Raw genomic sequence first — 142,086 nt, forward strand, 5'->3', positions numbered from 1 at the left:
AAAAAGGGCAAATTCACAACACCACAGACTAAACAATAAAAACAAGGCATGTGGTTGTTAAATTACATTATTAAAAGACAAGCACTTACCATAGACAGTAAAATGAATGGGCAAAGTGACGCCATAGACTTCCACGGACACCAATGAAGTCTATTAGAAGTTTCCGGTGATTGCTGAGCGTTACTGCACAGCCTCAAACTGAGCCTGCCGACGTAGATGTGCCGTGAGCAACGTGTCTGAAAGTTGTAAGTCTTCTGGTAGCTGTGCCAAGAGAAATCTCAATCATTCCCAATCTTGCAGAGGTGGAGAGCATAGGTATATGTAAGGAGATAACATAGGCACAGGCTAATTATTGCTAACTAAAATGCTAGTTAAGATTAGTAATTAAACTTAAACAGCTAATGCCTGCAAGCTTCTCCTGACTGTACGGTAATTTATCTACTATGCAACAGAAAGTCACGTAGTTATGACACAACCGTTTTTATTTTTTACAAAAACGGTTGCTACGGAGCCATAACTTGAGATACAAGGTAATGGAGCCTTTTATACATTGTCATGTTTCTTTAGAAATAAACAATGGACAAAGTGACGCCAAAATAAATGGCAGTCAATGGAATGCTAACGGTGGGTTAGTGCTAGGTAGCATCAAACTGTCTCCATAGGAGGTACGCTTTGCGGATGCTTGCTTACCCCCTTGGCACTTACCAACAACTGGCCTCATCTACACATCCTTGACCTCCAAGAGAAGAGCACAACAATGTGATGGTTAAAACCGTTGGGCACTTTTTCAAGTTAATGGTGTAAAGAGTCCAGTGAGGGCCTGAATTTGAGCAATCGACCCACAGAGGTACAGTACAGGTTGAGCACCGTGGAAGGCTAATGACACACATAGTCACAACAGGTAAAGCCTGCTGAAAAATTTGAAATATACCAAAATGAAATACCACTTTGAACACAGAATATTGGAAAAACTGAGCAGTGCTGGAGAGAGGGCAAGTGGGACTGTGAGTGTGTGTGTGAGGGCAAGTGTGTAGGTGTGTATGAGTTATGGAACACGTAGCAGAGCTGATCCTATCAGACTCTTGTCAGGTCCTGTTGGGTTTTTCTACATAAACCTCTGAGCAAGGAGACTTGTGTTGCACTTACACTTTTTTGAAGCCCCTTTCCTGTCTATATGTCTTTAACTCATATAAAACACACACATACTGTCAGTCTCTTCCTGTTTTCCTCTGTCTTTCTACATTTCCCCTTTTCTCACATCATTAGTCTCCCCATGTCTGTACTTGCTCTCTCCCTCGAGCTCAGTGAGGATTTAGGCCTCCTCTCACCTACATCCTTTCATCCTGTTCCCTCCTCTCACCCTCCTCCTTTTCTTCTCTCTCTCTCCTCCTCCCTCCCCCCCTTGCTTAACCTGCTTCCTTAGCCCAAAAAATAAACCCACACACACAGACATACACAAACTGACACATTACACACTGTGCACACTCGCATACAGAATCAAGCCCAAACCCATCTGCAGCCAGCAGCACAACATCTAATCCTTATGCTTGGGGAGGAGGGGGACCTTGCAATCATTCCTTCTCTCTTTCCGGACCACCATTCATTTTCTTTTCTCTTTTCTTCCTCAATTATTTTCTCCATCCTTTAATGCGTGCCCAGCATCTCACTGGTGTTGCTTTTGAGGATGGGAATTGAACTGCTACCTCTTTTTGGACCTGTCTTGTCTAGTCCAGTGGTTGTCACTCATGTACCGCGAAGATGCACGCAGACTGACATTGAAACCACAAAAGACAATTTCACTAATGGGCACACCTTCTAATGAAAAAGGGAAACAAGCTGGTGTACTATCTGGTTGGGATGAAAACCTGAAGCCTGTAAGCTGTGTGTGACACATGATTGAATGCCACTGGTCTTAAAGTGATGATGGCTGGTGATGCTGCTGTCCTGCTGCGCTGGACACTGCTGCCGCCCTGTGGCCACCCGCCTGAACCGCAACCCCTCTTCTATAATGACCATTAGATTTTTTTTTTGAGAAGTTGCATCACGACCCTCCCTCACACACCATCACCACCTCTACCTCCCCGTTCCATCCACCCCCACTACCACCACCATCACCACCACAACCCCTCCTCTCTGGGTTGGATAAATATTGCTGGAAGATATATAATGTGTTGCTATGGTGATCAGCTCATGGGGTTTTTTTTTCATGGCATTTGTGGAAGACAGGGACATGCTGGTACGTAGGGAGCTCTGAAGATCTTATGTGTGTGTGTGTGTGTGTGTGTGTGTGTGTGTGTGTGTGTGTGTGTGTGCGCACGCGCAAGCATGTTTATGTTTGAGAGAAAAGGATAGAGGGTGAGAGAGAGGGGAGGGGGTCTCCATTTGAAGAGGAGGAACATTCACTAAAACATAGCAGACCCAAAAATAGGAGACAATCTCTCAGACCTTGTGTTTTCATGCACACCACGCACCGCTCACCTACCGTAGCCTATGTGCACAAAACTAAGAGCCCTGACTAGCAGCCGTCTCTGGGGAGGGTTTAACCTCTCTTCCTCCTCCTCTCCTTCCCTGTCTCCTCCACCACCTCTCCATCTCCCACCCCTGCTCTCCGGCTGCTCTATCTCTCTGGGGACACATTCTCAGTCTGCCTGATTGGCTTCTGTTTATGTGCATGTGCTAATGTGTTTGTGTGTATGTGAGTGTATAAGCATGCTGTCCTCTATCAATTAACGCAAGCTGGTGCAGCAATTAACATTCCCCATTGTGTTTATGCTGTGTACGGCATCGCACACCCGCACATGCACACAAGGGATAACTAGTGCATCATTGATCGCCAGCTGTCTGCCATTGAAGACTCCCTAATGGTCAAGCCCACACACACAATTGCTATGATGGAACGGACGTTTATGTATGTGTGTTAGTAATGGTTCACAAGACACACCACCAACTCTCTTTCAGACCAGACGGCATCCTAGGAGACACCTATATGTGTGTGTTTATGAGTACATGTGTGAGCTGATACCAGCGCAGCCCAGATGGCCATCTTCGAGGGTTTTTTTGGAACATTCAGACACTTGTTGCTTCTCGTCATGTCTTTCTCTCCCTCTCTCTCGCTCTCTCTCTCCCTCACACACACAAACACACATGCACAGTGCTTCTTTTGAAGTGTGAAACAGCTTGCGGTCAGCTCTGCTCCTCTTCCATGGTTCCATCAAATAGCAGCCTTTGGAGCCTTCAGACACATGATGAAACAAAAACAACTGTGCACTGTTAGCTGAGAAAAGTAAGAACAGATATTCTCTCTGGATGTTGGGAATAGACAGTGCAGGTCTCCATCCTCCTCTGCGGTAATTGAGTGGTAGAGTCAGGAGATCAAATAGTAGCGTATACTTGGGCGAGCCTAAAAAGTTGACCCAAAAGTGCTGTTGACCTGGTAGCTTTCCTCCAGCAAATCAAAGGCTGTGTCACATCATTTGTTACTGTCTTCAGGTGTGGTGGTTCTTTTGCAGTGATTTAATGGAGATAGACAGCTGTGCTTAGTTTCCTAGAGCTGTTGTGTGTGGGCTGGCACTGAGGTCAAACTGGCTGTCAGATCCAAGATAGACATGGAACCAAATACCTGCAAAGACTTCTGCTATGAAAAGGAAAACATCAGTTTTGGCTTATTTAAGCAGTCCTTCCAGGATTGCAAGGACCACAGAACAAGAAAGCACTCCACCATGATTACTTGACTGAAATTTTATTGTAAAAAAAAAAATCTAATCTCTAATCTGCATTGGGAACCAGATCTACATGTAATGACAGACCAGCTGGTGGATTTTTGGACAATTCCTAAATCAAAGGAGGAATTTGCTGAACTATAGTGTCAGACTGATATCTGCTAAGTAATGGTCAGTGTAAACGGTCATGTTGCCATTGTGCATCATAAAGGTGATTTTGCATTTGTTAGTTGAGGTGTGCATGCATTGTCTAAATTTTGACAAATAGAACTGGCAAACAACATTTTGGCAGCACAATTACAGGAAAACGGCTTGGGGTATCAAAAAAACAGATTGACTTTTTACATATTGATCCTGTATGCTTTATGTTCCAAGACTGTAGGACATTTTTAGGAGTGTTTAAAAGAAAGTGTAGGTCAAAACTGTTGTGCCCTATTTGGACAGATAGGTGTGGGAAAAAGAAAAATAATTTTGCTTCAAGGCCTTGTGGTTAGTATGGTTTTGTTGCTAACCTTACCCAAAAATAGTAAGTCCCTCCTGGGCTGTGTTAGGAACTTTTTGACAGTCTATGGTTCTATTTCCTCATGTCATTGCTTCCAAATTTGATATAAAAGGTTTACAGCCAATTGTTTTATTTGGAACAGTACTGATCAAAATCTCGTTTGCATGTTCAATATTTTATTATCTATCTATTAACGCGTAATTGTAGGGCCCCTGTCAATGTGTTTAGCAGCACAAGCAAAAAAAAGTAGTCTGCGTCGCCCCCATGTGTTTGCAAGGTTGAACTGCACACTAGTCTCAACATTTATTAATGAGCCTAGGCGTTTGTTGACAACCTGTTTACACAAAACTGTGCTATACAGCAGTTACGATAACTAAGATATATAACCACTATGTTTGCCTTTCAGTGGATCTTTTATTCTTCTCCCCTTGGCAACTAATTAATAAATAACTGATGAGGAATAACTGAATATCAAGTTCTTTCAAGAAAAGAAAGGGATGATTAAGGAACTGAGAATGAAAAACGGATTTGTTATCTGAGCAGGCACAGGAATAGATACCTAAAACTCAGGTTTTTCCCTACTTAATTGCACCTTTTTATCCTTTCATTTTTGAGACTGGCCTGGGGTAATTCATAGACATGTGGGAGTAAAGATTATCCTGCACTGAAATAAGACCTTGCCAAGCAGATGGTGTAAAGTAAAATACCAAATCCAACTTGTAGTAAACTCAGACAACTTAGACAAATGCTTGTATTTTCTTTAATGTCAGAATTGTTATTGTACATGGACATCCCAATGGATTTGCACTTCTTTTTACAATATGTACCACATATAACAGCACCTACATGTTATTTACACACATGACACAAGATTGTATCACAAAGCAGTGTGCGAAAATAAGCTAAACAAGTGCCCAAAGCCTTGCTGAACCATCACACCCAATAGTCCATAAGTTGGCTAAGCAAAGTAGAATACCACAGGCAACTGCCCTCTGTAATTTTCTAGGTTTAAAGCTGAAATCACAAGTGTTGTAACTCTTAAATACAAGAGACAAAATGGCAATGCACCAGTTTACGTTCTTATCAAAAGGGCCAAATGTAAACAAAGTAGGTACAACACAGGCTTTGACAGCTTTGTCAAATGTATTTTGATGCAGACAGGAAAACTGTGACTATTTGGATTATTTGTAAACATGACAATACCTATGACAACAACAGTGTGATTTGAAACTTGCAAATAAGAATGCAGGATATGGGTACTTGAGCAACTCTTTTTTGGAAAGCATCTTGCTTATCTCGTTACCTCACTACTCAAATTGTCAGCTACATCTGACAGTAATGATAGTCACCATTATTGTGTTGTAGTAGTATGGTAAAGTGGACTGACCTGCTTTGTGATAAAACCCTGGTTTGGGCTGCAAAGAGCAACTAAAGAAAAGAAATAAAAAAATATGATGAAAGTAAAACGGGAAATAATTTGGTCAAGTGGGTGCTGGATTTGCCATAATCCTGCATCCACAAGCACACGTACAAACACTCACACACACCCCCCGACACACACTCACACACACCCCCCGACACACACACACACACACACACACACCCCCCGACACACACACACACACACACAGTTGCGCAACAACCAGAGATACTGTAGCAGCTTTCTCAAAAGGCAAAGACAAGTACAACACAGTAAGTGGCAGTTCTGCTGTCAGATACGCAAACACACAGAGCAGCAGCAGAATGAAATACACACGCTTACAAGCATTTTGAGTCGGGCCACACAGCGAGGAGGTGGTTTAGCCTCCCGGGGAGTCCGGGTTTCAGTCCAGTCTGGTTTGGCCAGCACTCCACAGATGAGGAGAAAGTTTGCAAGAGGAATGAAGAGAACAGAACTGCAAACAGTAGGCAACAGCCCGGTTCATCTGATTATCGGATATGAAGAACAAAGGAGCCTGGCCAAATAAACATGTCAAACCCAACTATCTGAAATTTAAGGATTTCAAGTGTGATGTGTGCTTGCTTCTCTGTCCAATCTACTGGGGGAAATCAAACAAAGAGGAAAGAACATTTTCTGAAAAGACAACACTGCTATAGAAAGGATGTGTGAGACAACACAGGGTTGAAAGAAAAATAAAGGGAATAAATGTGTGGATTGGTAATAGTTAAGTTTATTTGTAGCATTGCAACTAAGATGAAAAGGAGGAAGATTTCAATGGTTGGCCAAGGCATCAGTCCTCATCAGCTGTCCAGTCGGCCACCAAGGAGAGGACAACGGAGGGATTAGTGGTGTAGGAAAAGTTCAGAGCATCCTGTTACGTTTATGAGTAGGTGAGTCTGTGATGACATCACTACAGGGGGCAGGGCCTCGTTTACGATTGGCTGTTGAATCCAAATGGAGCGCCATCTCCTCAGCGATGAAGGTGTTGAGGTCCACATCATGAAGACCATTCCTACGACGACTGAGGGACTGGGCAGGGTGAGTTGGTGAACCAGGAGGACCCGACCGCACAGAAATGCTTGCCATGGCACCGCTAAGGCCTGGAATGAAAAGAACAAAAAAATGAAACCACAGCAAACAGCAAAGTGTGTTAAACTCTTGCGTCTCATTCTTATATTGCAACAGCTTTCTCCTGAACATGGCATTTTGACCTACCATGCAGTGCTATGGCCTCTCGGAAAGGCTGCAGGTCGGTCTCCACAGAGCTACCCGTCTCTGGGGGTGATGGTCGGCTTGCAGACACCATGGCAACCCTTGGAGGGGCGCGAGCTGTCCGTGGAGGTGGAACTTTGCCACACAGAAAGCTGATGAGGTCCTCGCGCCTGATAGTTCTCCTGCGTTTCGTAACCCATGCAATCACATCCTTATTCCTGCGCTGGTGGCCTAAGTGGATGCCCAGATCATAGCTCCGTTGGCGGGCCTCCATACTCTCTGATGACACACAAGGACAAATGTTTTTAGTAAACCTGGACACCAAACGACAAATACCATCTACACATCTCATTTACCGTTATTATGAATCCTATCACTTGTCTTGGCAAGATACGCCCTGCATAGCAGCTTAGGCATTGACCTCAAGTGCTTATGATAGCCCATTGGTCAGGGGATAGGAACTGAACGTGCGAGCATGGACGCCTGCACAATACTAGCGCTTGGATGCTACGCAGGGCGTGTCTTGCCAAGAAAAGTAGTGGGATTCATAATAATGCCTCTTTTACATACAGTACTTCCTGGACATCAAATAAAATGCAACTAAAACAGACAGTAAACCACAAGATAGGTAATAGTCAAAGTTACTTGCCTTTATACAGGTTAGTGACAGCTGTGGCTGCATTCTGGAAGGGCACCCAGAGAGAGAGGCCTTGCTGCTGACATACTCGATCTGTTAATTAAATTCAAAACGTTAGTCAGATTGTCATGACAACTTTCCAATGATGTTGTCATTGTTATTACATAAACCCCACACTCCACTTCAAGCTTACATTTCTTCTTTAGACATTTAGGCTGTTAAATTACAACTGCACTTGTGTAGACCCAAAGAGGAAACTAACAAGGGATGGTGTTTTTAGATGTGAGCATTTTCCAACTCAGATTTAATCTTATGACTCCCTTAACACATCCAAGGTCTCATTATACCTACCTATATCTAAAAATGAATTGCAATGGTCGTATGAAGAGTATTGATACAGAACAGAGGTGTTAACAAAAAACAGCTATACAAAGAACTGCTAACTTCAGCTAAGGATTGGGTTTACCACAAACATACACATCCAAAAGCTCAGGGCCCTATGCAGTTCTCCACTAATCATCTTTTCATAATATTGACTGCATATCCTTGCATCTAATCTGCAGGAGCTGTGCATGAGGTTTCCTCTACAAATGACTCACTGGTGTTACATTTTATGAAGATACAGTCATGTTACAGTCTGAACATAGGCTTACATTAAGGGGAGCATGGAAGCAGAAGCATTTAGCCAAGCAGGATTTCTAGACAAAGTATGCACAATGACTGCACTTGACAAGTCGTCAAGAGCCTGTTTGGAAATTGGGGAACAAAGCCATGAACAGTCATTTTACTCCCAGAAAAAATAACGTAATGGTCAAATCTAACCAACCATGATGTCACCATTTTAAATAGACGATTTAAATGGAGGCCCACGTTTATTTCCCGTTTCAGTATGAGCTAATAGCAAAAGCTGACAGGAAACGAAGTTATTTCCAAGCAACACAATGTCAGCGTTATGTTGAAAACACTCTGCAGGGCAGAACGAGCCTTGAACAAGAAAACGTTTACTTTAACCCTATCGCCATTTTGTTCTGGATTGTAACAACAATGCAGCCATCTGCAAAAGTCCATAGGATTGTGTTGGAATACAATTTCTTTGTGTCGTTACTTATCAAAATCCACCACACCACTGCGACAATTAACTATCGCTGCGTATTAGATCGTCAACAAACGAGTTGTTTTCAGTCAGCAAACTCCTCCCTGTGTATCGCCATTTTGACGAAATAGCTAACTGTTAACGGGTGGACAAAAAACATTTTAGTGTGCCATGTTGGGGCCAAACACGATGGAAGTATGTGCAGTGATAACGCACACCGGTGATTCAGCCGGTAGTTTGAGATCAATTTATTAATGCGTCTAGCTCTGGAAGACCTGACAGCTCAGGCCACTGTGAGCCAGATTCAGCCCCGTTGTCCCACACTCTGACACGGTGACCGGCTGCTCGAGTTAGCAGCGGGCTAACGTTAGCTTCCATCGGCAAACAACGAAACAGTGTCACGATATCGACAAGTGAACCGCAGAACCATCTATTGTATACACAATTTAAGAGAATACACATCGTGGTGTCACCTAACAACCATTGAAACAAACACCGCTATTTATGCTGTGGAGAAACAGCTGTGAGTTGCTAACACTGTTAGCCTCGCCAGTGCCCTTTGTGTCTCTCTCCGCTAACATGATTAGCTTTCATAAGCTCTGACAGTTAACGTTAGCTGGCTTGACATGAAGTTCTGTATCTTTGGTACGGACCTTTGTAGAGCTGTGCTACCGCAGTGGCCGAGTTCTGAAATAGGTGCCACAATTTCTGTTGGCTTTGTTCCGTCTCCTCTTCGTTTGGATCATCCCGTTCAGCCTCTGCTAAGCACTGCCGTTCCCATTTGGAGAACCAGTGTTCGGGGCCGTGCTCTTGGATCTCCGCTTCTCTCTCCTCCTTCTTCTCCTCCATAGCTAACGTTAGGCGTTAGCTAGCTAGTAGCTTATAAGCTAAAGTTAGCCTTCGAGTGAAATGTAGGATTGTTGGTTTCCTGGAGATACCTAACGGTCTTTCTTCTGTGTACTATATGATAAATACGTTACACAACTCTAATAATCTATAGAAAAGAAAGAAAACTATTGCTGTTAAAGTCGCATTGTAACGTCTTAAACTGCGCCCGCACGCCCAGTGTAAAACACACCAAACTAAAGGAACACGATGACAACACCTAAGAATTTCTGGTGCTAGCCACGCCCATTTTCTCGCTGTGCTGAAAAGCGATTGGCTGCAGGGAGTTTCTAGGTCGTACTTGGTGCTAAACACGAAGCCTGATTGGACAACGCCAAAAAAAGAGAAAGGTCAGAGAAAAACAAAGTTGATCCCACCCACGACGTTCTCTCTAGCCTGCCATACAGCATTCTGTACAGCAGGGGCCAGCCTGTTCATGAAAATGTAGGCCATGGTCAAAACAAAGTATATAAGGACACCAAGGCAACAACAATATTACTGTTGTTAGGTTTACACCTTCATCAAAAAACAAATTTATTCTAAGAACAATAATGCATATTCAATATAAATGGACAGACTTGATGGTAGAACATGGAATGCTGTACTCTCCCATACAAATCTGTGTTGCCTAACAAAATTAAGAATTATTTAAAAGCATACATAGATATTACCTAATACATTCCATTATTTAAAAATAAGCATGTATTTATAAACACTATCAAATAAACTGTAATAACAAATCAAACAAAACTATTAGGCTACTTTATAAAAACTCAATATTATACCTGATTAAAGGTCCCATGGCATGACAATTTGACTTTATGAGTTTTTTTTAACATTAATATGCATTCCCCCAGCCTGCCTATGGTCCCCCAGTGACTAGTAATGGAGATAGATGTAAACCAAGTCCTGGGTATCCTGCTCTGCCTTTGAGAAAATGAAAGCTATGATGGGCCGATCTGGAATCTCCTTCTTATGAGGTCATAAGGGGAAAGGTTACCTCCCCTTTCTCTGCTTTGCCCGCCTAGAGAATTTGGCCCACCCATGAGAGAGAGACATCATGACTTTCAAACGAGCAAAGTGGCAGTTGGTCAAGGCCACACCCCCACCCTCCACCTTGCCCCCCCCTCTCCTCAATAGCTACAGACACAGAAATGGCATAGACTAAGGAAAGCTCATTGTGGGACTGGCTCTAATGGCTGTAATTCTGCACCAAGGCTGAATTTCAGGAAAGAGACTTCAGATACAGTTTTAGGGGACCACTAAGGGCTATATAAAAGTATCCAAAGAGCACCATGTCATGGGACCTTTAAGTAACACCCCTGTCTACACTAGCCATGTCAATCTGAGGTTGCTTTTCATTGTTAAGGAAATCCTTAGTTTCAAGACTATAGAACTTGCCACTGGGGCCGAGTGACAAATATGGGATCATGCTGAATGCCCACTGTAACCCCAGAAATCTGAAAAATCTGAAACATTTTTATTGCACATACAAGAAATGTGTCTCCTGTTTTGGTGCATAACAATAAATACAGTGCACAAGTCAAGAGTCATAAAATAGAGACATTTACAATAGTAAAATATGAAAAGATATACGAAATACTTAAACATATCTGTTTTTAAGAAAGAGCTGTACAGCACAGAGCTACTACAGTATCTCAAGTGGCAAAGAGTCATCAAGTTAGAAATCTGATTCAGTAATGTCCATAATGCTGCAATATTTACCAAAAGTTACCCAAAATTAGCCATCAAAAGCTGCATAGCAGACCAATTGAGGCGGTAGAAGCCAAACCCCGGAGCAGAGAGTACAAGTCATTGCTTATTAATTCAACGTTTCATTTGTAAGAGTAGTGTTAACTTATTTTCAAAAGGTACATTGCTTTATGCATTCTTAATGATACAAGACATGCTTTCAACTTTGTTGCAACAGTTTAATAAAGGCCCTTTCCTGTTTCAACGTGACAAAACCAGGCCCATAAATAACTTGACTGGCCTGCAGAAAGCCTTGACCTTAACCCCATCTTCCCCCAACCTCATCATATCACCTTTGGAATGAACTGTTATGTGTGCCAGTCCTTATCGCCAAACAATAATGCCCCTCAAGCTCTCTTATGACCCTGTATACAGATAAAAAGATATTGACAATGGATGGAAGGATAAAACTTGCATTGCGTAAGCAGCACTGTACACCGTATAAACATGATCATTTTTTATTATCAACTTTATCACATAGCTTGTGGTGCTTCTTGGGTGCAGTTTTTGAGGGGAAAGTTCAATGCCAGAGAATCTTTTTGTGAACAGTCACAAGTCTATGGGCTAAGGATTCAGGGAGTCCAAAGACCAGATGAGTTTATAACAGAAACTTACTGATTACATGCTCTCTCACCTGTCTCTCTGTCCGACTACACAGGACTCTGTGTAAAACTTGCTACCTCTCTCTTTCTCTTCGAACCCATCTTTCTGACTCATTTTCCTCTCTGCTGGTAACACTGCTGTTTTTGAAGATGTCTAACGGGGAGCAGATTGTTCCCGGTGTTGATGAGTATTTCCAGGAACGAGGGCCAACTGTCACATTCTGCAACTTGCACTACTGTGTTCATGAGACGAGGTTCTGCCGCAAGAGAGGTCCTGAAAAATACATCCTCAACGATGTAAGGTAGGACATAATACTTACCTGTGAGTGTGTATGTATATACACATACCTGTGTGTACACACATACACACATTCAGCATAATATGTAATTGGCTGCATTATAACTCAGTGGTGATTGTATGTTAGCGTGCCAGGGCTACCTGTATGACGTGACGTATAACGCTGAAGTTGAAATAATAAAGAAATATTAAAAACAATAATGTCGCCATGGTTTCATGAATTAGATACTCTGACAGTTTTATATAATCATTTTTAATGATATTATTTTACTATTAATACTATTACATTGCATCTTATACCTCATACCATACACTGTACTATATCATACTATACTATGTTAATATGTTATACTGTCTAACCACATCATATACTATGTTATATTTCTATTTTGATATATTATTACAGACAACACAAAGTATCATTACTTAATCACAGTATATATTATGTTGGTGTACACTGTTTACATTAGAGATCTTCAACCGGGGGTCCTTAGAATTACTGCAGGGGGGGCCACCAAAGTTTGTATTATTAAAAAAAAAAAAATTAAAATATGTCTGAAAATAAACATTAACATAAATCTAACATATAAATCTGCCTATTTGTGAAAAAAACAACCCATATAATTTACACAACATTGATAATAGGTTTACTGGCCTACAGGTATAGAGCAGCCATGAAGGTAGCCATCCACAGATACAGTTCAGTTTAAGGATTCACTGTGGCTACCACATGTTTAACATTAAACATATATGAATATGTCAATAATTATTATTTTAATAGCTTAGTATTGTATATGCACCTTAAAAAGGCATGTGTATACTATGGGCTTTAGGCTGCCCTACATGTTATTGTAGGTACTTAATTTAAAAAAAATAAAAAATGTAGTAAAGAGCCCCTGCTCCATCTCTTTTTCAGCTAAGGGGTCACTGACCTCAAAAAGTTAAAGACCCCTGGTTTACATATATATACTAGACTAGCTGCTATTAACTGTTAACCTTTTACAATAAAGGCTTATCTTATCTTAAATGTAACCAGTGATTTATTGACTTGTGAATGTAAATCTTTAAAGCATAAACATGACAATGTTGTCATTTAAAGGTTTAAAGCTGCTGCATATCATGGTAATTGGACAGAATTTATTCTAGATTTTAAAGTGTTCTCTGTAAATAAATGACTTGATTTTATGTTTGGTTGTTGTAGTGGCATCATGAGACCTGGGATGAATGCCATCATGGGCGCCACCGGAAGTGGGAAAACATCGTAAGAAACATGTTCATGTACATGCAAACACACATGCACTGTGTCACACGCATAAACAACCCCATGAATATTATTATTTTTTTGTCAGACTCCTGGATGTAATTGCAGGAAGAAAAGACCCAGCTGGACTGAAGCAAGGAAAAGTGTTGGTGGATGGCGAAGCCGTCACATCTGACCTCAGGCTCAGCTCTGCCTATGTGGTCCAGGTACACAAATACAAACATACACACATTCTTTGACATTATTATGCTTTGGATTCCTCCGAATACTTTGTGCCTAAATAATCCATGTGCTTCCAGGATGATATCCTGATGGGCACTCTGTCTGTGAGGGAGAATCTTCTGTTCAGTGCCAATCTGCGTCTCAACCCTCAGCATCACTCTTCCTCAGATAAAAAATACAGAGTAGATGCCATTATACAAGACCTGGGCCTGACAGACTGTGCAGACACTAAGGTACAGTGATACACACACAAGCTAATAGCTGTACATCAGTCACTGTACAGCAGTGTTGGAAAGAGTGCTGCGACGTCTTACTCAATCTTAAAGACTGTTACTTAACTAACTTATCTTACTTACTCAGGTATAAGCAGAAGCACTTATTTAAAAGTCTACTTGAGCAAATGTATACAGCAGTTCATTTAAAAGTATTTAATAAAATAAAATTGATCTTTATTACTTCACTAACCTACCCATATGAGACAACCTATAAAGTAAAGTGCAGAAATGGTAAAAACCATTTTATTCCTTTCCTCTATATTGACAAACTGTGAACGGCTCTTTGGCTGTCCAATGTCCCACATTTATGGGTGGCAGACATTTATTTGTACTCTGTAATGATGTGCTGTATTTCAACTGTAGCAAAGTTCAAAATACTGACATTAAAATAGCCTAAATACTACATGCTCAAAAACAAGTTACTCAGTTACATTAATGGGAGTATTTAGTAGTTTCACCCACACTCACCCAAGTGTGTGTGTGTGTGTGTGTGTGTGTGTGTGTGTGTGTGTGTGTGTGTGTGTGTGTGTGTGTGTGTGTGTGTGTGTGTGCAGATAGGGACAGAGTTTCTGCGTGGCGTATCTGGGGGTGAAAGGAAGAGGTGCAGCATCGGGATGGAGCTCATCACCTCTCCCTCTCTGCTGTTTCTGGATGAACCGACCACTGGGTTGGATTCTAACACTGCAAACTGTATCATCAATCTACTGCACAGGTACAACACAATTACTAATTTCATCTCACATTAGGCAACAGACACAACACATACTACATATATACACAAGATACAAATGACAACTGAAGTATACAATGCTGCTGAAGAGGGCGGGGTCAAACAGTTATTAACATACTGTTAACTTTGAGCTTTTTTGCTGATGCCTCGCATATCAGTAACATCTTTACCCTCTATTGCTGCCTTTGTGTTTTTTGTAACTATGGATGTAAACACATCTGTTATGTGTGTCCAGGCTGTCCGGAAAAGGTAAAACTGTGATCTTCTCCATCCACCAGCCACGCTACTCCATCTTTAGACAGTTTGACCATCTGACTCTGATGCATAAAGGGGAGGTGGTGTACGCAGGAGCAGCAGACCATGCACTGGAATACTTTACGAACCTTGGTATGTGTGTGTATGTGTGTGTGTGTGTGTGTGTGTGTGTGTGTGTGTGTGTGTGTGTGTGTGTGTGTGTGTGTGTGTGTGTGTGTGTGTGTTGTAATATATTCTGTCCTGATGCTTGACATTTAGCTAATTTCTTTTATAATATTCTACTAATTTTATATAAAATGAAAAATAAACTGATTGTCTACATGGTGAGCTACTATTCTATTCAAATTCTTTATTTACCCTGTCAGGATATTCTTTGCTTTATAGAGGCACTTATTACAGTGTTGCATGTGTTTTGGGTATGTGTGTGTGTATGTGTGTGGTTTTGTACAGGCTACCAAATTCAGTCCTTCGACAACCCTGCTGATTTCTTCATGGACATCACAAATGGAGAGGCAAAATCAACATTAGAATCACTTACTGCAGGTACACCTACACAAAATACACACACAGTTTAGGTACAGTGGGGCAAAAAAGTATTTAGTCAGCCACCAATTGTGCAAGTTCTCCCACTTAAAAAGATGAGAGAGGCCTGTAATTTTCATTATAGGTACACTTCAACTATGAGAGACAAAATGAGAAAAAAAATCCAGAAAATCACATTGTAGGAGTTTTAATGAATTTATTTGCAAATTCCTCGGGAAAATAAGTATTTGGTGACCTACAAACAAGCAAGATTTCTGGCTCTCACAGACCTGTAACTTCTTCTTTAAGAGGCTCCTCTGTCCTCCACTCGTTACCTGTATTAATGGCACCTGTTTGAACTTGTTATCAGTATAAAAGACACCTGTCCACAACCTCAAACAGTCACACTCCAAACTCCACTATGGCCAAGACCAAAGAGCTGTCAAAGGACACCAGAAACAAAATTGTAGACCTGCACCAGGCTGGGAAGACTGAATCTGCAATAGGTAAGCAGCTTGGTGTGAAGAAATCAACTGTGGGAGCAATTATAAGAAAATGGAAGACATATAAGACCACTAATAATCTCCCTCGATCCGGGGCTCCACGCATGATCTCACCCCATGGGGTCAAAATGATCACAAGAACGGTGAGCAAAAATCACAGAACCACACGGGGGGACCTAGTGAATGACCTGCAGAGAGCTGGGACCAAAGTAACAAAGGCTACCATCAGTAACACACTACGCCGCCAGGGACTCAAATCCTGCAGTGCCAGACGTGTCCCCCTGCTTAAGCCAGTACATGTCCAGGCCCGTCTGGAGTTTGCTAGAGAGCATTTGGATGATCCAGAAGAGGATTGGGAGAATGTCATATGGTCAGATGAAACCAAAATAGAACTTTTTGGTAAAAACTCAACTTGTCGTGTTTGGAGGGGAAAGAATGCTGAGTTGCATCCAAAGAACACCATACCTACTGTGAAGCATGGGGGTGGAAACATCATGCTTTGGGGCTGTTTTTCTGCAAAGGGACCAGGACGACTGATCCGTGTAAAGGAAAGAATGAATGGGGCCATGTATCGTGAGATTTTGAGTGAAAACCTCCTTCCATCAGCAAGGGCATTGAAGATGAAACGTGGCTGGGTCTTTCAGCATGACAATGATCCCAAACACACTGCCCGGGCAACGAAGGAGTGGCTTCGTAAGAAGCATTTCAAGGTCCTGGAGTGGCCTAGCCAGTCTCCAGATCTCAACCCCATAGAAAATCTTTGGAGGGAGTTGAACATCCGTGTTGCCCAGCGACAGCCCCAAAACGTCACTGCTCTAGAGGAGATCTGCATGGAGGAATGGGCCAAAATACCAGTGTGTGAAAACCTTGTGAAGACTTACAGAAAATGTTTGACCTCTGTCATTGCCAACAAAGGGTATATAACAAAGTATTGAGATGAACTTTTGTTATTGACCAAATACTTATTTTCCACCATAATTTGCAAATAAATTCATTAAAAATCCTACAATGTGATTTTCTGGATTGTTTTTTCTCATTTTATCTCTCATAGTTGAAGTGTACCTATGATGAAAATTACAGGCCTCTCTCATCTTTTTAAGTGGGAGAACTTGCACAATTGGTGGCTGACTAAATACTTTTTTGCCCCACTATGTGGAACCATCAGAGGCTCGAAGCATGGTTTTTGGTAATTTGTGGGTAAGAATACATCTAGGTGTCAAAGTCAAATTGGGCGAAAATTGGTTGTAATGTTAAAAGTTTGAAATATAGAATACTAGAATGACTAAAATAAATTGACTTGTTTTCTCATTGACTAAATCTCATGTCTGTGGAGTTAGTAGGAAGTTAGGGAGGCGTTTAGTTTAACTTAGCATAACACCTAGAAGGAGGGGTGTAGCAATTCCTTCAGCTGACCGGATTGACTTTATGGAGTCTGCTTTTTGCCTGGCTCCTCACGGTAATGACAATACTGACAGGAAGTCACTGTTCTCCAAGAAATAGTTACAGCATTTAAAATCTTTCTCAAAATGTCAAACTACTCCTTTAACCAGATTTAGATTTAAGCCTAGACGCTCAGATCATGTTTTTCACTTGCAAATGACCAAACCCTGAGAAGAGTAAATGACTGTTTATTATGCTGTCCTTCTCAATAACATGGCGATGTATAATGGACTCTCCACAGTAGAGTGTAAAAACTCACTGGCAACCAAGTACAGACAGTCCCAACTGTGCCAGAATGTGCTTGAGGAGTTGGGCCATGTGGACCAGCACATTGCTGAAGGGGCCAAAGGTCATGACAAGGCAGCAGAATATGCTACCTCTTTCTTCTATCAGGTCAGCCAACTCCGCAATTCAGAAACACATTAAAACGTTAGAGAAAACATGTTCCTTACATAAAAAAACAATATGAAATAATTATCCATTTGAGAAAATCAAAACCTCAGTTGTAATTAATTTTGTGAGTAACCGAAATTGAAGTGAGTTTATGATGTTACGTCGCAGAATGTAATGACTGTGCCAGCCAGCTGTGCTTGGCTGCCCGCTATTTGAACCCTGTTTATAACTGTTATCATGCTCATAAAAATGTTTTCTGTGTGTGTGTGTGTGTGTGTGTGTGTGTGTGTGTGTGTGTGTGTGTGTGTGTGTGTGTGTGTGTGTGTGCATGTGTGTGTGAGAGACAGATGCGTGTGGTGTGTGGCAGGACAGTGCAGAACTCTCTGAGGAACCCTCAGACCTCTTATGCCCAGTTGGCTCTCAACATCTTCTTTGCAATTCTGGTGGGACTCATTTATTACCAAATGCCCTTAACACTGCCCGAGGCTTTACAGAACAGGTACTGTATGCATAACCTGCAACATAACAGTTAAAAAATGTTAAAATAAGTTTATTTGCTCTAAATTTCCCTCTGCACACTCTTCCTACTGTAAATGTGTCCCCTTTCCTTAGTCACATTACAACAGAACAACTTAATAAAAAATAGAAGATTATATCAAAGTTTTTTTCTTTATTGTTTTGAAGATTTTCATTGTACATTATTGCATGTCATATTTCTCCCTCTCTCTCTCTCTCTCTCTCTCTCTCTCTCTCTCTCTCTCTCTCTCTCTCTCTCTCTCTCTCTCTCTCTCTCTCTCTCTCTCTCTCTCTCTCCCTCTCTCTTTCTCTCTCTCCGGACTACAGGAGTGGAGCGTTCTTCTTCCTTATCATCAACATGGTGTTTGGGAATCTCTCTGCTGTTGAACTCTTTATCAATGAAAGGGCGATCTTCATGTGAGTGAAAGATAAAGTTTTGTGTGCTGAAGTGCACAAGGTGCATGGCTAAATATGTTTTATGCCTAGATACATTTATGTGAATCACATTTCTCTTTTTAATGGTATTTGAAGGATAAGATATTCTATATTTTTCTTATTATAAACAAATCCGATGAAAAGACCAAAACTAACAATGTTTGTCTGTCTCAGTCAGACACTTAGAATATTAATCTGAGCCTGTCAGTGGCAAAACAAGCACTTTTGTTAAGGTAAATACAAGCTGGACAATTGCCCTATTAATTTAGATTGTAGCTTGTTTTGCAGCTGCTGACTCCAGCAATCTTGCTTAATACTGGACCAATTTCAAAGATTGTTGTTCCCATCAATCACTTAGACACAAAAATATAGGAAAATAGGGTTGAAAAAAATGGTAGTTACCCTTTAAGTATTTTACTGCTTCCCTTTTATGTCTGTGGCACTCAGCCTGAGCCCATTCATTCCTACAGATTATATGAATCTTTGAAAACAGGCCATATAGTTTTGGATTTTAAGTAAAAAGTGAATTAGTTGTTTTTTCAGCTCTGGATTAATACACATTTAGACAGTGTATGTGGGACTGAGTCAAAATAAACTACAGTGTGTATGTTCATTGTAATGAAGGAACATGTCAGCCCATGCGACAGTGTGACTGATTGTGTGTGATTTCAACAGTTTATGGAAAACAATAATGCTCTACAGCACTGAGGTACAAGATATACCAGATCTTGGTTACACAGCCAACACTTGTTAGAACGATCAAATCATTGTTGACAAGTTGAAAATATTGAATATCACAAACCTTTTACTTTAACATACAGTGTTGTATATTAAAAGTGTGACATAAATTGTATCTGTTTGTCAATGAATACTGTAAATCCTTTACAATCCCATGTTTTTAACTCTGTCACAATGTGTTAGTTGAGATTCTTTGTTAATATTTGTTGCAGTCACGAGAACTCTAGTGGCTATTACCGTACTTCGGTCTACTTCTTGTCCAAGATCTTTGCTGATCTCATCCCCAACCGCATCATCCCCATCTTTGTGTTTTCAGCCATAGCCTACTATATGATGGGTAATTCTCACACATACAAGCACATACATACTAATAATACACACCATATTGTATCATGCAGATGAGGAGACTGCCCTGATGCAGAGAAGAACATGTACTGTTTTATTCGAGTCCTTGAGGTGACAATAGTACCTGATCAGCTGACTTTAGAGCTGCATAGATCCAAATCCAAGAAGTGCCTTTGTCATTGTCCCCAGTTGACTTAGTGAATAAGGAGGAAACAGTCCATAATTCTTTCAGCACAGGCTTGGCTTTACTCCAAAGGGCTTCAAGTTTGGAGAAAGAAAGTCTAGATGACAGAGAGCTGCCTGATTCCAGTTTGGTATGTCTTCCTGAATTTATGCTCCTACTGTTGATCTCTTTTTGTCAGGAACCTCTCATTTGACCTTACTGCCATCATCTGAACCCACCAGGGGGAACCTGCTCAAAGCAAATGTCCATTCTCATACTCATTGCTGTTTTCCTGTTCAAATGTATTTATCACTCCTTCAGGATTGAAGCCTGCCTTCGAGGCCTTCATGTGTTTCGCCCTGACCATGTCTCTGGTCAGTCTGTCAGGAGTCAGTTTGGCCTTCCTCGTCTCAGCGAGTGTATCTTCTTTTGCCATGGCTAACATCCTCATTGCTCTACCCTTTGTCTTCATGATGGTGAGATGTCGACACACACACAAAATATACATGATTGACATCATAATGTGTACTATTGAAGATATATATAATTTTCTTTAACATGTGTATTATTACCTCTTTTACTTCTTCATCCTCCCATTTTAGGTCTTTGGTGGTTTTCTTGTCAATCTCAATGCTATGCTGAGCTGGCTCTCCTGGCTGAAATGGATCAGTATCTTCAGATATGGACTGAATGTAAGATATGGAAAATAGGCATAGCATGAGCAGAAGGGTGTGGTTGTGAGAAAGAGGTCCGTGGGGTTGAATTTAATCTTGTCGTTCTGTTCTGTAGCGAGTAGGGCTGGGTACTGAATTCAATACTTTTTAGGCACCGACCGAATGGTTTCTAAAATGCCTCATCATTCAATACCCAATTTCAATACCTAAGGAGTAAATTATCAGCATCAGTGAGCCAATAAGCACACAGCATGCTTCTACCAAGATCTAATAATGCTTTTGATTGGCTGTCTAAAGTTACACGTCGCAGAGGCAAGCAGGAAAAATTCTGTTACGCACAGAGACCGGGCTCGCGTAGTAGGAGCTGAAAAATAAATTAAAAGATTTGTGCTGTAAAAGTTCTTTTTGTTCTATAAAATTGGTATCGAAAAAAGTGTTGTTTAGGAACCAGTATCGTTTAGGAACCGGAATCGAAGTCACTGTATTGGTACCGGTATCGAAGATTTTTGAACGATACCCAGCCCTAGAAGCGGGGAAGTTGTTCAGCCCAATCTCTTTGTCTCTCTCAGGCTGCATTCATCAACGAGATGTCAGGACAGTTGTTTTACAGCAACACGACCATGTGAGTGCTGAGCAATAACATATCCACTCCTTAAAACACAATAACCTGCACACACACACACACACACACACTGAGCCTTTATCGTCTGTGCTGCAGTATCCCAGGGGAGCTGTTCCTTAAAAGTCAGGGCATCGACTACTCTGCGTGGGGCTTCTGGCAGAACCAGGTGGCTCTGCTGGGAATTATATTGATCTGCATGTTCCTGGCCTACATACAGCTGCGACGAATCAACCGCTGGAAATGATGCCCATTTCTTTATGTATATCCATCAACCATGCACTGTGTCTTTATCTTGTTTATTTAACAGGCCTCAAATGAAACACATATAGAAATAATTTTGGGGGGAAAAGATCATAATACTGGAAAGTTATTGTTTTATATGTTATGAAATACATTATTTCTAATGTGATTAACTCATTTCAAATTATTTGTTAAACATTACACATGGAATCTGTCTCTCTCTCTCTCTCATAAACAAACACACGTGTTGTAACACTTGACTCCCAGGTGGATAAGCTGCCACTAAGCACACTTATGTGTACGAGGGAATGTACAGCAACCACCAAGCCAACCAAGCCACCAAGCTAAGACCTTACAAAGCTACTTACAGCGAGTGAGACATTAGCCACCTAAAGGAAAGATGTATAGAATTTATATATTATGGGAAATATTTTAGTTTAAAAAAACAAAAAACTCAGATTTCTCAGTTCTCCAGGTAAAATATAATAGTCAATGCATAAAGATATTCCCTTTGTATTAATGCCTGGCAGAAACAAGTGTAATATAAAATTATTAACATTAAAGTATGGATGTAAACTCATCAGATGCATGCTGTAAAATTTAATTACAGGGCATAGACAATAAATAAACCCTCAATTTGCCTAGGTTTAAGGTTGAAAAACAATCTTATTCCACTCTAGTAGTCAAATATTCAATCCCAAGACTGCATGATTTTTATTTTTTTATTAAGTTTTACTTCCCCTCCGACTCTAAGAAAGGGGATGAATCAAACAAAGCAGCAGGAACAGAACATCTCATGAACTTGCCAAAATCCATTTCATAAAAACTGTTGCAATGGATGAATATCTTAGCACGACTAGGCCCAGTGAGAAACATGGAGCAGGGATCAGGGCATACAGAACATAAGCACATCTTCAAATAGCAACTAGCCAACACAAACAGAAACTGCTCAGGTTGGAAAATGACACCTCATTTAAGCAACACTTCTCATTTTATCTTTAGAAACTTTTCACACCACTTGCACTCTTAGTCAGGCTGTGTCCCACTGTTACCGGTGTGTTTTCCAATCCACGGAGCCACTCCGTACATTTCAGCACCACGCACTCATCCACACCATGGTCCTCCTCCTCATACTCCACATCATCATACTTATGTTGCTCATTCAGAAGTGAGATTTTCACAATTGAGCTTATGTCTCCCAGTTCAGCATCACTGTTGTTTTTAGCAGTGACTCTGCTGTTTGGAGTGCTGTGTCTCTGTGTTGCTGGTTGATGCCTTTTAGAGAGGTTTTCCCTCCTGCTTCTGGAATCTGAGGCACTTCCGGAAAGGCCTCCTCCACTTCCGGCATTTCTGGACGCTGAACGTTGATTTCTCTCATTGTTCCTCCGCTGCAGCAGCAGGACAGCCTCAGGTGTGAGAGTCAGTGTGAAACGGACCTCCTTGTGATGCCTGGCCCTCGTCTTCATCTCTGGCTCAGTCTTCACAGAGCTCTGGCTCACATGTTTGTTGTGCTGCATCTTAGACAGGGACGCACCCGAATTGGAGGCTAAGAAGCTGACTGTTTGTGATGAAGGCAGCAATCTCTCCCTTCTCTTTGCAAGCAGCTCTGTCCCTGACACTCCTTTGGCAGATGGCAGATGACTCCTGGGTTGGCTCTTCTTCCCCAGCTGCTTAAGGTTCGAAGCCAGTCGCGCCTTCACTGAGCTGCTGGCTTTGTCTTCTCTTTGGACCTTGGTCAAATTAGTTGTAGATGAAGTGTTGTTGATAGGTCTCTCCTTCCCGGTCAGTCCTGACACAGAGCGTGAAACGGACACAGATGGAATGAATGGCATTTTGGCAACACACAGGATCAAATAGGAAAGGAGTTCAGTTTTGCTGTTAAAGTGCTGAAAGAAAAAAGAAGAGGCCACTAAGGAGGAAACTGATTGACTGGGGGAGGCGAGATCCTCGGCTGCATCCTCGGCCATGCAGGAATCAGCAGTCAGCGTGTTGCTGCTGGGATCTACCAGCGCTCATCTACCCTGGGTTTTGCTGCATCTCAAATGCTCATTACTCTGAGGCTCAAAGATCTAAAATAAACCCACACTTCTAATCCCCTGGTGTCAAGTCAATGAGGGCACGCTTACTACACTCGGTGCAAGTACACATGCAGGCTTAATCCACACAGGATGTATTGATGACTAGAGTAGAAGTGGGAATCTGTGTACAGAGCACTGCAGTGGCGACTGTAAAACCTGTGAAAACAAAGTCCAAATTTAAGCATTAAGTTCATTCTTGAATATAGTATTTTGACAAATGAAAAATAATTCCAGGTCCACTTACTAGCTGTTCCCAAAGCATTGACGTGCATCTCCTGGTCTTTATCAGCAGATAGAAAATACTAAAAAGTGAATCTTAAAGTTTTCTATCTTTTCTTCTTTTTTCTCTTTTTTTTGTTAATTTAATTTGCAAGTATTTTTTATATGGAGCAAAAGTTTAGCATTTTCATCTGTTGTGTGCTTTCTGTTATACAATAGAAAACGTGAAAAAAGTGACAGAAAATATTTATTTGATAGAATTTTGTTACAAAACATGATTAAAATAGTTAAAAATCTCTAAAGTCTACATAACAGGAACCAACATGTTTTCTCCTAATATTTTACACATTTAAACTTATAAATGTATATATTTTCAGTTATCCTGAATGACTTTCAGACAGGTATACATACATTTTACTGCAATTGAACTCCTGTTAAGATGAAAAAACGTATTAGCCATCACATTAGCCTGCATGTTCATTCGCAGCATGTCCTCCTTTTTACATGGAGGACCCGTCGACAGCGGGGACAAGTGTGATAGGCATCCTTAAAATAGTTCACAAAAAATGGAATCAGGCAGCATCCAAGCACCAACCTGTGAGACAGAAATTAAACATCAGTCTATGTCTTTTGAATGTGTGTGATTGATGCTGGGTAAAAAGATAACCAAATGTAGGTATTTTAATGAGTCCCTCCTCACCCGCATAACACAAACACAAGACACATGAGCCACGCCTGCCTCCCGACTTTGTAGGTGACCTGCGTGGTGACCCGAGTCTGACAAGAGGGGCATGTTGTCCGAGCTGGACAGCGATACAGCTCTGTTTCATAGCTCACAAAATTCAGTTTGGGAGTAGCTTGAGGGAGAGCAGACACTAAAGAGAAGACATGGGGGGACGAAAAGGAATGCTTATTTTCTAAATGTATAATTACATGTTTTCTCACAACTGAAAATGAAGACACACTATAAGTCCTTAACATTATCCGATCAGTGCTGTTTGAGAGGTTGGATTAGCATCATTATCATCCATAAAAGAAAAAGTGTGCCTAAAAATGTTCCTGAATAAGTGTTGCATGTCATCCTATTCCATGTAAAAAACAAAACTACCAGTGGAATTAAATAAGTGAATTTACATTCATGATTCACACTCTCTACAATTATTTATTTATTTATTTGATTAATAGACGGACAACTCTACAAATCAACACTTTCCCAACTTAACGGAGTCTAAAAGTGAACAACTTCACTTCTCTATATAGTCAAAATGGAGGCAGATGTTAGGTGAGCATGTACCGGTTAGAGGTGAGTGTGTTTGGGCGGAGCCATCTCCAGGAGAAAAGGAGAATTGAGGGGGTGGTGGAGGGCTGAAAGGTGGGTAAATATGGTAGATCCTCCCATCTTGCCCAGTTTGACTTTCATCTGAACAAACAAATACACACAAGTTGTTTTTCAACCGTAAACTGATCATTTCAGGTCCTGTAAATTGAGAGGGTAGTTTACCTTGTAAGAAGCATGGTGGAGGTGAAGGTAACTGCTCATCTACTTTTAATGACTCCATTTAACAAGTTGATGACATGCCACAGAAAAAGAAAGCGAGAATCTGAATCTGCATGCGTTTTGGTGTTTGCAGCCAGCAGCAGTTAATCTGGAGGTCTACCAGGTGCGATGGAGAGGTACTAATTGAAATCTCCTCTGATTGGTTTAAGAACCTTTTACCCACAAGGCAATAGCAGGATTACTTTAAAATGAATCTGAAGTGATTTGGAGGTTGTTGTTTTTTTAAAGGTTGCACAATACAGCCACCATGCTTCTTTTCACTGCAGAAATAATGGACAATGCTTGCCTGTAATTTTGAGGCCTCTGAATTTTCTTCACTTCCTTGGATTTTAAAAGGTTTAGATGGCTACTGTTTTCAAATAAATGCTACAAAATGATATGAAAAAATGATAGAATACAGTTAACACTAACTAAAATGTTTCTGTACAAAAATCCTTACCACTTCCATTATGATTATTAATGGCTGACTACACTTAACGGTACCTACAAAAAACTGGATATGATGAGCTGATTTCTGTGGGAGATGATATAAGCTTAAAACACAATTACTCTATTTCTCTTTGGACCACCATGCCATCAACTTACTTTGTGAAAAACTGATCATGATAAACTCTCAAGCAGAAATAAGTGACATTATTGTCAGAATAATATAGAGATCATACTCTTATTTGCAGTTTATTAAAAATGACACACTAATGTGGACTTCAAATGTGCTGTGAAAAGAGCAGGCCTGAGCACAGGATGTGGGCCTACAGGTTAAGAACAGAATACCTTCTTAAGGGCCCTGGGGCAAAAATGAGCTTCTGGGCCCCCCTTTCAACATCCTGTTCCTCCCACAAGCTGTGCATTTTACTTATGTTTTTGATCATTGTTGCTTTATATTGTATGTATACCTATTTCTTCACACTCTTGTGTACATAATATTTCTGTCTATTCCCTACATTCAGCTTTGTTGTCCTCATTAGCTGCTATATATATCTCTGTGTAAGTAATTTCAGAGAAATGCAAAAACAAGAGTCACATTATGTGTATGTGCACAAATATTTGGCCAGTAGGGCTGATTCTGAGTATTTCAATGTTGAAATATTATTTTAATTAATTTAGACTTACTGCACAATGTAAGCACAATATCAGTATCACCTTAAAACTAGACTATACAGGAACCTTGTTCAAAAAAGGACCTTAAAATCAGGTAGCCTAATAAATCGATAAATCCGGCCCCAGTGCATATGGGGCTTTCAGGGGTCCTGGGAATCTGTGATTCTTTCATTTAACTAGATTCATACAAGACTGAAACTGACACACTGCCCGGCTGAATTGTATGGGAGATTTGTCCACATGATGCATTAGATGGTGGTGTTTTGTAACCGGTTAGGCCACTTTTTATGTTTCTATGTGTGAACCACTAGAGGAGCTCTTTCGCAGTCGTCTCAGTTTGTGTGTGAGACGTCGATGTGAACGAGTTTTTTTCAGTTGAATGTATTACAGCTAACGTGATGAGGCTAAGCTAGCTGTCAGCCAGGCATCCACGGGTTTTGCTGCAGAGTTAGCTACCGGATGCTCCCGGTGTCGTATCCTACTGGCCGTCTTGACATTCCCTCAACATTCCTGGACGAATTCGTGTCGACTGACCAGAGTCCGCGAATTCAAGTCCACTCCCAATCTAACCTTTCCCCGCTGTCGTAACTTAGCTTGCCGGCTAACTGAGACTGCACACCCGGAGAACCGGACTTAAGAGGTAACGTTAAGTTAGCAGGCGGACTACGGCTAATGGCGTAGCTAGCTATCACCGGGAGGAAAGGCATCTCCTTCAAGGAAAAACCGGGGTCTGACATATAAAAGGGAGGCCGTCTGTTAAACGTGTGGATACGTTTATATATTTCTCAAAATCACCAATCTGGCTGCTAACATTTGGGCTATTTAACACCGGTGAACAGTAAGCTAACAGTTAGCAATGGTATTAACTTGCTAGTAATGTTTTGCTGTTAACGATTTACCGAGTGAGGCAACTAACGTTAACGATAGCTAGTCATGGTAATTTTAAAGTACCTAGCAAAGCAACTTCAGTTCATAAAAGTGTTTAACTTGGCATGCCATGGTAAATAAAATTGAGACTATGGTGAAAGTTAGCTGGCTACCTTTAGCTTGGTATTATTATTTTAGCTAATATTGGCCAGTTGAAGCAGCCTTTCAATGTTTTGACTGATTGGGCTTAACATTAGCTACCCAAGCTAACGAATGGAATCCAAGTAACGTTGTAATAAAGTTAAGTTGTTCCATTTGAGAAGTCATCAAACAGACTTTTTATACACGCTGTCATATGTGAGCTTTAAAGCCGGTAGAAGTAAAGTTCAGCTGTTGGCTCAGGATTTGTTTAATGTCTAACGTTAGTTGGTAAACTATGTTTTGCTGTGTGACTTCGCAGAGTTCCACTTAAGGACCACACCCAGACAAGATGTCCCTTCATCAGTTTCTGTTGGAACCCATCACCTGCCATGCGTGGAACCGCGACAGGACACGTAAGGCTCAAATGTTTCCTCCTTTATTTCAAGAAAACCATTTCCCTTGCTTGATATGAGTGTATCACTAACATTACCAACTTGTACACTGCATACCTGTTATAGGTAATGCCTTTGAAAACAAATGACAATATCATATTTTATTTGAATAGGAGTGCAACTCCAGGCAAAAAAATATTATTGTTCCACTGTTTGTTTTCAGGATTTGTGAACATTTTACATTGAGTAGTTCAGCGTGGTATATGGCACATACCAGAAACTGGCTTAGGTTGTTTGTTATCTGTACTTCCATTATGTTAACCTGCTGCTTTTTCCCCTGCAGAAATAGCCATCAGTCCAAATAACCATGAAGTCCATATCTACAAGAAGAGTGGCAACCAGTGGGTTAAGACCCATGAGCTGAAGGAGCACAATGGACACATAACAGGTATTTAATCAGACTGCATTAGACTTGTATTCCTGTGAGTAACCCACAAACAAGTGATTCTAGAACTATCATTAACACAAGTTGATACACATCTGATTCTGAATAATATATGTATAAGAGTGTGCTGTCATAATTCACTTCATTGTTTGTGGCAAAAATCAGTCTGTAATTACATAATCTGTCTTTGTTGTGTTGCAGGTATTGACTGGGCTCCCAAAAGTGACCGTATAGTGACATGTGGAGCAGACCGTAATGCCTATGTGTGGTCCCAGAAGGAAGGGGTATGGAAGCCAACACTGGTCATCCTCAGGATCAACCGAGCTGCCACCTTCGTCAAGTGGTCTCCACTGGAGAACAAGTTTGCAGTTGGAAGTGGTGCTCGACTCATCTCTGTCTGCTACTTTGAGTCTGAGAATGACTGGTGAGACTATTTGTACAATCGTGACATTTTGCTGAAATTAAATACAACAGTAGACACAAGATAATGGCCAAATTGATATTTCGGATTATTTGTTGTGATTGGGAGTATTAACATATAGTGTGTTGTCACTTCCAGCCACATGAACCACAAATGTATTAATTTGGGACACAGCAACAACCCTAAGGCAGATGTGGCACTGAATCTATACCTCACCTGGTTTGAAACCAAAGTACTGTATTTCCAAATGACGGATAAAGATCCACTCCGATGCTTGTAAGGTTCTCCTTTCCAGCACTGCGTCAGTCTGTTCTGATTCAGTTTTTCCAAGTGTAATAAGTCTCACTGTCTGTCAAACCAGGGCTGCCTGTTTCTTCATATTCATTTTTAGTTTTTGACACAAGGATGGTTGTATTAATTTGACAGTAAACAATAAAACTAACAGTTTTGCTGAACTACATTCACGATTTGTTGCGGTCTCCCATTTGAAACATAACATTGGTATATCCGTTCAATTGATCATTGCATTTATACATAAGTATTGGGTAGAAGAAGTGCTGAAGTTTTTTCACGTTCCATATTAAAGATGTCTGCTTTTTCAAATGCTTCAGGTGGGTGAGCAAGCACATCAAGAAGCCAGTACGCTCCACCATCCTCAGTCTGGACTGGCATCCCAACAACATCCTGTTGGCTGCTGGATCCTGTGACTTCAAATGCAGGTGAATGTCATAAATAGTGGAAAATCTTACGGGACAAGAGATGAAATGATTGAAAACCTGTCATCGTCCTCACTCGCTCTTGTTCATTCTGTTCTTTTTTCTTTCTTTTTTTTTTGCTTCTATTCTCCCCACCCCTCCCTCTCTGGCCTCTAGGGTGTTCTCAGCCTACATTAAGGAGGTGGAAGAGAAACCAGGCCCCACACCCTGGGGCAGCAAGATGCCATTTGGTGCTGTGCTAGCAGAATTTGGAGGAGCGGGTCTGTATCTGTGTTTTTTTATGTGATAATAAAAGTCCTCTTATGACTTGCAGTAACCCTTTGAACTAAACCAGAGCTGCCTTTTTACTCACATTGTCAGGTGGAGGGGGTTGGGTCCACTCTGTCTCTTTCTCAGCCTCTGGTAACCGCCTGGCCTGGGTCAGCCATGATAGCACTGTCACTGTGGTGGACAGCTCCAAGACTGCCAGGTATATTAATTTTTACCCATATAGAGAGATCATGTTTATGTTTGTAACCAGCCGGTTTCTCAGATTAAACATGCTCTATGGAGTTTTCTAGTAAACAAACAAATGTTATGTTTACATTCAGTGATACTCAACAAAACGCATTGTGTGTATCCTTGAGGCCCAGCAAATGTGTTGAGTGCATTTCCTTCCTCATAAAACATTTGCAATGTCCATTTTAAATCATGCATTGTTTACATCAATGTTTACTAGCTTGCAGTCTTCTTTCACACTGCCTTTGATGGTGCATTGCTGCATTTTCCTTTGTGCGTTACCGCCAGCTCTTGATCAGTGCAATAGTGTAAAACCATCTGCAGGACTGTGCTTCGTCGAGTCTACAATTAAGTAGAATTTCCCATGTTTTTGTTAAATATTTCAGTGGGTTAAAATGCCACTACACTCACTGTAACTGGAGTTGCAGTGAAGGAAATAATGCTGGAAATTCTGACAGTATAGTCCAAAATGATTGACATGAGTGAGAAGTTTCAGCTACTAATGCAAGAGCAAGTAGATGATTTAGAACTGGACCTGTTACCTTTTTTGTTTACAGCTACTAAAAACAGAAAAGCAGATCAAATGTTAATCCTCTAAACCAAAAAGTGAGATGGGATGGAGAGATTTCTCTTTCCAAGCAACAGATGTGTATAGATGGGGAGATGTATGCATCCTAAGCGGTTTCATGATCTCCAAAAAAAATGACTAAACCCTTTCATGAAATTGAAATCTCCCACACATTCATCATGTTGACAAAGCCATCAATCACATAAAAACAAACAAAAAAAACACAATGAATGTGGTGTTATTTCTTTCACTACATGACAATACATTTCGGGGTATTCTCTATATTATTGGCCACAGTACACGTGCCATGATTTTGTAATCTGATAATCTTCTCACGGTGCCAATAAGGTGAGAAATAGAAACAACCACTTACATAATGGCATGTCAATAAATTGCAAGTGACATGAATTGAGACTGCAAAAAATGTCAACACCCTCTGTCATCAAAGCCCAGTTTTTTGTTTTTGATCACAAAATTGTAATTTCTGTGACAGCATACCGAAATTGTTTGTAGTTTGCTGCCTGTTTAATGTTAAGTACAATGAAAACCAATTGACTCTCAAGATGATCATTATTTGGGTGTGTTTAGTCCCTCACAGCTGAAGACGGAGTTCCTTCCTCTCCTCAGTGTCATTTTTGTTTCAGAGAACAGTCTAGTAGCTGCGGTAAGAATAACTATACACACAACATACTGTATGTCCATGCACAAATATACAGCAAGTAAGGAATGCCATTTAAAAAAATCTGTTGTCTGCATCTTCAGGGCCACGACTGTTGCCCCATGCTGTTCCGTTGCGACGATGGTGGAGCGCTGACATTTGTGTCAAAGCTTGACCTGCCCAAGCAGAGCATCCAGAGGAACATCTCTGCCATGGAGCGCTTCAGGAACATGGACAAAAGAGCCACCACCGAGGACCGCAACACTGCCCTGGACACACTGCACCAGAACAGCATCACGTAAGTCAAGCTCACTGGGATCATTGAAGGGCAGGCCGTAGAATTTATCTTAAGACACTTTCACAACAGCAGTTATCATTTTTAGGTTTAGATACTCTCAGATGTTAAAGATGTTCAGTAAAAGTAATTCAAAGAGAGTAGTTTTAGTTTTCCGAGTTTTCACAAGTTAATCTGTGTGTGTGTGTGTGATTCCAATTTTTAGTTGTTGGCATAATAGCAGTTTGCCCATGTGCTTTACACTTTGTATATACAATAGGTGTAAATAGAAGGGATTTTAAGTGTTTTTCAGTAATACAGAAGAAAATCTTTGAGGTCCCTTTTGGAGGCTGCACTGAGAGGTCTTTTTAATGGTTTGTTCTCAATGAGTGGCTACTACATACTAGAAACACCTCAGTATAACGCAACGCAATTCAACAGCACCACAGCGTATGAAAATCACCATGAAGTTGAATCGACACCTCTCTAAGAAAGTTTTAGCAAAAACGGAACAATTTAACCTTCACGATGGTAGGATTTATTGCAGAACTGCTATATTGGACTGTACAACTTTTAGCTTGGTGCGTCAAATAAACTGGCAACTGATGGTAGTTTAACCCCTTAAATAGACGTTGTTTTTTTTTGTTCCGCTAGTAAGCATATTTCCTTTTCCATCAAGGATCAGAACTTTGTCCACACATCACACTCTTGTCTTGGCAATACAGTGAAATCCATCATTATGCTTTGCTATCTTATAACTTCTTTACCCCTTTTAAAAATGTCTTTATGTATCTACATGTCTGGTCCTCAGCCAAGTGTCGATCTATGAAGGAGATAAAAGGGATTGTCGCAAGTTCTGCACCACAGGCATCGATGGAGCGATGACCATTTGGGACTTCAAGGTACCACACACACACACACACACACACACACACACACACACACACACACACACACACATCCCCTTCAGAGATTCATTTTCTCAAATCTCCCAGCTCTAACTCTCTCGTGTGTTTCTGTGTTTACCTCCTCAGAGTCTAGAAGCTTCTATCCAGGGTCTCCGCATCATGTGAAGAAATCTAATAAATGAATGAAGAAACGCAGCAGGCCTCACTTCTCCCCCTCGCCCCCCTCCTCTTTCCACCTCACCCCCTCTCTGCGACGCAGCCAGTAACACATAACTGACCGCCTAATCGAGTGTCTGCTGAAGCACTGATCAGACCATAACACACTCTTGTGGGTGTGTGCAAACACTCTCACACACACATACACACACACTAAAGTACACGCATACACTACACGCACACACTGAGCTGACGTGTGACATCACTGTTGATTTTTTTGTTTTGTTTTTAAATGAAGGTTAACCAGGTGTCAAAGTGGGAAGCTCCTCTGACACGTATTAAAACGTGACGTGAAATGTGTGTTTTTATGTTCTCTAACCTCCTGTACCAAAAGTTGAACACGAAAAAGGTGCGTTTTATCCAAAAGTCAGACTGTATGTCACCTCAGATCAACCTTAACATGATCTCTGAATATCACTGTTTAGTAGAACGGAGAAGGTGATGCTTCACTTCCTGGAGTCTAGTAAATATTCTCCAGCAGGTGAAGTCATTGTTCAAATTAGGACCCAGGTTATTGATATTCTGAGGTCATGTTGCTGGTTGGCTGTAGAGAGCTGTACAGGATCTGATGGTGGAGAGAGAAAGCAGTTGTCTGAACTCTGTGTGGAGTCACGGCTGGCCAGCACTAGGCTCTGTAGCTACTACACTAAAACCACACAAGATGGAGGATTTCTATGTAACGGATCATGAGGTAGGCATGAAATAAAGATGTACATTTACAGTACACAACTCACTTGACTGTTCTCTTCCTTTGTCTTTGTATCTCACTGACCAGATACCTTTAGTGGATCTGCAGTACTAGTTTTGTTTTCATTGTTGTTTTTTTTAAATCTTGTGGGCTTAAAAACTTTCTTAGGCAGAGTAGTTGGAGTATCAGCTAGATTCAGAGTCTCATAATCAGGTAAGATGAAAAGGACCATATGTACCGTGCTCTACGCAGTCTAAGTAACGATCGTGTTTCTTTTTTTGTGCATTTATTACAGAATGGCTTAACCCTTGTATGTTGTTTGGGTCTGTGGGACCCGTTTTCAATGTTTGCTAAAAGAAAAAATGATGCTATTTATTACTTCTTCTAACTCAAACTCATTGGCCTTGACTCATTTTCTGTGAAGAACATACAAAATAACTAATTTTCAATGACTGCACACGGTACACCCCCCCCACACACACGCACACACACACACACACACACAACCACGTATAACTATTACATATGAGGCGTTCGGGTCTACTGGACTGAAGTGTAATAAATGTGTAATAATTGTAGGTGCTATGAAACTTAACTGTTCTCCTAACTGGGCCTGCTGTCTGTGTGTGTGTGTCTGTTGTCATTCTGCACCTGCTATTCCCACACAAAGTTCCAAAATTGTTACATTTCAAGCACTTTCACCTGTTCTGATTAAGTTCTAAGAAATAAGCACCAATAATGATCAAAAATCTTTTTTCTATTTTTTTTTTTTTTTACCTTTTTTTATAATTGAATTTCCTTGTTTTCTCCCAAAAAAACGAAAATGATCATATGATCTCACAGGGGTAAATGGCAAATATGAACCATAGATGATGTATATATCACTGGTAATTGAGCTAAAGTAAACATCTGTTAAGTATTTTTACATAAATTGTTATGGCTGCATTGATTTAAAAGCCTAATAATGTGGTGGGTCCACCAGACCCGGGAACATCGGCTGTGTAACAAAAATATGAACACCACACAAGGGTTAAATGACACAAGTAGGAACCTTGTGTTGCATCAGGTGCATATCATTACTCTTCTAAGCAGCCATGGATTTTTTTTGTTGCTGTATTTGTAATGCATTTTGCAAGTTTTGCAAGTGTTTACAGACATGCTGGTGGGAGGCTCTGTGAGGCTTTAAACTAAATGCTAATGTCAGCATGCTAACACTTTGCAGGTAATTTGGTCCATAAACCAAAGAATTGGAGATATTTCATATCTCATGGTGGTGCTAGATGGATTTGTGTGTCATGAATGTGACAAAAGTTCATGGTAAAAAAAATAATTAGACAGAGTAACAGAGCAGACTGCACCGGTACCATACAAACAAAATCCTGGAAACACTTTTTTTTTTGCTTCTTCTCAGATATACAGATATATTCTCTGTACATCAATTAATACACATTGCCAGAGTCACACAGGGGGAACGTAGGGGGCACGGTGGAGCATCGGTTACTGTCGCCTCACAGCAGAAGGGTTCTGGGTCTGGCTCCGTCCCTTCTGTGTGGAATTTGCATGTTGGGTTTCTCTGGGTCATCCAGCTTCCTCAAACAGTCCAAAAAACTTGCAGGTGTTAGGTGAATTAGTGATTCTAAATTGCCCTGTAATGTATCTGTGTATGGTTTTCTGCCCTGTGATTAGCTGGTGACCTGTGCAGGGTGTACCCCACCTTTCGCCCAATGTCCTCTGGGATCGAGCGACCCAGTAAAGGATAAGCAATTACAGATGATGGATGGGTGGATGAAAATTTAAATAGAATTGAGGCCTATTAAGGGGTGTTGAATTAAGGCCCCATTGTAGGTCATTGTATACAGAATATAATTCCACTGTGACAAAAACTATAGAATTTAGTTTTAAATGATTGTAGGTTTTCACTGATTGTCAGTTCTATAATCTTCCTCTTAACCCCCAAATGGAAATTATGTAATAAGTAAGGGACATTCTACACCAGCACAGACAGGAAAAGTCGGTAACACTTTACTTGAAGGTATCTACATAAGGGTGACATGACACTGTCATGAACACAGTCATGACACATGAACCCTAACCTTAACTCTAACCATAACCCTAACCATAACTTGTCATGACAAAAACTGAATGACACTTACTAAAAGAAGCGTTATGTCATAAACGTTTATGACTTGTTTATAATGTTAATGATACGTTCATGACAGTGTCATGTCACTCTTATGTAGATACCTTCAAGTAAAGTGTAACCGAAAAGTCTGAGCTATAAGAACATCCATGGCTGATCTTAAATTTCCAGAGTAAAAGTGAGGGGATCTTTCAGGTAAAGCTTGAAAAGTCAAACTACATGAAACAACCGGAGCAAATATATTCTACATTCTAAGTCAACAACTTTTCTTCTCCTTTCTCCACCCTTTTGCAGTTTACTTTTCGTCCCTCCCCTTCTCCTTGTTCCTCTTTCTTTATGCAGAATTGACCATACGTCCCTCCCCCTTCTCTTCTGTTTTTCATGCTTCTTTTGGCTTCCCCCTCAGTCTCTACTACTTCCTCCTTTTTGTAGAACATTGCATTGTGTTCCTGCTCCTCCCTCTCTTCCTAGTTTTACTGAAGCAAAAACGTCTGTTCTTTTCCCTTCTGTTTCTGCTCAAAATGAAGTTTGCTCACATTGTTGAACTGTGAAACCTGTGATCTTTTCTGCCTCAAGCATAAGCCAGCATAAACTTCCTGTATGTTTCCCCTTCTGAGTTTCACTGTACCCTCCTCCACTTCCTCCTCTGACCTCTCCTCCCTCTCTTCAGCTCAGTTTTTCTCTCCCTGAGCTCACTCTTTCGTTGGCGTTCGCGTTGACTGGCCAGAGTCCGCGAGCTTGAACACCCTCATCTTTATTTGATCCACCACCTTCCTCTGCATCTCTCTTCTTTTCTCTCTCTCTCCATCTCTGCAGCTATTCACCCATTCAGTCCGGCCCTCAGGGTAAGTAGCCTAGAAAATATTTAACAGTTGACTAAGTATGTTTAGACATGTCAGTAACGCAACGCACACATCCACACACACACACACACACACACACACACACACACACACACACACATACACGCACACTTTGTAAGTGTAATGTATTTCAGGAAATACTAAAAGTATGCAACAATCTCTCCAACCTACACACACTCACTCGACGTGGATGCAATTATGTTAAATTCATTTTCTGAAGTTGGTGCTTGTAAAATAACAGTGTGATGGAGAGGTTTGTCCTGATTTCCTGGGTGTGTGCTCTCGCTGTGAAGTGTAATGTTTGTTTGGGGATGTGTGTTACCCTTGACCTGTATCATTCCTCTCATGCCTCTGAGAGTCTGGATTTCATTAACACAACCTGAGTGAGATAAGTTCAGTGTGTTTTTCTATGCACAGAGGGTTAAAATCAGCTGATAGTGTCCATTTTTACTCCTCAAAGTACCTGAAATAGTCTGGACCAACTCTTCTCAATGTATCTTGATAAATAGTTCTGTAAATTGAATTATAGTTTATAGTGTAACTTTGTTGTGTGTTTTTATTTCCCTTTCAGCTTCTTCCTCATAACAATCTTTTAACTTCTGTTTTTCTAGACTTGACTGTTATCTCCCATCTAACCAGCTGCTGGTTCCACACACCCCTTCCTGTTTTGTTTCTGACATCTGATTGGTCATGGCGTACCATAGTTTCCTGCTGGAACCAATTAGCTGCCATGCCTGGAACAAAGATCGTACCCGTAAGTCTGCTTGCCTCCTCTGATTGGTCACTTGGGGTTAGTATTTCAGAGGCTCTGAGTCGCCTCCTCTCTGAACTGCACACAGTTTTAATCAGACATCATGGAACATCTTGCTTCAACTAGAGTCTGCGCCAAAGAACAAATAGTTTAATAGTCGGTGATTTCTGATTGGCTCCCAGGTGGGAGAAGGTATTTCCTGTTTCCTGTAACAGTAAGGGCGTCTGGAGGCCTTTCTGAGAGGCTCTTGTGCTCAGTTAGCTGCAGGAAACTAGTGCCATATTTGGCTGTTTCGATCAGAGCTTTGGTTTCTGGGCAAAGCGGATGTAACAGCAACTGTGGTTAAGTCATCGAGTCATACATTTGTAGTTTCACTCAACTTGTAAGCTCAACACTTCAGTTTGCTCAACTTGCAGGCTGAACACTCAAAAAACAAAAATGCATACTAAAGCACGGATACTGCTGCTCTCAGACAAACACTGCTTCTGACTCATCTGCTGACTTAAACATGTGCAGGGTTTGCTACAACATTATGGGAAGGAAGGTTGCAGTTCTCGCACTTTGTCTATTTAAAGCTACCATGTGTCTGTGTGCTGCCTGCAGGCAGATACATACTGTATTTTTCTAGTTTTCTCTGTTCTCATGCACCCAGTCAGCTGTTCGGTGTTCCGCTTCACCGATCAGCCCCACAAACTTCTCCCGTCAATCACTCTGTACTTTGTCCTCACACTGGTGAATTTCCTGTTTATGTTTCAATGATTTGCAGTGCTTTCTCTGTGGATGCACAGTGCACTTAAATGTGTTCTTTATGCTTCAGAGATCGCCCTGTGCCCCAACAACCACGAGGTCCACATCTTCAAGAAGGATGGGACCAAGTGGACCAAGATCCATGAGCTGAAGGAGCACAACGGGCAGGTGACAGGTGAGACACACACACACACACACACACACACACACACACACACACACACACACACACACACACAGACACAGTTATTTACTTTAATAACTTTTGTATGTTTCCCACGAAGTTTAGAGACATTCAGGTGAATATACAAAAGTAAGTAAAGTTCTTGGGGGGGGGGCTGTGTGATATCATAATGAACCTTGTCAAGTAGCAACTAGTTTAATACCTCAATACACTATTTCATTTTCAGTGACTGATAATACATTGCCTTGCAGCAAATTTAGCTAAAAACTGTCTCTCCAGTGGTACCTAATAAACAAAAGTAGAGAATTTTAAGTAACAGTTCGACATTTTAGGAAATACACTTATTTTTCTTCTAATTGAGAGTTAGACAAGAAGATCTGTACCACTTTGCAAAGTGCAATAAATACACCAGCACTTTTTGCACTTGGCACTTTAATTATCACAGTTACTGTTTAAGATGTCGTAGTGTCTGTACAGTCATATTCTGTCCTTTTATGTCCTAAGATCTTTCGTTGATTCTCTGTTCATGTTTTTATGTTGATTTTAAAATGATTTTTCTGTTACATGTTTGTGTTGTGAAGCAACAGATAGTAGCACTATGCCTAAGACAAATCCCCCCTCTGGGACAATAAAGTGTATTCTATTCTATTCTATTGTGTCTATTAAGTGTTGTCAATCTTCTCAAGTAACTTGTGGTAAAAAAGCAAATTTTCAAACTTTTCCTTTAAATAAATATGATGAATGGACAGAGATAAGATAACAATCAGAGTTTTTTTCTCCTGCAGGTATCGACTGGGCTACAGACAGTAACCGTATAGTTACTTGCGGAGCGGACCGTAACGCCTACGTGTGGACCCTAAAAGAGGGCACATGGAAGCCCACCCTGGTCATCCTCAGGATCAACCGTGCTGCTCGCTGTGTGAAGTGGTCGCCACGAGAGAACAAGTTTGCTGTAGGCAGCGGTTCACGCCTCATCTCCATCTGCTACTTTGAGCAGGAAAACGACTGGTAAGGTTTTACAGGACTGCTTTCTGATAGCTTCCGGCCCCTAATTTACATGAAAGGCTGAATTTGATTATTATGAACCATACACTTCTAGCATGCTGTGCTGTTACCTACAGGTGGGTGTGTAAGCACATCAAGAAGCCGATCCGCTCCACCATCCTCAGTCTGGACTGGCATCCCAACAACGTCCTGCTGGCTGCTGGATCCTGTGACTTCAAATGCAGGTATCAGTGAATCAAGAGAGGAACACAGTTGTGTTACTAAACTTGTGAGGAGATTTTGATGACTACATTTAATACCTGCAACTACTACTTCTGTCTACTCTGTCCGTCATGGAAGACGGATCCTTCATTTTTCATTCTTTCTCCCATTTTTTGTGGAGATTTTCCTTATTCAAAACGAGGCTCTTAAGTATAAATTGTATCATGTGCCGCACAGTTTGTAAAAACCCCTGAGAAAAAGGTTGAGTTTTTTTGCCGAAAACATAAATGAAATTTACTTAGACCCCTATTGTAACTTTAGAAATCAAATTCTTAAAACAACACCAAAGCACTTTTCCTCTTCGGTCCCCCTACAGGTTGGAAGCAAAATAGTTAATAGTTACAGCTTCTTATGTCTCATTCAAACTACAGATACGCCACCCGATTTGGCAAACTTGCATGGTGTGGTTATAGCCGATAGAGGGCCGCAAAGTGAATGCAGAAGTGCCGTTCACTCTGTTACGAGTTGATGAACCACTGAAACGATTTTGGAAACATTATTTTAAGGTACAAAAGAATCTTTGGTGTTGCTTTAAATATAAACTAGGCTTAACACCTAGCCTAATCTAAAGTCCAATCCTATTCTTGATCATTCCACAAAAATGTCATCACTTCATATGCATTTAGCTCATTTTCATAGCATACAAAGACAGAACAGAATAAATAATAAATCAAATTGTCTGGACCTCCCAGTATTGATCAGCCATTGTTTTCATCCTCTTTGCCTCCTTCTCTCTTCCTTGTATCTTGTTAACATCCTGAACCATCTCGCCCTCGCCCACAGGGTGTTTTCAGCCTACATTAAGGAGGTGGAGGAGAAGCCCGGCCCCACTCCCTGGGGCAACAAGATGCCGTTCGGGGAGATGTTGTTTGAGTCTGGCGGGTGTGAAGCAGTGGGTCAGACCCTAGCTGGAGGCGGTGGATGGGTGCACAGCGTTTGCTTCTCACACTCCGGCAACCGCCTGGCCTGGACCTCCCATGACTCCACTGTGTCTGTCGCAGAGGGAGGCAAGACCGGCACGTAAGAGAGGGCGGGGCAACATGCCAGAGTGTCTGTGTGTTTTAGTGTGTGTTGTGGGTGTGCACTCTGACTTTTGTTATGACTCCACAGGGTGAACAGTCTGAGCTCTGAGACACTTCCACTGCTGTGTGTCACCTTCATCACTGAGAACAGCTTAGTAGCAGCTGTGAGTATTCAATACATAGCCAACATTTATTCTGTTGTCAATTAATCAGTTTATTCTATCCACATTTACTGATTGTGTGTGCTTCTGGGGAGCTTGAGAATATTTACGAATTTATTCTGCAAGAGAACCAACTTTGAAACACAAATGCAATACTAACTGACTTATTACAACCAGTTACAACCACAATCACAAGCGCTATCTCGTATTTTATTACCATACTGTTGTTATATCCTGATGTTATCTTCCAGCTTCACCTGCATTGCATCCTCGTGTGTTTCTGTTCCCCCAGGGCCACGACTGTTACCCTGTGCTGTTTGTGTACGACAGTGCCAAAGCCAGCTTGACATTTGGTGGCAAGCTGGACGTTCCTAAGCAGACGGCCCAGAAGGGCGTCAGTGCCAGGGAACGTTTCCAGAACCTGGACCGTCGGGCCTCAGAGACCCAGAGCACTGACAATGACCTGAACACCCTGCACAAGAACAGCATCAAGTGAGGAGAGAAAATACACATAACTTATTTTTTGAAGGCGTGCATCATCATCATTATCTCTGTTAAACAAGCGTTCTTTTTTTTTGCAACATTTTATGTTTGTGAGTTTACATTGTCTCAAACTATATTTCAGTCAAATCTCAGTGCTAGAAGGAGGACGAAACCAGTGCACCAAGTTTTGCACCACCGGCATGGATGGTGGAATGAGCATCTGGGATGTCAAGGTAACAAACAAACACACACATACACACACACACACACACACACACACACACACACACACACACACACACATTGCACAGTTTACACAAGAATACACTGATGTGGTCAAATCTTAATTTGTGTGATAGCCTGTTAACATGTTTTCCCAGACATAATATGAACATCGTTTTTAAATATTTCTTTTTTTTTTTCAGACTCTGGAGTCTGCAATGAAGAACTTAAAGATAGTCTGAACTGAAGTTTACATCACTCCGCATAAAGTATATTAGCTTCTGGAGATATGAAGAAAATCTGCTGCCTTACACAAAGCTTCTTGGCCTTATTTTAATCAGGTATTTTTTTTAATATGCAAGTTAAACGATCAGACTCGGGTCAAACAGTGTTTGTAATCTCTCTGAAGCTCACTGCTGAGCTTGTTAAACTCAACACTGTATACAGAGGGACTGACCACAGGTCTGCAAACGGTACTTAATGAGTTATATTAGTAAAATCAGAGAGAGCTCAGTCTGAGCTAAATGCTTAAAGCAGGCATTTTATATTAATCACTATTAAAGCTTATGCTGGTCATAATATGCATTTAATAAATGATTGCTGTTACAGTGCTCAACAATGTTTGGTTCATTACAGCTGTGTCACATAGCTTATTGTTTTTGGAAATCTGGGGGGTTCAACAGCATGAGGATGTTGAGCTCGACAGTTCTTGATCTTAGAACCTCTGCTCCTTGAAGGGATTTAGTAAAACACTTCTATAAATTTGGGATATATTCTTACCTTCAATCTCTAGTATGAATTCTACATTTCCCATAATGCAACTTGCCAGTATCTTGCAATAGAGCCTAACTTAGTAGTATAAAATCGTTCAAACTCCACTGCACATCTCAAAATAACCGATAACCCATCTTTAATCGATAACCCAGATGACATCACTATGACATCATAAGGGGTTATTACTTTCCAGACTTGACAAAGCTCCTCCCCGGCCACAGAATTTAGGCCTAGCAGCTGTTTTAGTAAACTGACTAGAAACTGTTTCTTGCTAGCTGAACACAATAAAACACTTAACATTCATCATCATATTATATCATCAACCAGCCTCAAACTCCGTGCCTGCATCGCCACCTAGAGGTAGAACCAGGAAACGTAGCTACTTACAATAACAAATCGGCACAATTTCACCAGCCATGAATCAGTCCCTCAGAAAATGATGTGGCAAACAACCCTGTGAAAAACAACCGTCCAAACCGAGTCGTGATGAGGTGAACCGGCGGAGCTCCAGCAGAGAGAGAGAGAGAGAGAGAGAGAGAGAGAGAGAGAGAGAGAGAGAGAGAGAGAGAGAAGAGAGAGAGAGACCACCGACATCCACACTAACAGAGACCGTCCCCGACGCCCACACTTCCGGACTGGAGCCTCAGGAGGCAGCTGGGTCGGGATCAGTGACTGTAAAAAGAAGGTCGGGATGCATCCATCTCCCGGTGCTGTTTGAGATGAGGATAAGACGACGACGTCTTCTCCGGTGAAACGGCGATGCTCGTTACGTTCCATTTAGACCGGCCCGTTACAATCTGAGCGGTTATTCGCCCAACACTCAGAGGGGATTCAGGCTTTAGCCATACTGTCTGTCTGCTGTCAACTGTTGCTTATTTCCACTGTAAATGAATCTTATAAGGTAGGTGAAATCATTGTATGAACCGCTAATCAATTAGACATCTTTATTATAATACTGCCTGGTAGAGGTTTTAATGATGATGAGGAGGATGCTAAGGGTGATGGAAGGGTTTGGGAACGAGCTGGTTTAGCCGACATTTACATTTCAACATATCTTATGACTGATGATGTAATAATATTATAGCTCAGGTTTTGTTTGCCTGACAAGCATCATTATTAACACACACACACACACACACACACACACACACACACACACACACACACACAGACAGACCTGCCACTTCCCTCCTCCTCATCGTTGTCTTGCTGTCTCTTGTCTCTCTCCCTTTCTGTGTGCACAGTATTTCTTGAAACACACAATAGGCCACACAAACACACATCATCTCTTATATTTGGTCCTACACATTACTTAGGGCTGCACGATATGAGGAATGTGATAATGTTGTTGAATATCGCAATAACGATATTAGGCCTACTCGCGATACATAAACAGATATTAAAATGTGCTCAGTTCTGCATTTCTGCTGCTTTCAGTATTCTTCTACAATACAACAAATTGCTTGTTGAATTTAAAACAAATAAAAGTAAAATCATTTTCAACATTCTTGTATGGACAAATTGAACATTACATTGAATATAAAAGCACCACTAAAAAAAGAATGACAGTTACATTTTAAAGGGCAGTTTTCTTCTGATATTTTCTTTCAACTAACACAAAAAAATCTGTTTTGTGTCATGATATGTCGCAGCCTTTTGCAATGTGTATATTGCGCCAGTTGATATTGCGATGACAATAAAAAACAACAACAATAGGCTATATTGTGCAGCCCTACTACACATGACAGCCCACAGGGTCTGGGTCCAGGCTGTCATGGGGGTTTTGGATAGATTTAACAGAAGGAAAATGTCAAACAAAGCAGACCAGAGCTGCAACTGACAATTTATTTTCATTACCAGTTAGTGTGCCAATGCTGATTGCTTTTTGGATTAATTGACTGTTTTGTGTGTAAAAAATCAGAAATAGTGTAAGTTCCCAGAGCTCAACATTCCAAACCCCAAAGATGTTCAGTTTACACTTATATTAAAACAGAGAAAATCTGAAAATCCTCATATCAGAAAGGCTGGAATAAGCAGGTATTTTTGCTTGATTAACAACTGAAACATTAATTGATTAACAAAATTGTTTCAACTCTAGAGCAGACCACACTGATAAGACATTTAAAACTCAAATGTCTTCTGCTTCTCCTTAGCTTCTACATCAAATCAGATATGGAAAACTGTTTCATGTCTGAGTTTAATGTGTTGTCGTGCTACAGACTGAGGCTGTATGGCAAATGATCATTATTAAATATAATATAAGTTGTCACGCATGAGTACGCAGTTGCCATATTTTAATACTTTAAGAATACAAGATACAGTAAATTGTGATTATTATTTATTTTTCTTCATTCAGACCTTTACACAACAACGTAAACAATTAATGTATTAGTAAATGGTCAGAAAATCAATCAACTATTTTGATAATTGATTCATTGTTGAAGTTGTTTTTCAAGAACAAATGGCAAATATTCTCTGGTTTAAGTTCTTCAAATGTGAATATTTGCTGCTTTTCTGTGTTTTGTGTGATTTTCAACTGAATATTTTGGTCACACCAAACAGGCCATTTGAAAACTTGTGATGGGGGTTTTTCATTAACCTATTTATTTTGGCATTATCCGAAACAATCGAAAGAATCATTCACAGATGAATCAATAATAAAAAGAATTGTGTTACATACTTCCTCTAAACTTCAGTATCATTTTACAATCAAACTAGCAATGATGTCCACTAGAATATACGGCTACTAATGGTGAATTTCACTATTGATCAATTCATTGTCTTTAAAACATCAGTCAGTGATAATTCCCTTTCACAATCTCACAGAGCACAATGTGACATCTTCAGAATGCTACCCAAATATTAAAAAAATATATATTTTATTTATAGTTATGTAAGAAAGAGAAAACAGCAAATCAGGAAACTAGAACCAGACAGTATTTGACATTTTTGATTATTATTAAAATTGTTACAGACTAATATTCTGTTTGTTGACTTATCATTTATTTAACTAATTGTTTCAGCTCTACTAGAAGGTTTTTTTCTCCACCATTTTGTTTTTAATTACTGTATGTAGTCTACTTGATATACACTGAAACACAAAGAGCAGTACTAGCTTGACCATAAAACTGTAAGATTAATTCATGTTCACCATTAACTGGACTGAGGTTTTGGTCTTCACGGTTCAATAAGACAATAAAAGCGTTCCTTCTGTCTGTCCTGCTGTCGTATTACAAGAGTGATGATGTTTCCGCAACTCTGCGCCTCTGTCCACTTAGTGTGTCTCTCTGTCTGGCCTCTGGCCTGGTAATTATCAGCCAGCTTGATGAAGTCATTAATGACCAGGCCAAGCCTGCTGGGCTTGGCACGCACGCACGCACGCACGCACACACACACACACACACACAGACAGACCACGCCTATTTATTTGGGACAGGACAGTGTTTTTTTTGGCCTGGGTCAGTTAGTATTAATAACTCTGAATTAGTGTCACTCTAAAAACAGATGCTTAAGAAACAGGAGTACAATATAGGAAAAAGGAAAAATTAGGCATGTTTGCTAAAATATGTTTCATTGTCATTATATGTGAGGTGGATTTTTTTAATCCTTCTATCGCCACTCCTTCAGACTCCTGTTCATCTACGGAAGGATCAGGAGTTGACGAGCTGACGTGTAGGAGGAGAACATCATGTTCTACCATTTCACACTGTTGCACAACAACACAGAAATATAAATTGGACAGATTTAAGACTATTATCACTGCACTTGGACTGAAACGTTTGTGAAATTCTGTAGGCAGAGTTTTATCTTTTCTTTGAGGAGATGGCACATATATATATATATATATATATATATATATATATATATATATATTAAGCTGTGCATTTTGTGCCATATATGTATATAAGGACAATGATGCTGTTTGATCTTCTATGTTTGGCTGAAGTTTAACATAATTAATTGATTGTCTTATGCTCCAAAATTCATATATACATATGATTTCTTTATTTGAGTGGTATTCCCTTTGATGGCTACCTGTTTCTCATTTTGAGTCCCACCAATCTTAGAACAGTGTGTGTATGTGTGTGTGTTTGTGTGTTTGTGTGTGCATTAGAAAGAGACGCTAAATCTAGGTCTCTTATGAAATCTGGCCCTGCAAGATGCAGCATAAAAATAGGGAGAGAGTGTGTGTGTGTGTGTGTGTGTGTGTGTGTGTGTGTGTGTGTGTGTGTGTGTGTGTGTGTGTGTGTGTTTTTGCATGGACGTCTTTGTCCATTTGCCTTCCTGCATGTTAATTTAATCATCGGGAAGCAGAGAGAAGACATAGTCAGGGAGAGGGAGATAGGAGACATGAGCAAAGAAAGATGAAAGAAAGGAGTTTTCTAGTGTGGAGGGAGGAAAAGAAAGACAATCCCTGCTCGGTGGTTTCCTTGACAACAATGACATCACTGATGGAGTGCTATCTATGCTACCTCCTCATACCTCTTGAGCAGTTGTGTGTTAGTTTTTGTTTCTGTTCAAAGCGATACTGATCTGTTTGTGTGTGTGTGAGAATATGCAGGCATATCTGTAGATGTGAATTGTTTATGAAAGAGATCATCAGGACTAACCCTTTATCGGTTCAGTCGGTCCACGGTTACCCACTGTTGCCAGGCAACAGCAGTCATGGCAACAAGTTGAAGCATGATCTACCGTTGCTAAGCAAAAGGACAGGATGGGGTGAAATTTTATGAGCACCATTGAGATACAAATGGACACAAATATTAAAGATGTTCCATGTGGTATAGGACATCAAGAAGAAAAATATTATAGCTCATATGCAACCCTTTAATACCAAAAATTTTGCTTTTAAGGGTATAAATAAATAATATATATATATATATATATATATAGATTGTATTTTTTTGTTTGTTTAAAAAAAATATATATTTTATTATTTTGAGCTCTGCAAGTGTGTAGAGAAAGATTCATTGTTGCATGTTGCTAAAACTAATGTCTCATTGCAGAATTTAGTTCAGATATTAGATTTTTTTTTAAATATATCAACTTAAATCTGTTCATTTTCTGACGATTCCAGGTTTATGAACAACCGTGTTCCTCCTAACAAGAGATACCAGCCCACAGAATATGAGCATGCTGCCAACTGTGCCACGCATGCGGTGAATACACACACACACACACACACACACACACACACACACATACACACATTACATAACAGACAAATGAGAAACGCCTCCAGATTCTTTTTAAAACTAGTCTACACCTACATCATGCACTGGATTTCAGTTTATCCTGCATGTTTGTCTGCTTGTCTATCTGCATCTCATGTTTCATTTATGTTATGAATTCATTTAGCTATGGATAATTCCCAGCCTGCTGGGCAGCTCAGTGTTGCACTTCCAGTCGGAGGACCAATGGGAGCGGCTGTCGGCCTGGGTGTACGGGGCGGGGCTCAGCTCGCTCTTCATCATCTCCACCCTTTTCCACACTGTGGCCTGGAAGAAGAGCCACCTACGGTACAAGCACACAAAAACACACACATTTTCAACACTTGAACTGGATTGTAATATTGCAGATGATGAATATGGTTAATGGATAGACGAGGACACTGAAATAAAGCAACCTGCATGGCCCCTTCTTTTACTGCAGAGACACACTAGAACAAATATGTATATCCCCATACCCCAGATTTGTTTCTGAGAGCTGAAACACACTGATGCTACATGTATAAACAGTGTCACTCAGTTGTCATGAGGCTGTTTGGTCTCTCTCTTCAGGTCTGTGGAGCACTGTTTCCACATGTGTGACAGGATGGTGATCTATTTCTTCATTGCAGCCTCCTACGCCCCTTGGTAAACAAACTAGCCTGCTAAATGTACATATGTATTTGTATTTGTATATACAGTATTTGTAGTTATGTGTTCCCGTTCATGCCTCAACAGGCTGAACCTGCGGGAGCTGGGTCCCTGGGGGTGTCACATGCGCTGGCTGGTGTGGGTCATGGCCTCTTTTGGAACCACCTATGTCTTCTTCTTCCATGAGAGGTCAGTTCATGCAATCATTCATATACTTTAATCAATGTTGGACTGTCTATTTATTAAAGTGCTCATATTATGTTTTTTGGCTTTTTCCCTTTCCTTTATTGTGTTATATATCTTTTTAGTGCATGCTATAGGTTTACAAAGTGAAAAAGCCCAAAGTCCACCCCAAAGGAACTTACCATCTCCAACAGAAAACACTGTTCACAAACTGCTCCAAACAGCTCTATTGTAGTCCAGCCTTTACTTCCGTGACGAACGTGCGTCACTTTGTAACACATGTTATAATGCTCGCCTAGCTGCTAGCGTGGCACGCCCTCATACTCTGCTTCTGACTGGCTAGTAGTCCTTACCTAGGTACTGCGCATGTGCGACTCCCAACAAAGATGGAATAGAAGTGAGATGCCTCACTCTGTAGCTAAAACAGAGAGCTCAACACACAGGGGGAAAAGAGGAGCTGCAGCAATGTGCAGCACAACAAAAAAATTGTGTTTTTTTTTAATCATGTAAACCTATTCTGGTACAACCTCTAAATACAATTATGAACCTGAAAATAAGCAGAATATGAGCACTTTAAAGTCATCAATGTTCCTCCCATCAGACAACACAATCTCAACTCAAAGTACCACTTACTAGCTTTTTCTGAGCTTACAGCTGCATTCTGTGATCCTCATCAGCAAAGCTCAGCTCAGACATTATATTTTTTCCCCCCAAAATTTAAAATCTTTAAGCACCTATATGTGGAAATGGTTGAGATGTGTGTAAGGTAACTTAAGGCTGTAACTACGCATCACTTTTAAACTGTAAGTGAAAATGTTCATACATCAACATGCTTTTTAGATTCAAGACTTTAGTTGTTAATGAGATGTAACATCAGTCATTGTTTCCTGAGCTACTCTGATCAAGCTTTATGTAATCAAATGCATTTCATTGATACTAAATCGAAAATCACCCCAAGGATAAAAAGTGCAGAAAATGTTTAAAACTATTGTTTGAAAACTCCAATATAAAGAGAAAGAGAAATGAGAAAGTAATTGTTAACACTTCTGGTTTCACATTACAGGTTCAGTAGGTAACATTTATCAAAATAACTTTCATACGTTGTATTTGCCAGAGATGTTCACAAGTCATTTTTTCGAATCTCAAGTCTTTGAGCTCGAGTCCAAGTCAAGTCTCAAGTCTCTGGCCATCTGATCTGTCCCTAACACTGTATTGTTAAATCTTATGAATTCAAAGCATGTCCTGTAGCTACCATCCATACAGTCCAGTATCAAAATCAGTTGTAGAATAACTTTATGGGGTCTACTTAACACATCCCTCTAGCCCTCTGACCTGGTGAAATATTAACCTAAGTCTGTCACATCATATGGATACAACTATAAAGATACAATGTGCCTGTTCCCAGCCTTAACACTTTGCGATGGTTCGCTTGTTACCTGTGACAGTATATGCTAAATGTAACGTCTCTTTCACTCAAAAAAATTTGTCGAAGTGGAAATCAAGAGAATAGTGGCAGCGCCACACCAGTTACAGAACAACATGCATCTCAGTGTCAGTCCAAATTACGCACAATAAGCAGTTTGAACTCACTGATGTAATGCCATTTATTTTCTAAGTGTTGGTACGCTCAGTGAAACTGAGGCCAGCGCGAGGGAGACCCGACTCAGAGGAGGAGAGGTTAGTGAGGCCAGCGTCTCCACGGCAGGTGGCAGTGCGCACGGATCTGCTGTGCCACGCATGGATGAAATAATGAAATAGTAAATAAGACTACGGTAACAGAAATATGTGCAGAATTAAGACGGCCCAGTGTTTGGTGGACCGGGTACACCTTGTTCACTTAATAGCCTACAAATCACCCACGGGATCAATTACGCATCACATGAGTTTGCCCACCCGACACCTGGGGAGATGGATCCGTGCGTCCCGCCTCCTGTGCGCCATGGATGTCTGAGCCTCAGCAACTACTTACTAAAAAGATACAATTTGCCTGTTCCCAGCATTAGCACAACACTTTGCGATGGTTAGCTTGTTACATGTGACGATATATGCTAAATGTAACGTCTCTTTCACATTAGCAAGTGACTGACCTATCTGGGTGCGTTTTGAGATGCCTGATGAAGTCCGACGTTGATCCGGCATCATTTATCTTGGTGCCACACACCTTGCATGTAGCTGTTTGCTTACTGTCTCTGTTTACGAAGTTATTGAAAGCAAAACTAATGACAAAAGGCACAACTCAGGGAGGACTTGGTGTCGCCATCGGCAATGCATTTTTGTTTATGTGAGTGCACGCACATAAGGCATAGCGCATGCGTTACGTTACACAGTATGGCAAAGAGCAGGGGACATGTAGCTCGTCATACGTTTCCCCAACGTCAGGGGCGCAACTACCCAGTGTCAGAGGGGTATGCAGCAACAATTTTGTGCCGGACATCATCATGTATGGGCTTTAAATAATCATATTTAGTTAGTTAACGGTCGCCTGGTTGCCCTTGGCAACCAAATTGTGACAGTTGGCAACCTAATCATCACCGCTGGTTGATGTGATTTGAGTGGTGCGTGGCTTTTTTATTTTTATTAATTCAGCTCTGTTTAGTTCCGGTGTTGAGACGGCAGTTAAAAGTGCTTAGGGACTGTCTACAGACTACAACATAGAAAAGAGATACAACAAAAATATGTAGGCTATTAATTTAATGATTAATTAAGGTAGTGTCTCCAAACTTACCTCAATTCTAACTTGTCTCCTGCTAGTTGTACTACAGCACTTACTTTAAAAAAAATAAGCATATGCCTATTTTTGAAAAATATGTTTGCATCTCTTTTCGGTGTTGTAGTTTGTAGACAGTCCCGAAGCACTCCTTGCAGTATCAACACCGGAACTAAACAGAGCTGAATTAGCACAACTTTTATGCATTTCTTTCACATCTACATATATATATATATATATATATATATATATATATATATATATATATATATTTATTTATTTATCTTCTTGTCATTTATTGTGCTGCTACCTTATATTTACCAGTTGTTATTTTACCTTAATAAAATTGAGATATGTCATGCATGGGATTGGCACCATAGGGTTTAACCAAAATCTAAATGTAGCTATCAGCTACATTGGTTTGCATTAAGTTAGCAAACACTAGCCAGTCTGTTGACATGGATATTTGCAAGCCCCCAAGTTTGGTAGCAAATCTATGCATGATTGCATGGTAAACCAGAGTTATTGCATTAGTTATATTTTCCAGATTCTTGTCATTTATTGTACATGCTACCTTATATTTACCAGTTTTCAGCTCAGCAACCTCGGTTTTGCAGATTCTAAGCTAGCTGTAAACCGCCATTTGGCTGCTACATTCCCAGTGTTAGCAAACGCTAGCTAGTCTGTTAGCATGAATATTTGCAAGCCTGCAAGCACAGACATCACACTTTAAATCCTACCTGTTGCCTTTCACCATCCACTTATTTAACTGCTGTCACATCCCTTAACATGTCATCTCCCTTTCCCTCTTTCTTTTTCTATTTTCAGCCCCAACAGCTGTTTTGCTTTGTTCTTTTTCTTTTTCCATACTACTCTACTTCACTACTCGTACCTGCTTGCTCTGCGCTCACAGCGCAGCCTGTTAGTCCTCTAAAATGTTATATAATAACATTGAGGAAATGCAGTAATGATTTAGAAATGCACAACAGCAGCAACATATAGAAAATACCAAAAAAAGAATTACTGTTTTATTTTTATTTTTATTTTTATTTTGTAACCATTGCTTTGGCGCCCCACATGGTGCTGCGCTTCTATGCGCCGCATATAGCGCATACCCACTTTTTGCGCCACTGCCCAACGTATATGCGCCAATAAAAGAAAATAGAAATACATGAATAAATGTAGATTTAAAAAGCAATAATTGCATGAAAACAGGTTGTTGACGAGTCTCGAAGCTCCAGTCCGAGTTAAGTCTGCAGTCTTTTGGGTCGAGTCGTAAGTCAAGTCTGAAGTCTTTTGGGTCGAGTCCGAGTCAAGTCTGAAGTCAGCTGTTTGTGCGACTTAAGAGCGACTCGAGTCCGAGTCTCAGACTCGAGTCCCCATCTCTGGTATTTGCTCATCAGTATATCCTGACAGTGGTACATGACAGATCATCTGTCTCTGTCTCTGCCTCCCCCTAGTGTTACTAATGGCATTTGCAAGATTCCACCACGCCTAAAGGAAAACAACCAATCAGAGCCAAGAAGTCTCTAACGCATTGTCAATCACTGCTTGTGAACTGAGGTCAAACTGTCAAACTAGGCAGGGTTGAATAGCAAATCAAAATTCTGTCTATTTCTCGCCTCAAATGTTCTCAGAAACAAACAATTTTGGAAACTTACAATGTAAGTGTTCAGTTTAGCTGTAAAATGAAAAAAAGTTTGCTCCAGCCGGTCGGCCAGTGGACGGTGCTTGGTTTTGGCTTGACTGTTTTCAACATGATTGCCGGGTCACACACTTTCTCATTTTACAGCTAAACAGTACGCTAAAATATGTTTCTGAGATCATTTTAGGCAAGAAATAGGCAATGCAGTAACCGTCTTGATTCAAATTTGATCAGCGCAGCCTAGTTTGACAGTTTGATTAGAGGAGGGTGATTGACCTGGAGTGTGACACAGTTGAAAACTCAGATAAATCTTGTAGGTGGACCATTGAGTTGACATTAATGTGTCGCAAGGCTTAGTCTTCCATGCTGAAATATTCCTCTCTGTGTCAGGTATAAGATCACGGAGTTGATCTGCTATACGGTGATGGGAGTTTTTCCTGCCCTGGTCATCCTCTCAATGGTGAGCACACTTATTGAGTCATCTGTAGTCTTTGATGTTTTGTCATTTCCTCATTGCAATGTCTTTAAAAACTTAAACATAATAAAATGTCTGCTTCTTCGCAGCCGGAGCAATCGGGGTTATATGAGCTGCTGGTGGGCGGAGCCTGCTACTGTTTGGGGATGGTCTTTTTTAAAAGTGATGGTATCGTCCCATTCGCTCATGCCATTTGGCACCTGTTTGTAGCTATGGGAGCAGCCATACACTACTACGCCATCTGGAAGTACCTCTATGCCCAGCCATCCAGTCAGGTCCAGACCTCCAGATGACATCAGCGCTGACCTCACAAGTAGCTCTTGTGTTTGAGCAACTTCAAGGGGTTAATGCGAGCTGTGTCCCAATTCAGGCGTTGCCTCCTTTGGAAAGCAAGTGAACCTCCTCCACAAATAAGACGGTGTAGCCTCACAGTAACAAAAACTAATGGTGCATTTAGGTGATCCTCGTCAACTCGTGAAAGAAGCAAAAAGAAATCCACATTCATCACATGGTTCATCACCAGAAAGTTGCACTCAATTGGCCAGTACAGTTGTAACAAGTCTACTGCAATGCTAGCTGCTCGGTGAGGCTGTACTTAGGCACAGCGGTGCTTTGAGCTAAATGCTAACGTCAGCATGCTAACATGCACAGAAGGTATAATGTTTCTTAATAATTATATAATCATCAAAGTTGCAGTTTATCCTGAGAGGGGAATCAGTGTCTGAACTGCACCTACTTTTATGGAAATCTATCCAGTTCATTTGAAGCCACAAATACAAACATCATGATGATGCTAGAGGCTTGGGGATCACCAAAGTCATTAAGATACATCTTCTGGGGACCATGAATGTCTGTACAAAATTTTGTGAAAAAACTTTGGTGGCACAAAAGGAAAAGTCAAAAGTGGTGAACCGTCTGAGAGACTGACATTGCCATCTCTAGGCTGGCCAGCATGGATAAAGAACCAGTAGTCAAAAACAGTACCAGTTGTGATGTTTCACCTTAACACATGATGGACAACTGCAAACAGTGTACTATAGTACTGATAAATGCATCAACATTACTTTAATGTATCTTAGTTTATGCCTTGCTGCTATTATTTACATCATTTATGAGTTCATGAGGACATCTGAACGCATCATTAACCATGTTTGTAGGATACTTTGGTGGATACTGGAAATAATTCACTGGTTGTTTTTTTCCAAATATGTCAAAAAAGAAGGCTGCGTTTGGAGGACACTGCATCGAGGCTGTTGTAAAAACTCTGGACTTCAAAGGAGGCAACCCGTCAATCAGGACACAGCTTTTTTTATTTTTATTTTTACCGATCCAGTTTAGTTCAATCTTAAAATATTTTTGCAGGTACTTTGGTTTCATTCCAATGATCAGGGGTTTAATTACTATTCTTGGAGATTTCTCTCTATGTGGTGCATGTCCTGATTCAGTGTTCAGAAGCTGAATTGAAGGCATTGTCTTATTGTCAACTGGAGGACAATGTTTACAATTAGCTAACTTGACTATCATAGTTTCAGGACATTATTTAAAGTATTATTATCATCAATAACAGAAGGTTATGGTTTGATTATATTTAGGAGGTTGCAACATCAGTAATTTACTATTCCAATTCAGAGCGCTAGATAGTATTATTACTTTGTTAGTTGTGCTATCTACACTGTAGTATACTATATGGTTTAACAGCAGTTGCTTCAGTCAGTGATTAACTGTGATTTCTAAATCAAGCATGACTGTAGAATAATATTTTCTTTAATGTCGAACATACAGATGTTTATGGTTTTGGTCTCGGAGACTTTACTTGTGTGAGCTTCCACTTTTACCTGGCTCTACACAGTAGATTACCAAGCATAATTCCTGAATTCTAATAGTTTACTGTTGTTGATTAGGTTTAGTAAGTGGAGATGTCATCAGTACAATTTATACAGTATATATTTATTAATGACGTACAGTATATGTTGACTTTATCTATATTTTCTTCTAATGTACTTAAAGTATCAGCTGATTATCTTCGTCATCTTCAACTTAATGAGTGGGACCCATTTGATAGAGTCTGTCAAAGTTACATGGTTGAACCTCAGAAGGGAAAACCACTGTCTGATTCAGCACTGCCAGAAGACTGACATACTGCCGTACCTGATAGCACACTATTACCATAAACGTTTCACACTTGAAAGGAAACTGAAGCTATAGTATTGTTGAACAATCTGGCCCAATATCAAGGCATCTCAGGTGTGTGTGTGTGTGTGTGTGTGTGTGTGTGTGTGTGTGTGTGTGTGTGTGCGTGTACGTGTGTCCTATACTGTCTGACTCCCATGAATCCAAAGCCTGTAATCGGCTGAGTCTATGTTTACATGTGAACGCATGTACCTTGAACACATAAAAAGTATATTTGAAATATGTATGTACTCTCAGTGTTAAGCTGTATGTGGTAGCACACGGTAGATTTGACGAGCTTGATAAATGTGACTAGAGGACCAAAAGGTCATACCGTCTAGTATACATACAGTCAGGTCCATAAATATTGGGACATCGACACAATTCTAATCTTTTTGGCTCTATACACCACCACAATGGAGTTGAAATGAAACGAACAAGATGTGCTTTAACTGCAGACTTTCAGCTTTAATTTGAGGGTATTTACATCCAAATCAGGTGAACGGTGTAGAAATTACAACAGTTTGTATATGTGCCTCCCACTTTTTAAGGGACCAAAAGTAATGGGACAGATTAACAATCATAAATCAAACTTTCACTTTTTAATACTTGGTTGCAAATCCTTTGCATTCAATTACAGCCTGAAGTCTGGAAGGCATAGACATCACCAGACGCTGGGTTTCATCCCTGGTGATGCTCTGCCAGGCCTCTACTGCAACTGTCTTCAGTTCCTGCTTGTTCTTGGGGCATTTTCCCTTCAGTTTTGTCTTCAGCAAGTGAAATGCATGCTCAATCGGATTCATGTCAGGTGATTGACTTGGCCATTGCATAACATTCCACTTCTTTCCCTTAAAAAACTCTTTGGTTGCTTTCGCAGTATGCTTCGGGTCATTGTCCATCTGCACTGTGAAGCGCCGTCCAATGAGTTCTGAAGCATTTGGCTGAATATGAGCAGATAATATTGCCCGAAACACTTCAGAATTCATCCTGCTGCTTTTGTCATCATCAATAAATACAAGAGAACCAGATCCATTGGCAGCCATACATGCCCACGCCATGACACTACCACCACCATACTTCACTGATGAGGTGGTATGCTTTGGATAATGAGCAGTTCCTTTCCTTCTCCATACTCTTCTCTTCCCATCACTCTGGTACAAGTTGATCTTTGTCTCATCTGTCCATAGGATGTTGTTCCAGAAATGTGAAGGCTTTTTTAGATGTTGTTTGGCAAACTCTAATCTGGCCTTCCTGTTTTTGAGGCTCACCAATGGTTTACATCTTGTAGTGAACCCTCTGTATTCACTCTGGTGAAGTCTTCTCTTGATTGTTGACTTTGACACACATACACCTACCTCCTGGAGAGTGTTCTTGATCTGGCCAACTGTTGTGAAGGGTGTTTTCTTCACCAGGGAAAGTATTCTTCGGTCATCCACCACAGTTGTTTTCCGTGGTCTTCCGGGTCTTTTGGTGTTGCTGAGCTCACCGGTGCATTCTTTCTTTTTAAGAATGTTCCAAACAGTTGATTTGGCCACACCTAATGTGTAATTTTTGCTATCTCTCTGATGGGTTTGTTTAGATTTGTCAGCCTAATGATGGCTTGCTTCACTGATAGTGACAGCTCTTTGGATCGCATATTGAGAGTTGACAGCAACAGATTCCAAATGCAAATAGCACACTTGAAATGAACTCTGGACCTTTTATCTGCTCCTTGTAAATGGAATAATGAGGGAATAACACACACCTGGCCATGGAACAGCTGAGCAGCCAATTGTCCCATTACTTTTGGTCCCTTAGAAAGTGGGAGGCACATATACAAACTGTTGTAATTCCTACACCGTTCACCTGATTTGGATGTAAATACCCTCAAATTAAAGCTGAAAGTCTGCAGTTAAAGCACATCTTGTTCGTTTCATTTCAACTCCATTGTGGTGGTGTATAGAGCCAAAAAGATTAGAATTGTGTCGATGTCCCAATATTTATGGACCTGACTGTAGGTGTAAAAGAAATGTATCTGGTTTAACATCTTTTCGCTGCTGTCTGTCTCTCAGGATTTGGATCATTTGGGCTTAAAAGCCTGTGAAGCCACATTCAAGGACCACTGAAGCTGCTCCGGTTGTTTGGGCACTATCTGGAGTAACGAAAATGATCAAAAGCTGTAAAGCTGCTTTCTTTAATGCTGGCACCACTCCATACAGCTTTTCTTGCTTACTCACATCACCAAGTAGGGCACAAGCCCCAAAAGTTTTCTGCAAGTTTTACATATGGGTAATATTTATAAAGTAACCAAACAAGAGAAAACTTTAAGGCAGATAGAAATTTAAATAGAACCACTACAGATATTAGAGCAGCACATGTGTTTTATAAAGAACTAGAAAAGATACATTCACCAAAGCTGCACAAACCCCTAAATGTGCTGTAAAATCCACAAAATATGCATTAAGATTTGCATCAAACTACACTGTGATGAACACGTATGAATAAGTGCAGTAGTTCTATAGAAAGTGAGGAAGGTAAAAAAAAAAAAAAAAGGTCTTATCTGCAATGTTAATAGGTCATTAAAAAAAAAAAGTGCTGGATGCACACCAGAAATAAATCATTTGTTTCTTATATGGCCAAACTTTACACTTTTTAACATATCCTGCTAATTAGCTACAAACAATATAAGAAACAAGCAAAGAGATGAGAATGCCAGCATAATCTTTTTGGCAGAAGTAACAAATAATATATAGAATAAATCTGCACATTTCTAACAAAGGCGCAGCTGTGCAGGAACTGTCTCATTTGCTGCATAACTGCCCCTAATCAGGTCCTGGGGTATACTTTTAAAATGTAATAATGTTCATTCTTCAATATAACTCTAACTTTTTGTAGATCTAATTTACCAACCAGCATATGAATGCATCATTAAACTGTAGGGTCCAAAAAGAAAATCCTCTAGTGACAAAAACCCCCCACCAAAAATCAATCAAATGTATCCATTACTTTTTGAGACATCTGACCAACAAACACACCTGGGTTGAAAATAACCTGAAAGTAACACAAATATTTATTGTTGTCATTATACCATTTAGGTCATTAGGGAGTGGTAATTTATTGTCACAGTGGACTGGGAATTATGTTTGTCACACTGTGGATATCTGAGTTTGGAATTAAACTCTTTAGATATATTCTCAAATTTAAGAGTACCTTTTAGTATTGGTACTCTAAGTGTTTACTTGAGCCTCTGAGAAACACCAAATGATTGAGCGTTTACTGTTTTGGAGAACTCGGGAGTATTAGAGCCTATTTTGACTTGCTCTACAGGCAGGTTTAGTGACTTGATATGAAGTATTTGAGGGTTTAACGTGCGTCTGTCTTGTCTTGGTTATAATATCTGTCTCATTCAGGCATGCAGTGCCCACCTTACTTTGTATAGAGTTTTTTAAACTCTCCATGAAGCCTTCATGGACCCTCTGTACATGGTTTATACACACTCTGTGATTGTGGAGCTGCTGTTCTCAGTGCTGCTGGTATTTTCTTTCTGGTCATACGAGACTGATTATATTATCTCATATTATTTCTCTCTCTAGTTTTCATATTGGTTTTTCTTGTGTCTGTGGTGCTTTCGTGTGGTGATGAGCCTATATGATGCCAACAATGCTTTTATCTTTTCTATTTCTCTTGTAATAAAAAAAGCTTTTTCATGGAGTATATTCCTGGACTCAACATTTTATGTTTCATCTCTTTGGAAAACAACTTTTTGTCTAGAAGTGTTGAAGGTAAGATAGCAGCAATTTATTACATGTTATCATACAATGAAATATAAAGATGTGAAATAAATGAAGTATAGCTATTTGGATATATGCACTGTGGACAGTATGATCTTTGTATCATTTTATGACATTTTATGATAATGTCTTAACCCTTTTTCAGTGCTTTGAATTAACCAAACGTTCATGTTAAGGGTACTAAAATAAATCCAGCAGAAGGATTTGATAAGATTAAGGATCACATACCTCATTTTTCAGAAGACGTTAGTGGTTGTTAAAACACAATACTGTTATTATAAAACCATAAGATTGTGGAGAGAATGAAATCTATAATTTAAGGTAGTCATTCTTGTACATTGACCCATATTTATTTATCTATTTATTCTATTGCAGTTTGCAAACGTATTCAATTGCAATTAATTGTTTAAAAATGTCTGGTAAAACAAATATTGTGGTACAGACAAATCAGGGCTCCTTTCTTTTTTTTTATCCTTTATTTAAAATAAAAATGAGTAAGAGCAGCAAAGCTATAATAAGCAAAAACAAAAAGGAGAATACAAGTAATTGAACGCCGTTCCTTCTGACACCCTCTCAGCAACTGGATATGGTTTATACATACAATCTAATACGGGACCCCAAAGTCTTCTCGCTGAACCAAAGTTTTTAACATTGAATGTATAAATGAAATTATATAAGCAATTATGAATAAATACAGACAAAACATAGGCCTACAACCATGAAATTGTGAAATCATGCAATACGTTTTTAAAACAGCTCAATCAGCTCAGGGCGCCTGTCCACCAGTCGCAGTCGTAGTGGGTTCTAAAAAAAAGTGTAAATTGTAATTCAATAAAAAGTATGAATTATTGTAGAACTGCTTAAAATAAATTGAAATTAAGCTGTAATAAATTCAGTTATTAAAATAAGTAAATTATAAATATAATAAATAAATCATCTTTAATAAAGAAACGTGTAATTAAATGTAATACATACATTTTCCCATTGAGGGATTAATAGCCTGCTTCTTTTTCTTTAAGAATATTTTATAATAATGAACTCATTGAATTACCACATAATTTCATATTTTGTCTATTTATTTCATTATTATTTATTTCATAAATATATTTCCACTATTAGCCTATTAAATGATTTGGATCTCCGTTTTGCCCATTGCCACAGCCTCCATGTTGTGCTTGTGCCGCCGGTGCCCGCCAGGCGGCGGTGTCTCCGTACCCTCGGCTGCCAGAGCAGGTGCGCCGAGGTGAGGCAGCGCGGAGAGCTCGGGTGTTTCCGTCGCGACTCGGCAGTGAACCGCTGTGGATGTGGGAATGCGGTTGCCGGAGGCAGCGGGCATTGCTGGACACTCGGCGGAGATGTGCGTACAGAAACTGGAGCCCTCAGCGGTTGGCTGTCGTCCAAGTTAACGGGCTGTTTTGGGGAATGTGCGTGCAGCCCCGGACGGCTGGGTGTTGCTGGCCAGGGTTTTTTCCCCCCCTATTTTTGCCGGGGATTTTAAGGGAGACGGAATGAGAGAGAAGCCAAGAAGGATTCCCCAGCACTATGGAGCCACGCATTGCAGGCAGTGTGAGTACCAACGCAACAGACACCCAGGAGAGCCCTCATGGGACTGGGCTTGTCACTGCTGGAATAACACAACTTTTCCAGGATCTATTTTATTTACGGGCAGACGCGCCACAGCTTTTACTATCCTCATAGTTTAAAAACAGCAATTTTATTGTCATTGTTGTTGAGTGTTGTTCACGTGTCGAAACAGTGTTCACGATAATTGATTATTCATTGTGTGTGATGAGCTCGACTACAATCATTAGACAGACACACCTGCTGACCGCGAGGGGCCGGGGCTGTATAGCTTTTAGTGCCGCGCCTGGCGACTCATCAGCGGATTAATTTCTGAGGATTTTCTCCTGCCTTTTGTTGCTACGGCGGTTGCTACTGACGACCGCTGAGGCCAAAGTCGTAAACAGACGGACGGACATCAAAGAAAGGGCAGACCCATAGTAGTCACAAGTTCTGTAGGCTACAATATTATGTATCCGGTTTAAAGGTGTTAAAAAATATATATATTTTCAACGCAGTCTTTATTTCTGACCTTCTAGCTGTTTAGACAAGGACAGACAGCAAGTAAAAAAATGTGTTGGAGAAGTTGTAGTCTGTGTGTGACATGATTACCAAATGTAACACTACCTCCTGGGTCACAAAACACAACCGACCAATGCAAAATGTAGGCCTCTCTCTGTTTCTTGTGTGGACGCAGGAGGGGTTTGTTGGTCCCAGGATTGAGTTAACTGCGGCCAAGTAGCCAGATTACTGTGGATTAGCAGGCATTTAAAATAGTCACGTTATCCCACCAGTGCCTGCAGAGTCAACTAGCCTACAACAACACATTTTAGGATGCCTGCCAAATATTTGCTGAAAGGAAATGATATAGCCTACATAGTATAGGTGGATAACTCAACTTCACAAGTTGCAATCAAAACAGACCTGCATGAGATGCTTTCATCTGCTGTCAAATCCGCTACTGTCAAATGTTAAGTTGCTTCCTAATGTAACCTGCATGAAAGGTCTTCATTGGTCAAAAGAGTTCATGCAAAGCCTGGAGTGAAGCTTGACTTACCTTCTGCAGGGACATGGACTGGAAACACACCTGTTTATTGAGATGAAATGCATGACCTAGATACAGGCAGACAGTGTTATTTTTTGTTCACTTTATTATTCAATCAGTTGCAATGATTATATTTTAACAAGACCGCTAATGATTAAACAGTCAGTGCACTTGTAAGGGAAACAATGCAACACAGTCAGAAACTGGAAAATGCAAAAATATAAAATCTTAGAGCTCGAACACGGGTAGATGGACAGAAAATTAATTGCCAAAAATGGTAATTTGTTGGTTGATAATTTCTGGATTTTCTCTCTCTCTCTATATATATATATATATATATATATATATTCACACAGTATATAAAAGAAATTGGTCTTTTTGGATTGTTGGTCAGACAAAACAAGCAATCTGAAGGAGTCGCCATGGGCTCTGGTACTTTGATGAGCATTTTCTGATACTTTCTGTCATTTTATAAAGAAAATAATACATGGTTAAAAAAAATAATAGGTAGAAGATTGGTAAAGAAATGAGTCATTAGTTTGTCGAAAAAACCAAGTTTGTGCATTTTAGAAGTGCAAAGTAGCTTTCCATTTTCTAAAGAATTGAATGAACCAATCATTATGTAGTATATTAAATGCTGGATTTGAATGTCATATTTTCTATTGTTGGTAAAGATCAGCCAATGTTTTAAATTAAAATGTAGTGGTGAGTCCTAAAAGATAAGATGAGACACTGTGGTTAAATGCATCCTCTGAAGGCGAAGGTCAGTATGTGAATGTATAATGTGTCAGTAATCTACTACAGTACAGACAAACTGGATTTTTGAAAAGGAGTTTCTAAACAAAATCCACTTTTTATCTGCAGGTGAATCTAAGCTGTACTCTGCCCTGAACTCAGTCAAAACATTTATTTGGCAGGCAATACGTAATATGATGTTGATTTGCAATTTTGACTCTGGTGTTAAAACTGCTGAGTTCTGTCAAGAAATCATTAAAAAGCAAAAAGCCACAGCAATATTATCTGAATCCCTGTGGATGTGGGAAAAAAAAGTTAACCTCAATGATCAGGAAGTCAGCAGGAACTCTTCAGTTTTGCTGTAAACTGACATTAATATCGTTCTTTGTTTTCTTCTCCAGTGTGAAAGGTGACAGTGAAATGAAAAGCATCTGACCCTCAACTGTAAACCTTTACCTGGTGCTGCTGCACATCGGAGTGACAATACGTGACAGTATCAAGGTACTGTACTCACCAGGTGCACACAGTTTGGGTTATTTATCATTGTCTGTTTATGGGGATTTTACATAATAGATTTAGGGGAGATTTTCTTTACCTTACAGATCTACAAATGTTCCACAAGTAAGTGTAAAGATGTAGCCGTGAGTCCATCATCACCTTTTTATGCATGGACTTTCTGCATTTGAGTGGGTGTAAATATTTGAATCATTTAAGATGGATTCAAATCCGTTCAAAATGGATTCAAATAAAGCATTTAAAATGTTAATAAATATTTCCTTGCTCACCAGTTGTGGAGTTTGTGAAGCCAACAGCAGCATCATGTTCTACGGTTCTTCCTCTGGGGCCAGTATGTCCCTACCGTCCAAGAGCCGCCTGAAACGCCAGAGCAGGACCTTCACACAGGTACACACACACACACACACACACACACACACACACACACACACACACACACACACAGACTGCCATTTTGGTCTTAGTCTCAAGAGACTAAGTTGAATAAAGGTCAAATTAAATGATGAAAACAGACACACTCTAGCAAATATTAATGCAGTTTTTGCTGAAATGCTTGGCACTGCACTATACCTAATAATACCTATTCCTTAAAGGGCCAGTTCACCCAAATTACAAAATCAACAAACATTTTCTCACTTGTCTCTGGTTGTATACAGCCAATGTAGAAAGTTTGACTTTATTTGTTTTTGCGATATCTAAAATTGATTACTCAGTATGTGATGCTGTGTTTGGAAAGACGTGTTGTCGTTCAATTTTTAGCCCCTAGCTAGGATCATGACTCTAGGGATAGCGGTTGTTGGTCAGTCGGTCGGTCCACCACTTTGGTCATGACTGAAATATCTCATTCGTGGTCTCCAGAAAATGAAGCATACAGATTTTTGTGATCCTCCTATTTTTTCATCTAGCGCCACCATAAGGTTCACATTTGTGGTTTTGGGGCCAACAAATCTGGTAGACACATACATGTTCCCCTCAGGATGAACTGTAACAGCTGTGGTGATCCCCCACTAGCACCATCATCAAGTCACTTTTGTTTTGATGACCAAATACCTGCAGGTCTGACATTTCCACCAGCCTCAGCTTTGCTTTGTGTTAAGTGCTGATTAGTTATTGTTATCTATCTGTATATCAAACTAAGATGGCGAAAATGGTAAACACTGTTCCTGCAAAACATCAGCATGTTAACATTGTCACTGTGAGCATGCTGATGTTGGCATTTATCACATTTAGTTCAAAGCTTCTCTGTGATTGAGTACGGCTTCACATTGCTGCTAGCATGGCTGAAGACACTTCGTCTTATTTAAATGTAATTTTCCAATGGCGTGAGCACCGGAAACAAAATTCAGCTCATTTTGGTGAACTGACCCTTCAATAAACAATGCAAGAAACATATACTGTAAATAATGTCTATGATAAAGTGGCCCTACAGTACATTTAGTATTGTTTGTCTGTTCACCAGGTCCTGTACCGTACTCTAAGTTACAGAGACCGTGTCCCAGTAGAAACTGGAACAAACACTCGTGTGGATCGGCGCTCGACGACTGAACCCCCAGAGCGACCGGCGGACGACCCTGCTGAACTCTCCACGCAGAGCTCAGCCCCTGGAGTGCTAAAGATTTTTGGAGATGAAATTTGTGCTGGTGCCAACTACAAGAGCGTCCTGGCCACGCCGCGCTCTAGTGCACAGGAGCTGGTGAAAGAGGCACTCGAGCGTTACTCTCTCAACAAGAACGCTGCCCACTCTTACGTCCTATGTGACGTGATTGGGCGTTTAGAGGGGGGAGGCGGGATAGGAGGAGGGGGTTGGCGAACTGAATGTTTGCGTGCGATGGGGGACAATGAAAAGCCACTGTTGCTCCAAGAGCTTTGGAAACCCAGAGAAGGACACGCTCGCAGATTTGAGCTGCGCAGGAGAGCAGAGGTGGAGGAATTCAACGCCAAGGAGAAAGACACCATCACTGCTGGTAAGGACACACACACACACACACACACACACACACACACCCACACACACACACACACACACACACACAATCCAGCTGGTCTAATTTCCTTTTTTTCTTGACTTGAAACTCAGCAGAAAAGCACAGCTCGTTACCTCCTCTGCAGTGTGTGTGTGTGTGTGTGTGTGTGTGTGTGTGTGTGTGTGTGTGTGTGTGTGTGTGTGTGTGTGTGTGTGTGCAGAATAAGAGCTTTTGTCACAGTTATTATCCTGTAGAGAAGATATTGTTCCTGGCAGATAACAAGAGTTTCTTCATGTGGAAGTGCTGTTGTGGAAACGCAGGGTTTTATTAGAAACACACACACTTGCAAGTTCAAATGAGCACTTAAAAAAAAAAAACACACACACAAATGCACACACACAAAACCGTGCACTGGAAATGCATGGACAGCTGGTCGATTGATTGAAAGCTGAATCCTTTGCGACCGGAGGTGTGGATGGGTGTGGGCATTCTAGTGTTTTTATGAATGACACATTTCTACTACAGACACAATATCAAGTACCTGCACAAAACTGTACTGAGTCACACTTGAACTGTGTACACTGAAGTGATATTACTGTTTCCGGGAGAGATTCACTTTATTCTGTTGATAGATGTCAAAGGATAATGTGTAAAAAAAAAATTGCACAGACTCGTTAAAACTACTGTTATGACTTTACATCTGCAATGCAGTAATATGAATCTATGTCTGTGTGAATGTGTGTGTCTGTTGGAACCATGATGTGACCTTATACACAGATTGGTTTACTGATGGATGAAAGGTTTGCGAGTCACACACAAACACACTCCCCCCTGTGCATCATGTTGAAGCCATTTATAAACACACAGTTAGTGTACAACAGTGTTCAGAGAGATGGAGCAAGTATTTCCAGCCTCACAGTCACACATTGCACTTTGCAGCCACACTAACATTTCTCATGAAGCATGCCACGGTTGGCTGGTTGCTATGGCAACTTGTATGGTAGCCAGAGAGTCAGTCAAACATCTTTCTTTCCTATATATATATTTTTTTATTATTATTGTTGCACAATACAGTTATCGCACACGTTTCTGACAGGACACAGGACAATATTAACCACCAAGCCATGAAAAAGGAAAAGGTTGGTGTTATTCTATTTTTTTCTTGACCAAAAACCCTTGATGCCAACCATTTCTTGAAGCTGTCTGACTTCCCTACACTGTCTGTCTGTCACAAATAAAATAGTTTTGTTTTTTAAAAGGGCCATTCAGTGTCTGTCTTGATCTCATGAAATGCCGTATGTATGACACGCCAATTCGTATGCCATTAATGGCTTGTTATCAAGACGCGTACTTGGTTTTAAGCGTGTTTATCAACGCCGTTTGGCCTTCATTGACTTACATTACCTTGCGATTGCGTGTGAATTGACGCCGTAGCAAGTTGTATGAAAGGGCGCAAAATCCGCAGGACTTTCACCCAGGAGAGCAGGGATCGCGTCCTGCGTGTGACGTTTCCTTTGTGTCCCGCGTGTGATGTTTCCTTTCCACGTTTGTTCTTTTCCTAAACCCAATCCCGTTCTTCTTTTCCTAATCCCAGCCGTTTCTTCTTTTCAACCGTTTCTTCTTTTCCTAAACCCAACCGTAGCGTCCCGATAACGCGTAGCCTCGCGATAACACGCCACGTGGCTACGCTCAGACTGCCGTCCACTGTATACAGCGTAGACGTACACGCGGATAGTTCAAAATGCGTACAGATAACACGCCACTTGGCTTTAGGAAAGTGGCGTGTATGTTTACGCGAAGTCATGATGTCATGTTGTTGTGCACATAATTATTAAAGGCAGGGTTGGTAAGGTTGAGAAGCTAGCAAGATTTGAAAGTAGCATCTCCTCTGGGCTTCGTCTAACCCTTCTCTCTGGCTCCCCCCCAAACAAACGTGCGCAAGCACCACTTCAAAGCGAGGCGCCGCTCTGCGTCTGCTTCAGAGCAGAGGAAGGACTGGGATTCAACTCATATAAACTACTTCATTTTACATACAACTACACAATTTACATAGTTTCCCTTTTTATTTATTATCAACCTGAATGTTTTTGATTGGTTAGAGTTTTTACAGGATTACAGCAGCTACAGATGATGGATCGTTTTTGCTCCTTTTTCAGAGCCCAAGTTATTTACAGCTCTTGGGGTGTAAAGACCATTTGAAAAAATATATTAAAAAGTGTATATTGGAAAATGTTACCAACCCTACCTTTTAATTGGTGGGGACCACGGATTACTATACATTTTGTGTGCTAGTGAGTATTTACAGCAGGACTATGTATGTTGGATTGACTCAAAATAAACTGCAGTAGTCATTGTAATGAAGGAACATGTTACTCAGTGCAACAATGTGTTTTTAATACTTTTGTGGCCAGCACTATGACACAGAGGTATAACATATATCAGGCTTTGGCAACAGAGACAATACCTGATAATAGAATCAGTTTATAGTTGGTTTTCGTCTTTTGTTTACAATAACAAAAAAAAGATTATCACCAGCTTTTTCCTTTTTAAAAGCATTTCTCAGTGCTTAGAAAAATGTCAGTTACAGTTACACAACGTGTCTAAAAATATAAACAAAAATATAATGCTTCCTGAATACATATTATTACACATATTTTCATTTTTACACTAACATTTTCTCTTTTGTGTTCACTCATTCACACACCCTGGAGTCACTTTCTCTTTACTTCTCTGTCTCTCACTTGTTGTCTTTTTTTTCTCCCCTGGTGTATGTGTGAGCGTGCATGCACATGTGTGAATTGTGTGTATTGTTACACACACTTTTTTTACAATGAGATAGCATTTTAAAGGTACGGTAGGATTCTCATTAAATACATGAACACATTACAGACAAATTAATTGTATTATCAACCTCCTATGATAAAATGTACATTCCCAATTTTGCTGATTTCAGTTATGATCAAATCAAAAACACCCAAATTGACCCAAATGAAAGCACTAAGCGGAATATAGGCTATAGTTTGTAATTAAAAAAGGCAGTTTTGGTCTGACTGAATACTATATCTGACTAATTTGACAGTGATATGTTCAAGGTGAAAATCCTGTACCTCACACCTTTAACTGTATCTGTCCTTACTAACTGCTGATGTGACTCACTAGAAGCACCACAGACTCTATTTTGCTCCACAGTGCATGCGTGTCTTGTGGTGTGCGGATGGTGTTTGTGTATATGGGGGTTATTCTGTGCGTGGTGTTTGGTGAGGGGGTGTCTTCTCAGCCTACTCCCCCCTGCCTCCCTAACCCCTCCCACCTTGCTGTAGGGCCCAAAACCTCCCAATTCCTGGCGGCTCTAATGGGTCGGTCTGGGCTGGGCAAACACAGGAGCTCCCCCCTGCGGTCTCGTCGAGCGGTACAGTCCAGCTCTAAAGGTGGGGACTGGCCTCAGGTAGGGTGGCTGTCAGTCATTGCCATGGAGACCACCTCTACCTGCGTTGTCACCAGTGCCACCCCCATTGCCAGTGATTCAACGTGTGTGTGTGTGTGTGTGTGTGTGTGTGTGTGTGTGTGTGTGTGTGCAGAGCCATTGCATGGCCTCAAATTCCTCTAATTAAAGTCATGAGGAGTGCCGGACTCACCTTTCATCAGGTTCAATGTTGTCCGCCACATGTGCTGCTCCATCCAGCACCATTTACTTCATCTGACTGTTTTGTTTTGCTTAGTTTCCAGTTAGCTCACACATGACTGTTATGCACTTATGTACTGTACTTTACCCAGACTTCACTCATGAGTCAAACATACATGCTAACAATGCACATGTCATGTTTCAGTACACTCTCTTCTTATTTTCCACTTTCCTTATGTGTCCTCAACCTCTCTCTCTCTCTCTCTCTCTCTCTCTCTGTCTCTCTCTCTCTCTCTACTCGGCCTCTTCCTTTTGCTCCTTTTTATTATTCTCCTACTGTTCTCCCTTTCCCTCCATGTTTTCACTCTCTTACTCCTCCTCTTTGCCTTCCTGTAGATATTAATGCTCAGGCTCGTAAGCTCCAGAGGAACAGGGCGAAGGGGACGCTGACCCTGCCCCGGTCCAGCAACTCCTCCTTCTGCCGCAGCCTCAGCGAGACCAGCCTCAACCAGGTGTGGCCTCACACTCAAGCCTAGTCAGGACAACTGATTATTATTCATGTAGCTGTTGCCAGCCTGCCTGAAATCCTGTGTGTTTCTGTGCGTGTGCCTGCAGCTGGGAGTCGGAGACGAGCCCAAACGTTATTACTCCACCCTGCCAGGGCCCTTAAGGGGACGAGAACGTGAGGCGGGTTCCAGCGGCAAGAGGAAAGAGGAGGGGAGTCAGGGAGGAGGAGGGGTGAGGCACTCGCTTTACCAGTCCCCACACCTCCTGCTGCTACAAGGCTACAATCGGCAGGTGAGGATAGGTAGGAAGCGTTGTGTTGGAGATGTCCAATACATCTGATTGTGTGATATTTATCGTGCTGTGTGTTGCAGGACTGTTTGGTGTACCTGCTGAACAGAGAGCAGCACACAGTCGGTCAGGAGACTCCATCAGCTCGCCCCAACATCTGCCTCTTCTCTCCTGACATCCTGCCCCTCCACTGCCGCCTGCGCCGAGTCCCTGCACCCCGTCGTAATGCCAACAGCAACAACAAGGGAGAGGAGCTGGGGGAGAGCCAGCGGTCCTGTGTTGCAGTTGAGCCGGTGCTCCACGCCACAGTTCTGGTTAACTTTTCCCGCTGCGAGCGCTCCACCACGCTGCGACACGGTGACCTCCTCTCCTTCGGAGCACATTACATCTTCCTGTACAAGGACCCCACAGGCGCTAAGCCTTTGCCTGCTCAGACCTTGGCACGCCTTCGCTCCCTGGGGCAGCTTTACGATGCAGGGGTGGAGGAGGGAGAGGGCAGCGCTCAGACTTGTAAGATGTGTGGTTCCGTGCTGAAGGACAGAGCAGCGGTGTCAAGTGGTCCTGCAGTCAGACGCAGCTTCAAACCTCACCTGGTAAAACCCCGCAGCGGGGGGCCGGCAGCGGGAGGGCCCCTTAGTTTGTCAGGAGGGGAAGGAGGAGGAGGAGGAAGAGGTGGTGGAGGAGGAGGAGGAGGAGGAGGAGGAGGAGGAGGTCAGAAAAGAAGGCTACAGTTGGACTTTGACCAGGCTCATGAAGACCAGCTGTTGAACAGGATTGTGTCTCTCATAGAACCTGGAGGTCTGTGTGCTGATATACAATATGATAGAGAATATAAGATGGCCGTTTCACTTATACAAAGCAATGTTTTTATCTCAGTTACCTCTAGTGGTATCTAGCCATGCAGATAGTTTTGGTTTTGAGAAATCCGTCTCTGACGACATTCTGCCTCCCCCCAATACAGTGGAGGTGAATGGAATTGAATTTGTGGTGCCCGAAGCATTCAAAAATGATACCTTTTTATAGTTTTATATCTGGTAACATTTTAATGTATCAGGGGAACTGAGATGCAGAACAACAACAAGAAGACTAGAATGAAGTTTTCACTAAACAGACAAATACACAGGTACAGTTTATTACACAGGGATTTGGGCACAGTCGCCGCTTAATATTGAAACATGGTTAAACACTGTCAGCAAAACAGTCCCATTTCATTCATCACTATTTTTTACTATTGTTTTTTTGTAGTCAAAGGGTATTTATAAGGGGATTTTAGGAAGAAGTGTCCATGAAAAGCAACATCTCCCAAAATCAGTGTCCTTGTTACTGCAAATAATCCACAGACCTCAATGTCAGCTGTTTTCATAGGGACTTTTTCCTCGAGCGAAAGTAGTTCAAGTGATATTTTTTTCTTCTTCTGTGAGCTGCATGATTAGATAGATACCACTAGAGGTAAATGTTCTCATTTATATCACTTTATAAAAAAAAAACGTTTTAATAACTTGGGTGAACAGACCCTTTAAACTCGCTCTTTCTCTCTCTCTCTCGCTCTCTCTCTCTCGCTCTCTCTCTCTCTCTCTCTATCTCTCTCTCTCTCAGGAGATGACCATAAGCTGACACCTGCCTACCTGCTGTGTCTGTGCATACAACACTCTGCTTCGACCTTTCCACCTGGGAGTTTTGGAAAACTGCTGCTCAAGATAGTCCGGCGAATCCAGACCATTGCATGGGTCAGTGTCTGCCTAACCCTGTCTGTCTCTCTGTGTCTGTCTGTCTCTCTGTGTCTGTCTGTCTCTCTGTGTCTGTGGTACTTTGGTCTCTGCTTAAGATAACCTCGTGGAGATAAACGGGTCAGCCATGTCGGGTCAGATGAATAGTTAAAAAGGGTTGCATATCACATGTTTTGTACTGATTACACACACACACACACACACACACACACACACACACACACACACACTGTATTATTATTTGAATATTAAAGTGCTCATATTATGCTCATTTTCAGGTTCATAATTGTATTTAGAGGTTGTACCAGAATTGGTTTATGTGGTTTAATTTTCAAAAAACACCATCTTTTTGTTGTACTGCACATTGCTGCCGCTCCTCTTTTCCCCCTGTGTGTTGAGCTCTCTGTTTTAGCTACAGAGTGAGGCATCTCACTTCTGTTCCATCTTTGTTGGGAGTCGCTGCTAGCTAGTCAGTTGCAGAGTATGAGGGCGTGCCACGCTAGCAGCTAGGCGAGCATTATAACGTGTGTTACAAAGTGATGCACGTTCGTCACGGAAGTAAAGGCTGGACTACAATAGAGCTGTTTGGAGCAGTTTGTGAACAGTGTTTTCTGTTGGAGATGGTAAGTCCCTTTGGGGTTGACTTTGGGCCTTTTCACTGTGTAAACCTATAATGTGCACAGAAAGATATATAACACAATAAAGGAAAGGGGAAAAGCCAAAAAGCACAATATGAGCACTTTAAAATAAATGCATTTAGAAGATTGTAAATATTAAGGGTCTCCCCCAGGAAACCCAGATCCTGATGCATCAATTTAGTCAGGAGATGAAACAAGAGCCACACTCTTTAGATATATAGAATTTGCTGTGTGCAATGGCATCTCTTCTCTTTTGTGTTGTATTGTTTTATAAAAGTATACGTTTTCTATATAAGCAATGGTGGTTTCAGATTAGGTGGTCTGCCTCTGCTATAAAACACTGCGGGAAACCCAGAATATGGTATGGCCTGCTGGGTTTTATTCAAAGGGTTTATATCTTTTATCCAAAATGGGTGTTGCAAAAAAATAAGGGAGGCGGGAATCATCTTATAAATAGAGTAAGCTTTTATTTTATTCAGTCCAGTGGAGCACAAAGTATTTATCAGCATGCGTCAGTGTGAGTGTATTTGTGAGGGTATTTTATTTCTGCAGGTTAGTGATAGCGTCATGAAGTATGGTTCTCCTACGCAACATCTAAAAGTTTAATGAGCATTTAATTGCTGTGTGTGTGTGTGTGCCTTGTGTGTGCCTTGTGTGCCTGTGCCTTGCAGGAGAGGACAAAGGAGCTGGCTCAGAAGCAAGCTCAGCAGTGAGTATCGCTTTCGAACAGAAAGAGAGCATGTGTGCTCATTTACCGTTTTTGAGTGTGTTTAGTGTGTCTGTGTTTAACCCTCCACTCTTTGTGTGTGTGTGTGTGTGTGTGTGTGTGTCCATCCATGTAGCCAGGACCCGGCCTCTTTGTCTTTGCTCAGTATCTCAGACTTGATCCCAGACCTGCAGACTATCTTCTTCTGGATGTCTAACTCCATCGAGATCCTCTACTTCATACAGCAAAGAGCACCAGCGTACACACACAGCATAGAGACACTGCAAGGTACACACACACACACAGAGTATGAATGATGAGTGTGGAAACAACTTGGCTGAAATGTCATTACTCACACTGACATACAGTAGACAGTGATGCAGCTACATCTCTCACTCCCTCTCAGCATATATCTCTTAAGTATGTCTCTATCTCTGTCATCTGTGTCTAGGCTCAAAGGAGTCGTTGCTATCGGCGACCATATCAGCCAACGAGGAGGCAATGACTATCTTGGAAGAAGTGATCATGTACACTTTCCAGCAATGTGTCTACTATATCACCAAGGTAATCTGTCACCGTGGCAACAGTGCCATCTTCTTAATGAGCGAGACTTTTTTTATCTTGTTTTTTAAAAACCGAGCGAGATGAATAATAACAGACCCTTATTCAAACAGAAGACCTGACTGAGTTGTTACACACACACACACACACACACAAGCAATCACTAGAGGAGGTCAGAATATGAATAAGTTAAAGGTTATTTCGCAATTTCGGATCACTTCCATCATAACGTGTGTATGTGTGTGTGTCTAGGCTCTTTATGTAGTGTTACCAGGTTTGTTGGACTGTAATCCATTCCCAGTCGACAGCTCTGAGCCCTGCTGGAAAGGAGGTGTAGGGTTTCCTGAACCTGTGCGCAGGGTCCTGCAGGTAAGTACATGTATTGTATTGTAGTACAGTCAGGGTTGTCAGGATCATGAAAATTGTATTGATTATTAATTGTCATAAAGTGCCAAAAATTTAGATAACTGATTGTGTATTTTTGTATATTTAAAAAAAGTTTGTTTTAAAATCATTGTTTAAAGATCCCCAACAGACATTTTTTAAGCTAAATAATAACCTGAAGAAGGCCTGTGTGCCGCAATGCATTTGTGCATTTTTTTTTTACTCCTTGCTATGGATTAGCCGTATCAATAAAGGCTTTTTACCTTTTTCTTTAACAAGAGTGCCTTGGTTTTCACGATGTTCTGACTCATAATAATTTGTGTTAAAAATTCTTACAATAGCATCTACTACTTCTCCTTCATTGAAAAACACACACACAAAAGTTGATTTATGTCTGTAATTCCATTCAAAAAGTGAAATTTGTATATTATATTCATTCATCACACACAGAGTGAAATAGTTCAAATGTTAATTTCTTTTAATTGTGATGATTATAACTGACAACTAATGAAAACCCCTAATTCTGTATCTCTGAAAATTAGATTACTTAAGACCAATACAAAAAAGGATTTTTAGAAATGTTGGCCAACTGAAAAGTATGAACATGAAAAGTATGAGCATGTACAGCACTCAATACTTAGTTGGGGCTCCTTTTGCCTGAATTACTGCAGCAATACGGCGTGGCATGGAGTCGATCAGTCTGTGGCACTGCTCCGGTGTTAGGAGAGCCCAGGTTGCTCTGATAGTGGCCTTCAGCTCTTCAGCATTGTTGGGTCTGGCGCATCGCATCTTCCTCTTCACAATACCCCATAGACTTTCTATAGGGTTAAGGTCAGGCGAGTTTGCTGGCCAATTAAGAACAGGGATACCATGGTCCTTAAACCAGGTACTGGTAGCTTTGGCACTGTGTGCAGGTGCCAAGTCCTGTTGGAAAATGAAATTTGCATCTCCATAAAGTTGGTCAGCAGCAGGAAGCATGAAGTGCTCTAAAACTTCCTGGTAGACGGCTGCGTTGACCCTGGACCTCAGAAAACACAGTGGACCAACACCAGCAGATGACATGGCACCCCAAACCATCACTGACTGTGGAAACTTACACTGGACTTCAAGCAACGTGGATTCTGTGCCTCTCCTCTCTTCGTCCAGACTCTGGGACCTTGATTTCCAAAGGAAACGCAAAATTTACTTTCATCAGAGAACATAACTTTGGACCACTCAGCAGCAGTCCAGTCCTTTTTGTCTTTAGCCCAGGCGAGACGCTTCTGATGCTGTGTCTTGTTCAGGAGTGGCTCTACACAAGGAATGGGACAGCTGAAACCCATGTCTTGCTTACGTCTGTGCGTGGTGGTTCTTGAAGCACTGACTCCAGCTGCAGTCCACTCTTTGTGAATCTCCCCCACATTTTTTAATGGGTTTTGTTTCTCAATCCTCTCCAGGGTGCGGTTATCCCTATTGCTTGTACACTTTTTTCTACATCTTTTCCTTCCCTTCGCCTCTCTATTAATGTGCTTGGACACAGAGCTCTGTGAACAGCCAGCCTCTTTAGCAATGACCTTTTGTGTCTTGCCCTTCTTGTCCAAGGTGTCAATGGTCGTCTTTTGGACAGCTGTCAAACCAGCAGTCTTCCCCATGATTGTGTAGCCTACAGAACTAGACTGAGAGACCATTTAAAGGCCTTTGCAGGTGTTTTGAGTTAATCAGCTGATTAGAGTGTGGCACCAGGGGTCTTCCTTTTCACAATATTCTAATTTTCTGAGATACTGAATTTGGGGTTTTCATTAGTTGTCAGTTCTAATCATCAAAAGTAAAAGAAATAAACACTATTAATAATTATATATAATAATAATATATAATATATAATAATATATAATAATTAATTAATATATCAGTCTGTGTGGAATGAATGTATACATTATACAAGTTTCACTTTTTGAATGGAATTACTGAAATAAATCAACTTTTTCATTATATGACCAGCACCTGTGTGTGTATGTGTGTGTGTGTGTGTGTGTGTGTGTGTGTGTGTGTGTGTGTGTGTGTGTGTGTGTGTGTGTGTGTGTGTGTGTATATATCCATCCATCCATCCATCTTCATCCGCTTATCCGGGGTCGGGTCGCGGGGGGTAGCAGCTCCAGCAGGGGACCCCAAACTTCCCTTTCCCGGGCCACATTAACCAGCTCCGACTGGGGGATCCCGAGGCGTTCCCAGGCCAGGTTAGAGATATAATCCCTCCACCTAGTCCTGGGTCTCCCCGAGGCCTCCTCCCAGCTGGACGTGCCTGGAACACCTCCCTAGGGAGGCGCCCAGGGGGCATCCTTACCAGATGCCCGAACCACCTCAACTGGCTCCTTTCGACGCAAAGGAGCAGCGGCTCTACTCCGAGCTCCTCACGGATAACTGAGCTTCTCACCCTATCTCTAAGGGAGACGCCAGCTACCCTCCTGAGGAAACCCATTTCGGCCGCTTGTACCCTGGATCTTGTTCTTTCGGTCATGACCCAGCCTTCATGACCATAGGTGAGGGTAGGAACAAAAACTGACCGGTAGATCGAGAGCTTTGCCTTCTGGCTCAGCTCTCTTTCGTCACAACGGTGCGATAAATTGAATGTAATACCGCACCTGCTGTGCCGATTCTCCGACCAATCTCCCGCTCCATTGTCCCCTCACTCGCGAACAAGACCCCCAAGGTACTTGAACTCCTTCACTTGGGGTAAGGACTCATTCCCTACCTGGAGAAGGCACTCCATCGGTTTCCTGCTGAGAACCATGGCCTCCGATTTAGAGGTGCTGATCCTCATCCCAGCCGCTTCACACTCGGCTGCGAACCGATCCAGTGAGTGCTGAAGGTCACAGGCCGATGATGCCATCAGGACCACATCATCTGCAAAAAGCAGCGATGAGATCCCCAGCCCACCGAACTGCAACCCCTCTCCACCCCGACTACGCCTCGATATCCTGTCCATAAATACTACAAACAGGATTGGTGACAAGCGCAGCCCTGGCGGAGGCCAACTCTCACCTGAAACGAGTCCGACTTACTGCCGAGAACCCGGACACAGCTCTCGCTTTGGTCGTACAGAGATTGGATGGCCCTGAGAAGGACCCCTCACCCCGTACTCCCGCAGCACCTCCCACAGTATCTCCCGGGGCACCCGGTCATACGCCTTCTCCAGATCCACAAAACACATGTAGACTGGTTGGGCATACTCCCAGGCTCCCTCCAGGATCCTTGCAAGAGTAAAGATCTGGTCCGTTGTTCCACGACCAGGACGGAATCCGCATTGTTCCTCTTCAACCTGAGATTCGACTATCGACCGAACCCTCCTTTCCAGCACCTTCGAGTAGACTTTACCGGGGAGGCTGAGAAGTGTGATACCCCTGTAATTGGCACACACCCTCTGGTCCCCCCTTTTAAAAAGGGGAACCACCACCCCGGTCTGCCACTCCTTAGGCACCGTCCCCAGACTTCCACGCAATGTTGAAGAGGCGTGTCAACCAAGACAACCCCTCCACACCCAGAGCTTTAAGCATTTCTGGACGGATCTCATCAATTCCTGGGGCTTTGCCACTGTGGAGTTGTTTAACTACCTCAGCAACCTCCACCAGGGAAATTGATGCCAATCCCCCTCATCCTCCAGCTCTGCCTCTACCATAGAGGGCGTATTAGTCGGATTTAGGAGTTCCTCAAAGTGCTCCTTCCACCGCCCCTATTACCTCCTCAGTTGAGGTCAACAGCGTCCCCATCCTTACTGTACACAGCTTGGATGGTTCCCCTGCCCCCTCCTGAGGTGGCGAACGGTTTTCCAGAAGCACCTTGGTGCCGACCGAAAGTCCTTCTCCATGTCTTCTCCGAACTTCTCCCACACACGCTGCTTTGCTTTGTATATATAGTATATATATATATATATATATATATATATATATATATATATATATGCACAGTAAAGTTCAAACATTCAAGTGAAGTAACAATAAGCAAAACACATTTTTAAGCAGATTGGGACTTTAATGTAAATTGCGAATACAGTTAATCAATCATCGGTTAATATGCAGTGGAGAAACAAAACGCCTTATCTTATTCAAGACATGACAAAATGCGTGGATTTATTTCAAAATAAGTCAGAAATATTTATGTAAAAATAATAATTTTAGAAATAACAATTTTTCAGTCTCAAGAAATTTTAACAAGAAACTAAAAAACCTAGACTTTACTGTAATTCTGACATCAGTCTCAAAACATAATATTTTAACACACACACACACACACTAGTAGTATTACCAACATGATCTTGCTTTGGTGAAGGGTGATGCATAGAAATGACAAAAAGACAAAGACTTGATGTGACAGACAGGAAATAGAAACTTTATGTTCTAATGTTTTAAAGTTCAATAAATAATGATAGAGAAAACAGAGCTTATGTTTCTGAACTGGGTTATAACTTATTGAAATGAATCAGCAAATTATCAGCAGCGTGTGTACAAAATATCCTAACTGTCAAACACACTGATGCACCTGAATGGGAAATGTTCTGCTAAGAATGAGACACACTGGGTCCACAGGTCAGAGTGGACTGTTGACACCTTTCTTTATTTTGCTTCATGCAGCAAGAAATATCATCTCATATGAGCTGACAAGGTCAAGGGCGAGACAGCCAAAACGCTGGCTTCCTTTTTCCACTTTAGATTTTTAACCATTTTTAACCTTGTGTTTTGTTCTAAAAGTATTTGTTGGGACCTTTCAGATTTTTGCTTAAACCTTTAAACCTAGCTTACCTGCCTAAGGGTCATTTGTTTTAAATTAAAGGGGAGAAGATAATGTATATATCTGGCTGTTACTTGGGGAATGTATATAAAATGATGAACAAAACACAACCAGATTACTCTAAAGTCTTTTCTTTCTCGGTGTAAACATCAAATGGCTTCACTGAAGAGATAAAAGCAACAATAGAGCAACATCATTTCTGTGCTCACCTGTGTGTGTCTGTGTGTGCAGGTGTTTCAGAATGGCCAGGAGCTTTTGCAGGGCTTCCAGGTTCACCCGGAGATTCAGGCTCAGATGTTCGCTTACCTCTTCTTTTTCTCCAACGTGTCGCTGTTTAACCAGCTAATGGACAAAGGTAGGGCAAAAAGCATGCACACTCACACTCCATTAGACCTCCCTCAGGATTTGTACAGTTGTTAGTGTGTGTGTGTGTGTGTGTGTGTGTGTGTGTGTGTGTGTGTGTGTGTGTCCTTGTGTCCTTGTCAGCATTTTGACAGAGACTAACCCATATTTGTCCTCAATGCCCTTCTCCTATCTGCATTCTGTTTCTCCCCCTTCTTCTCCTCCTCCTTGCCTTCCTTCCTTCCATCTGGCCATCAGGGGCTGAGACAAAGAAGAGTAGAGGTGGGACTGGATGGAGGAGAGAAAGAGGGGAGAGAGTGGGGGGGAGGGGAGGGGAAAAGGTCAGAGTGAAGGGTAAAAGGCTGGAAGGCCGCCCAGTTGTTGTGACAACCTCACTAATAGTCTATTACTTTGTCTAAATAAAGAAAATAGTAATTTATCGCTGGCTATATCCACATGTCTGACCACCTATCTCTTGCAACCTCTCCACACCCTCCCCGTATCTTTAGCCACACATACACACACTCACGCACACACACACCATATGTCTTCATTAGCAGTGGAGACAGGAGAGATCACATGTCTGGCAAAGGGAGAAGGAGAAATACCTTTATATTCATGCAGAGGCTACCCTGTCCCCCTCCTCATCTCCACCTCCCTCTCTCCGTCTGTCTGGCTTACTCTTTCTCTCCACCGCTCCCCTTCTTTGTCGCTCATTGATATTTCTCCACTGGTGGTGTCCATGGTAACGGTGAAGTGAGTTTGTGGCAGGTAGTGCTGACGTTTGCACTGGGCGCTTTGCAACACTCACTCTGTTAGCCTGATAGCCTGCAATATGGTGCAGACGCTCTGCTTTGTCCTGGATTTGTATGATCGTGTGTTGTGACACCTTTTGGACTGTTTGTTTGAGAGTGTACAATCACTTTTCTGTGTTTAAAGGTGAGTGTGTGTTTGTAAACCAGCTGCTATGAAGCATTATGACACATTTGCTAAGAGGTTAAGTGATGTCTCGTCCAGTTGCGATGCCCCACACATAGATTAGTGTATGCCTAGACATAAGCCTATTACATACATGTGTGTGCACCCAAAACATATGGCAGAATATTTGTGCGTGTGTATGTGTGCGCGCGTGCGCGCAGACACATACAGTAATGCTGCCAGTTTATTGTCTGCCTGAAGCTTTCTGTCATGTCTAAGTTGCAGAGGGAGAAATTCTGTGGCACAGACCAAAATGTGTCACAAAGTATTGTAAACTGTCAAGTGCCAAATAACTTTGACGTTGATTGTCTGATCAGATTCATAATCCTATTTACTTATTCTGTGATTAGACTGCTCCTGGCTTAATTAGGACTGTAGATTTTGGTTACACGCACCTGACACTGTCTTGAATATTACTTGAAGAGTCCAAACCCCAAAAAATTCTTTGACTTAAATAAATATCTTGCCAGTTTTAGACTATTTAATTCAGGCAAAGTTCTTGTACCGCAGATTGTATTTCAAGTTTTGAAGTTTTATATTATGAAAATTCTCAAAGTAATGGATTTTAAGAAACAAGTTCTGTTAGGATTAAGTTTGGTTTGGTTTATTTATGGCTATAGAAAGACAACAAGGGGGGAGGGTATCCAAGGGATAACATGTAAAAGCGAGAAACACTTTTTTCCAACATGGTCCCTGATGTAAGAGAAGAGGACATACAACACATGCAAACACACACAGTCCTTCTGAGGTTAAAACAATAAAAAAAATAAAAAACTACACATCAAAATACCAGATAAAACACCATGAGCTACACAGCAATACATTACCCTGTCCCCAGTCTAGATTTTATTTTCCCCTAATTATCTATTTTATTCCATAAGTAGACCCTAACTTTATATCTAAAATCCCTTTTCGTTGCTGCCATTTTGATATGAAGTGGAAGACTATTCCATAAAATAATTCCTGTATAAAAAAAGGATTTTCTTGCTTCACTATTCACACATGGCACCTTACATGAACGGACACTGGCCCTAGTCTCATGGGCATGTTGAGTATGCACCATCAAAATCTACTTTGGGGCTACACCCTTAATAATACCGTACATATGATTGAGTTTAAGTTGTTGTTGTCTCTTAAACTCATTTCTTCCCACATGATACCTAGAAGGTTTAGACAGTATGAAGCGGATCATATTATTTTGCGTAATCTGCATCTTGTTTTTCATTTTCATCGTCAGACCACCGTACCATGCTGAGTATGCATAGTCAAAATGGCATTGAATGAAATAACCTGAGCCAGACCGACAACAAAGATAGAAATCATATCACATCCATACAGGGATAGTAGTATACAGTTGTTAAAACATAATAAAATATATGAAACACTGGTATCGGATCGGTACTCGGTATCGGCCGATACGCAACTTCAGGTATCAGAATCGGTATCGGGAAGCAGAAAATGGTATCGGACCATCTCTATATTACGGTATAAGAATTTAAATTTGCAGGCACTCTTGTTCAGTAATTTCTCTACAATGGAATATCCCGACAGTGTCTGGTCCAGTGTAATACCTAGATATGTAACAGAATTCTTTGCTTCAATTTCATTTTCGTTACATTCATTACATTCGACTTTTAGTGCAGGTGCCTTTTGTAGCTTACGTTCGGTGCCAAATAGGATGCACTCAGATTTCCCTAGGTGCAATGACAGTCTGTTGTCAATCAGCTCTCTTATATTTTAATTTGACAATTAAAGTATCTGTATTTAGGTTTTTATACACTTCTATGTTTTGTCCTTTGTCTATGATGACTAGTGTGTGATAGTAAACTTGAATATCTTTGGGTTTTCGACTGTTGGTTAAACAAAGCAAGTAATGAAGATGTCACCGTGGGATCTAGAAAAATTGCACCTGTATTTTTCACTATGAGGACCAACCAATTGATCAATTAATTGAGAAAATAATTGGCAGATTAATAATGAAGTAATCGTTAGTTGCAGCCCTACATTAAGTAGATGAAAGTTATTGTGTGGGTACGGACGTTGAGTTGGAAGAGTGTTGGGGGCTCATTGTACATTGCAGTTTGTATTTAGTGTACTTGGAGTGTGTACTTTTTATTAATTGTATTCCGTAGTGTTTGTGCCTACTTGCTGAGTGCAGATGTAAAAGTAGCTAGTAGCTAAATCTTGTAAATCTCTTCTCTTTGTATGAGATTACTTATTTTGTACATAATCCCTGATTATAAAAAAAATTGATATCGAAAAAGATATTGCTTTAGCATTTGTACAGACAATCAGGTATCGTTGCCATTAGTCCAGTTGTTTGTCATTGTTTGTATCAAACCCCAGCAGAGGCCTGAGCTCACATTGGGGGGTATTTCAGAAAGCTTAAATAGGAATTATAGCTGCAGTGAGGTAATGGAACGACAGATTGACAAACTATGGGACGCCATCTTGACAAATTCAACTTATCGCCTGCTTAACTTGCCACAAAACTTCCTTTCAGTCCTTTTGATGTGATCCAGAGAAAGAAAGGATTACACAGAGTGAGGAATGCTGGCTGTGTGCTGTTATTTTTGTCAGCTGAGCCCCTCTGCAGCAGTCGATTTGTATTCTGCGAGGAACAGGCAGCTGGTGGCTGTTGCTATTGTTTCCTTGACTTCAATATCAACTTATTTAAAAAAAATCATCATCTGTATTGTCGTATAACACACACTGTCTCTCTTTTACTCTGCCTTTCTCTCAGACATGCACACACCCAAGAATAGAAAATCTACTGCAGTGTCTCTGATTAAATATCCAAACACTCACTTTGGTGTGTGTGTGTGTGGGTGTATGTGTTTGTGTGCATAGGTCCATCTCGGGGTTGGTTCCAGCGCTCAAAGGTGTTGCAGATTCAGGCTTGTTTGCGGATGGTCATGGAGTGGGCGAGCAAGTCTGGTCTGGGACATCTGGCTGACAAATTCTTTACCAAACTCAACAGCACTGTGTCCATACTGGCCACGCCCCCACAACAGCTCACACAGGTACCACACACACACACACACACACACACACACGCATGCAGCACACACACACACACACACATGCACACACGCACGCATGCACACAACACACACACACACACACACACACACACACACACACACACACACACACACACACACACACATATCCATATCCACCCACAATCATATACAGGATTGCTAGCTATCACTAACTAGCTGGCAATACTTTCAGAATAAACAGAGCTTAGCATATTAAACTGTTTCTAAGGAGGCCATCAGTTACAAAGTATTGCTGTTGATATAATTAATCCTGTAGTCCTCAAAAAAGGTAACAGAGAACAGGAAAGCTTTGATTGACTGTTATCAGTTGTCTCTACTGTTTGAAAATACATCCGACAGAACTGTTGTTCATAAAGCAAGTCACTATGATCAGCTATTGATCGATGATGTCTTCGAAAAGGTTTAGCCAGGAGCACATCGTCTTGCCTCCTGTGATTGCTTGGCTTTATTAAAAAAAAAAACTCCCAGGACTTCTGATTATTTTCTCTTCTCTGTGTGCAGTTGAGTTGGCGAGCTTTGTCCAGTGAACACCCGGCTCTGAAACCTGTCCAGCTGCACAGGATTCTCACCCAGTACCAGCTCACAGGAGAGATAGGCCCCGTCCCGACATGGCAACCCAGCAGCGAGGATGAGGCGTATATATACAGAACAGGTACATGTGTGAATTTGTTAGTGTGAGTATGAGTTAATTTTTGTGGCCAGTAGAATTGACAATCTCATGGCAACATAAAGCCTTCATGTTATAAGGGCTTCATATCACTGTATACTGTACATGATTCGCCATCTGTTGCTGAGTTTCCTCAACAGTTAAGGATGAAGCTACTCTGGTTTCTGTCTGGCTGAACTTTGCTTTGTTTGTTATTGACTTCTCCATGTAATCATAAGTAATGGATGACAAAACAATTAATTGATTAATTAATTGATGATGTATATGTGTGTATACGTGAGTTAACATCAGTTTGTGTGCATTTAGTGGACCTCCTGGAGAGCTTTGAGAACCACCCTCCCATAGTGCTGCCCAGCTCCGGCTTCAGAGTTGACCTAGACAGCGAGTGTGTGGAAGACAGCGTCTACAGACAGCTGCTCTACATCCGCCACTACCTCTGGGGGCTACGCACCAAGACGCAAACACACACCAACACTCCCAGTGTGCACACACACTCCAACGGGACCAACACAGCTGACTGGCCCGACGTTCAGGTCAGAAAACACAAACTCCAAACTGTCAAATGAAATACACACACATCTAGCAGTAATCCAGGCCATGTGCCTCAGCAGCTGTGGCTGTTGAGGAGTTCCTCATAATCCCATAAATGAAAGACAAAAACCCTCTACTCCAGCCAACCCGCACACACATACACATACTCATGAGAAACGTAGACATGGTTAAATCATGGTTAATCTGATTAGTCTTTAGGCTGTCTAATTAGTGGGAACGGCTGACTAGACCATAATCCCTAGTGTTACTGCACCCTCAAATGTACACATACTGTATATACACACACAGAAAGAGATATACATTAACAAATAATGTCAAATGGTAGATTTTTCTATAAAATAATTATACATCTCTTAAGTCAACTTAAATTGGACTGTTATCTAGGAACAAAGTGTTTTTTTGCACTGCAACAAGAAAACTTTTTTGTAAGAGAAAGATAACAGGATTATTTATTTTAGTTCCATTTTCTAATCATTGCACCCTCGTTTTAGACCTCCTACTGTCCCCTTAAGTCTTTCTGTCCAATCCGACACAGAGGGAGCTGTTGCCTCCGGCCCACAGCAGTCCTCGCTCGGGGGGTCCTGGGGACGAGGTGGCGGCAGAGACGGGAGAGGAGAGACGACGGGACAGACCCCCAGGCCAATCACACACACACAGCCTCAGAAGGAACGGCACCATCCACCACACTCGGGCAGCAAATCCAGACCCGTCCTGCCTGTTGACGCCTCCCAACACCCCGCTGTACCCGGATGGAGGAGGAGGAGGAGGAGGAGGAGGAGGAGGGCATGTCATAGGTCCCAACACCCAGACTAACGGCTGCACCAGCAGAACTGTGGCAGAGTGTAAGACCAATGGACTCATCACCAACGGACTGGAGGGTAGGCTGAATATTACAGGAGGTGGACAAAATAACAGGAACACAGTATATTGGAATCCAGAACAGAAACATCACAATATATGGCCTTAAAATTACCACTGTGTAATCAACAGCTCTTAAAAAAAGAGTCTTAAAAAATAAGACTGACTTTTGCGGGGCTATTATACTATGTCACATATTGTAAGGTGTTTTGTTATTTTGTCCACCCCAAATGTGCAGTTTAAGTTGTAAACAGTTCATTATATACAATATTGGGAATTCACCTATCCAACTTTTTCCGATTCAGATACCTCAGGTCAGGGTAACTGTCGATACTGAGTGCCAATATGGTACCAGTGCTATCTTTTTCCCAACTTTAAAATCTGTATATCTCACTGCAGGGAACATATTATAACATGAGGTCAGAGTTTGCTGTGTCACCAAAAACTGAGCCAGTCATTACTGAGTGAATGTATTTCATAGCGGAAACACAGAATTTTATAAAAACATTAATTTATGTAATGTTGATGGGCCACGTCTTGGCCAACACCCGATCAGCTTAATAATTAATTTTGTCAGTGTTTTGTGCATCCCTATACTATACATTATTGTGTGAATGCTGATTCAGCAGCATTCAATTCAATGTTAAGCTCTTTAAGGACATGTGTGCTTGTATTCAACTTGTTTCTACCATTTATACTGTTTAAAATGTTAAGCTTTTTTCTTTTTACATTGAAAGTCAATGGCGCAATCTTTAAATCCTCTTCAGGCTTCTTCCACTTCGAAATGCTACTCCTCCCATATACTTTCACCTACAGACGTCATTCAAACTCTATACTGTTTGCAAAACCTTCAGGTATTAGAAAATGATTAAGCTTTTTGATATCTTTTACAGTGTTTGTGTTATCACTGTTTAAGTTTAGTGCTTCTTTCGGGCTTTTTCTGTATTTTTAATGGGTGTGTATTGCGTGACTTAGAATTTTTGTATGGAGTTTGCATGTTCTTTCAGACTTTCTTTGACATACTATACTATGACTTTTTTCGACATGCTATACTTTGACTTTTTTATTCACTTTTTTGGCATACTATACTAGGACTATTTTTGACACACCATATTATGACTTTTTTTTCAACATACTATACTATGACTTTTTTCGACATACTATACTATGACTTTTGTATCACTTTTTGCGACATACTATAAAATGACCTTTTTCAATATATTATACTATGACTTTTTTGTGCTATGACTGTGCTATGACTGTTTCCACCTGGTGGCACGGTGACTTAGTAGTTAGCAATGCACCCACAAGTAGACACTGCAGACTCTGACCCTTGGTTCGATCCCCAGTCTGGGCTGACCTTTTTGTGGAGTTTACATGTTCTTTCAGACTTTCTTTGACATCCTATAGTCAAGGACGTAAATCCCAGGGGGGTCGGGGGGGTCAGGACCCCCCCCTCCCATCTAAGGGTTGCCCCCCCCCCTAGAAATATCATTAAAACAATGCTGTGTATTGTAAATAACATAATGATGTACCTTAAAATATCTGTGTAAGTAGTAAAACAATACAAACCCCAAAAAAAGCTTTTTAAGTTTAGAAACATTTTGAGTCCCCCCTGCCTTGCCTCACAGTGGTTTGGTCCACTGCCTGCTGTACGTCAGGATCTGCACTCGACAGTCTGAGTCACAGTCACATCGGGTAGTGACAGGAATGTAGTAAGTAGGCGGTTCAAGGCTGTTTTATTCACATTAAACATCGGATGAAGTTTTTCTTTTCTCAAATAGAAATTATGCTGAGTAATTAATGAATTAGTCATGACAAAAAAGTTTGATATGTTAATGTAATGCAACGTTACCTAGCTTGTTTAATAGCTTGTTGGATAGAAATGCACCCACTACAACTAACGTTACCACAGCGATAGGCTTTAACGTAAGATCTACAGTTGTGTTTTGCTCAATATGAAGTTAAGTGGCTGATCAGTTAAATATATATCCTCTGTCCCAGACAAAACCTAATATTTATGTGGAGGACGCAAGATCATTTTATAATTCTAATATGACCACGTGGTGAACCTACGAAACTAACTCATATTTAGACATCTGACATTAAAGATTTGTTGTTGCCCAGATAAAATGACAGAGAAAAGAAAAACAGACATAAGATCCTTTTTCAGTAGGCCTACAACAAAACGCCAAGTAAGTCATTTTATCTGGGCAACAACAAATCTTTAATGTCAGATGTCTAAATATGAGTTAGTTTCGTAGGTTCACCAATCCTCATATCAAGACAATTTGGTAACATCTTTATGGGTGCTTATGAAAATACTAACATCACTATGTCACAGGCAAAGGAGACAGAAAGAACTGAGGAACAGGGAGACCAGGGACAGTCAGATGTAGAGTCTCAGGGAGACCAGGGACAGTCAGGTGGAGAGTCTCAGGTAAGTGTGTTGAGCTTCGTTCATATTTTTGGAGGTGTGTGGCTGTCAGTGTGAGCAGATGAGCTTTACCAGTGGCTCACTAATTTACATTATGATCAGCTAATTTAACAAGTGTACAAAAGTATTGTATTTCTTTTATATGGGGACACTTTTTCAAAATAAGTCATTATGTTTTAAGCTATTTTTGTGGCTTGATTGTAAACAACTTAAAAATAAATACATGGTTTTATAGAAGAATATTTTGGTCAATTTAGTGAGCTTTTTCACTGAATCAAGAGAAACACTGAAAAGAAGGATGATGGTACAGTCTCCATACTTCAATAATGATAGTATTTAGGCTTTCCTCTGTGTACATGTCTTCTACGAGTATAATTGTGGCTGTATTATTTGTGTCCCCTTCAAAAATTGCTCTTCAGAAATGTTATGATTATTGTCCCCCCCTACTGTTAGATCAGATTTACGCCCATGCCTATAGTATGACTTTTTCAACATACTATACGATGACTTTTTTCAACACACTGTACTATGACGTTTTTCGACATACTATGCTATGACTTTTTTTTATCACTTTTAGGGCATACTATACTATGACTTTTTTGAAACTTTTTTCAACATACTACACAATGACTTTTTTTTGAAAAAGGCTACTATACCCATGACTTTTTTCGATATACTATACTATGACTTTTTTCGATATACTATACTATGACTTTTTTTCGACTTAGTATACTATGACTTTTTTTCGACATACTATACTACGACTTTCTTATCACTGTTTTCGACATACTATGCTATGACTTTTTTTTCGACATACTACACTATGACTTTTTTATCACTTTTTTTCGACACACTATATGTATATCTTTTTTTCGAATAAGGCAACTATACCATGACTTTTTTCAATATACTATACTATGTCTTTTTATACATGCTATACTGTGACTTTTTATCAGTACTAGTGCAGTGCCCATTGAAAATGTGCCTGTTTGGAACAGGGCGTTTGCTGCTTGTAGAATTCTTCAAAACCAAATTGTACCCCAGAATTACTTACAGAAGGACCCCCAAACCACTTAATATGCAACTCCACTATATAGCCTACTACTGACTTACATTGTAGGCTACTTCTACATCAGAGGAAGACATTGTGCTACTATATTTACCTGACAGAGAACGCTGCCGATTCAGAATGTAATCACAAAAATATCACAAGGAGAGCTAATCAGCACATATCTGCTTTCATCAACCACCAGAACCGGATCGTGTGTGTGTGTGTGTGTGTGTGTGTGTGTGTGTGTGTGCGCACTCAGAGAGAGAGAGAGAGAGAGAGAGAGAGAGAGAGAGAGAAGTATGATCGTTAACGTTCATTTCCATACAGGTTTAGTGGCGGTTAACGGTAAGTATGGATTTGATTCGCGGGGGTATTTTGACGACGGTAATGTTATTAGTGTTGTAAATTAGCAGTGGATTTAATTAACCCGGGGTGAGTCTGATGAAAACTGATGTGTCTGCCCGGTTCAACTCTGAGATTTTCTCGCATTGCACAGCGCTGTGAAGGAATAATCTCCGAGATTACGTTATGTTCTGCTAGCTCACAGCAATTTAATACACGCTGTTGTAAAGCGTTCTGCATGTGGCGTCTGCGTGTGATATGCAGGTTACCTTCCCCCCCAAACACGGACACGCATAATCAGAAACGTCTCGCTGCCACTTGTTGTCTGTAGCTGGTTGTGCTTTGCATGTGTAGGATTCTGAAACGTCCTTAAATTCGGGAATTGTCGTTTGTTTATTCAAAGTCAAAGATAGTCCAAAGTAGTGAAACTTTGCACATTTTTGTGGGTCTGAGGTGTATGTCACATTTTAGCTGCCAAAGCTCCGCTGCTCTCTGTCTCTGGTCCTCAGTGTGAGAGGGGGAGTGGACAGTGGCTGTGGCAAATATTCCACTTTTGTTTGATACATTAGATTAGATTAGACTCAACTTTATTGTCATTGTGCAGAGTACAAGTACAAAGACAACGAGATGCAGTTTGCGTCTAACCAGAAGTGCAAAAAAGCAGAAAAGTGCAATGTGATATACAAAGTATAGACAGGTGGTGCATAGGCAGGACAAGAAATATATTGCAGTGTTATAAGAGCAGAATAAATATGGCTATGTAATATGAACAATGTATGAACAACATGTACAGATATGTGCAATGTAGTAGCAGTGACATTATAATAGTAGTAAGAATAATATAGATATATGCAGTGTATTAACAGAATATATAATAAGATAAACGGATATTCTGTATGAACCATATAGACAGATATGTACAGTATGTACAGCTATGTGCAGTGTGGTAACATTATAAGCGTAGTAAGAATAAGTATGTGCAGGATGAATAGTATGAAGAGCAGTAGAATATGGCTATGTATAGGTGTAATTACAGCATGTACATTTGTAAATAAATAAATAGAACAGTATGGGTGGGATAGGGTAGTGCAAAATGTCCGTGTGTGTGTGTGGGGGGGGGCTTAGTAGGTTAATTGTCACCGGGATGCAGAGCAAGAGTTCAGTAGGGTGACAGCGACAGCCACAGGAAAGAAGCTTCCTCTGAACCTGCTGGTTCGGGTGCGGAGAGACCCAAAATGCCTCCCGGAGGGGAGTGGGGTGAACAGACATGAGGTGGGGTGAGAATAGTGAGAATAGTCTTTGATGATGCTGCGCGCCTTACGCAAGAGTCGCTTATTATTGGTATTATTCAACATTTCAATAAAATTCATACTAATTAAAACCATTCCCACTTCTCCAACTACTTTACCTTCTTCTTATGCTATTATGCCAGCAGTACAGTTTAGCTTTGGCAATTTAGTTTTTCAGCATTCACAAGCATTATCTGCAGGAAATGCATTTTCTAGTTAGTACAAAATATACACACTGCGTAAAAACTGTTGCACGTTATCATGAAGATTAAGTTGCTGGTATTGCAATCAAATTCTCACTGGAACTGACCAATGTGAGAAATGTTTACACTCCACTAGAAGACACTTAACATTCAGCATGTTCTGTTATGTGGCTCAGTCTCTCGCTTGTGCTTCTTTACTCAGTCATTTTCAAAGACAACAGGACATATGTTAATAACACCTGTACAATGTTAGTGGCATTCTAAATTCACTAATATCTGCATTTATTTATTAAAATTATTTATATTAATGTTATGAATGACTACATGAATGTTAAAGGGATCACTTGTAGCAATGAATTAGCGTCAACTCTGCACCAACAGATACAGATTTTTAGCCTCTTAGCTCATACATTTGGTTTAAGTCTCGGATGCTCTCGTTTTCAGCTGCAGCAAGCAGCTCCTAAAACACTGAGCAAATGAGCGCAAATATACATTCATTACCATGTCCTGGAACGTGATTCCAATTGGAGATAATGCTGCTCTCTGTCCGCTGGATGTGTAAGTAGGCAAATGTTTGCTAACATGTTAATCATGACAACTTAATAAGCTGATCATACTGTATCAGAATTGTGGGTCCCTCTGGTTGTTTTGGAGTTGTTCTATCCCCCAGTGGCCAAAAATCAGCTTTAAATTTGCACGTCGTCTTTGTGCAGTTCTGTAGAAATGCTAAAGCTCATAGGTCAGCTCTGTGCCTCACATGACAGCAGTGTCTCTGCTGTACAGTCTTTACAGTGTAGTGAGTGTGACATCTGCAGGCTTTTGTCAGAAGCACGTTTGTGTGTCAGATTAGCTCTGTACCATGTCGCATGTCTCTCAGTATCTTTGTGTCTTCTGTACAGCAAGATTTATTATTATATTATATGTCTGTCCAACCCCATAGCGAGACCCTGTCTGGTGTGTGTGTGTGTGTGTGTGTGTTTTTGTGCATTTGGGTGTCCGTGTCCTCTGCAGGGTGTATTAGTGGGTGTGAGTTTCCTTTCCCTGTATCCTCCCTTGGCGCCCCTCCCCTTCCTGATGACTTGTGTGTGGTGTTTGTAGTGGAACTGGACAAGGGACCCTACGGACTGGGCATGGGACTCATAGACGGCCTGGTGAGTTGACGGACGTTTGTGACAGTTGGTTTACTATTTGTTCTAGTAGAATAAGTTAAAAACACAAAAACATGTTTAAGCTACATTGAAGGCCAGATTCCAAAGCTTGGTATTGACAAAATCCTTAATATTGATTCATTCAATTTTCTATGAATGTGTTCACATGTAGATCCACTAGAGTATAAGCTGTATTTATATTGGTATCTGTTTTCTAAAAGGTATTTTTTTTTTTGAAATTTAGAAATTAGCTGATCAACAGCTTATCAAGCAAAAATGCAATGCAAGAATACAGGTTCTTATTGCTGCTTCTCAAATGTGAGGATTTGGTTCTTTTCTGTTTTATATCATTGTAAATTGAATACTCTTACCAGCGAGAGTTAAGTGGTAACACAGCATGAAGCAGAAGTACTTTTGCTAGGGTTACCTGCAGTTTATTATACTATTATATATTATATATATATTTATTATACTTTATAGACTTTATTTAGAGCCAAAGTCAAACTGTTGATCACAATATTCCAAGGGTCCTGTAGAAGTTTTAACAGACACCTGCCAGATAATAAGAAACAAACATAGTGGCCAAGTATTTTCATTGGCCGCAGTATAAATTAATTTGTCAATCAGCTCTGCCAGTTGCTCACCTAAATAATGGACATACTCTAACACTTCTCCCTCCTGCAGCACACTCCTCTCAACGCTCCAGGCATTTACATCCGGACTCTGATCCCTGACGGACCTGCTGCCTCCGACGGCAGACTGAGAATCGGAGATCGCATCCTGGCTGTGAACGGGACCAGTCTGATAGGAGCAGACTACCAGAGGTACAGAGGATGTTCCAGTGGTGCTGTTTGTGACCCTTACAATGGGCTGGTGGCCGATTAATGATACTGCTGGGTGATATTGACTTTGATGACAGAGTGAGCAGTCATCCCACAATGTTAACCATACCCATGGCTGTCAGCCTCTTAAGTCAATTGATTACTTTGATTGATTGGTGCGAGCCCAGACAGTCATCCTTACTCTGTCTCTGCTGAGCTTCACGTAACTGGACTCTCTCTTTCTCTCTTTACTTCCTCCTTTATGCTCCTTGCAGCGCGGTGGATCTGATTCGTCTGGGAGGAGGTCGCCTACGTTTCCTGGTGGCCAAGTCCGACCCCGACGTCTCCGAGAAGATCAGTGCCTCCTCCTGCTGACCACCTCCGAGCAACCGCTGCTCCGCACAACACACTACACGGGACTGGAGTGTTAGGAGAGCAAGACAACAAGGGATACAGATAGTGTGCACTGCTGAACAGCATACACACAAACACACACCCATGCGTACATACGTGGCATGAAATATGAATGTGAAACCTAGCAACAGCACAAAGCCAAGCAATCAAAGTGGAGATAACGCTCCATGACTCCACCCTACAGCTGCCAGACCTGCTTCCCTCGCGCTGACTCCTACTGGGTTTGTGTAACAGACAGAATCCGTAACCCACCGCGACATGAAAGGAATATGCTGCGGGGAAAATTTGCCTAATTAATCAGCGGGTGAGGTCTAACCAGCCCCTATGCAGTGTGATGTTGTTTAAAGCACAGTAGATTTTAGGGTTTTAATTTCTCTTAAGTCAGCGCTCGGAGCATGTGCGCACATTGGCCTTTTTCCACCTGTATTTTAGAATAATTTGTATTAGTAATTCAGACATTAAGTAGCGTGGTAAAATAGCTACCCAGCTCTCAGACAAAGGGACTCAAACTGAAAATGTACTTTATGATTCTAAAAGCGTTTGCAGACAAACAAGACAACAGCCTCAGTAAACAGCGGATCTTTTACACAGTGCTTTTAGACTGGAATGTTTTATAATCCGGTTTGTTAGCAACTCCCAAAGCACTATCACTGTCTGCTCAACAGACAAACAATTGTGTATGAATGTTGACTTTTGTACCGAGAGTGGGTGGAAGAGGAAGAGGAGGCAAACTCAAGACATACAGCCCAGCTCCCCCATTTAACCTCACCACTGGACTTTATACCTCCACTGGAAAACAGATGAGCTATTGAGGCTGGGCATGCAGAGGGGATGTGCAGCTGTTGTGGGACATTGTTTATTCATTACTGGATCATCAAGACCACATGCTTCAGTCCAGAGTTTCTGATGCACAGTCCTGCTGTGTTATAACCAGACTTTTGTTGTGAATATATGCTATATGTATCTGGAGTTGTAAATAGTCGTTTGTAAATATTTAACACTTGGTCTTATATTGTTTGGACATTTAAAAGAGAAACTGCATTTGGGGAACTACTCAATACTTTTTTTTCTGAAATATATTCATCAATTAACACTGCAACCTACTGATGGAAAAAAAACTATTTTCAGGACTACAACTTGTGCACTGCAGAACTGCTCACACAGATAGTTAGCTGCACTATTGCTTCAAGGGCAACTACACCCAAATTATCGAAAATGTTTATTTAACTTCCAGTGGTATCTAGCTTTATTTTATTTTTTTTTTTACTTTTCTAGGTTTTGAGATACTTGTGTCTCTGAGATGTTTGCCTCCAATTCCTCCTGGTTGTTCACAGCACTGTCAAATTACATTTAAAACATTCAACAGCAGTTTTTGAGACAGCGTCCCAGTTGATAATCTACTGACCTCACTATGGCCTATTTCTTTGATATAAAGTAGTCCCAACGAAAACTGTTAACTGTGGGAGCAGTGGATTATGCAGAGTAACTGTGACATTTTTCTGGAAGAAGATGTTGCTGATTTTTTTTTTTTGTTTAAAGCAACTTCTGTGAGCACAAACATTCACCTCCATTGTATTGGGGTGGAGGCAAAAATCTCACAGGCATATAATCTAAGCAAGCAAAACCAAACCAAAACTATCAGCAAGGCTAGATACCACACAGATCATGTTTCCATGTACTTTGGCTGTACTGACCCCTTAAAGAGGTCCAGCTACAACAATAACAGCTCACCTTTTAAAAAGTCCTTAATGCAAAGCGTAGGTCACTACAAACATGTTCTATGCTGCCTGGCCTTCTGTTCTGACCTCAGCTCAGTAGAGCTCCCCTGGGACACCCCTGGATTCATTTCTTATGATTTACACAATGGTTACAATTTTAGTCCAAACGTTGTTTCTTTTTTCCATCAGCTTTGTTATACTCTCCACTTTTGATTCTGTTAATTTCTTTGCAGTACATTTTATTTTTGTGGGTATTAAGGTTTGTATTACATTGATCTCATGCATGCCTATTCTTCTCTGTTAATTATTTATACTGTTAAAAAATGATGGTACTTAAGAATAAAGATTGTTGGATACTTGCATTTTTCTGCTTGGAAACCCAATGTTACCAAATGTAATAGAGATGTTCCGATACCGGTATCGGCTCCGATACTGGCTAAAACGCTGGTATCGGTATCAGGAAGTACTGGAGTTTATGCACCGATCCGATACCACGTAATAAAGCCCTAAAGAAAAAATACGTTAAAGTAGTTTATTTATGTTCTTTTTCCGTTATAACTGACTGTCAAACTGCAGAATAAAAGAACGTTTTGTGGCATTCATGTTTCACAAAGAGTTTAACCTGAGCCAGACCGACAACAAAGATAGAAATAATATCACATCCATACAGGGATAGTAGTATACAGTTCTTAAAACATAATAAAATATGTGACACACTGGTATCGGATTGGTACTCGGTATCGGCCGATACGCAAGTTCAGGTATCTGAATCGGGAAGCAAAAAATGGTATCGGACCATCTCTAAAATGTAACAAGTGTGACAGAGACCCAAACATGGCTGACACCTGGTCACAGAGAAGACAATGTAATATTTAAGTCAATGAGGAATTTTAATTTGTGCTACACATTTTAACAAATCACAAAAACAGGAACATTTAAAAATACATATACTTCTCTATTTCCAGAATGTTTACGTATTGACGACAGCTGTTTTTACATCGAGCAAAATATATATTTTTTTTTATTTTTCTCCAAAATCAGAAAAAATACCTTCTAAATAGCTTTGTCATTTAGCAGAAAGAGCAGCATACAATCATTACGCATCTTTTTTTTTGTTTTTCTAATAATGTGCAACAACAATCACTGAAATATTGCGCAAATTGTGCCTGATTGCCAGCTAAAAATGAGGCCTGTGCAAGGACATTCGGAAAAGCTAAAGGCGGAGTGAGAAAGAGATTAGAGAGGGGGGGGGGGAGTGCTGAAGAATATCTAATTAAGGCAGTGTCTGTGACAGGAATTGCCAACAGCTTGATGCCTCTGTAGAGACTGCAAAGATAGAAACTGCTCACTGAGGAGAGGGAGAGAGGTAGATTGGGAGAAAGGTTAAAGCATTTCGGGGAAATTGAAAGCAAAAGTGTGGGGAGCCAAGAGTAGAAAATATGTCAAAAGTACCATACAGAAAGAAAGGAAAAAAAGACGAGAGCAGTTGAAATGCGTGGTCATGTGTTGGTCCCGCCCTTCCCCTGATAAAACTGATACAAGTCAACTGAAGCAACATAACTGTCACCATTGTAGTGTTGCCGATCATGTACTGTTAAAGAAGCTGCTGTGTTAACAACAATCTAAAAAGGTAAAGCTGTCTAAAGGTTAAAATAAAATGACAAAAAAATGTAGAAATATTTAAGGCTTTAAGGATTATTACAATAATGCTTTTCTGTGCTAAGACAAACAAAACTGTATGCACAGGCAGTTCCATTTCTCATTTTACCACTACTGAAATAAGAGGGAAAAAATAAAACAACAATCAGTTTGTCTACATTAGGTTTTCTCCACTTCAATCAACTCCAAATAGTTGCCTCTTTTTTTGCTCTTCTCTGCTCACCCCAGATAATCTTGAATCTGAGGAGCTTCACACTGATAAACCAAACTGAGCTAAAGTGAAGCGAAAACTGCAAAGTCCTGGTTTGTTATTGCTGGATTTTCTTCAATATCTTCTTTCAAAACAATACCCCTTTCTTTTTGTGCTTTACGTAGAAGGCAAGAAGGGATAGACACCTCACATTCTGGTCTAGGCCTTAATATTAACATGTTTCTTTTCTTTTAAGAGAGACAACCTGTTTTACAGTAAGGATTGCCTTAGGAAGAGTACAATCATATTCTTAACAGTCTCCCAAGCCCCAATGGTCTGGGTATACACAGCTAAGTCCTCTCTATCTTTCGGTCCACGACTGTGTGAAACTACACAATATATCAACTCTGATCATCACAGTTTCTTCTGTAAATGCCAGCCATTTCAAATCTCCGAACACACATTCCCTGGTTTTAAATCAGGCATTTACTCAATTCGGAAGTGCAGGAGAGGTGAGTTCTTTGGCTTGAGAGTGACAGTAACTGGTGCATCTCTATTATCCAACGTTCACAAAGTAAAAGTAGTGCTGAAATGATTTTAATATGCATAATGCTTTCATAACCTTTATATCCTTACTTGTTGTCAGTGAATGATGGATTACAATACAAAGACTGTAAAGCTGAAAAAGTCCTGAAACAAATACTTGCTTTTTACATTCAGAATGTATTTTAAAGTTTGCATCTATTTTTGACCAAAATATATGTTCCTTACAATTTAATTCCCTTGTGTTGAGAGAGGCTGCCTGTACATTTTTAGGCCTTGTCGGCTGCAGTCATATCAAATGAGTATAAAAGGCGAAGCAGTTAGGGGACCATAAGGAGGCTGTCCATTGGGTACCTGGTAAGAGGCCCTGGGTTTTACTTCCTAGGGTCGTGGGTTTGTGATGTCATGGCAACGATGACAGGCTGCTGAGCAGGTGTGACTTGATGCTGAGCAGATTCAGTCCCACCCTCGTCCTCCACCTTTGGCCGCTTGGCCTGGGGCTCACCTGGCTGCTCAGCTAAAGTTTCTGCACTGGGCTGTCTGCTCACCAGCACTGGAGGGGAGCTGGAGGCCTGGGCAGCCAAGATCTGGAGAGGACTACTCAGGCCTGGAAAGCAAATGAAGAGAAAAAGAAAAGTTAGGTTGAGTAAGTATCTGGATGCCTTAATCCCCATCTTTTTGAAACAAAAACATCAGTCTATATTCATTAGCATGACTGCAGGGATTTCCCTGCCATTATACGGCTTGTGTTTTGCGCACCGCCGTATGAAGCGTATGAACATTAAAACAATATGGAGAGCATCTGAACAAGCCGACGCACGGGACGGGCGTCCGCTTAGAGCTAGCTTCAGGTGGGCTGGCTTTAAGGTTGACCAGATATTCTCATTTTAGTGACAGGCTACTCCTCCAAGATTGATTTGGTAATGTTCTCCCTCGCTGCAACTGACAACCACTCAGCTTTATGCAAATAATGGCGCTATGATGTCTAGGGCTGGGCGATTTGGCCTTAAAAAACAATTTGTTCTCAAAAAAATCCAATTTAAGATTTGAATCGACCCCCCCCCTACTTAAAATCAATCTGCAGATGACAAAGAAATTGTTCAAAACAAGTTTTAACTTTATTTTCCACACACACACACTTATAATTATTCATGCCATTGTGGAAATTGGTTTGAGTGTTTTCCCTACCATTGTAGGTTATTGTGTTTGGATGCTTTTATATAGGCCTTAGTGGTCCCCTAATGCTGTATCTGAAGTCTCTTTTATATAGGCCGTAGTGGTCCCCTAATACTGTATCTGAAGTCTCTTTTATATAGGCCTTAGTGGTCCCCTAATACTGTATCTGAAGTCTCTTTTATATAGGCCTTAGTGGTCCCCTAATACTGTATCTGAAGTCTCTTTTATATAGGCCTTAGTGGTCCCCTAATACTGTATCTGAAGTCTCTTTTATATAGGCCTTAGTGGTCCCCTAATACTGTATCTGAAGTCTCTTTTATATAGACCTCAGTGGTCCCCTAATACTGTATCTGAAGTCTCTTTCCCGAAATTCAGCCTTGGTGCAGAATTACAGCCACTAGAGCCAGTCCCACAATGAGCTTTCCTTAGTATGTGCCATTTCTGTGTCTGTAGCTTTAAATGCTATTGAGGAGGAGAGAGAGGGGGGGCAAGGTGGCGGGTGGGGGTGTGGCCTTGACCACTGCCATGCTTCGCTTGTTTGCAAGCCATGATGTGTCTCTCTCATGGGCGGGCCAAATTCTCTGGGCGGGCAAAGCAGAGAAAGGGGAGGTAACCTTTCCAGGTCCATCAGATTCCAGATCGGCCCATCTGAGCTTTCATTTTCTCAAAGGCAGAGCAGGATACCCAGGGCTCGGTTTACACCTATCACCATTTCTAGCCACTGGGGGACCATAGGCAAGCTGGGGGAACTCATATTAATGTTAAAAAACCTCATAAAATGAAATGGTCATGCCATGGGACCTTTAAGTAAGTAATGAAACGACTAGTTAAGAAAAGAACTAATGTTGGTCCCTGTCGCTGCCATGTTGTTTGTTTATCTCTACGGCAAACACGCGGAGGGAGGGCTGAGCACATTCGGAACTACGGGAGCCCAGAGGGGAGCTGATGTTAAGGAGAAAACTGATTTTCATTTAAACAAATCGACGTTAACTACACATTCGAGTTGATCGTTAAAATTGATTTATCGCCCAGACTTAATGACGTCACTAATATGCAAATAAGCGTATAACATCATTTGCACCTAAGCACTCTAAAAACCCAGGGAAAACCCTGGAATGGTCAATGTTTAAGGCAGTGATTGCTAAAAACTCTTACCAGATGCATTAGCAAGGCTGGTTGCTGGGGCAACAGTAGCAGTGGTGTGTTTGCCATTCTGGGTAACAGGACGAACAGGAAGTTGATGTAAACCTAGGGCCAGGTTTCGTCCATCCCCACCCTGCACCGCACTGTCCACAGTCTGGATCACTCGCTCTCTGTTAAGCTGGGCTTCTGATGGAAAACACACTTCAAACATGTAAGAGCAAAACTAAATAGTTTATAGAAGTGCACATGTATGATCACTCGGCCAAAACTCAAAGCTCAGAAATATGTATCAGAAAATCTGGTTAGATTATGTCAGTTATGTTTTTTTATTGTGTCATGCACATCCAAATTCTCAGCCCACGTGGACTTAAAAGTGGGGAAACATTTGTCAGACACGAACATAACTTCATATAACATTACATTGTAAACGTAGAACTTTGTCTTCTGACAAGCTCTACAAATAAATCTGCCACAAAAAGGTTCCCTTCCTGAAACACGGCTTGTTTACTATAATCATACATTCATCCAGATTAGTGTAGCTGTTAAATCATCATATAATGACCAATAAAACAGGAAATTGACTTCATCTTAAATCTCACTTAGATCTGAAACAATATTTGCTTTTCAAGGAGACCATAAACATGATGTTTTTCTAGCCAAAAATCATGTATCTGACTGTAACTGTGCACACAGAGATGACTTTTACATCTATAATTGATAGAATACAAAGGGTCACAATTACTAAGCTGACAGCCATCTGGTCAGTCAGTGTGCTATCCAGAGTTTAGCCTTTCATTTCAGAGACAAATTGACAAAAGTTGACAATGAACATGTGAATGCTTGAATGTAGCCAAACGTCCAACACCATGCAAATAAAATGTGTGGGAGCTAAATGCAAACAGAAACCGTTTTAAATATCTTCACAATACTGAAAAAAAAATGCCAAACAATTATGGAAAGATTTAAATAGTTGAAACTGGAGATGAGCAGACCAACATATATAATAAAATGTACTAATGTATAACATAATACAGACAAATCACTTCTTAAAGAGATTGCCATGGGTATACCTCTGAATTCACTGTTGCCTTCTGCTCCTCCAACAGAGGGAGTGCTGTACCCATTCAGAGGGTTGGAAGTTAGAGGGACGCTGGTAACAACCCGCACCATGGTGACAGAGGACTGAGTGGGATTCTGAAGCAAGTGGATGGGCTGGACATGGCCGCCACCACCTGGAACGAAAGCAAGGGTTTTCCCCGGGCCAGAGGGCAGGACTGTTGGGTGAGGGGGTGCAGCCATGATGACATGCTGAGTACTGACTGGAGATCCTACATAGAGACAGACGCAAACAACAATTGTATCTCTCTTATAGTGTATATTAAAAAAGCCTTCACATGTGTGTCTTTGAACGTATTTGTATGCGACTACATGCAGGCTCACCTGGGGCACTCTGAGAGTACCTATACTCAGGGACAGATGCCAGTTTATTAGCCAGCTGTTCGTGGTGGTCATGGGAGATAGGAGAGCCCTCCCTGCTCAAACATTCAGGAGTCTGCAGCCCGCTGGATGAAGGAGAAAGAAGTCCCTGGTGGGTTGGGGATGCAGGAGCACTCCTGAAAAAGAAAGAATGAAGAGAAAAGAGACAGAAGCAAAGGAGAGGGCCCAAAGAAATCAATTAATACATCAAGAGACCAGTAACTTACAGAGATCCTTCACTGCCAGTGCTTTCTGCTGAATATATTAACCTACAAATTAGACTTACTTTGTTCTATCCAATCAAATGATAGCCAGGAGCAGAAGCAGAGAAAAAGGAAGAAGGGTTAACAAAGTAAAATCAGAAGCGACAGAGCATGTGTCTAACAGTTTTGTGTGTGTGTGTGTGTGTGTGTGTGTGTGTGTGTGTGTGTGTGTGTGTGCGCGTGCGCACAAACCATGCAGCTGAAGGCCACAGGTGACCAACTTACCTAGAAGAGAGAGGTCCGAATGGTGTCCTAAAGCAAGCAACCCCTCTTTGTCGTCTTTTCCTGAAGGCTTGCTCCACCAATTTGCTTTCAGAAGCAGAATCCACACGCCAAAAACTGCCTTTCCCAGGCTCATCCTGAGAGCGGGCCACTTTAAGAAAGTAGCGGTTGAGAGACAGGTTGTGTCTGATTGAGTTCTGGAGGGGGGCAAAACAAATAATTTTGTCACTGAACACAGATCTTGAATGTTATGGCCAATGACCCTAAACAGGAAAAAAATATTTATTTTATTCTGAAATTACTGAAAGTAGCTGTAGCTATACAACTGTTAGTAAGTCTTCCGATTTCATCATACCACTATCTTCTACATGTTACTCAGCTAACCTTCCCATACTGTGTGGCTGTAAAGTTTTACCATTTAGTTAAAGACAGAAAGAACCTACCTGCCAGCCCTTATCTGCAGTGCGATAGTAGGGGTAGTGTTTGGTGATGTGGGAATAGATGCCACTAAGAGTCAGCTGTTTGTCCGTGGCAGAAGAGATGGCCTGGACGATCAGCTGTGCATAGGAATAAGGTGGCTTGGACTCATCCTGGACATACAAGAAACAAGTATTAAAATCCACACATCCTCAAGCACATATTGTATGTAAGCAACCTTTTTCAAAGTAAAAAAAAAAAGTATTCTAATTCAAAATTAACAAATTTTGATGCTACTGAGTCTTAACCTTGGGGCTGTCTCCACCAGCCGACTCCCCCCGCTGCTCACTTCCCCCTCCTCTCTGCTCAGCAATGCTTCGTCTCTGCTCAGAAACAGCCTTGGCAGCATATTCAGCTGCTAACTGGAGGTCAGAGGTCACGTTGCGTCCATAGCGATACCCGGATGACCCTGCCCCTCGTGGACTAGCCGGACAGGAGTTAGGAACACTGAAGAAAAAGGAACACATAGGAAAAAGTCTGTGTTAATGGCTTAAAGTGATGGTTCATGGCCACTTCTGCAAGTGTAACAATATATAAGCAAGATTAATTGAATCCCCTCCATAGCAGCTGCAGTCTCACACCTTTGGACAAATACAACCTAGAATTTGTGTACATAAAAGGTTAAGTTATTATATAGTTAATAATATATAATAATTAACTGATGAGTCAAAATGAAACTATGTTCGATTCCAGCTCATATAGCCTCTAATTGCATAAAAATCACATTCTGAAACATCCCATTGTCACCACATAACAAATGTTTTTGTGAAGTGAGTAATGCGGCAATTATGTAAAAGAAAGGAAAAAATACATTACGATTGAGAATATCAACTGGTGACTAATATACAACATGGTGGCCAGATAATGGCACTCGGAAAAAAGGGAGTAAAGCTTTGCTTTTTACCAAATACTGTACATAACTTTAAAGTACTGGAAAACATCTGAGAAAATACAAAAAAAAGGCTTATTCATAATTTTCAGGAAATCATAATAGGAGTGCAAGAAATAAATACAAATGAAAATCCACATAACCCTTACGTCTTTCTGATAATTGTCTTATTATACTTTTATAATCTGTTCATTGTATTTTAATTTGAATTCAATGTATTTTACACACAGTACACAAGAGCTACATTTGGAAAAATGATTCCAGCTCAGACCAAAAACACACAACAACAAGCAAAAACAATCAAAAAGTATGTTAATTATTAACTAGGTTTTATCTGGTGCTGTTGAGAGACAAAACACAAGGAAACCCAGTAACTTATACAACACACACCTGCTTCTGTTAGTAAAGTAAACACTGGTTTCTGGGAGAGTCAGTGTGCTTTGATTTGCCTTTGGCAACAGAGAGCCACAGATACAGAGATAGTGACACAAACACAGAGAGAGAGAGCGAGAGCGAGAGAGAGAGAGAGAATATGTTTGTATTTTTTGGCTGGGGAAACTAAGCTGCAACCATTTCACCCCTTTGCATGTGTACATGGGCCAGCAGTACACGTGTGAATGCAGGTAGGGGCAGAAGAATGTTATTGTTTACAGCTCATTTAAGTTACCAAACAAGAAAAGTGAGAGCATGTGCTTCACACAATAATCTTTTGTTGTATGTCATGTATGGGGATACTGTCAAGAAAGGTGTCACAACAAAAAAGGCCACAGCTGAAGTTTTAGAAAGATGTATGAGCAAGCATCTTTACTCGTGTGTGTGTGTGTGTGTGTGTGTGTGTGTGTGTGTGTGTGTGTGTGTGTGTGTGTGTGTGTGTGTGTGTGTCCACGTGTGAGAGAACAGGAGCTGAGGACTGAGTAGGGAGGTTAGGGGGCTCTGAAAAGGAAACCACGAATGGACGGAAAAACGGCCTACAGGCAAAACAATCTGCCCGATAGCCAATCACGCGCCTCAAAGCTGCAGTCATTCCATATAAGGCAGACACACACAAGCTGACATTGGTGGGGATGTGTGCTGTAGAAACCAACACAGACCACCAGAGGGCACAATCAGCACCACCATGCTTGCCAGTAGCACATGCTGTATACATTTATAGAGCAGTGATTTTTAAACATGTGCTATCAGGCCTCATTAGAGGGCAGCTTTCCATCTCAACAGAAACACTGCAGTAGCTAATCAGTACACCTTCAACAAGAAAGGAAATTATCAGTGAATATGAGCTGATATAGTATGTGTTTTGTAAAAACATTGCAGGCCTTTGGGTCAAAGGAGTAAAAAAAACTAAGGAAACAAAGCCTTACATGTTTGCAATTGCATACACATGAACAAACATGGACAGCAGACACAAGACAAGGTGAGAAAGTAAATCGCTCATATACTCTGACAGCTCTAAACAATTATTGTATAATCCATCATATGACACACAACTGAGTTATAAAGTGGTTTTGTTTTCAGTTTAGGTAAATGTCCCTCCATCGCCGATACCCATTTTGAAAAACAAGCAACCTCCTACCTTGCAAAAACAGATACATCCTTACATTAAATTGTAAAATTGAAAATCCTGATGTTTAATTGATAAAAACAGCAGGATTGAATAATATTAAGGCTGCAAAAAACAATATTTTTTATTACTGCGCAATTATTTTGGAAATTAATCGCTTGGTCCATGTATAAAAAAAAAGTCACAGAAAATGCTGATTATGTTTTTCTAACATCCAATGGGATGTCATCAGATTGCTTTTTTGTCAGTTTACTATCACATCAGAAAAAGAAAAATCAGCAAATCCTCAAATTAAAGAAGCTGGAGTGTTTGGCGTTTTCATTTATAAAATTACACTTGATCAATTATCAAAACAGTTGCCAATTAATCTTCTGTCAGTGGACTAATCAAATTATTGACTTATAACAACTAATATTTATTTAATCTCAAAACTGGAGACTCAAAACACACATTAATGCTCAGCGGAGTGGAGAACTGAGCTTAAACACAATTTCACAACAATGAACTGAAAAGTTGTCTACAAGAGGTTTCCAACAACTTACAAATACTTTGACTTATAAACTGGTCTCTTACTGCCAAATCTGGACAATCTGCATTGCATTCATGAAGTGTTTGTGTACTGCATGCTGTGTTTGCATTTATCAATGTGCACCTGTTGGGGTTCATATCATTGTGTGTCTGTGGGTCTCCCCTTACCTGAGGGTGCCCGTGGGCGAGGGCAGCGGAGAGCCAAATGCCCTGATGTTCTCTTCATGCTGCTGCATTGTGGGAATGCTGATTTTGAGAGGGGATATGTGGGGCAAAAGCGGGCGAGGGGGGAGAGAGAGCTGCTCCCGCTCTCTGTGCTCCTCAGGCTGCAGGAGTGACATAAACTGGATCTTGATTACTGTACTGGGAAAACGAAACACACACCTAGAGAGCAGGAAGGCAGGAGGGAGAGATAGTGGAAGCAACAGGACAGAAGAAAAGGGAAACAGAGAAAGTTAGATTAGTGCATTCTCTCCTATACATTATAACAAGCATTATAACATATTCTAAAGTGACTGTTTTGGAACGTTTAATCGAATGACATGATCTTCCTCGGCAGATGGAGTTTGCCCAGTTGACATAGAAATGTATTTGTTTAAATTTTACTTTACAGACTTATTGTTTTAAGACTCAAACTTCTTGTCCTTAAGTGCACAGGAAAATGGAAATTTGAACATTTACAACAATGTTCAATATACTGTACAATGTTATTGTATGTTTGAAGTTACACATAGTGGGTAGGAAAAAAACCTTCCTCAAGTGACTGCACTTTCCCCTTAACTGGGTTTGTTTCTAATATAAACAATATCTTTAGTCAACACCGACAAGAAACTAGTCTGGTTTAGACTTAACACACCACCTGCTAACCTGCATTTCCTCTTTTTTTAGGCAGGTCTGGACAACTGCCTCAATAAAAGCAGGGATCAGTCCAGGCCCAAGTCAGTTCAAGGTGAAACAAGCCCATGAAAATAATTATGTGTGTGAGGGATTGAGTAAATGTTTTACTATGGAACCTCAATAACACATGTAAATAGTGATGTAATGTATCCTAGCAGGTTCAGGCAGCAACATTGTATAGTGTTGTTAGGTCTTTGTGACTGCAACCATCTTATCTGCCAAAATACGATGACTGTATCTTCTTTAAGCAAAACACTGAATCCCTACTAATTCTAGGGGTTCTAATTCAGACCTTCCTGAGACGAACCAGTACAAAAAACCATCCCCACACAGGACGACAGATGCATTGTAAGCAGTTTCAGACAGTTAAACCAGTCTGTGTGTTCCATTCCATTGTTTCTCTATAATTTGTCACTGGAAAACAGCAGCTGTCAATGAAAATACTGAACCCATGTCAAGTCTGCTCACAGCTGTCTGTGGCTAAAGCAGGCCATCCTCAACAACTGTCCATGCAAGAAAAGCACTAGTGAGAAAGGACATAGACTGGTGGCATCTCTGAAGGGGCTTCAGAGTTCCACAGCTGAGATGAAAGAGACTGTGCATAAAACAACTTTAGCTTATTTCCTTCACCAGTCCCAACTGTATGCCAGAGAAGCAAAGAGAAAGCCACTGTTCAAAGAACTCACATGACATTTTGAATAGTGTTAGTCCTAGAGAGAGCATGTGAGAGACTAGGGAGGTCATTATACAAGAAATTTAGTAGTTGATACCAGTGAAATTTCACAATTCGATATCATGGTCAAAAACAAAACAATAAATCCCATGTACTTTAACATACACTTCTTTATAATATTTATTTCAGAATAAGGATGACAAGGATTTGTTGTTCAGTGTTTCTCACAGAATTAGATTATATTTGCGGTGAAAGCTGATCGCTGGGGTCACTCTTTATTTTCAGTTTCAACTTTCTGTCACCATTTTGCCGTGCAGCGAAAGGCTTTGAGGTGGTCAAGCTGTCAGGGTGCACGGAGACGAGGAACTATTCACTGTGCTTCTGTGCTGGTAGGCATTCATCTTTTTTTTGGCCTTTTAACAGTAGACTAGAATACTTGTAGGTGTATATGCTGCCCCTGTCAGGTCTGAAAGTATTGCATCCCTTGTACTGGTACAGTACAGGTAGAAAAACAAGTAATGTCACGTTTTCAGAATTTTGTCATCAACTTGGTACTGAAGTATTGGTTCTCGAGACATTCCTATCTGAGACAAAGCAGGAGGCAAGACATGAAAATTGCAGGCCCCAGAGGCTGTAAACATGGCTATGTTTGATATGGCCTTGGTTTGTGAGTTTTGTGTTTACTCCATGTGTTCCTGCAATGAGGATGTCTTTCCAGCCTGTACTTCCTGTTCAAAGCCTGACACACCCCCAAACAGTCATGACAGCCAATCAGAGAGGATAAGGGCACAACCCCCCCCACCCTCCTCCTCCACCCTGTGATTGACATACACAAAGTCAATGCTTTCAGTTTTTTAAGATTGCCACCGTATTAACCAAACCAGTGAAGGCAGCCTTGACAGTGGTGCAACAACAGTAAAGCTAAAATCATATTCAAACACCAGATGGTACCTCTTGATACCCAAAAAAAAAAAACATTTCAAGTTTCATTACTAAACAAACACACCTCTTCTCACAAGACTCATGGATTGAGCTGTCAGGGGTGCGTTTGTTTACATTAAAAGGTAACGTGACGGCGACACGTTGGTTAGCAGCTTCACAACTAGCTAACATAATCGCCCTGGAACTGACACGACTTTTACCAGCAGCCAAAATATATGAATAAAAAAAAAATAAAAAATTGGAATTAGCCAGCTCTACCACAACACGATTGTTTCGAGATATCATAGGAACCTTTTTTCTGCATTTGCTAAATACCTAACGCTATTGTCGGTAACGGTAGGCCAAATTAGGCTAAATTTGCTAACGGCTAAAACTATCTACTAACGTTGGGTTAATTCACGGATTTACAAAGTGGGGTAAATGTACCCTGAGACAAATGAATAACAGTTATAATTTGACAGCTCACAGTGGAGACATATTGGATTTTTATGTTTACAGCTTCACTGTCCAAACAAAGGTTATAGTGCACTTATCCGAAGCTATACCCGATCAGACCAAATCAAACCGCTCAGATTAGGGGTGCCATGACAAACTTTGTATCCCCGTCAGAATACGTTTACCGTTTTGCCGGTTAATTACATTTGGAAAGCTAGTATATCCACCAAAACAATTCATTTTGTTGTTGTTGTTCGTTAACATAGCCCACATACAATGTTATAGATGTTTTAAAGTTTGATTCAATCGTTGGGTGTCTAGTAAGGGGGGAAACAAACTTTAAATGGGATAAGAAATATATCATGACACCGGCTCCGAGGTTTTTAAGTCCATCAGTAGGTCAATGCCTAACTTGAACATTAAAGTTTGCTCTGCAACAGCCAACCACCGTGTTACCATAATTAGCCTGTTGGTAGCGGCTATGCTAACTGTCTGCACTCACTCTCTGGGAAGCGACAGCGGCGGCGCCCCTCTCCGCTGGAACACCCCGTCAACGAACACGCCATTCTTGCCCAAGCACCGGAGGGAGAAACCGCTCGCCTCGTCGTAGTTGATCTGCAGGTGTCGCCGTGAAATGAAGCTCGAGTGACCCATGTTGACGTCCACGGAGCCGTGAGACGAGTTCCGGCCTATGGTGACCGTCCTCTGGCGCATCACAAACTCAAAGTCCCGGCCCTCGAGTCTGGCCAAGGCCTGCAGAGGAGGACAAGCGAGTCGCACGGGAAACATCCCGGCGTCGGCGCGGGCTTCCATCATCGGAGGACCCAAGAGGGCGAGCGAGGGCTGATGATAGGAGTGCGAGGTCACCGCGACGCGCACGGGACTGCATGGTGCCGACTGTAAAGCGAGCAGGGCTCGAGCTCCGGTGTCGTCCCGGTAGTCTGCCATCTTCTTTCGGAGGGTCAACACACTCTCACACGCACACACACACTTTACTTTTCGTACACACAGAGTTGCAACGTGAGAGTTTTCGGCCAGGGCACTTGTTCGCTCCGTGGCTCTCAGAACAACATGGAGTCCGAGTCGGTGTAAGAACGGGACCGGAGTCTCTACAGGAACGGGACTCGTGCTGCGTTCAGGGCATCATCCTAAACTGCTTCTTCAAAGATAATCATACAAGATAGTCAGTGCAGAACTTTGGTTCAACCGATATTCTCTTCATGTTACGTTACGATTCAACAAAACCACGTTTGAACGTATTCTCCTAGATACCACGTTTACATTTAGTATGGGAGGGGGTGTCAATTTTTCAACATCATTTTCTGGACAGTCAAACGCCACCTATTCTGATCCAGGGCTACTGGGGTCTTATCAGAAATATTTATTCAGCATGTCAGTCTTCAAACAATTTTTAGAAGGCTATGTGATATAAAATTGCACATCGATTTGTCCAAACATGTTAACTGAGGTCTGCTTAATCCCAAATTTACGGATTTTTAGGTTTGGATTTAACTAGATTTAGGTTAAAGATATTTTGATTTGTTAAGATTACATGGGCAACAAGGCAAGTTTCTTTGTAATAGCATCTTTTAAACACTGAAACAGTTGTTTTACATGAGGCAACATAGCACAGGAACGATATTTAAAGACACAAGAAGAAAATCAAATCAACTAAAATAGAATAAAATGAGATAAAAATAAGTTGGACAGAAAATAAGAGAGAATATCAATAGTGCTGTTACAGTGCAGTAATAAGTTGCCTAAAATTTGATGAAAATAAAAGAAGATGCATAAGAAAATACATGTTACAGTTGCAGAAATATGTAATACTAATAATGTTGACATCAGAAACAGAAACCGACAGCAATGCCGAGTCACTGACACGGGATAACAAACGATAACAGCACAAAAAGTAGTCCTCAACATTATTGCTATCATGGCTGCAGGTTCTCTTCCCTGAACGCCACATCTGGACACCTCGGCCGATAGGCTGCAGTTCATTTCGTCACACCAGGAAACAGAATTTTCGAGATTTATTATTTACTGTTATTATCGTGGTTATTTTTCAGGAACTGCTAATTTATTACAGCTTTTCATTTTCGTGTCTTTCATGGATTGCAGTTTTGAATCATTTTAAATTTGTGCAAATTGCACTGTGAATTAAACAAAACATTTATAAAAAACTAAATATTGATAAATCACACGTTACTAAAAGACATTAAAAAGCATATCCATGGGGATTGCAGTTCATTATGTTATTTATCATAGAGCTTGGGTGCTTAACCAACTTAAATGAAAATGGTACATTTAATTGACAGGTTTGGTGTAAATCACATATTTCAGCAGATAACCTTTTCTCAATCCCAGCCCCAAGAGCATGTGGTGTCTGCAGTGGAGCTGGTTTGCCAGCCTCAGATTTTTCTTCTCTTCTCTTTTTTAAATCTCTACCCTCTGTTTATAAACATGGAAAGAACAAGATGGTTGAAAAACGCGGATAATGGATCTGTGAAGTAGCAGGAGCACATGAGCAATAAATGAACAAAACATATAAACAGACCATCCACACGAGTGCGCTGTTGTGATGTAAAACATTTACATAGCTAGAGTGAACACGTGCATAATTACAACATAATCACAGTAGGCCAATGCACTTTCTTACTGAAATATCTGGTCAACCATTAACTCACTGTCTGGCTGATATCTGAATGAACCCTCTTTGCCTTTTTATTTGAGTCCCATCTTTAAGTAAGAAAAACATAAACACCTGCAAAATATAATAAAAGCCTGTGCAATGAGCCTGCAATAAATACCAATACTTCCTTCAGAAAAGCTTTTATTATCAGAAAAGTGTTGATTAACTGTATGGTCAAGCGATGAGACAATAGGTGCTGTTGTGTGGTACAGTATTACGGTATGTGTTTTTGTTATTTTGTCTACGTGACCACATGTGACAGTATACTGGGAAGGAAATAACCCTCAAAAAATGTCTTTGTAAGTATCAAAATGTCAGGCTTCTGTTCTGCCACATTTTGATCATTTGTAAACTCTGTAAGTTGCTGTAACAGTGATTAAATCACATATACCAAAAAAACGAAACATTTAAACTATCCTTTATTGTTAACACTGGCTTTACAAATAATCAATTTGTCACTCAGTTTAAGATGACTATTGATAAAAGCTTTGGCAGGAACAGAAAATAGAAGTACTCATACAGATGTACACATAACATTAATATTACCATGAACAAATTGACATGTTTTTTATTCACAGTAGGTCTGTATACAACATAGCTAAAATGATTATCCTTTATCTTGTTTTAGTTTGAGGGTTCAGAACGTGGCACCAGCTTCAGTTTGATTGGTTGTTTTGGCGCCAGCAGGCCCTGGATGTCCAGCTCCAAGGGGATCTGGCAGGAAAGTACATGTAAAGAGAAAAAAGTGTGAACAAAGTCAACTATGCATGAAACAAATAACAACTGGCAGTATCACAGCTGGTAGAAACAGACAGCTTGTTGAGTGTGTTATTTGACATTTTAGCACATAACAGTATCAAATGTTTTCTTGTTCAAAGTGCCAGGTAGGGGCCTTTAACCCTAACTCTTTTAACAGACAGACCTTTACCACACTCATGATTGGCTTGATCTTTGGTATTATATAACTCTCCATGTCCCAATCAAACAAGCAATAAATCAAATTTGCACACAACAGTATTACTCATACATCATAAAAAAGGATTATTCATTCACCATAAAAAAACACAACCTAATAACAAGCAGTGTGATGAATGATGGGAGACGAATATCTGTGGTCTCACCTCAGTCTCCTTACACACAGAGAAGCTGTATCTCTGGAGGATGTCCACCATTGCTAGTTTCATCATCACCAGAGCAAATCGCATCCCAATGCAGTTCCTTGGTCCTGCCCCAAAAGGCATGTACGTGTACGGATCAATAGTCTCCTTGTTTTCCTTGCTGAACCTGAAGGTACACACGCACACACGCACACACAGTAATGTGTCAATAACAGAAATGAGGCAATGACCTTCAGAGCTCGGGTCCGTTTCAGAAAGCAGGTTTAGTGAAAACTCTGGGTTTTCTGGTTCAGAAAGAGATGTAACTTAACCTCAGAGTCATGCTACGTTCCAGACACAATTTTTAGCCCGTAAATTACGACTTTAAGTCACGACTCACGACTTGGTAGCGTTCCAGGCAAAGTAATGACAAACACTTCTAGATAGCGTTAACTAGTGGCTACCTAACGTTGATGTTAGCTAACGCTAGCTGATACTAGCGATTTCTAGTCGACGACATATTTTGGGCTTCATTTAATAAACATAACCTGTAGTAGTACACAATCGTATGTGTATTGTTTTGATTACAATGTGCGGAATTACTTTACGTTGCCTATTTATTTCTAGTTCTCTCTGTTAATCGCTGGCATCTGTACAGCATCAACAGGGGTCGCCATTGTTGTTTGTGTGTGTGTGTGACGTCAAAAACTGTAACTGGGAGTACAACGAGCTGGTACGAGTTACGGGTTTGACTGCCGTTCCAGGGCACTTTCACACGTAGAAGGTTGTGAAAACACGAGTTACGGGTTACCTGGAACGCGTCCTCAGTTACTATGGTAACTGAGCCTGTGAACCTAAACCTGGTGGGGAGTAGGTTTTTTAAATAAATGGACCAGCAGATCCCGTTGCTCTAGACGGAGACCAGTGAAGGATATTAGAAGCATTTTTCCGGTGATTGCTGAGCGTTACTGCGCAGCCTCAAACTGAGCTTGAAGACGTAGATGTGACGTGAGCAACCTGTCTGAAAGTTGTAAGTCTTCTGGTAGCTGTGCCAAGAGAAATCTCAATCATTCCCAATCTTACAGAGACGGAGAGCGTAGGTATTATGGCTAACTAAAATGCTAGTTAACATTAGTAATTAAACTTAAACAGCTGATGTAAGTCAAAACTGCCTGTGAGCTTCTCCTGTACTATACGATAATTCCTCTACTATGCAACAGTAAGTCGCGTGGTTATGACACAATCGTTAGCCTATTTTTACAAAAACGTCTGCTTTGGAGTCATAACGTGAGGTACAAGGTAATGGAGCCATTTATACATTGTTGTGTTTCTTTAGAAATAAACAATGGACAAATAAAGTCTTTAAATGCTTCAGATGTAAAGTTATTCGCTGTCAAAGTGGCGCCAAAATGAATGGCAGTCAATGGAATGCTAACGGCAGGTGATGGCTTTGTAGCATCAAAATGGCGCCATAGGAGCTATGGGTTGTGGAGAGAGACTTACCCCCTCGGTTTTCTTCAATAAACCTTGAGTTTCCCTCAGTCTCCTCCCTCTGACACAGCGCTCATTCATTCATTCAGTCTGTATCAGATGCATTTTAGCGCAGTTTGTTATCTGCATGAATAAATAACAGTGTTAGTTTATTAACCATGTTAGGCAGACTATAAAACGATCCCGTCAATGAAGACGCTGTATTACTTCGCAGGGTGTTATACATATGTCGGGAGATGATATTGAGGCCCCGACGCATTTTAATTTCCAGATAACTTCCTATTTGAGCAGTATCGTTTTCCTCCCAGTCTATCAGTTATGTAGCCTACATAACCTTGTCCGTCCTCATTTCACTAACGTCACCCATTGTGGACATGCTCTACATCCCAGCAGATTATTTGTGTCACATTACATTTTTTTGCAAACAGCAGTTTGTTACAACATTGGTGATGCGGAGCATATTAGTAAAGCCACTGTATAGCAAAGCGCTGTCAGAAGAGTGACTCACTTTGAAACGTTTTGTAAACATTTTTGTAGTGTTCCCTGGACACAAACCATTAAAAATGAGTTCCCCAGTATTGCAGGTGAATGATGTAAACCCTTTAAAATAAAAGATTATGAATTATAATTCTGTTAATGATGGTGCTGCAGCCTCAGAATGGGATTAGTAGGCCTAGGACTTTTTCGCCCGCAGTATTGCACCTAAATTAAATAGATTATAGGTTCAATAGCATTTCACCAGCAATATTAGGCTATACTTATGATTAAATATGATATACACTATATTGGAATATAAGCATTTACTCTAGCAGCAATTTTCTCCCACGCAAATTCTCTCTCTTTTGCAGCAGTCGCTTTTTGCTTTTTTAACGAAATATATGTTCAAACTCGCTGTATGTGCGTGCGCATGAGTATTTCCGCCGACCCATTTGTTTGTGGTTGTTACCATGGTGAATCGTAGTATCATGGCTCCATTCATGCTGCCTTTTTATTGTGGTGGTGCACACGAGTGAACCAACTCATATCAGCTGTTCTGGAATCGAAAACTCAGAGTTTCCCATCTCAGAGTAAATCAAATCAGAGATCAGGGTTAGACCCAGAGTTTGTTAAACCTCCTTCCTGAATCGGGCCCCAGGTCCTTTCTGTGGCTGTTTTGGTAAACCTAAACATATAACTCTTTTCCATACCTCTCAGGTTTGAACTCCTCCGGCTCAGACCACAGATCAGGGTCCCGGTGCAGGGGCCATGTGGGTACCATGACAATCATACCTTTTGGAATCACAAGGCCATTTATCTCCACAGTTGCCTTGGCTACACGCTCAATGCGTGCTGCAATGGGGTACAATCGGAGAGACTCGTTGATGACGCAGTCTAGATATTCCATCTGCATCAGAGCCTGGTATTCAATAGGACCCTAAACAAACACATAGACACATATATACATGACAAGACCACCACTCTGTTATATTAGGCAAAGTTAGGAGCTACAGCAAGCACTGAAGAGATACACTGATGGTTGACAGAGGCACTGAGGTTAAAATACACTGTTGCTGTCCTTTTAGGTTTAGATCAGAAAACCACTCTCATGGCATCGATCTTCTCATTTAACCCTCTGCAAGAAAGCAAAACAGAATATATATTTCCAAAATGTCAAACTGTTCTTTTAACAATGAAATATACAACTACGTGTGATGTGAAAAGAGCCAGTCCCAATACCACACCCAGAGAGTAATCACTCTAAGCTCTACAGGGCTTTTTTTAGCCTCTTTTAGGTCAAAGCATACAGACAAGGTAATGGAATTATGCTTCTCCAAAGTTAAAGGTATGGTAAGGTAAGCGTCTCTGCCAACCTACGCATAGAGTCACTCAAACCTATCCAATTCACTTATGTGCAGCACAAGGAAGCGTAATTTCTAACTTCTAGCTTCAAACTAGCAGATGGCCCAGATACTTCTCTCAGGAGTTTGTGGAAATCAAACCACAGCTAAAAGAAAAGTGAATATCTAATAACTCATCAGTTGGGCAGAAACACAACCCCTGATGATTGTTAATGTTGCTCTGTGCATGCTGGATGTAGAAGTAAAGTTGTTAGCCGTAACAACTTTAAAAGGGGACAATATATCAGAGTTCCTTTGTACTCAAGTGGCCAAAAAAACAATGAAAGCAGCTTTAAATTAATTATTTTGAGACCTTCCTGCTACTTAAACGTTATCCTCTCCCCAACGCACCTTATCAGGGAAGGTGGAGTCGACCTCCTCCTGCAGCCGTTTCATGGTATGAGGGTTTGTGGCCAGATTGTAAGCCATGAAAGAGAGAGAGCTGCTGGTTGTTTCATAGCCAGCAAAGAGGAAAATCATTGCTTGAGAAAGGATCTCATGGTCGGTTAAACCTGGGGAGATAGCAAGAAGATGTGATTTAGAATAGCTTTTAAGTTGTGGTTTTATGTGTGTCTAAATAGTGTATGTGGCTGTGTATGTGTGTGTCACCTTTATCCTGTTCCACTTTACTGAGGTCATTGTTTTTCTGGGAGTCAATCATCAGCTGAAGGAAATCCACCCGGCTCTAGTAGACATATGAGAATAGCTTTGATTATACTTCCTAATCTGCTGATACAAATATATGTATTTACGCACATGCAGACAGTAATACCTTTTGCGTGCTTTGTTCTCGATTAGACTTGATCTTCTGCAGTGCAGCGTAAAAGAAGTCTGTGACAGCCACAGGGAAAAAGGAAAACTCCAGCTTCTCCAAAATAGGACCCATAAAGGGGAAGAAAGCTGGAATTAAGCAGAAAGAAAAACATTTATCAAGGACATAGGGCAGAAAGTGATTTTATTGACTGGAAACATTCACAACACAGATAGTTATTAATTATGATTAGCTGCATTTTACCGACATAAAAGGAATTATGTACCAACAATGAGGAAGATAGGGTTAAACAAGTCAAACTTCAGCATCTTCTTGATGTTAGTGACAAAAGGGTCTGAGGGGTTGTTGAGTGAGTCTATATCGACACTGAAGGCTGTGCTGGTTACTACATCCATACTGTAGGGTCCAAAGAACCTAATCAGCAAACAAACACATCAGGGATTAACTTATCCTTTCATGTTTGTAAAAAGTTGACTTTATGCATTTTATGTAGTAATTTTAAATGAATTGAATATTTGCTTCCTTACTCCTTCAGCTCTAAGGGCTCATCCATGTCTGCCTTCTTTTTCATGCTGCTGATCAGGTTAGCAGAGTGGTGCTTCATTATGCCAAACATCTGAGGCACGGACAGGGACAGGTAGACATGAAAAAAACAGACATTGTTACAGGGAAATACACTGGTACAGAGTTCCTGCTGTTAGTGTTTTTCTATAGATCAGTGGTTCCCAAGGGGGTTCCATGATAAGTCTGCCATAACAAGATAATAAAAGGGATAAAGAAAGAAAAAAGTTACATATTACTTAACTATAACTTTGTTTTTCTGACTTATTTCTAATATTTGCTTTTTTGTCTTGTGAAATGCTGAATACTTTCATTTCTTTAGGCCTCTAAAAATTCCTTCAAACAAAACAACCTGGGAAGGAAAAATTATTTTTTGGTTGAACTGATGACAGCTAATGTCCACACTGAGACCATATCTTGTTATGAGATCTCACAAGTAAACATTTGTTTATTTTTTAAGGCGTCACAGGCCCCACAATGTATGTTGGGACTGCACTGCCCTCGAAAGAATTAATTCAAGTTACATTACAGACCTTGGTTGAAAAGATGTTCTGCTCAACATGCAAGAAAGGGCAGAGGAGATACAGAGCAAGAGGGAACTGTACCTCTTTCAGTCTTCCTGAGGTAAAGGAAGGAGAGAGGACACTGCGAATCCTCCTCCACTGATCATCCTCAGCGATTGACACGGCATCGTACAGTTGTCCGTTCAGCCGGAAGTTCTGCGAGTCAGGAAACACGTTGATGAGAGAGTTCAAGCAACCACAATGAATGATTGAATGTGTTATATAGTAACTGTGTATACTCTGCGATTAGTGAAGAGAGAGTAACACTCCTTTATCAGAACAGTTTTGATCATGGCAGGATCTGTGATGCACAGCACGGGCTGACGACCATCAAAAATGCTAAATATGATAAGAACAGAATAGATTATGAATAGAAAAATAATAAAACACCAGGTGAGATTTTTTATATATGCAGTCACATACAAATCTACATTGTAAAACAGGTATACAACACTGTAAACAGAGATACTGCAGCAATAAGGACAACAACTGCACAAATGCAGAAACACACACAGTACAACATGCAGTCTTACCCCCATGTTTTCCCATATTTCTTGAAGCACATTTCATCAAAGGCGGTGAATCCCTAGGTACAACAATAATATACAAATTATGAATTGAAAGCCTTTTTTTAATCTTCAGTACACTTTAACATGGTGGAAATATTTGTAGCATGAAAGATTGTATTTAAATATGTAAATCATTAACAATAATAATGTTAAAAACTGAAGGATACAGTATATTAACTAAAATTGGCACTTCAAACCTGATACCATTTTGTTGAAATAGCAATAAAACAAAATATGTTTTTAAACTGACAGCTCACAAAATGAAAAGGGGGGAAATTAAAACTTTTGTCTCATTGTGAAACTGCATTGACACAACTGAGAAACTCCAAAAAGGCTATAACAGTAGTTCCCCCTTTCCTAGGAATTTGAAACTTGTGAAATTTCTTCACTAGGAATTATTTTCCAGTAAATATTTCTATTTGATTATCCGGAATAAACAGGACAATCAGAAAATATCTATAACTATTCAATTTGAGCATATCGTTTAGATATCATCAGGGCAGAAAAGACTAGTTACTCTCAATATTGTATTATATATAAAAGAAAGATTTTTTTTTTACACAAAATTGTAACTAACACACTTTTATAGATATTCAATGCAAATGTTAATTTTCCCACTTTGTTAGGTTTTTTATTACACCAATATGTCGCTTGCTAAGCCTGTACACTCTGGTATAGATCTATGGCGTAGTTGCTTCTGAAAAGTTTACCAACCTTTTTATATGCCAGCATAGTGCCAAAAAAAGGGATTGGTTTGGGACCAGGGATGCCCATCTTCTTAAATGTTCCAAATGACCAGCAGACATACCTGTAAAACAAAAACAGAGGTAGATGAGAAGAGATTTATATCATACAACTCACAAACACCGTACAATTAACTGGTACAAATATTCCTTGAACACTTACACAAAAGTCAGTGTGATGACAGCCACCAGGAGGGTCCATGTCTCAGTGGAGAAATAGAAGCCCATCTTTGCGTGTTTTTCTCTCTACCTTCAACGACAGCACAAAAACACACCAAAGCCCCAAATCACGACGAGGCTTTTATATCCTGCAATACCGATCTGTTGCGTGAGTAGGTAGTGTGTGAAAGTTGAACCCATGGCAGGCGGCAGTGAGTCATGTGAATCATTGACAGAAAGAGACCAAGCAGCACTCATTATTATCAAGTTTACCTTTGTTACCTGTGATGCTGTAATTTAAATGTCAAATAAACTAAGTAATTTACATTTCTTTTTGGCTCACCCTATATTAAATGGACAAAATTAAAAGACAAGCAGGCCATTAAACCCTACATGTATGAGACTTACTCTGGTACAAAAAAGTATTTAGTCAGCCACCAATTGTGCAAGTTCTCCCACTTAAAAAGATGAGAGAGGCCTGTAATTTTCATCATAGATACACTTCAACTATGAGAGACAAAATGAGAAAGAAAAATCCAGAAAATCACACTGTAGGATTTTTAATTTATTTATTTGCAAATTATGGTGGAAAATAAGTATTTGGTCAATAACAAAAGTTCATCTCAATACTTGGCAATGACAGAGGTCAAACGTTTTCTGTAAGTCTTCACAAGGTTTTCACACACTGTTGCTGGTATTTTGGCCCATTCCTCCATGCAGAGCTCCTCTAGAGCAGTGATGTTTTGGGGCTGTCACGTTTCATCTTCAATGCCCTTGATGATGGAAGGAGGTTTTCACTCAAAATCTCACGATACATGGCCCCATTCATTCTTTCCTTTACACGGAGCAGTCATCCTGGTCCCTTTGCAGAAAAACAGCCCCAAAGCATGATGTTTCCACCCCCATGCTTCACAGTAGGTATGGTGTTCTTTGGATGCAACTCAGCATTCTTTCCCCTCCAAACACGACGAGTTGAGTTTTTACCAAAAAGTTCTATTTTGGTTTCATCTGACCATATGACATTCTCCCAATCCTCTTCTGGATCATCCAAATGCTCTCTAGCAAACTCTAGACGGGCCTCGACATGTACTGGCTTAAGCAGGGGCACACGTCTGGCACTGCAGGATTTGAGTCCCTGGCGGCGTAGTGTGTTACTGATGGTAGCCTTTGTTACTTTGGTCCCAGCTCTCTGCAGGTCATTCACTATGTCTTCCATTTTCTTATAATTTCTCCCACAGTTGATTTCTTCACACCAAGCTGCTTACCTATTGCAGATTCAGTCTTCCCAGCCTGGTGCAGGTCTACAATTTTGTTTCTGGTGTCCTTTGACAGCTCTTTGGTCTTGGCCATAGTGGAGTTTGGAGTGTGACTGTTTGAGGTTGTGGACAGGTGTCTTTTATACTGATAACAAGTTCAAACAGGTGCCATTAATACAGGTAACGAGTGGAGGACAGAGGAGCTTAAAGAACAAGTTACAGGTCTGTGAGAGCCAGAAATCTTGCTTGTTTGTAGGTGACCAAATACTTATTTTCCCGAGGAATTTGCAAATAAATTCATTAAAACTCCTACAATGTGATTTTCTGGATTTCTTTTTCTCATTTTGTGAGATCATAGTGTACCTATGATGAAAATTACAGGCCTCTCTCATCTTTTTAAATGGGAGAACTTGCAGAATTGGTGGCTGACTAAATACTTTTTTGCCCCACTGTATATGATTGTCAAATTGTTTGATTTAGACATATTTACTTCAATCTGTGCTCACACAAAGACATGTCCAGGCATAATAAGATGTGTGCGTGGCAGAAACTCTGACACTACCGTTTTTTGTTGTTGCTGCACAGGAAATGGCTAAAGTTCTTATGTAACACAGTGAAAAGAGGCCACACCTCCTGGACATGCAATCACAAGTCAGTTCAAAACTGAGGTTGCTCCACTGAGGTAGTAAACTGAGGTTTACTACCTGGATGACACCAAGTGTGCTCAGAAGTATGGGAAAGTATGGGGGTGAGTGTAGTGTAAATATAAGAAGCCTAACACCAAGCTACCCATTATTATCCAAAGATCCTCTCCACTCAAAAATTAGTTTTTGTCTTATGTTGTTATGATGTCCCCTTTTTGTTTATGTCTCCTAAAATGTCTGACAATTATTATACAGACTTGTATCTGTGCAAAGGTTGTCACTACTATACTGAAGGGGGAGATGTCTGTACATTTCCTGGGCAAGCTATAGTTGGTACATCACAATTTCGAAAGCCAATCACTATGTGATTCCATCAACGTATTTTTATGCACATTTTGAAGTATCGCATTATTTTTTGTCATTAAAGTTTTTATTTCTTCATACACACATAAACATACAATCAAACTCGAGAACAAACACTGACCCCAACATCAACAGACAGTATACCCAGCATACCACCCCATATACAAAGGCCTCCTGCAAATCGACATTTTCTTTTTTTTGAAACATCCAAAATATACATTCAGTGCCATGTCTACAAATTTTTCCATATGCCCTACCTACAAAAAAATAGGTTCCCAGGTCCTCCTAAAATGTTCTTCTTCGTTGTTAATTCTAGCCAACATGCGTTCATATGATGAAACTTCTGACATCATTTCCATCCATTTTTTAACATTTGGGGCGACTGTACTCTTCCATACTCTGAGAATTGTTCGAGCAGCTGTGATCATCCCAACTTTTAAAACCCCTCATTCATATACAGATATATTTGACATTTCTGTTTGGTCCCCTAACAAACACAGTCTTGGTGCTACAGGTACCACCACACCCAGCCATTTACTCATATGTTCCAGTACTTTCTCCCAAAACGGGTAGACCAGTTTACGTCCCCAAATTACATGTAAGAATGTCCCTATTTCACTCTGACACTTCCAACATAAATTATTTCTTATTAAGCCCATTCTAGTAGTTTCTGTAGTTTTGATGAAGTATCGCATTATAAAATGTTGTTGGAAACTGCGAAATAAGAAAAAACTTTCTCATATTTGCAAAAACATTTTTACGCTCGCTTGATGTTCATATGTTTGTAGTGTTGCTGTCCTGTGAGAACCACGTATCTCTTCAAAGTCAACTATTCATGAGCTCAGAAAAACAACGCTGTTTTCAGCTTTGTGACAATGCATTTTCCAGCTGATCCAAGAGGGCTTTTAAATTGTTTTTCTAGCTTAAGAAGTAGGAGAATATTCACCAAAATCACTACATGTGGAGATACACGTTTTTTTTACTGGACAGGAAGGGTAAAAAATTGTGCTCTGAAAAGTAACTAAAGCTGTCGGACAAAGGCAATGGAGTAAAAAGTCTCTGAAATGTAAAGGAGTAGAAGTATAAAGTTGCATAAAATTGAAATACCTCATATTTGTACTTAAACACGGTACTTGAGTAAATATACTTTGTTACATTCCACCACTGGAAACATATAGTACACCAAAAATAATGCAGTGCACACCTCATCTAAATGACATTTGAATGTGGGTGGTCCAACAAGCTGCAGTTGCACATTCTTTGTCCAGGATACTACTATTAACAGCTGTTCCACAAATACATGTGTACTGACCACTGTCCCCCTATAGAACTTCCATCTGAATGGGGACCTCTATGACACAATAAGTATTGCTGAGGATGATCACTGGAGACGGATTCGTAACATCATCACTCCCTGCTTTACCTCTGGCTGCGTAAAAGAGTAAGAGTTATCCATTTTCCTAACTCATATTTGGGTCTATTAATATATTAATCTTCACCCTTCATGTACTTGTGTTCATTTTGCACTTTTTCCATTTAGCATCATGAAACATCATTCCCGCAAACAGCCAGCCTGCAGTCCAAGGCGCACAATACTGACGTTTTTGCTGTAAAAGAGTAAGTAATACCATGCTATCAATGGTTTCTAAATGTCACATGAAATCTAGTCTATCTTTGCCAGACCTGGCAAACCTGCTGCGGAGGAGGGTCTGGCTAGTCCACACAGCATTCCAGGATGGGAGAAAAACGTGCTCTGGCATTTCTTTAAACCAATTACAATCGTCATGGGCCGTGCAGCTGCAAAATAGCCTTTGGAGGGAACTTGTTTTGGTGGAGCATGTATATGTTCAAAAGTTGTTTTTGTCGTGCAACAGAAAACTCAGATTCAACACATAGTCTAGCTAGTTGTCTGGATTTAACCTGCCGAGATCCGAGGAGTGTTGGTAAGAATATCTATATTTTAAATTTCAATGTATTTCAATGTGTGTATATACAGTGTATATATATATATATACAGTATCTCACAAAAGTGAGTACAGCCCTCACATTTTAATAAATATTTCATTATATCTTTTAATGGGACATCACTGAAGAAATTACACTTTGCTATAATGTAAAGTATTAAGTGTACAGCTTGTATAACAGTGCAAATGTGCTGTCCCCTCAAAATAACTCAACACACAGCCATTCATGTCTAAAAAGATTGGCATGGGGTACTTTCCATAAAATCATCTCTCAATGCAAATCAAACCAGCTATTAGGCTAACTGACTGATTGCTAAAGAAACTGTCAAGATCAGTGGAATCACAATCCCAAAGGACATGATTGTTATGATTCCAGTCTACGCTATGCACCACGACCCTGAGCTGTGGCCACAGTGTACTGTATATGTGTATATATGTGTGTGTGTGTGTGTGTACTGTAAATGTGTTTATAAGTGTGTGTACTGTAAAACCTTGTATGTGTTGTGTTGCATCAATGCAACTTTTAAGAATGTCCGAGTACAAATTATTTTCTTTGGATAACCCAAACCGCTTTAAATGTTTCATAATGACACAATCACTATCAGTGAGCTACAAGAATTTTTTTATAAAGAGTGGTGCATGCATTAATAAATTAAGTAATTTCATCATTCTGTAAATCTTGAGAAAGTCATTCATGCTTTAATCATTTGTAGTAAGTCCTGTGAAACATAATACATTTGAAAATTCTTTATTATTTTGTATTAAAATGTGTAAAAATAATAGTTTATTTTTATTTGATCTGTTTTGTTTCTTTCAAGATTTAGTAAGCAGAACAAGCAGAGCATCCATCCATACTCCTACCTGCCATTTGGGTTCGGGCCAAGGAACTGTTTGGGGATGCGATTTGCTCTGGTGATGGTTCAACTGGCCTTGGTGGAAGTTTTGCAGAACTACAGCTTCTCTATCTGTGGGGAGACAGAGGTTGTCATTTTTAAATGACATACTTAGGTATCCATGGTCATGATTGCCTTCACATAATAATACACGTGATAAGCTTAATTGCATTTAGAGAGAACACAACTTTCTGATTTAGTGACTTTGTCCATTTCATAGACTTTGACGATGGACCCTGCAGGCCTTGTTGGACCCCTTAAACCAATCAAACTAAAGCTGATGACACGTTCAATCACCTCAGGAAACGTAGAAAAGTCCAACTAGGAAGTACTCAGAAAGAAACGTCAAGGCTGAATCTCTAAATGTGTAAGTTTAGTAAATGCTACTTAAAGTTTACTACTATCAATCTGTATCAGAAGTTTGTAATCTGATATGAATAAAAACAAGAACAAAACTGGAATTTATATATGCTCCAGGTTTATGACTTATGGAAATGTTGCTGTGTTTATAGACATAAATACTAATTAATAACCTTTTGGGTAATGAAACAAATATTGTAGATACCAAATTCGGTTACAATAAGATAAAATAAATTAAAATAGTTTTACAAAAAATTCTTTTTTTTTCTTTTAAGATTTTTTTTTTTTGGGCTATTCCCTTTATTTGTGGTGACAGTGGATAGACAGGAAAGGTGGGAGAGAGATGGGGATTGACACACAGCAAAGGGCCGCAGGTCGGATTCGAATCCGGGCCGCTGCAAAAGACTCAGCCTCCGTGGGGTGCACACGCTTACTGGGTGAGCTAGAGGTCGCCCTGTTATATCTAACTGTTGCAATGCTTGTATCGTAGTTACATGTAGCATTATCAATTCACTGTGATTAAAAAATACTGTAAACTGGTGGTACTTTTCAAGCTAATAAAAAAAGCATATGATGAAAGTTTCTACTCATGTTTTTAAGTCAGATCTCTAAAGTTATGGTGCATCATGTGAGATATGTTAAGCCTGTTGTTTTATATATTGTCCATCACAAGTCTAACAAATACTCATCCACTTTCACACATACAATTTTAAAGTGCGTGTTTATGAAATTTAGGGGAAAACTGTGCACTTGTAGGACCACCATACACAACATGTAGAGCATAGAAAGGACCAGTACAACTCAGCAATTATTCAAGCTGTGAAGGGATGGCGTGAATAACTGAGCCACATACCCATACACATGTAATGAATGAATAAAGAGGGTAAAAAAAACATGTTAAAAAGTAACAGGACAACTTTACAAAGCACACCTATGTGCTCAGTGACCAGAACAGTACAACAATCTGTCTAATGCAATGCAATCAATGCAAGTCATCTAGGTGATGACTCAGTTTTATGAGGCTGTACTTCAAGGGTTTCTTTGGGGGAGTGCTGTATGCTGTACAGATTGTCAAGCCCCTTGAGGCAAATTGTGATATTGGTCTCTATAAATAAAATAACTTGTTGTATTGCACTGCATTGCATGTTTTTTCTAATATTGTATTGTCAATCTAATCCATGTAGCAGCAAATCAACATCTCTATGTAACAATTAAAACATTGTTTAATTCCAGACTGTTTGATTAGAGTACAATGTACAGGTTGTTTTGTGGTCAATCAGTGTACAAAGCTTGAAGTTGTGATTTAAAAGATGATACTGACTTCGGTGTTTAGCAGTCTTTGAGCTCTGAGGTCTACAGCTCGGCCACCTGTCGTCTTCAGCCTGGATTTTGGAATAGAAATAGGGGCCCTATCTGAGGTCACATGTGGAGTCAGGGGGTGGGGGTTACAGGGCTTTGAAGTGGCTTGAGCTGTGCTTATTTAAATACAATCCTGAAACATGTCCAACCCTAACACATAAAAGAAAAAAAAGGAGTCCGGTTTTTGAGATATAACAATCTACAGAGCTATTGACTACTTGGCCAAATGTGAGAAAGTTATGTTCCAGCAGAGTGACGATAAGGCAGATATGCACAAGCATATGACGTAACTCACCTGTCACATGGGTGCAGGTGTGTCAAAGTAGGTAAGAAGGTACCTGGAGCTATTCAGAGGAAGAGTTCACTGTTGCAACATTCTATGTTAAAGAAGCATGGACTAAATTAGGAACTTCATTAGCATTACTGCAGTCACTCATGATAAATTACTGATACAACTTTCAATATCAAAACTATTTTTCCTCTTATGCTTTATATTGTATTATTATATCAAACATATCAAAATAGCTGTTTGACATTAGAAACATTTATTTTCCTAGATCATGAACCTCGTGTATTTTTTTTTTTTGAAAGTCTTAGTGGATCAATAGTAAATATGCCATGTTTGGTGACACAGATTAAAACAAAACCATGACAAAGATGAAATACATTTGGTCATTGCACATCTGTGGGCAGCGGCACAAATAATTCCACATACGGACACAGTTTCAGCTTTGAGGTAGAGTCAAGATATTCATATTAATTGGCTTTGTGAGAAAACACCTTCCAGGAGCTTTACAACAGGTACAACTTGTCTTCATAATAGATTGTTTGTTTGAGAGATACTTTGAGATGTGTTTGAGAAAAAGGGCTTGTAGAAAAGTCACAGTAAGCAGGAGTCAAAGATAAAAAGAGGCACGAAAATCTCTTTCCCAGTTCTTATCTTTTAGCTCCTTTCTCCTACTTTCTTCCTTTCTCTGTCCTTTTCCTCCTCTCTCCTCTTTCTCCTTGGATGGTGGTTTTACTGCGTCACGATCCCTGGGTTGGAAGTGAGTAACTTTGGCTCTTTTCATCTGTCCATACCCCAGGCCTTTCTGGTCTCTCTTCAGCACAGTTGGCACTGGCTGTTGAGGCCCCTCTCCCTCTGGCCCTAGTCCTGTCCCTGGTTTCCAGCCGCAACGAACCATCATCTTGTAGCTGTTGCTGGAGGGGGGGAGGCAGTAGTAAGGGGTGGGTGGAGCACGCCGCAGACTGAACAGATGTAGAGTGGAGGAGAGATGTGATGACAGGCTACTGCTGTACTCGCTACAACACACACCGCACCACTGAGGCTGGGGGGCCCTGGGGACAAACACAAGAAGAGACAACATTAGTGAGAGGACAAATATAAAAGGAACAGATTCACAGTTTTTAAAGTCCATCGTAAAACAATAGTCAGGTGCCCATAAGTGCATAACGCTTTCCTCAAAATACAATGTAAAAACTAATACAAAAGTAAGCCCTCTCAATAATCTCTTATGACCCACTAGTGTGGTGCTGTCTATGTCTGCAGAGACCCTGCCCTATGCCTGCATTTTCTCTTTTATTTTGGAGAGTCGGGACTAGGTCAGGACACTTCTGGGTGTCAACAAAGAGCATTTGGGCCCCACGTGGGAGTGTAACACTCCAGCCAATAACATTGTGCTCATTACCAACCGCAGAGAGCACTGCATTTACTCAATATCCGACAATGTGGCACCTTCTTGTGGACGTGTTGATTTGTGCTTAAAAACATAATCGCTGTAAGACAATGAGAAGAGTGTCTTTTATTCCACCGATTACTGCTTTGTTTGGCACTCCCTCTCTTGATTCACTCTCTTACTCGCTTGACCACTGTCACGGTCTCTCTCTTGTATGTATGTTCTTGACTGTAGCAGTACTTTGCTTTATTGTTTATTCCCTTTTTTAATATGCTTATTGTTTACTGTATGCACTTAATACACCAAGGCTAATTCCTTGCCAGTGAAAACTTACACTAATAATAACCCTGATTCTGATTCAGTTTAAACTGTGTACAACAGAGTGTTCAAACCTGCTATCAGATTGTGTGTCTCTCTGTGTACTTCTCCCATAGCTCTCCAACTCCTCCAATATCTCACTGTGGCCCGCTGGGGGAAAGACAGATATGGATGAGTTCAACCTTACTATTCACGCAAACAGAAATTTAGAGTTTCTGATAAGAAAGGCATGGTTATACCTTCCAGCGCCAGGTCTTTGGCATCCCTGCCCTGTGTATCAACCACTCCGACCCAGGCTGCTCCGTGTTGCAGCAGCAGCCTCACCGCAGCTCTTTGTCCCGACCAGCTTGCACACATCATCGCTGTCCAGAAGTAAGTATCCTAGAGGGGAAATTAGCAGGACTTAAAACAAATAAAATATTTCCAAAAATGAAAACACACCAAGAAGTAAGTATTGTACCTGGAAGTTGATGTCGACCCCCTTTGAGAGCAGGTCTTTAACGCCAGAGATGTCACCATCATGGGCACAACGCAGCAACCTGAGCCCCAGGAGCTCCATGGTTCTTTCTGAATTGCTTGTCTGTCTTCTTGGGTTGGCTTCACTTTCACCACTCATCACTCTTTGCACCACAGAATCTGTTTGACCCTGCTGCATCTCTGCAGCCCTGGCTCTCCTCCTCGCTCTTCTACTGGACTCTCTGTTCCTCTGTTTATTCTGATGCTTTCTGCCATTATCTTTCTGGCTAATTGTACTCCTCCTGGATACATCTTGCCCTTCGCCATCTTGTATTAAATGTTCGTAAAACTGCCTGACCTCATTCCCATTAAGTACGTTGCTTGTTTCACAGCTGGATTTTTCGGTTGTTTCAATGCTGAAAAGATCGTGCCCGCTGGCAGGAGTAAAGCCTAATGCAGCCATAAGGAGTGACACTTCAGGTGTGGCAGGTTAAAAGTTTAACCAGTTCACTATTTTTTCAATAAAAATCGGTCTGAATAAGAGACTCCTTGTTTAAAGAAAAGCTACAATGCTCTAGATATGACAGCATACGGTCGACTGGTTATCTGTCTGGTTAATTCTGAAACATAATTTCAACACATTTAACAAAACACAATTTATAGTGCGTCACTTTATCTCTGAAAAATACGATTGACAACCAGCGTTTGTAGCCTTAGCAAAGAAGTTAACGTTAGTTAACATAATTGTGAGCTAACAGAGCTATTATGCTTTAGCTTAGGTTAGCATCAGCATTAACGTTAGCTTGTATACCCATGAACGCTTGTTAATTTCAAATGACCTAAGGCACTAAATTCGGTAACATTACCCAACATTACGTCGCATTAAAACACCCATCCAGATGACGACGTTAACTAGGAACAGAATTTACTAATTTAGTTAATAATACGAAGCTACTTCAAGCTAATGTTACCCTCTCTTCTTTCTCTGTAAACCGAGCATCGAACGTAACGTTGTTAGCTACATGACTACAGGGAGTACTGCCACCTATCGGACTGGATGGACGAATTGTTACTTGAGTCAAAGTACATACTGTATCAGCTAAATATGCACATGTGCAGCTTAATATGCATAAAAATAGTTTTAAAAAACACAGAATACCCATATCTTACTATCAAAGCTTTATGCATATATTGTTGACAGTGGTGGAAGTATTCCAAATCTTCACTTATGTAAAAATAGCAATGACAGTGTATAATAGCTACTACATTAGACAAAGTTCTGCATTCAAAGTCCTACTTAAGTAAAAGACAGTAAGTAGTATCTGCTAAATGTTCTTTAAGTATGAAAAGTTATACTACAGAACAGCACCTGCTAGTTCTATTCAAGTGTGCCAGTAAACCAGGACAATGCGCCAGCTTGGACAATAACAGGACTGAAGCAGCTAAATTGAATTCATCCATCATTATTTTTAATTATTTTACACCTGTGGTTTTCTCATCCATGTAGTCAGATATGTAGCCTGTTATAAAGACCTGTATCAAATCTGTCCAACGCAATGTTATTATATAATACAGATATTTCACTGATACAAGTCAGAAAAGTTTTGTTTTGTTTGTTTTACATTTTACACATTTTGTATATTTTGCACTGTTTTTTGTTTTGCAAATATATAGTAAGAAAATAATATTGGTATCAAATACTTTATGAACTATTAGTATTGTTCAACAGCAGAAGTGTGTGCAAGATTTATGTCCCCACAGCACCCTCATGTGGACGGCCTGTTTTAAATGACTTTTACTGCCTGTGTTCCTGCTCCTTTATTGATTCATGATCAGATTATCTATCATCTGGTTTAGGGCTGCAACTAACGATCATTTTCATTGTCGATTAAGGCCAAGATGACATCCTCAAATATCTTGTTTTGTGCACAACTCAAAGATATTCAGTTTACTGTCACAGAGAAGAATAGAAACAAGAAAATATTCACATTTAAAAAGCTGGAATCAGAGAATTTCGACTTCTTTCTTAAAAAAAAAATCAATAAATCAAATAAAAATAAAATAGTTGGCGATTAATTTAAAAGTTGACAACTAATTGATTAATCTTTGCGGCTCTAATCTGGTTCTTTTTATGTTCACAGACCAAAAAAATCTACATTTTTAAGATTATTATTTTTTGAATTATTTTCCTGTATCTAGTTTTAGATGAATGATATGCCTACTAATTCTTCAATGAGTGTAAAATGTTCTTATATTTTGGGAGAGATCATTTAAAAAGCTCTAATGGCTGCAAAATATTTATCTGCATTCCAAAACTGAAGGGAAAAGCTGTGAGACCACTCCTTTGTTCTATTGTTTTCACTGTGTACATATGTCTACAAGGCTTACATCAACAATATTGATCTCCTAATGAAAATGTACATGTTTGCTGTATTCAATAGCATGTTAATTAGCTTGGGCAACAATGCAACCTTAAGGCTGATACTAATAAAGCTTATTGGATTTAGTCCTGCATCATCATAAAACCGCCCCGAGTGACATCCATCGATAAAAGACCCTTTAGTGTCAATACTCTCAACACAGACACAGCTTTGAGTAACTAACAGCGATAAGACACTTAATAGATATAATTTGTGGGTTTAAATGTTGACAGATTAATTGATCCAATTCCATCTACCTCTGATTGATTCTCACTTGACTGACTCACTGACCAAAGGTGAATAAAGCATGCAACATGTTTACAGATATTGTTCATAAATCTCCATACGTGTGCTAGCAGAGTGAATAATAGTTTTATTTTTATGTCACTTTTTTAAAACACAGCTACACAATGCTTGGTTACAGAGAAGTCTAAACAAAAATATATATAAAAAAGGGTGAAATGATCAAACATAATATCATCAAAACACATAATGTGGTAGAGAGGACAATGAAAGTATTGAAACATGATCTCTGAAATTTGTTTTAGTGTCATTTGAGTGACCATGACTATATTCAGTTTGTAGCCACAGATTTGGGCAAAGCAAACTGTGGAACATAAAAGCTGTGGCAAAGACCTATTTGCATGCCGGTCACTAGTGTTGGTAAGACAGGGTGCTTCAATGAGAAAGTGGTGTATGGAGAGGGTGCATCAGGCACAGGGGTGAGAGGGATGAGCTACAAGGAATATACCCTCATGCAGAGCTTTTGTATTAAGTGTGTATGTAGGGATATAGAAGAAAGTCCAGGTATGAAACTTGCAGAAAACAGCACAGCAGCAACAAACTGTTTGGATGGCAACAGTGAAGACTTGTACTGCACAGATAAATCAGTGGCTTTGCATGTTTTAGCCCACTATCCATTAAGTAAAAGTTTGCCAACAAAAAGCACTGCATTCCCAAGCCATGTTTCCAGAAAATCAAACCCAGCAAACAAGTAATGAAAATCCTAATCCTAAAAGAGAAGGTTGCTGTTAGACAGCCGAGTGTTGAGTCTTGGATATCAGACTGTCCATAAAACTACAATCCAAATGTAAATGTTAAGATGCTGATGTTTTTCTTCACATCAGTTTTTTTTGCTAAAAGCAGTAAAACAAGCTGTTGAGTAAAAGTTGCTTCAGAAACACAAAATGATAATCTCCAATCTATAACACATAATTTACAGAATGGCAAGTAAAATAGAAAGACAAGTACAGTACAATCCAATAACACAGCCCCCCCCCAATACTTTTTTGGTACCAGCCTAAATGTGTGCGTAGCACCAAGTATTGAAAACTTTACTTTACTTTGTTTTTGACAATTTGTCAATTTAAGACATTTAACTTTTGTGTGGCTTTTTAAACAACGGCTCATGTAGAAATACATGTTAATATCCTTTAAAGTAATGTACTGAAGTATAATTTTTGTACTGGTTAATACATGATTCCCAACCATAGCAATACGTAGTCCATGAAACTAGAAAGGTGTACAGTGAATATCTATAGTCTTCTTTATTTTTACCAAAATACAATCACATAACCTTGATGATGATTGATGATTTGACAATTTAGTGTTCTTGCCAGCCTAAATTAGCTTTCAACATATTTTGGTTTCTTATTCTTGAACATATAATGTTGATCGTTGTTAACCCTTGTGTGGTCTTCAATTTCGTCCCCCCGGGATTAAAAAATTATGAAAAACAACACTTTCTCTGACGTTTTTGTCTCTTTTTTCGACAATGTTTTTGATGCTTTTTCCGACGTTTAGCGCTTCTTTTCATTACCATGTATATCCACCACTAACACCAACTTACTACTAGTTTTACACTTATTTTTGAAATTCATGGTCAACAAACCTCATTTATAGGAAATTATACCTAATCATCGAGTTAAAAAAAGCAAAACGTTCAGTGAGGATACGGTTTAGAAACATTCAAAAAATGCCACAAAATTTATTAAAACACCCCAAATTCAATGAAAGTATAGATCCGATCTTTTGTAGTACTTGCAAAGCGCGCTGTATGGAATCATCCATCCATGTTATTTTGGGGTAATTACAATTAGGTAGTTAAAAGAAACCCATATTTCTGATACAGACATTTTGAAAGCGAGTCAAATTTGACCCAAAGACAACACAAGGGTTAAACAATTCTTACTGCTACCAACCCCTGCAAACATGCAAAACCACTGGCACAATCATTCAAAAGCAACAACCGAAGCTTCACTGGAGCTCTGTTACTACAGTATCTAACGAGTGGTATTTACTGATGTGTCTGTTTCTGTCCCCAGTCTGTGTGAATGTCTGACCACAGTGGGGGCAGGAGTACGGCCTCTCCCCTGTGTGGATCCTCATGTGTACGTTCAGTTTGTCTTTGCTAATGAAGCGTTTGTTGCAGCAGGTGCATGCGTACGGTTTATCCCCCGTGTGATAGCGCTGGTGCATCTTCAGCTCTGTCATGCGACCGTAAGTCCTGCCACACTCAGGACATTCGTAGCTGGGCCTCACCTCCATGTGCTGCCTGCTGTGCAGCCGCAGCCCGCTGGATGACCTGAAGCTCTTGCTGCACTGCGAACACTGGAAAGGTTTTTCTCCGGTGTGGATGTGGATGTGTAACTTGAGGCTGGCAGCCGAAGGGAAGCCATTGCCGCAGATGGAGCAGAGGTGAGGTCTCTCCCCCGTGTGGATGCTCAGGTGCTTCTCCATCTTGTTCTTGTTCAGGAAAGTCCTGCCGCAGATGGGGCAGTTCATCGGCTGCTCTCCATCGTGTACGCTCATGTGGTCGGTCAGCTCAATCAATCTAGAGAAAGCAGAATCACACCGAGTGCACGAGTACGGCCTCTCCCTCTTGAATTTCCGGTGTTTGAGGCAGTGTTGCTCTAGATCTTCCTTCTCCTCGAAGGTCTCGATACAACAGGTGCACTGGTACGGCCTTTCTTCTGTATGAGTCCGCAGGTGATACTTCAAAGCCGTTAACTGTAGAAAGACGCTGTCACAGTGTGGACATCTGGATTCCCGTCTTTCGTGGACCATTATGTGCCTCTTGTAGTGAGACAGCTTAATGAAGCGTTTGCAGCACAGAGAACAATAATACTGTTCATCTTGGTGGCCTTGTTCATGCTTCTTCAGCGCATACTCAACCTTAAACTTCTTCTCACAGATGCTGCAGGCATAAGACTTTTCATGAACTCCCATGTGCGTCTCCAGTTCTTCTGGACTACTGAAGGTTTCGTCACATTTCGGACAAGTCCCACTGTTTTCTTTCGCATGAATCTCCAGGTGTTTGTTGAGGTCTTCTGGGAAAGCAAAATCCTTCTGACAATCAGGGCATGTGTAACACTCTCCGTTTGTTGCTTTGCGATGGGTCACTATGTGCCTTTTCAAATGATACAACCGACCAAAGACTTTGCCGCAATCGCCGCAGGCGAGGCTTCGAGGGCTGGACTGGACCTTCTTGTGTAATTTAAGGTGACTCACAAGTGCAGCCTTCTCCTTGAACTGTTTATCACATGCAAGACATGTCAGGCCTTCAACCGCATGAGTCTTCTTGTGTGCTTTCAGTTCCAGCCAGCTCCCTAAACTTTTCCCACATGTGGAGCAGATGTACTTGCCCAAGTCGTGCTGCTTCCTCACGTGTCGGGTCATGTGGTAGGACTGGCTGAAGGTCTTAGCGCAGACCGGGCAGCTGAACGGTTTCTCCTTTGTGTGCGTCCTCATGTGTCTGGCGAGTTTGTTTGACCCTCTGAAGCGCCTGTCAATACAGATAGGACAGAAATGGCCTCTTTTTTTTGTCTTTGAGGTAACTTTTTCCCCCCGACTGCCTCCATCTTGAGATTTACCTTCATCAGTGTCCTTATCTTCAACCTTAACATTAACTTCAGATTCTTTATCCTGAGAATCACCATCAGAGTCTGCACAATTCTCAGAAACATTATCATTGCTATAGTCACTCTCATGATTATCCTGGTTACACGATTTGATTATTTCTTGGTTTTTCACTCCATCACTTTGCTGAGAACTCTGTCCCTCTATCTGGGTGGACTGGTCTTTGCGGTGTGACATGACATGACTACAAAATGCATCATTGTTAGGGAATTCCTCATGACATTTGGGACATGACAGAACTATTGGCGCGTGCGTCCTCTTGTGACTTTGCAGCTCGGCAGAGCTCCCTAAACTGATCCCACATGTGGAGCAGATGTGCTGGCCGGCCCCGTGCTGGTTCCTCATGTGTCGGGTCATGTGGTAGGACTGGCTAAAGGTAAAAGCGCAGACTGGGCAGCTGAACGGTTTCTCCTTTGTGTGCGTCCTCATGTGTCTGGCGAGCTTGTTTGCGTCTCTGAAGCGCCTGTCCGTACAGATGGGACAGTAGGGGCCTCTTAGTTTAGACGGTGGAAGGACAAAGTCTTCATCATCACCGTCATCGTCATCAACACCATCACTAGCTTTGTCGCAGTCTTCCTCTTTCATCCTCTGTGATGATGATGATGATGACACGGTTCCGTTATCATCATTACCTGCTTTATCGCTGCCTTCATCCCAAGCCCGATCAGTCTCATCAGCACTCTTACACTCATCTTCTTCATTTCCACTATAATATAGCTTGTCGTTGCTGTAATAGTAGTTATCTTTGCATCTAGATGATCTTGTTTGGATTTTAGTCGAGCGTGGTTTTGCTTTCATTTTCGGCCTTATCTCCCCACGCCGAGGTCGCCCTCTTTTGCGCTTTGTTTGAACAGGAGGGTCTAAATCGTCTCCGATGTCCACACTGACCTCATGAAAGCCAAACAGTTCAGATTCATTTAAAGCAGATTCAAGCTCTTTACCGATAGCCAATGCCTTGTCCAAGGTCAGAGTTTCCCGCTCCAACAGCAGCCTCTCTCTGAGTTGTGGGTAGCTGGTGTTCTCAATCAGCTGATCCAGGATAAGTTTGTCTTGAAGGTTTCCATAGCGGCAAGGCTCCAGCAGTTCCTCTAACGCGGACACGAACAGATCTACAGTCTCTCCAGGCATCTGGGCCCTCTGATGAAATTTAAGGCGGTACATCTGAGAGGTGGGATCAGAGTTGAAGTAGACCGTCAGAGCTGGGATGGCCGCTGCGTAAGTGGTTTCACTCTGGAACAGTGTTGTGAAGATACGCTGGCCCTCTAGACCAAGGCAGTTCTGTAGGAGCATACACTTAGTGGAGTCGACGAGCTCGTTTTCACCGAGCGCTTCAACGTAGTGTTCAAAAGCTTTGAGCCACTTATGCCAAAACATGGTGGGTTCACCAGGGACAGGTAAGAACGGTGGAGGTGGGGACATGATTATCAGTAGTGGCTCTGGAAGTGGTTCCAAGTCCTGTTTCGCCATCTCCTCATCTACTTCTACAGTTACTTCAGCCATTGTTAATGTTCAGTGTGCGTTTTTTTCACTTTGTTTTTTTTTCTTCTTCAGCGTCACTGAATTAAGATGCCAACCTCTTTGGTCTGTGTTCAGGCTCCTGATGTTTCATCCCACTCAGGTCAGTCTACGAAAACTGTGAAAGCAAAAAAACACAAGTTAGTTTCAGGTTCAGTTCCTTTCTATGTGCACGTGCATATAGAAAGCATGTGAAATATACACTCAGTTCCCAGTGTATTAGGTCCATTTAGCTAAAAATAATAAGATAAGATAGACTTTATTAATCCCACACTGGGAAAATGTCCTTGTTACAGCAGCTCAACAAAACAAAAACACACACACATCAGAATAAGACAAATACACATTGAATAGACATAGGAAAATTATACAAAAAGAAAAATAGAATACAGTCTGATACAACATTTCTGCAATAAATTCTGCCTTCATGAAGGTTACAATGTTCAGTTTATGTTAAAACAGTTTATATTACTTCTTCCCAGCTCCACTTAATTTGGTATGCAGAAAAATGTAGGAATTCCCCTTCTACCATGGTTTCCCCCATTTAGGTTACTGCATGTTAAACATACAACTAATCACTAACGGCTGTTTTATTACATGCAAAGATGTCAATCAAATCCAAAATATTAAGAAACCTATCTTGCGCTTGAGTTTACATAGATACATACATAGAAGAGCTTTGCATCTCTTTTGTGTAAAGACAATTTAGAATTTTAGCTGCTTTAGTTACTGCTTTCTAAGTGGGCTAAAGTTTTGGAACCACCGTTATAAACTGCATTTAAACTCCATTAACTGACACCATTAATAACATTATGATTTCATTACCAATAAACAAAGTTCCTACATCTCAAACGAGTGTGAAATATTTGATTACAGAATCAAAATCATGTCCAAATTTACCTTTGACATTTTGCATTACAAATTTCAGTGGTGTAAAGTAACTAAGTACTTATGTACAATTTCAAGGTAACGTTCCTTGTACTTTACTTGAGTATTAGTTGAAAATTGAAATACTCAAGTAAAGTACAAGTACCTCACAATTGTAACGTTACTTAAGTAAATGTACTGTACTTTCCACCACTGCTTATTTGGTTTGTTTGTGTGTGTGTGTGTGTGTGTGTGTGTGTGTGTGTGTGTGTGTGTGTGTGAGAGAGATTAGGACCTCACTCCATGAAGCCAACATGTTGACTGAGAATACTTAGCTAATAGGAACACTAATTTTTAAGAGATTACTGGTTTAGCATGACGTTAGTGGCTGGGCCCCACTGGGGGCCTCCAAGGGGCCCATGTGCTATGTTTGTATCACAGTGGGTGCCTTTTTTCTGGGCCCGTCCCTGCCAACTAAAATAAAACTACCATAAACTGCAATAATATCATTGCTAACTCCCGATGTGCCTACAAGCTACTCCACACACAGTCATGCATTAATGTGTCAACCGTCGTATTTTGCTACATTAACGGGGCAATTTGAGACACAGCCGTCCCGTATTCTACAACGTCACGGGGACAGTGGCTGGATATATCGATACAGCACACAGCTACCGAAGAAAGAATGAGTATTGAGATGAGTATTAAGCAATAATCGAGTAGGAGGAGACGAAAACTCACCAAACCAAACTAGGTCACAAGTCACGACGTGTGCAGACAGACGGGCAGAAAGACAGCGGTGTAACGGCTACTCCAGCTCAGAGCTACGTAGTGTGAAAACAGCCGCCATTATCTGAAGATGCAGCTCAATGCGGCGCTAACCTTTTAATTGGTGATTATTAATATTACGATATTATACCAAATCATTAATAAAAGCAAAGCATAAAGTGAAAAATATGTCCACCATGCTAGTCCTTCTTCCGGACACCACAACCGTTTCCCGGGGTCTGTTTCACCATCCCACAGCGCCCCATGGTGGCCGGGAGACACACGGCCCACATGACAACAGTGGCAATGTCACAATATCAATGTAGTCCAGTACAAGTAAAAGTCAAAATTAAAAAAGTACAATGACAGGAGTATTAACAGCAAAATGTACCATTATACAGGCATACTTGAGTCTGTTAGTATTATTACTGAACCAATAACATATGAGCAACATGATGCTGTAATTGGTCATGGTCGACTAATTCTAACTACTTTAAACACAGTTTAGGCTATTTTACTGTATAAATATGTATCATGTTTTAAAGGCTCATAGTTTAAAAAAAGTACAAAGTACAACAAAGAAGCAGCTGTCATTACTCCAAAGTAATGAAGTAATAAGTTCCAAATAGTAGAGTAAAAGTAGCATATACAACTGAAATACTCAAGTAAAGTACAAGCACCTCAACATTGTAAGTACAGTACTTAAGTAAATGTACTTAGTGACATTCCACCACTGGTTATATTACTTCATATTAATTATTACTAACAGTGGTGGGACAAGTATTCAGAACTTTTCCTTAAGTAAAAGCAATAATACAATGTTAAAGTACTTTGTAACCATAGACTGTTAATATTATAAATAAAATAAGATAAATATCTTGGTTTCTTCTTAGAGGAAAGTTTGTCCTTCAAGCAGCATATAGAGTGTCTAACAAAAAAACTTAGAGTAAAGTTGGGTTTCTATTATAGAAACAAAGGCTGTTTCTCTTTTAGTGCGAGAAAAACACTTATACAAGCAACATTTCTGTCAATGCTGGATTATGGTGATATTTTATACATGCATGCAAATCAATCTTCTCTGAAAATGCTGGACTCAGTATACCATGCAGCATCACTGTAGCTTGTACGAGAGTGTTGGTTGGCCTTCTTTGCACAATTGCAGGTTGGAGCATTGGTATATTTTTCTTTTTAAGGCCATACTGTGTAAACTGCCTCCTTACTTATGTTCTCTCGTGACTCCTAAAGTCACTACCAGGAAATGTAATCTTCGATCATATGGGCAAATCATGTATGACATTCCCTGAACGCGAACTGTCTTCGGTGAAAGTGCCTTGAAAGTTTTTGCACCCTCATCCTGGTATAAATTGCAGAATCATCTTAAATTAGACTACCTACCAACAATGACACAGTTTAAAATTAGGATAAAGGACTATTTGAGTACTAAATGCACATGTGCTGTTACTGAGCGCTGCTGGTGATTATGTTGAGATGATGTTAAATTGCCAACTGTCTTTTTCTGTTTTATGTTGTCTGTTTTTTTACTGTATATTTTAAATATGTAACTATTATACTGCTGTCTTGGCCAGAACTCCCTTGAAAAAGAGATTCTGAATCTCAATGGGATTATTTCCTGGTAAAATAAAAAAAAATAAAAAATAAAAATAAAAAATAAAAATATATATATATATATAAAAAAATATATATATTTATATATTTTTATTTTATTATAATTTTTTTTATATATAAAAAAAATGTATATATATATATATATATATATATAAATATTTACAGTCAATGTTTGTAACATGTAAAATTTAAGTAAAAGTTTTATCAGCAAATGTACTTAAAGTATCAAAGTACAAGAAAAGCAGCAAAGTCTCACAGTTTGAGAAGCTGGAACCTGGGAACATTTGCTATTTTTACTGAATTAATAACCTAAGAGATTAATTTATTTTCTATATTCTTATTGATTAATTATGGATTCATTTTGGCACTAATATAAATCCTTACCTTTCTGACACAATAGATTTCACATCAAGCTTTTAGGAGGCTAAATCTCATCGTCTGCATGTACTGGTGGTATCACAAGGTTTAAATAGGTAGAATGAAAATTATGAGATATGATTAACATAATCACATTACATTCCCTTTGATTACAACTGCATGGGTAAATTCCATTACTGTCAATAACTGCTCGGCTGATTAGCGTGTCAGTAATTAGAGAACCAAGCCAAAGCCACATATAAAGTATTTACCTGGATTTGGTGGTGAAACAGAAAAGGTCTGTGTCTGAAATTATAAAAAAACAACATTTTAACACAAGTGGAATCTGTTTTAAATCATGTAATTTATATTCAGCATTCAAGCTGCATGATTGTGAACTGCTTAAAGCACCATTAGTCTTCAGCAGTGATAACAGTGTTTTTGAGGAGATTATCTTCTTGTTCATAACAAAATAACCTAAATTATATAAAAATATTTTACATGTTTACTTCTTAACAAATGTTGTTAATTGTTTTTAACTGCTTTTTAATGTTTTATGTAAAGCACTTTGAATTTCCTTGTTACTGAAATATGCTATATAAATAAACCTGGCTTGCCTGTTGGTTTAAGTTGAGTACTTTTTTGCCATTTATAGACTTTGTGTTTTTTTTTTTTGTCTTTCTGTCTCACTGCTGCACAACCAACCGCCTTTGGAGACAACTAAAGTGAATGATTGATTGATTCTGTAAAGACACACATATATTTATGAATTGTTAAGCATAATTGTTAAAGACTTTGAACACCAAAAATGAAATTCTGTTGATCTCCCTTGTATTGGAGTGGAGGCAGAAATCTAAGAGACAAATAGCTCAAAACCTGGACAAATAAAATGTGGGTGAACTAACCCTTTACTTGATAACATATGGCAGTTTGCTAGTTGTAGTTGTAGTTACACCACAATTGCAGTGAATGTACTTTACCTCTGCTGAATGCCCTCTTACATAATTGTTTAATAATTCAGCTCCCTGCTGCCATCAGTTTTCTTGAATACACAACTTTATTCAGGGAAAGGTATCACATGCTGAACAGAACATCGAAACACTGATAGATAATAATTAATAGACAACAACTGATAAAGTTCTGGTGTTTTTCTCCCTTTACTACTTTATTAAAAGACAAACAATCCTGGTTAAGGGAGTTCAGTTCAGGGTATCGAGGCAGTTACAAAATGTTAAGGCACATCTTTTATTCAGTTAGTGTAATGTAGATGATGATCCAAAGAGAAATGTTCACTGTCTCAGTACTAAAACAGACCACAAAGACACACTGTTAAACAATGACCATTTATTCACACACTGTAATGGGACTAAAAACAAGCATGACAGAGTGAGGGAGGCTGCTGGCTGGCTGGGAAGGAGGATAAATCTTAAAATTATTCATGAACAAAAACTTACAGATGATTTTTGTTGCACTACAAAGTACATGTGTGTCAGCTTGGCAGCTGGAGTTGAGGTCAGGGTACAGATAGTGGGGCCTTATGATTCAAAGTTCAATCACACTCAGTTTGAACAACAATGATTTTCTAAAATATCCTGTAATCTTGTTCCACGCTCATTCACTGCAGCTTATTTTTTCATGATTCTTGTTAAACGATCTCCCTTCTTTTTCCTCTCATCGGTGTGGTTGAGGACCCGCTTCATCGCTGTTTCACTATTTGCTTTGAATAACACAAACATGGTCGAACTACATACAACAGCACACATGTAAAAAGGGTTTCCCTGTACAAAATCCATCTTAAAAACACAAACATACATACAATGGCACGCTTTGCTTTGCAGTGAACAACAGACGGATGAACAGGCTTCTAAGCTGTGCATAGAGCCATTTAAACACGCATGCTTGTACGCACACGTGTCACACTCAAATACACATTCAAACTTGTAAAAAATTAAACTTCAACAGAAGAGAGATGAAATGTGTGGGGTTCGGCTCAGTGCAAGCATTATGGCTTGCGGGGCTGTGGTATAAGGAGCGCTGACAACAGGCAGTAGACGGTAAAAAACATGGTTTTCATATATTCCGACCCACGTCACATATCGCATAACACTCTCACTGAGAATGCCTTAACTTCTGAAGAACCTCCCCACCCACGCTCGCTCTCCATCCATTATCAAGTTCAAAAACTGTGATTATTGATTTTTTTTCTTCTTTTCCTCTGTCTGGTGGTATTTTAAAGCTGACAGCCTCGTGTTTGTGTACATGAACCAGTCCGTCAACAAAAGCTGCTCCCTTCTGTGCCATCTTTTAAGGATTCTCCTCAACCTTGAAGTTCCTCTCTCCCAGTGGGAGATACTGAAATGGCTCATCAGGGAGTGCATGCGTGTGTATTTGTGCACATGTGTAAATACAGAAAACAGAGAAGAAGCGTTGTGCAGAAACTCCACGTTTCATCAGTTTGAAGTCGAATCCTCTCGACATTTACACAAACAAACTCATGTAGTAATCGCTCTTAGCTCTCGTCGGGAGAGTCTCTGGAATAGGCATGAATATCTGGTGGTTTATGCCGGTGTAAATGTGTGTGTGTGGAAACGAGGACAGTAACTGTGTGTGTAAGCACAGTGACACAGGGGAGCAATAGAGTAGGAGGGCAACACACACACACACACACACACACACACACACACACACACACACACACACACACACACACACACTTGTCGACACAGTGAGGATCTTTGTGAACGAGGGGAGAAGGCGAGTGAGAAGTGTAGGTTTAGTTCTTTGGGGCATGAAGGGCTGTTTGGTCACCAGTCCGTCTCACGTCTCCCCATCTCATCCTTCCCTCTCCTCTGAAGCCGCCGGCTCTGTCTCCTTTAGTCCAAACACATACCGGGCCCCCTCCTTCATTTTGTGTACGTGTGTGTGTATCATTTTGTGCAGATTTTGTCTCCAGAGTCAAACGAATGAGGAGAATCCCGTCACAGGGGTGCGTGACCCTGGAGGCGGGTTGGTGTTGGGGTTGACGTGTGTGTGCGCAGGCTGCCCTGTGGGTGTGTACGCACCGCCTGTGCTGTGCTGGGTAACCACGGTCTGGTAGTAGGGCTCCGTTTCTGCAGTGGCACACTCTTCGTAGCCAAAAGGAGTGCTGATCGGTTTAAGGCTTTTGGGCTGCCGCTTCCAGGAGTTATAGTAGGTGGGGTCGCTCATGTAGTGGTTGACAAAGGAGTGCTTGGGCTGCTCGTCCTCGTAGTCGCTGTCTGTTAACTACATACAAACACATAAACACACAGCAGGGGTTTGATTTTGGTCTTCATCAGAGAGAGAGAAGCTCAAAGCAGGAAGGCATTTTGGAGTTGACGTGAACGTCTTAGGCATCTGCACATCTGTGGCTGACCATTGCCTGTAGTTTTTAATTATTTGTTGTCATTTTTGTGTTTATTTGACAGTAGAGACAGACAGGAAACATGGTGAAAGGTTGGAATTGAACCAAAGACACTGACATGACATGGTATACTTCTTTGAAGGCACTTCTAAGCCAGTATCAGCGGCAATTTGGCCAATTCAGCATGTTGATGGTAGAGGCAGAAGGTTGGAGACAGCTCAGTGATTTTAACCAATTAGTGTAGCTTCTCTTTATTTGTCCCTTGTGCCTTTTCTTTTCTTCCACCACAAGCAAGACCTCAGGCTGACAACATGTGTACAGTACAAAGAACTCAACTTCTACTTTCAAAGAACTTTCTATCAAACATATTCCCAGCTTATACTTAAAGAGTAAGATCATATTGTTTAATCAGCTTTCACAGTGGCGTGAAAATGGTGGGCTGGTTTGACTTTCTCTTTTGAGATACATTTTTTGATTCAAAATCAAACAAACCAGGGGCCGCCTGAAGGGTTAGGACCGCAACATCCTCGGTTCAAATTCTCTGCTGCATATTGCCCGCATTTTTGCTTTTATCTAATAGCACAACAGTGTAGACATTCTATTGTCTTTATTACATGGAATGTGCCTTAACTTGAAAAAAAAATCTTCACCATTGATGTAGAAAAGATAACAGAGTAGAAGATTTTTTGATGCTGCTGCAGTGTCTATTGATGTATATGTGCATGGGCATTATTATTAATAACTACCAGGACGCCCGGTAACACAGGTTTCTTTTCTATCAGGCCAAAACCTTTGAATTTGAGAGAGACA

At 40.6% G+C, this 142,086-nt stretch overlaps 12 protein-coding genes across 14 annotated transcripts in view; 5 read left to right on the plus strand and 7 right to left on the minus strand.

The window, feature by feature from the left end:
• Window positions 1-4,967: 4,967 nt before the first annotated feature.
• On the minus strand, window positions 4,968-9,708 carry hapstr1b (HUWE1 associated protein modifying stress responses b). The gene is made up of 4 exons (XM_078276379.1): window positions 9,258-9,708; window positions 7,524-7,604; window positions 6,878-7,153; window positions 4,968-6,762 (listed from the first exon to the last, which is right to left on the minus strand). Exons 1-4 carry the CDS (start codon window positions 9,451-9,453, stop codon window positions 6,524-6,526), a joined length of 792 nt encoding a protein of 263 aa, XP_078132505.1. The 5' UTR covers window positions 9,454-9,708; the 3' UTR covers window positions 4,968-6,523.
• Window positions 9,709-11,993: 2,285 nt separating this feature from the next.
• Window positions 11,994-21,479, plus strand: abcg2b (ATP-binding cassette, sub-family G (WHITE), member 2b). Its single transcript, XM_078268334.1, has 15 exons — window positions 11,994-12,145; window positions 13,343-13,402; window positions 13,491-13,608; window positions 13,702-13,857; window positions 14,454-14,611; window positions 14,865-15,016; window positions 15,335-15,427; window positions 17,594-17,742; window positions 18,090-18,241; window positions 18,586-18,675; window positions 19,644-19,768; window positions 20,261-20,415; window positions 20,542-20,631; window positions 21,183-21,235; window positions 21,332-21,479. The coding sequence occupies exons 1-15, from the start codon at window positions 11,994-11,996 to the stop codon at window positions 21,477-21,479; spliced, it is 1,851 nt and encodes a 616-aa protein (XP_078124460.1).
• Window positions 21,480-24,249: 2,770 nt separating this feature from the next.
• LOC144529330 (lipopolysaccharide-induced tumor necrosis factor-alpha factor homolog) lies at window positions 24,250-25,331 on the minus strand. The gene is made up of 4 exons (XM_078268342.1): window positions 25,274-25,331; window positions 25,067-25,192; window positions 24,473-24,647; window positions 24,250-24,367 (listed from the first exon to the last, which is right to left on the minus strand). Exons 1-4 carry the CDS (start codon window positions 25,329-25,331, stop codon window positions 24,250-24,252), a joined length of 477 nt encoding a protein of 158 aa, XP_078124468.1.
• A 1,425-nt stretch (window positions 25,332-26,756) lies between these two features.
• arpc1a (actin related protein 2/3 complex, subunit 1A) lies at window positions 26,757-33,265 on the plus strand. Its single transcript, XM_078276389.1, has 11 exons — window positions 26,757-27,068; window positions 27,756-27,849; window positions 28,172-28,276; window positions 28,475-28,697; window positions 29,306-29,413; window positions 29,567-29,670; window positions 29,771-29,879; window positions 31,065-31,140; window positions 31,239-31,432; window positions 32,220-32,310; window positions 32,443-33,265. Exons 2-11 carry the CDS (start codon window positions 27,786-27,788, stop codon window positions 32,479-32,481), a joined length of 1,113 nt encoding a protein of 370 aa, XP_078132515.1. The 5' UTR covers window positions 26,757-27,068; window positions 27,756-27,785; the 3' UTR covers window positions 32,482-33,265.
• A 2,773-nt stretch (window positions 33,266-36,038) lies between these two features.
• arpc1b (actin related protein 2/3 complex, subunit 1B) lies at window positions 36,039-41,670 on the plus strand. Its single transcript, XM_078276400.1, has 10 exons — window positions 36,039-36,205; window positions 36,835-36,977; window positions 37,792-37,896; window positions 38,691-38,913; window positions 39,027-39,134; window positions 39,955-40,191; window positions 40,282-40,357; window positions 40,647-40,846; window positions 40,980-41,070; window positions 41,263-41,670. Exons 2-10 carry the CDS (start codon window positions 36,914-36,916, stop codon window positions 41,299-41,301), a joined length of 1,143 nt encoding a protein of 380 aa, XP_078132526.1. The 5' UTR covers window positions 36,039-36,205; window positions 36,835-36,913; the 3' UTR covers window positions 41,302-41,670.
• Window positions 41,671-42,720: 1,050 nt separating this feature from the next.
• On the plus strand, window positions 42,721-53,451 carry LOC144534473 (monocyte to macrophage differentiation factor 2-like). Of its 2 annotated transcripts, none has more exons than XM_078276421.1 (7): window positions 42,721-42,734; window positions 46,911-46,992; window positions 47,192-47,352; window positions 47,614-47,688; window positions 47,779-47,880; window positions 52,617-52,686; window positions 52,791-53,451. In XM_078276421.1, exons 1-7 carry the CDS (start codon window positions 42,721-42,723, stop codon window positions 52,992-52,994), a joined length of 708 nt encoding a protein of 235 aa, XP_078132547.1. In that variant the 3' UTR covers window positions 52,995-53,451. The 2 variants fall into 2 exon arrangements, with proteins under 2 accessions (XP_078132547.1, XP_078132537.1); XM_078276411.1 differs by lacking the exon at window positions 42,721-42,734 and adding an exon at window positions 45,994-46,019.
• A 9,321-nt stretch (window positions 53,452-62,772) lies between these two features.
• On the plus strand, window positions 62,773-94,260 carry radil (Ras association and DIL domains). Its single transcript, XM_078276434.1, has 19 exons — window positions 62,773-62,883; window positions 63,956-64,460; window positions 67,781-67,888; window positions 68,479-68,594; window positions 68,698-68,880; window positions 68,961-69,675; window positions 70,474-70,604; window positions 71,914-71,951; window positions 72,085-72,236; window positions 72,400-72,512; window positions 72,762-72,878; window positions 77,886-78,009; window positions 81,825-81,997; window positions 82,541-82,691; window positions 83,013-83,239; window positions 83,794-84,136; window positions 90,450-90,589; window positions 91,271-91,410; window positions 91,683-94,260. Exons 1-19 carry the CDS (start codon window positions 62,800-62,802, stop codon window positions 91,780-91,782), a joined length of 3,660 nt encoding a protein of 1,219 aa, XP_078132560.1. The 5' UTR covers window positions 62,773-62,799; the 3' UTR covers window positions 91,783-94,260.
• A 150-nt stretch (window positions 94,261-94,410) lies between these two features.
• On the minus strand, window positions 94,411-107,712 carry foxk1 (forkhead box K1). 2 transcript variants are annotated; one of them, XM_078276455.1, is made up of 9 exons: window positions 107,113-107,712; window positions 103,832-104,047; window positions 100,937-101,135; window positions 100,655-100,801; window positions 100,215-100,408; window positions 99,691-99,863; window positions 99,321-99,578; window positions 98,263-98,436; window positions 94,411-96,538 (listed from the first exon to the last, which is right to left on the minus strand). In XM_078276455.1, the coding sequence occupies exons 1-9, from the start codon at window positions 107,556-107,558 to the stop codon at window positions 96,306-96,308; spliced, it is 2,040 nt and encodes a 679-aa protein (XP_078132581.1). In that variant the 5' UTR covers window positions 107,559-107,712; the 3' UTR covers window positions 94,411-96,305. The 2 variants fall into 2 exon arrangements, with proteins under 2 accessions (XP_078132581.1, XP_078132572.1); XM_078276446.1 differs by having other exon boundaries at window positions 98,263-98,451.
• Window positions 107,713-109,703: 1,991 nt separating this feature from the next.
• On the minus strand, window positions 109,704-117,314 carry LOC144534499 (cytochrome P450 3A40-like). The gene is made up of 13 exons (XM_078276468.1): window positions 117,139-117,314; window positions 116,947-117,040; window positions 116,197-116,249; window positions 115,903-116,002; window positions 115,706-115,819; window positions 115,067-115,155; window positions 114,805-114,953; window positions 114,540-114,667; window positions 114,377-114,452; window positions 114,119-114,279; window positions 113,078-113,304; window positions 110,424-110,586; window positions 109,704-110,016 (listed from the first exon to the last, which is right to left on the minus strand). The coding sequence occupies exons 1-13, from the start codon at window positions 117,201-117,203 to the stop codon at window positions 109,927-109,929; spliced, it is 1,509 nt and encodes a 502-aa protein (XP_078132594.1). The 5' UTR covers window positions 117,204-117,314; the 3' UTR covers window positions 109,704-109,926.
• A 6,004-nt stretch (window positions 117,315-123,318) lies between these two features.
• gpank1 (G patch domain and ankyrin repeats 1) lies at window positions 123,319-127,465 on the minus strand. The gene is made up of 4 exons (XM_078276479.1): window positions 126,428-127,465; window positions 126,207-126,348; window positions 126,042-126,117; window positions 123,319-125,311 (listed from the first exon to the last, which is right to left on the minus strand). Exons 1-4 carry the CDS (start codon window positions 126,884-126,886, stop codon window positions 124,870-124,872), a joined length of 1,119 nt encoding a protein of 372 aa, XP_078132605.1. The 5' UTR covers window positions 126,887-127,465; the 3' UTR covers window positions 123,319-124,869.
• Window positions 127,466-129,193: 1,728 nt separating this feature from the next.
• LOC144534513 (uncharacterized) lies at window positions 129,194-136,142 on the minus strand. Its single transcript, XM_078276492.1, has 2 exons — window positions 135,885-136,142; window positions 129,194-134,394 (listed from the first exon to the last, which is right to left on the minus strand). The coding sequence occupies exon 2, from the start codon at window positions 134,259-134,261 to the stop codon at window positions 131,100-131,102; it is 3,162 nt and encodes a 1,053-aa protein (XP_078132618.1). The 5' UTR covers window positions 134,262-134,394; window positions 135,885-136,142; the 3' UTR covers window positions 129,194-131,099.
• A 3,076-nt stretch (window positions 136,143-139,218) lies between these two features.
• The window catches only part of sdk1a (sidekick cell adhesion molecule 1a), a 252,960-nt gene continuing 250,092 nt past the window's right edge, over window positions 139,219-142,086 (minus strand). The window contains 1 exon segment of the mRNA XM_078276505.1: window positions 139,219-141,158. Within this exon segment, the coding sequence (XP_078132631.1) occupies window positions 140,850-141,158 (309 nt within the window). The 3' untranslated portion in view covers window positions 139,219-140,849.

Source organism: Sander vitreus, chromosome 2 (genome assembly GCF_031162955.1).
Source record: "Sander vitreus isolate 19-12246 chromosome 2, sanVit1, whole genome shotgun sequence".
Classification (NCBI taxonomy): Eukaryota; Metazoa; Chordata; class Actinopteri; order Perciformes; family Percidae; genus Sander; species Sander vitreus.

Excerpts from the sequence above, each read along its gene's own strand:
- gpank1 (XM_078276479.1), bottom strand. The coding sequence starts at position 126,886 with ATGGCTGCATTAGGCTTTACTCCTGCCAGCGGGCACGATCTTTTCAGC. Across the intron at positions 126,349-126,427 it reads GGGTCGACATCAACTTCCAG|GATACTTACTTCTGGACAGC; the intron begins GTACAATACTTA and ends TTTCCCCTCTAG. Across the intron at positions 125,312-126,041 it reads GACACACAATCTGATAGCAG|GGCCCCCCAGCCTCAGTGGT; the intron begins GTTTGAACACTC and ends GTTTGTCCCCAG.
- abcg2b (XM_078268334.1), top strand. The coding sequence starts at position 11,994 with ATGTCTAACGGGGAGCAGATTGTTCCCGGTGTTGATGAGTATTTCCAG. Across the intron at positions 13,609-13,701 it reads GCTCTGCCTATGTGGTCCAG|GATGATATCCTGATGGGCAC; the intron begins GTACACAAATAC and ends ATGTGCTTCCAG. Across the intron at positions 19,769-20,260 it reads CATAGCCTACTATATGATGG|GATTGAAGCCTGCCTTCGAG; the intron begins GTAATTCTCACA and ends TCACTCCTTCAG.
- LOC144534499 (XM_078276468.1), bottom strand. The coding sequence starts at position 117,203 with ATGGGCTTCTATTTCTCCACTGAGACATGGACCCTCCTGGTGGCTGTC. Across the intron at positions 114,954-115,066 it reads GAGCCCTTAGAGCTGAAGGA|GTTCTTTGGACCCTACAGTA; the intron begins GTAAGGAAGCAA and ends TTTGCTGATTAG. Across the intron at positions 110,587-113,077 it reads GAGGAGTTCAAACCTGAGAG|GTTCAGCAAGGAAAACAAGG; the intron begins GTATGGAAAAGA and ends GTGTACCTTCAG.
- arpc1b (XM_078276400.1), top strand. The coding sequence starts at position 36,914 with ATGGCGTACCATAGTTTCCTGCTGGAACCAATTAGCTGCCATGCCTGG. Across the intron at positions 36,978-37,791 it reads CTGGAACAAAGATCGTACCC|AGATCGCCCTGTGCCCCAAC; the intron begins GTAAGTCTGCTT and ends TTTATGCTTCAG. Across the intron at positions 38,914-39,026 it reads TTTGAGCAGGAAAACGACTG|GTGGGTGTGTAAGCACATCA; the intron begins GTAAGGTTTTAC and ends TGTTACCTACAG.
- LOC144534513 (XM_078276492.1), bottom strand. The coding sequence starts at position 134,261 with ATGGCTGAAGTAACTGTAGAAGTAGATGAGGAGATGGCGAAACAGGAC.
- LOC144534473 (XM_078276411.1), top strand. The coding sequence starts at position 45,994 with ATGCAGCATAAAAATAGGGAGAGAGT. Across the intron at positions 47,689-47,778 it reads GCAGCCTCCTACGCCCCTTG|GCTGAACCTGCGGGAGCTGG; the intron begins GTAAACAAACTA and ends ATGCCTCAACAG. Across the intron at positions 52,687-52,790 it reads CCCTGGTCATCCTCTCAATG|CCGGAGCAATCGGGGTTATA; the intron begins GTGAGCACACTT and ends GCTTCTTCGCAG.
- arpc1a (XM_078276389.1), top strand. The coding sequence starts at position 27,786 with ATGTCCCTTCATCAGTTTCTGTTGGAACCCATCACCTGCCATGCGTGG. Across the intron at positions 28,698-29,305 it reads TTTGAGTCTGAGAATGACTG|GTGGGTGAGCAAGCACATCA; the intron begins GTGAGACTATTT and ends CAAATGCTTCAG. Across the intron at positions 31,433-32,219 it reads CTGCACCAGAACAGCATCAC|CCAAGTGTCGATCTATGAAG; the intron begins GTAAGTCAAGCT and ends TCTGGTCCTCAG.
- LOC144529330 (XM_078268342.1), bottom strand. The coding sequence starts at position 25,331 with ATGGAGTCATTAAAAGTAGATGAGCAGTTACCTTCACCTCCACCATGC. Across the intron at positions 24,648-25,066 it reads AACACACTCACCTCTAACCG|TGTCTGCTCTCCCTCAAGCT; the intron begins GTACATGCTCAC and ends TCTTCTCTTTAG. Across the intron at positions 24,368-24,472 it reads CTTGTGTTTGTGTTATGCGG|GTTGGTGCTTGGATGCTGCC; the intron begins GTGAGGAGGGAC and ends TCTGTCTCACAG.
- hapstr1b (XM_078276379.1), bottom strand. The coding sequence starts at position 9,453 with ATGGAGGAGAAGAAGGAGGAGAGAGAAGCGGAGATCCAAGAGCACGGC. Across the intron at positions 7,154-7,523 it reads TGTCACTAACCTGTATAAAG|AGAGTATGGAGGCCCGCCAA; the intron begins GCAAGTAACTTT and ends GTGTGTCATCAG. Across the intron at positions 6,763-6,877 it reads AGAGGCCATAGCACTGCATG|GCCTTAGCGGTGCCATGGCA; the intron begins GTAGGTCAAAAT and ends TTTTCATTCCAG.
- foxk1 (XM_078276446.1), bottom strand. The coding sequence starts at position 107,558 with ATGGCAGACTACCGGGACGACACCGGAGCTCGAGCCCTGCTCGCTTTA. Across the intron at positions 101,136-103,831 it reads TCGCCCACGGGCACCCTCAG|TGTTCCTAACTCCTGTCCGG; the intron begins GTAAGGGGAGAC and ends CTTTTTCTTCAG. Across the intron at positions 100,802-100,936 it reads CTGGTGGAGACAGCCCCAAG|GATGAGTCCAAGCCACCTTA; the intron begins GTTAAGACTCAG and ends TTGTATGTCCAG.
- radil (XM_078276434.1), top strand. The coding sequence starts at position 62,800 with ATGTTCTACGGTTCTTCCTCTGGGGCCAGTATGTCCCTACCGTCCAAG. Across the intron at positions 68,595-68,697 it reads GCGAGACCAGCCTCAACCAG|CTGGGAGTCGGAGACGAGCC; the intron begins GTGTGGCCTCAC and ends GTGTGCCTGCAG. Across the intron at positions 72,879-77,885 it reads CTGTGCGCAGGGTCCTGCAG|GTGTTTCAGAATGGCCAGGA; the intron begins GTAAGTACATGT and ends CTGTGTGTGCAG.